Source organism: Battus philenor, unplaced genomic scaffold (genome assembly GCF_028537555.1).
Source record: "Battus philenor isolate CCGP_79_NKW_IND1 unplaced genomic scaffold, ilBatPhil1.0.hap1 SCAF_2, whole genome shotgun sequence".
In the NCBI taxonomy this organism is placed as follows: domain Eukaryota; kingdom Metazoa; phylum Arthropoda; class Insecta; order Lepidoptera; family Papilionidae; genus Battus; species Battus philenor.
In genome coordinates, this window is record NW_027181682.1 from 1346105 (window position 1) to 1468184 (window position 122080).

Genomic DNA, 122080 nt, shown 5'->3' on the forward strand with positions numbered 1-122080 from the left:
CTTAAGGCTATATGGCCTGATCAATGCTACTTTAAGCTAGCTATCCGTTGTGTTATGTCTGTTATTTTTGGATATTGTACAGAAATCCCATATATAGTCCTTTCCATCCCGTTGATCGACTTTAGCGAGGAAGATCAGAGTTAAGAAATTATCTTAAACATATGTCTGTTTGACCTTAGGTCTGTGATACAGACACAGAGAACTCTGTGTTTGGCACTAATCGGTGTAAAATAACTCCTGAAGATGCCCCGTGGAGGGGTGAAACACGTGTTCAGTAATTTGGCGGTAGCGGTTGCGTGATTCGCATTGTTTGCCGCATACGCATTTATCAGTGCGCTGGCGGGCGGTGCACTTAGTTGCACGACTACCACTGCATGTGCGAAAGTGGCTAAATATTGGTTCTGTTCTTACTTATGATAGACTTAAGTAAGGTAACGCCTGATTCCATTAAATATCTTAGTAGACTTTTAGTAAGCCATAATCACTTGAAAGCCTAATTAAGACGCGATAAAATATTAAATATTTGATACGATATGGAATTAGTTCACTATCAACGTTGGGTCCTCGTATCAGATAGAGCATGATAACGTGGTTTGCGTCGGCGATACGTGAAATCAGTTCGAATTTTCGGCGCTTGATTATCATCGGCGGTGGTCTGGGGTACCTAACGACAGCCTCTCCACCCTTTGCATGGCTGACTGGTATTCGAGACCTCTGCTGATCCTGGACCTTGAAGTTTTTTATCTCGATTTTTTTTTCATTTGTCTAATCTTGATTGATTGGTAGAATTAATCGGTGTTTGTCCGATTAGACAACCGTTTTTATTTCGTATACGATACTTAAAATATTTTATACACAAATATTTAGATAATTTTATTTTGTACCAATATTTAATAATTGCATATTATTATAAATATTGTTTATATATATAGCGGATAACCACAGATCGACAACAAGTTGAACACACCTGGTAAATGTTGAAGATACTGTATGCAGGCTTTTAACTGGTCGTACTAAATTCTTTGGGGCGAGTCAGATGTCCATCAGTGGACGTCATAGTGCTAAAATGATGATGTAATTTTAAATCTTGTAACATTACCAATCTCCAACACTAAGAATTTGAAAAACTAATGAATGATCAAAGCATTTTCGTTGATTAATTTTAAATTAATAATTTTTAAATTAAAATAAATACATTTAAAAAACTTTTACGTTAAACGGTTTTTGATACCCATATTGTGGTGGTTGTGGAAAAATATGTACCTAGTCCGCCATCACGGCGTCCCGTTCCAATATCTTGAATTTTAAATTTTAACATAATCATCGTGTTTTACAAGTGTAGCCTTTTCATTTGATACCCATATTGTGGGGGTTAAGGAAAAATATGTAATCCGCCATTTTGTATCGGCGGCCATCTTAGATTTATAATGTTATTGATTTAATTATATTGTATTGTCATCTAAATTAAATGTGTATACCAAATTTCAGATCGATCTGACAACGGGAAGGTGTTTAAATTTCAATTTCTATTTTTGATCCAAATAAATTCCGTACGGGTCGAAGTAAATAAAACCGTTTAAAAATTAATATAATATTTATGATAAATATTAATTTTATTAATTAAATTTAAAACGTAAGATTGTGTTCGTGACGATGTGTGGTTTTATGATATTTATTTCAGATTTTTTTCAGTCGATGGTTGCCAACTGCAAGGTATAGGATTCCTACAAAGATCGCCATCATTTCCGGTCAGGAACCGCATCTAGCTACTTTCCGTGAACTTAACTATGAAGGTCTACCTAGTAGGAGGTATAGTTAACACGTTCACTGCGGGCCCAATTTTGAAGAACTTTCAGCTGGTGCGGCTGAGGTCGAATCAGCCTCAAGCTGAACTTCCTAGTAGTGCGGTTGAAGCCTTTTTTGCCTCATGTTCATCAATATTTTTTTACAATATTGAGTCAATGCTTCGCAGACATAAAGAAAGCTATATTTGTCTTTGTCATACCTCATACGGTTGAGTGTAAACAGCCGCCGCACTAGAGAGAAAACACGAGTTTTACGCGCCGCACCAGTGCAAAGTCTACCATGAGGCTGAATCGACCTAAAGCCGCAGTGAACGTGTTAAGCCTCGTCTACCGACTTATGTTTGCACTAGCTTTGCGCCCCGCCTACTGTTATTTCAGACGTGCAATTAATTCTTCGAGTATCGGTGGTCGTTCTTCTGAGTGTCTCATCTCTTATTCATTCTCGACGCAAAACTTCGAGTATAGCGCTCTCCATAACTCTCTGGGTGACATTGGGCCTTAATTAATTCACATATAACAGATCATACAGCACCAATATACAAAAGCATCACAATATCAGTACAAAAAATTGCATTTACATATTTTGCAAGCTCTACCAGCACCCTTATTGTAATTGAATATATTATACAGCAAATTTTATCTTTAAAAATTATATGAGCAGTGGTAGCACAGTGGTGGAGGATTAATACTTGCGATCGTAGGTCACGACTTCGATTCCCGAGATACGATTTTATATAACTCTTATATAATTATATAGGATTGCTGGAGCTCACAAAGAAGTTTCCAGAGGATTGGCAGCGGCGTCTTCTGCGTACCATAATACCCAACAGCGATGGCCAACCAGCCTGCCAAGCGTGGCGATTATCGTATATTCCTCAAAGATATCTTTCGATAGGCCTATGTCTTGCAGTGAGGATCAATGGGCTGAACCGACAAATACGATATATATATTTATGTATAAATAGAGCGACAGAGAAAGAGAGAGAGAGAAATAGAAGATTCATGAACCCACAAGGCGGATAGAAGACTTTTGAACTTTGAATACAGGCCGCTTTCAACCGATCTTATTACAATTCTATGACGGATGCCTATGGTCAGCAGTGGACGTCGAAGCACTGTTGATGAACAGGTTTATGAAAGTTATTCATCCAGGAGAACAAGCCGTTGAATGGAGACCGCTATCAACTGATTCTATTGGATGTCACTGACGCAGGTCTATGATCATCTGCATAATAATAAATCAATTAAAACTTATAAATAAACTAGCTGAACCCGCAAACGCTGTTTTGCAAAAAAAAATTAAAGTTTTTAATTAACACATGTAAGATAAGGGTTGATCGTAGAAGGTGAAAATTTAGGTTTGTATGTATTTTTGTATGCTGTATCATAATAAAATAAAAACCAAAAAAAATGGCTAAAAATTAAAAATAAAATTTAGGGGTAGACCACCCTTATCACTTAGGGGTATGGAAAGTAGCCGATTCTCAGACATACTGAATACGCATGTAAAATTTGGTAAAAATCGGTCAAGCCGTTTCGGAGAAGTTCAAGTTCGAACACCGTGACACGAGAATTTTATATATTAGATATCGCAGAAATTAAATCAAATCAATCAACAAAGGCTGTCGATGTTTGCGTTATAATTGATTTACACCGACATACAAAGCTATGTCTGAACAGGTACACACATACAGACGAGTAAAATACCGCGCATCGTCTCCAAGTAAAGCCTTCTGAAATAAGATGCCGGTAGCGTCGATGTTGAATCGATCCGCCGGCTAATACCCACTTCGAATTCGTAAGCCTCATTGCAAACTTATTAGTAATTTGACATTGTTCGCGAGTACTTCCATTGAGCATTGTTATAAAATCATTTCGTCGGAATTTTTTTTATACATAGTTATAAATGGATGGCTTGTTGAGGGTTAATTCACAACGGTAAGAAAAGGACCAATATTTAGCCACCTCCGCACATGCAGTGGCAGTCGTGCAACAAAGTGCACCGCCCGCCAGAGTGATTGACTCTGTGTTTGGCATTAATCGGTGTAACATAACTCCTGAAGATGCCCCGTGGAGGGGTGAAACACGTGTTAAGTGATTTAATGGTGGTAGTTGAGTAATTCGCATTGTTTGCCGCATACGCATTTATCAGCGGGCTGGCGGGCGGTGCACTTTGTTGCACGACTGCCACTGCATATGCGGAGGTGGCTAAATATTGGTCCTTTTCTTACTTGGGATGGACTTCCGCAAGGTAACGCCTGATTCCATTAAGTATTAACAACAACCATCACCAGATCCATCACCCACCATCATTACACCAGAGCTAAGATATCCCATGCCATAAGAGAGGACTAGAAGGACATTGGGTTCACGGGTGTTGAAAATGGAAGGGCAGCAACGCGAAGTGGTTTCGTGTTGCAGAGGTATAGAAAGGAGGCCCAGGGAGGCAAATATTTAATGAAATCAGGTGTTACATCATGTTCATGTTAAATCACTCAACACGTGTTTCACCCCTCCACGGGACATCTTCAGGAGTTATGTTATACCGATTAGTGCCAAATACCGTGTCAGAGACACGGTGTGTTGCACGACTACTGCTACATAGCGGAAGTAGCTATATATTAGTCTTTTTCTTACTTAGGATGAACTTCCGCAAAGTAACGCCTGAATCTATTAGATATGAAATTTTTTTTCAAAACATTCACCGCTGAAGCCTTTATACCTATAAATAATCAATTTGTATATACAGATAATACAAAACATAAATTGGTAAATTTTTGTATTTCGATTTCTGTATCCCTGAATTCTAAATTTAAAGTTATGTATATTTATTTGTTAAAAAAAAATGAGTTGAAATCGCATGGTCCTTCCGGTCATATCAACTTCCTTTCGAAGTCCATCGTGATAGTAGCACCTGTCAAAAAGATATCGAAGGAGAGCCCTCGAAAGTTGAGTGGTCCTCAGCGCTCGAGTGCATTGGAGGGGCGAGAGGACCGGAGTGAGAGGGAGGAGGACATGCCGTAATCAGCAAGGGTAGCCTGCCAGCGTCAACTTGAGAAGTCGGTGTTGGTCAGTCAGCCCTCGCTGGTTGTGGTTCGAGACTAAAACCGACTTTAGAGCATCTTCATTGTCTTATCAATTGAATTATTTTTCTTTTTTTAAACGCCGAACACCTTTTAAAAGACAACGGAATAAAATTAAAAAATGTCAATTGTAAATTAAACAAAAATAAAATTTTAATATTTCAAAAATAGAACTGTTATTCTATTAAACGAATATTTTTTTTTAATTTCGTAACATAGATAAGACATTTTAATTATCTTCATATCGTATAATCTGTTATACATTTTTATAAATAGATTTTTGTGTTTATAATTGATAATAGATGGCGTTAAATAAAATGCATGTTAAACGATTAGTTATGATTGCATTCTGATAAGTTGTAATGTAATTTTTAAATAGAGTAACGCAATCAGTAAATATTTGCACCGTATACCTGCATGTTTTTTACAATTATAATATAATACGATATAATACTAAAACTTTTATAACTGGCCAGTTTAAAAGCAAATTTGAAATTTCGAAAATCGAATGCCTTACTAATTTTTATACGTACATTAAATCATTCAAGAATGGATAGATACATGATAGGGGACAATTTACACAAAGATATTCGTTTAGATCTTAAGATTCTGGTGTGAAGACCAGGACATCCATTCACATAGTGGTCATCAGAATATGGATGCAAGCCGCTTCTATAGAAAATCTAAGAGGTCTATGTCCACGGAAGCAATCACCGAATGAAATGATGATTTTGAAATCATTCTATTATTTATTATCTAAAATTGGCGGAAACTTAAAATCTAACTAACAATGGAGAGGAAGTGAAACATTTAAATGTGGAATTGTTGGCTTTTCTCCCTTGAAGTCTAGACTTTGTACCATATTTTTCGTGGAATACGGTATTTTCTTTCTTTTATCTTTACTGCGTTTCAATCATGACCTCCCGATTTTCCTGGGATGTAGTTAATGGCGACAAATTGAAAAATATCTCTCAAGTTGCCAGTTCTATGTTCGAATGCAAAAGAATAAATCTCGGTCTTTTATTCAAAGGCTAACTCGGTCTTTGGGCGGCGGTTTAAATATTCATTTATTGAATCTACATGCAATACACATTAGCGTCTTAAGTCTAACGCATTTTAAATTAAAAAAAAATTGTTATTCTAAATTTAAAGTTTCGTTTTTTATGTACGTTCAAGCAATGTCAAACTTTTAACATTACAGTTTGTTCGACCACTTCCTGATGCCTACTCCATATTGCCGTACTCAAGATGTGCACCAGTTTGTTGATGTGCACCAATACGGCGGTTGCCGTATTCGCCACATCGATGAATCCTGCGATCGCATCTTTAAGTAAGAAAAGGACCAATATTTGGCCACTTCCGCACATGCAGTGGTAGTCGTGCAACAAAGTACATCGCCCGCCAGCTCGCTCGCCGGAGTGATTGACTCTGTATTTGGCACGAATCAGAGTAACATAACTCCTGAAGATGCCCCGTGGAAGTGAAACACGTGTTAAGTGATTTGGCGGTGGCAGTTGTGTGATTCGCATTGTTTGCCGAATACGCATTTATCAGCGGGCTGGTGGGCGGTGCAATTTGTTGCACGACTACCACTGCATGTGCGGAAGTGGCCAAATATTGGTCCTTTTCTTACTTAGGATGGACTTCCGCAAGGTAACGCCTGATTCCATAAATATCGCATCTTTAGTCTCGTCCGTGTAATACACGCACTGTGTGTGATTTTGCTACCACCGCATGATGGACACTGTTATACAGCCTAAAGTGTTTGTTATAAGATAATGATGATCGCCTCCCTCTTTAGCCCCTGAGCCTCGATGATATTGAGCATCCTTGGACATACCACTGTAACGTAACCTTGGCTAATGAGATGATGCTGTGTGTTTTGAGTGTCGTTTCGCCCAGGGATGAAGCATACTAATCTTTTAAAAGTTCATAGGTAATTGATCATAAAATTCTGTCACCTAAATTTTTTGATATTGCCCTTCCAATATAAAAAAAAATATTTACATATCTTCGACCTGAAAAATATTTATTTATTTTATTTATTTACTCTTCATGCACACAAAAGAAATGTACAATGGCGGACTTAACGTTATAGGCGTTCTCTATCAGTCTACCTTATGGCAGAGAAAAAAAAGTATAGAATAATACTTACAAAATTACCCAAGTGTTCACAAATAACGTATTGAAATAGAAAGGTATATGTATTGGTGTAATTGATCGATACGAAATATTCGATGCGGTGATACACGAACGCACGGAACGTTGAAGATTTGAGCTTCAGTTCAACAGGTGTGTGATAGCTTTGCATGTATCTATATATAGACAGACATTGTGAACCTATTCCATATATCTTTAGTTTACGAAATTATGTACTGATTTTTTTTATTTAAAATTAAATCTTATCACCGTTGTAATAAAGGTCGTAGAAAGATGTTTTTTTGTGGTGGTATTGGGGACTTCTCCTTCCACCTCTATTTTTGTGGGAACCGGGGTTTATATATATTTATTAATTTTTTCACATCTGTTTTTTTATTTCTATTCTCTTCTTCCATACTTCACATTATCTTCCTCTCCGTTCTGTCACTCTACAGTTCTACCATCTTCACATGGTTATTGAACGTGTGCCTATCATCACCTGTGAGGCCTAGCATCCGGATCTCTCTAGTGAGGCCGTGCGGCTGCCCTCCGATAGTCAGAAATGGGTTGATGTACTTCAACTTATTAGTTAGCACCATCACATTTGTTTTGTGAGAGGCGAACTTAAGTTAGTTTCTGACTCCCCACCTATGTACACGGGCGAGAACTTCGTTGGCCTTACTAGAGACATCCTGTGCCTTCTGCCCCGAGAATACTAGCACTATGTCATCTGCAGACGCCTGGCAGCGTGTCTCGGTTTTCCCCACCTCCTCCAGGAGAGGGTCGATGAGGAGGGTCCAGAACGTTGGGCCGCCTATGGATGCCTGTACATACCCCTTAGTGATCTCTCTGGCCCACTCTGCCCCCGCGTACCGTACGGACACCTTGCGATCGCTAAAGTAGCTGTCGACAAGGCGCCGCAGATTCTAATAATAACTACTCACCATATGTATTAAATATAATAATTCTATTCTTGAAATTCAAATACGTTATTGTATATTATAAAGCGGATGATTAAAATGTATCTCTACTTTTTTTTTAAACGTTTTGCGAAGTAAATTATAAAAAGAGGTTTTAAAGTGAATAATATATTTCGTAATATATATTTTTTTAATTTTTGATATTTTAAAAGAACTCCATTAATATTCACGTAAAGAAGTTAAGATCCTTATTAATTCCTTCTACCCTAAACAACTAATCATTCCATAAAAAAACAAAATTAAAATAACGTCACAAAATTATTTTATAAATTGGAAATTAATTGATTTATATTGATTATACCAGAAATGTAATATCGATTCATGCGAATACATTTAAAGATGGACGCCATCACTTTTGAAGCTAGAGGAATGACTCATTGGCGGGAAATAATGTTACTCAGTGTGCTACGGATAGTGTTGCCAGAGTGACAAGAATTTTTTGCCCAAAAAATTATTTTCGTAATTAAAAGAAATAAAATACTCTGTGTCTTAGTAATAAAAATATAAATATGTTTTTTTATTTTATTTTATAATTACTATATTCATAATGTGGGCATAACTTAATTATCATCAAATTCATCGTCTTTATGATTTTAACTTTTATATGCCCACGGCTGGACATAGGCTTCAACCATAGGTCTCCAATAGGTTTGGTTGCAAGCGCCAAGTAGAATTTAACCTCTAGGTTGCTCCGTGGTTTGATTGATTTCGTGAAAAAAATATAGTTAAAAATAAATATGATATTTCAATCGTAATTGTAAGAAATATTACTTTTCAGTCTTGCGTATTAGTCTGCGTAGCTGGAGTTCTACGAAGCGGTATGTAATAAGAAATATTGGATCCAACTTGCCAATATCTAAGAGAATTTCGATATATTTTTTTCGATTAAGAAATAAATTTTAGTGAAATATAGCCATTATTTTATACGGTGTACCTATTTAATAAGAATAATATAAAAATTTACGAGAAAATGTTTTTAGGAATTGTCATAGAGGTAGCTTTATATATATAAAATGTACTCCTGTCTGAGATATCGCATTGAATTTACAACCTTGGACAGTTTAATTACGTATTCAATGGAATCAGGCGTTATTTTGCGGAAGTCCATCCTAAGTAAGAAAAGGACAAACTTTGGCACTAATAGGTGTAACATAACTCCTGAAGATGCCCCGTGGAGGGGTGAAACACGTGTTGAGTGATTTAACGGTGGCAGTTGTGTAATTCGTGTTGTTTGCCGCATGCTCATTTATCAGCGGCTGGCGGGCGGTGCACTTTGTTGCACGACTACCACTGCATGTGCGGAAGTGGCTAAATATTGGTCCTTTTATTATTTAGATTAATTACGCTTTAGTCTAATTGTTTTTGATATAACATTATTATATTAGACTCAGGGCTGACGAACATGCGGCCCGCCAAGTATTTTTAAAATTGAATTTATTTTATCGATTATCTCCTATTGTTTACACAGTGATATATATTATATAAAATACATTTACTTTTTCGCATTCATATTTCACACTTGAAATTTATTAAATAACTATGTAGCTATCACTTTATCTTTTCCATATATTCCTATCCTTTTCCTGCTCTAAAACCGCCGAGTGAACAAGTTGTGTTGTGAAGTGGCAACACTGACGCTTAAATTAAAAACTGTGACAAAACTTTCTTCTGCCTACCATTATTGTTTCGATCTTGTTACTAACCGCATCCACGCCGCGTGTGATTTTACTGTGCAACAGACAGTAAAACAACGAAGATCTAGATCCGCACCGCTCTAAGGACTCTGAGGACCAGAATAAATACTCATATGGTAAGTTCCTCGGCCCTTCGCTTTCTATCTTACTATTATTTTTCCTGTTGTAACAAAGGTACACTATATAATATTTCATACCGTGTAATTTGCACAACCGCTCCGCAAATCACTCCATTTATACCGCGAAAAATAATACTAACCCGGAAGCGATCATTTATATATCATTAATAGCTGATCCCACAAACGTTATTTTGCGAAAAAAAATTAATTAACCAAAAAAATAAGGGTTGATAGTAGAGGGGTGAAAATTTAGGGTTGTATTGTATGCTGTATCATAAAAAAATAAAAACAAGAAATTTCGTCAATAAAATAATTAAAGGTGAACAACCCTTATCACTTAGAGGTATGGAAAATAGATAGTAACCAATTCTCAGACCAACTGAATACGCATATAATTTTTGGTAAAAATCGGTCAAGCCGTTTCGGAGGAGTTCGGTAACTTTGTGACATGGAAATTTTAAATTAGATAATAAAATTAATTGTAATAATATGCTAAACCAAAAAAATTAATACAAAATGACCACCGATCAAGACCGAGTGAAGCAAGACTAGAAAACTGCATCTATTCCAACTTAATCAGCTTGTATATAAAAAAGATTTACAAATACTTAGTTGCCAGCTCATCGGTTTTTTATAGGATACACTTTGAAGAGTGCTCGAAGGCTCTTTTCGAACCGATTAAGCCAATTCCATTCATTTATCGGACTACTAGGCGCAGGCAAAAGTTTCATCCATATGTTGTTGACGTACCCAAAAGTCGAACTAAAGGGTTTTTTGGTGAGAGCCGCCAAGATCTGGAACCACCTGCCTGGGTCTATTATTCTGATGAGTTGAACTCTGGAGCCTTTAAGAGTAGAGTGAAAAGGTTTCTTTTGGATGGGCGTGTACCACCTTCGTCTTCATTTACACTTTCCATCAAGACAAACGCCTATTCCATTACAATTATGTATAAAAAAAATTTCCCATTACATTTTTTTTTAATTCTTATGTTTATTAATAATAAATTTAGTAAGTTGATATCCGTTAGTTTATGTGCGGCCCGCCAAAAAAAATGTAAATTTTAATTGAGCTTTTGATAAAAAAGGTTGCGTACCCCTGTATTAGTTCTTAAGAAGTCTAAGTTTTTCTCTCATATATGCTTTAGTATCTTATTAGGATAATATATGTTATCATTTTAAGATTTTAAAATTAGACAGAAACGAAAAATATAGATTATATTAGATTTATATACATTAGATTAGATAAAGATAAAATTCATCTATTCAACTTTGGAATACTTTCTATTCTTTTTTCGAATTTTCAACCGAACTCTTATTGATCGTCAACTTTTTTATTACCTCTATTATTTTTGTGCCTGCTTCGCGAGGTGTTATAGTTGTGGAGAAGAAGCCGGAAGAAACTCCACAAACAATTTATTTAAATATATGATTTATAATTAGGTGTTGTCGATGCCACGCCCTTAATCTAATAACAATTATATACAAATTGAATTGTAGGTTCCAAATTTAAAATACTTTTACAATTTTTGTATCGTGTGGTTTGGGTGTAAAATCCTTTCATTTTGGAATAGCCATTATTCTTTCATAGTCACAATGCAAAGAATAAATACTTCGGGATTATATATACAAATAAATGTATTTTAGAATTGTTTTTTACTAGTAACCCATTTACATGAAGGTGTACACGTATCCAAACCCAGATACAGATGGCGGTGCTATGGTGCATTTTTAAAACCTTCACATTTTTATTATATAATATGTGCTTTCTTTTTATTTTTTTATTTAAGTAAATATAACGAAATAAATTATAATTATCGTATTTAATATGTCTATTTTTATCTTTTTTTAATGTGTATTATGCTATATTTACATCCTGAACTAATTCCAGCTGGGTCTACGACACCTGGAGCCGCTGCAATAACGCTTATGTGGCCTGGACAAACTGTGCTGCTATACCTATCCAGCGCATCCTGTCGTGGGCAACAGATGCCATTTAATCCAATGTATTGTCATCTTTTCCAAGATCTTACATATCATCAATATGACGGTAATCGGAAATCCCGGCTTCAATAATATTACCACTGCTGTCTTCTTCCAAGGTATCTGAAAGTGTCCCAAAGTCAAGTATCAGTTGGAAATCTCTTATTGTTTATTGATATCGACACAGTTCAAATGTCTGCCGTGAACGCATCGGGACCAAGAGGCTTTAGAGGATTGAGAGACCGTAGCGCTTCCTATCGCCCTCATTCAGGAAAGGCAGATCGTATTCATAGCAGGATTTCTTATTCCAAGGGTCATACACCCTTCGTCTGAATTCGGATCAGGTTCGTCGTCTTTCGGCCTGTCATCAGGTAAAAACATATTGAGACAAAGTTTTGTTAACTGACTGGAATTCAGGGCTATTCCGTTCCTTACAAGCAGCCTATCTTCCTACTTTTTCGAGCGTTTTTTTTTTCATTACCTATGTACTGATTAAGGATGAAGTCCTTCTTTAAGGGAGCAGTTTACCGAATGCAGTGTTCAGCCGGCTGGTGTCTCTCTTCACTCCGCTCTTCTTCTCTTCTCACACAACTCTTGCAGCTCCGGGGTCTATTATGGTAACCTGAACTTTCCACCTAGACTCACTCTCGGGGTTGCTGTTTTAACTAAACTGACAGTGTCAAAACGTATTTCAACTTGCATCTCTAATTCCTACGGAGCTGCAACTCTCGCCACATTGTCCGCGTGGGGTAAGCGGTGTTCGATATGGAACAATAATTCCTTGCTGTAACTTACTTCATTCCGTCTCTCGGTATTATAAAACTGCGTGGATAGTGCTGGTTCAGTAGGGTAACACCTTCCAAGAATCCACCCAGTAACATCGATTCTACTGGTCGACCGCCCTGAATTGCATGAAAGGCAGGCATACTTCAGAAGATCCAAAGGTGATGCTGTTGTCGGTCAAAATACCCAGCCAAGTGTGAAATTCAGTGATTTTCCTCAGTGCACCCCAACCACGAACTACAGAAATTAAAGTTCTTTAACCACAATGCATTAGATCTCCAAGCAGGATCGGACATAAGAGATGCGATCGTGATACGGGCTCAAGACTTTGAAACCCTCTGGGTAGACTGAAATGATTTCGAGTCTCCATCTGGAACTATGGTGATTGCCACATTCTCCGACTGGAGGTATCACAAGTTACGCTAGGGCCGCCGTTACAACAGCGTTTGCCGCCTTAATCCGTCTTATATATGAGAATTCCTACTTACTACTTCAACAAACTGACTCCCTGTGTATGGCTACTATATCACATGTTAACCATCTGACCGACAGCTTCCACCATCAGCTCATCGGTGTATACTTACTGTTACGAAAGGATATGGCTTTTATTACATGAATATAATAATAAAAATGTTTCTTGAACGGTTCGCGAAGAATATATCGAGGGATTAAGTTTTGTTTGTCAGCAACCCCGCGCGGAAAGCTGCTGCGCATGCGCGGTTTGATTTCGCGCATGCTCGAACTGGAGGGGTTGGCGGGGTGTAGAAGGGGGCGCGGGTCGATAGGCCACGGCGGCCCCAGTCCGCGCCGCGCCGGCATCGAGCCAGCACGCGCCGCGCCGCCATGAAGGCGCGCGCGCTCCTCTCCTTGTGCACCGCGATATTCGCCGCCACTTCCCTCGGAAATGCTGAGAAGAGCAAATTCTGTGAGTACTGAATACTTATCACGCACTTATTTATTTAATTACAGCGTACTTTTTATTTATCTGCTTGTTTTATCATCCGGCGTCCACACACCGCCCCCAAGCGGTCGGCGGTTTTAAACGAAAATACAATTCGCGGTTATTACGGTTTAGATGACTCCATTTTGAAGCAATTTTCCGATACGATATAGCTTTATTCGATTCGAATTACGTTATTTATTGTGTGATCAAATCTAATAACATTGAAAGCTTAATACAACGTTTTGTAAGCCCGCGTGTGTTTTGGATTTATAATAAATTAAAAGATAACGATCTTTTAAAGTAAGTAAACTAGGTCTGTGCCAGTGAAAGAAATGATTAGCTTGAAAGGACCGTTTAGGGGGCTATTACGTACCGAAAATTACAGCGACTCGTACCGGAAATAGGTCATAGAGACAATACGGGGCTTAGCGTGGCGAGTTGCTCCACGCGCGTTATGTAGTATACAATCCGGTACGCTACGCTAGAGTTTGTGAGTGATGTGGGATATTTCATCTACCCATGAATTATTACATTACATTTGTGCGTATAAATGAAACCTCCTTATTAATATTATCGTTTATTTTTAAATTTCGAATGTTATAATACTCGTATACGTTCGTTTTTTTACATTCATAAATTATGTTTTTGAATTTCGAACAGCTTTGAAACAGAATATACAATCGGTTGTTTTTAAATCATCTTAAAGACTTTTTAGATTAAATTTGAAAATTATTAAAAAGAATTAAGTAATCTTTATACAAAATTAAATCACAAATGTGTTTATTTAGTTTTAGAACGGCTAGTACTTTATATGGTGCTGAAGTACTTGTTGATCTTTTGCCAACCTTCAGATAGTTTGTTAGCAATCTTGTCCACCGGACCTGGTCCGCTGCAATGTCTTGGCGGACCGGCAAGGAGCACCGCTTCTCCTGGACCAAGTCTTGCTCCTCTATCCTTTGTCACGTGAAATCCATTTGAGAAGGTGGATCCTCCGGAGCTAACAGCCACCGTCATCGTTGGTGGAAGACCAGGGATTTTCGAGAGCTGGACGTCGGTCTGTTCGTGTGATAAGTTGATCAGAAGCAGCAATGATCCTGCGCCTCCCCATTTCAATACTGCAATTGCACCTCCTAGTCTTTTGATCTAAAATCAGTTTGAAAGCTCTTTGACAAGGTGAAGGAATCTTCACAATAATTGAATATTATCATCAATAATTTCTTTATCTTATCATCATCATCAGTTTGGTCATCCACGTTCACTGCTACACCTTTCGATAGGATTTCATTAGGAAGGGGTCTACATCCAGAGCCTAACGACGAAACGGAAGTTGGAAGACGGAAGTCACATGCTATGGTTTCCAGTCTGTGGTCTCAATTGTACAACCTTAAGGCTTCAGCGGCCTGTTCGTTGCTCTATGTGACATGCAAACTAGGTTTATAGTTAAAAATAAATATTAATATTGTTATTTTAAATATGTTATGATTGTTCAGGTGTTAACCTTCAAAGGTTGTGGTAGAGAATGATCTTCGTGGAACTTTGCGTGTTTCGAAATATCAAAATCGAGACTCTCCTATCTTTAAGATGTTAAAGTTCTTTTTTAAATAAGAATGAGAAATTTGGGATATTAGAGAGAGAATCGAAGAGAATATAAAATATAAAATATTCTTAATTCAAAATTTTTAGTGGATCTAGTCTAAGTGACAGACGATCTTTCATATATTCATGTAAGCGGATAGAAGCCTACTGTAAGATATAGGCTTCCCGCCTGGCCACTATGACTGATCCTGCGCTGCATCCAGAGACTTTAGGCTCGCATAGTACAGAGCCGATCCACGCTGCGTCTACCAGCTTATGGGCGCCATTTGAGAACCCGTCAGCCCCAACGGCCATCAGTTGCATGAGCTATATATCTCGCCCATTGCCACTTCAAACGTGCAATTCTTTTACCCATGTCTGCGACCATGTTCGTCTTAAGTTCCCTCATTTCTGAATCGATCTCTCAAAGCCTTTTTGGCGACCTCACAGGCACCTATGAAACTCAAATTATATAAACATTTTGACTACCATTAAATTCGGAAGTTAAATATGCGTCGAAAGGATGCGATACGAAACTCGATTCGTGCACTTTTTAAAAAGCTAATAGCATTACATTAAATTTCTTATTTACTCGAAAACCTTAATTTCGTCTTGAAAAATTTAACAAATTTAAAGGTCTTAGTGTACGTATATATAATAAAGTTCTACAGGATACCTTAGATGATTTTGAAGAGTTTCTAGATCATCGTAATGCGTGCTTGTGGAATACAGATAGGGGGCATAAGAAGTAAGAAGGGGGCGTTTAAGGAAAGCTAAGGTGGAGAATGGCATAATAAAAGGATAAAAAAAACTGTCTTAGACCTTCCTTTTGTTAGTTTCAAATCTAAAATTAAAAGTATATTATTAAATAAATCTTAATATAGCATTCAAGGGTTTTTAGTTGATCGAAATGTGTGGAACCTGGTTTATTGAGTCATTTAAATGGTTGATATAATAATGTACGAATTAAAAATTATTAAATTTCATTTAAAAAGTGGAACTGTTGAGTTCCTGGCCGGCTTTGATCAGACCAGCGTTCCGAGTCGGTGGTAGGTTACTGCTTATAATGTTAAAATAATCGACGATTCAAAAGCGCATATAAATGTCTACTTGAATAAAGATATTTTGAATTTAGAACAGATGGAACTGGAAAACCACAAGAATATTTCCAATTCAAATAAAAAAAAAAAAAGATTACTCGAATAAAGTACGGCATGTATGATCTCTTTCAGATGTATTTAATTACTCACGCCGGCTGACGCTTTGTTCGCGGGGACCTTTGAAATTGCATCGTGGGCTACAATTCGAATCGATTTTTCAAATTTCGAATCCACTTTTTTATTTACTACTACACACAAAAGAGAAATGGATTAGTTTATACTTCCACGAACACTAATCTATTAGAGTTATGAAAAAAATGCAGGGTGAGGTGATACGTGATTTAAAATGGTGAATGTATGTAACGTCTTCAGTGTCTAAGGATGAGCCGTCGTATATCCAACGGAATCCAAGAGCTGTGCATTCCACGGCATCCTCGCTGTACCGCAGCAACACGAGACCACTTCGCATTGCTGCCGATGTAGGCACCTATCCTAAACGCCCCCTATCTCTATATCCTTTTAGTGCCGACATTTGTGACAGGCAGGAGATACTTTAGCATTATTCTAGTGAATACGGGCTGAAGGGTTAGAGATAACCTCCTTTTTTTGGTTTCGCATGGGAGGGAGAATCTTCCGGATCAAAATGACCTGCCTCTGGGGGGAGAACAGGTTTTTTTTTATGGTCCCCGCTGTTGGGGACCTCTCGTTCCCCTTTATTATTATCATTCTTCTCTTTCTTCTGTATCATCTTATCTGTCGTACTGTTTCTTTCATTCTACAATTTTCCCAGTCTTTCTCTTTCATTCCATTAGCTATACATCCATCCTCAACCACTACATTCTAGGTTTCCTTACTATTTTATTTTGCAACATGGGGAGAACAGGTTGTGTGGGATTCCTACCAACTAAAACCTTCCTTGGTGACCGCTGTTCGCGCTATGCGCGGTACCGCGGTATCTCCCGGCCAGGGATCAGCGCGTGGTCTTCCCACGCGCTGAGATATTTTATATAGCCCGTCCCAGGGTATGCGTGTATTGTTCACGCTAGCTCCAAAACCTTCGAGGTGCTATTATAATGGTTCGAGACCACATCGACCCATCCACCTCAGAGTCAAAGCTGACCTAACCTAACCTAACTTAATTAAAAGAAAAAGTTAATGTTATTATAGTTACTTCTGTATGGGGTCCGTTAGCTGGCGACTTCCTCATAGCGGCAGCAACCCTGACGACTCCAACGTGGCTTAAATCATTCGCAAACTCAGTCTTCGCGTTCGCATATCTGTAATTCGGTGCAAGCGGCAGCCAGGGTTGTCCACTCGTGAAACCTCCTCCAGGTGTGTCGTCCCAAGGAAATGGAGCGAAGGAGCCTTTCCCAACTAGTGGCCAGCAGTTAGAATTCGTTGTCCATTCGAGAAGAGTATCTGCTGCTCCTAGCTCGTCGCCTTGCTGGATTACAGCGGAGCCTGGTAAAATGAGGGCCAGCATGTTGATAGCGTCTATCATGTCGCTGCCATATCTTGACATTATGCGTGTACCACCCGATGTACTGGTCTGTGAAATTATTAATACAAAAATAAAAAAAGAAGAAAATATACAATTGATTAGTTCTTCTTTCTTTGCAAGGTATACCTCCTCCCTTATAATCGCTACTATGACTGGTTTTACAGTGCCAGTATAATGCGACTTCAGGGCTAAGTAGACCAAATACGTCTACCTAGAGGGCATATCTTAAACCAAAGAACTAAAAATTGGGATAAAAATACATATGTTATACAAATCAATAATTTAAGCTCTAATAAAATAAGAATAGACTGTGGTATACTATTACGGATAGAAATACACTGTGATAATTGAGGAGAGGATGAAAGGCAATGTTAAGAAGGTAATTTAGAATGAGAGATAATGTTAGATTATACGACATATGTTAGAAGAGTGAAAGAAGAATGAAAATCAAAGAAAAGAAAAAAATTATTAAAAATGTTAAGTACATTTCCTACATCATCATCATTTATTCTTATGTCCTCAATATAAGGCAGAGGGCGTCCACAGTACGTCGCCATCTCGAGCGATCTTGAGTCTCGCGCTTTACTTCGCTCCACTTCATTCAAACTGCCTTCACTTCTGCAGTGATCGTCCGTCAGGTTTGCTTTAGGCGGCCAGGTCTTCCCTTTCCTTAAGGATTACATTCTAGAGCTTGCCTCTGTATGTGATCAAGGTCCCTTCGGAGCGTGTGGCCTATCCAGTTCCACTTGCAGCGTTTACAGAGATCTACGAGAATACGTCGAAGACAGTTGTTTACGAAGGCTTGGACTTGGAGCATTTACCAAAATAAGCTAGAAAAAAATACTAAACCCATAGTCGATATTAAATAAAAAATTGCTCACAAAAATATTTTACTCTGCATTATTTTATGATGATGTATTAACTAAAAACCATATTTTTTCGACTAATAACCTATTATATATAATGCCGAAACAATTTAGCTTGAAAGCAATCGAGATACGGCCCCGTGCGGTGCGGTTAGTGCGATGTTCACGAAACGATTTACGACTGCCAGATGCCACAATAAAGATACTCACTTGCCAAGTGACGGCCGTGTCTTGCGGAGAATACAGCGTAGCTGCGTGTATTGCTACGGCCAAGTCCGGCGCCGTAGGCTTCGTAGGCGCTGTCAACGTGTTACATATTACGCCATTGGCACCGTCTACGCCGTAGATGCCAGATGCAAGCTCTACCGTAGTCTCACTGATAATTACACTGGAAAATGATACGGCGGTCGGAAGTGAGGCATTCGGTCTCGCAATTTGAGATCGTTAATTCCGCAAAACTGTTGGAAAAGCGCCAGTGATGATACGGAATTTTTTCCGCTTGCTTTTGTATACGGAATACGTAATTACGTACGTAAGGAGAACTCGCGTAGACCGCGGGTGGCTGTAGAGTTCTTAAAGCATTAAATAACGCAGTTTCAAGTACTTTGCTTAATATTTCTTTTACTTAATTCGCTGCCAAATGGTTTCATTTATTAAAACGTATTTTTTAAAGTTAATTTAGTGCTTCAAGAATATAATTAATAGTAAACTAAGAAATAAGTAATGGTAGCTCAGCGGTAAGGGCTGATACTTATGATCGTAGGTAGGGAGTTCGATACCCAGAATATAATCATATATAATCTACATTCAGAGTATTAATGATATAGGGTTGCCAATGCTCACAGACAAGTTTATAGAGGATTGGCAACACCGTCCCCTGTGTATCATACCACATGTGGTATATTCTGCGATCGCCTGCTAATAGGAGGGATATGGTATATCCCCCAGAGATATCTTTAAGGGAGGCCTAGCCCTCACAGGCGTATTTAAATTGAAACGACGACACTATGGAAAAATTTAAGGCTATATTTTGGCTGACGTTTTAGATTAGACTCGTTTGGAACTGTATGTGGAGTTTAATTACATTCTAGTTCTTCTCACATTATTCTCATGTTGTACACGTGTGATAAATATAAAGGATACAATTTGTAGAAAAAGTGTAATTATATATATTGTTAATTGAGTTCTTATATATGTATTATTTTTTTATTTAATGGAATCAGGCGTTACCTTGCGGAAGTCCATCCTAAGTAAGAAAAGGACCAATATTTAGCCACTTTCGCACATGCAGTGGTAGTCGTGCAACAAAGTGCATCGCCCGCCAGCCCGCTGATAAATGCGTATACGGCAAACAAAACAATGCGAATCACACAACTGCCACCGCCAAATTACTCAACACGTGTTTCACTCTTCTACGGGGCATCCTCAGGAGTTATTATAAAAATAACTCCAGAGTATGGCTGGCGGGCGGTGCACTTTGTTGCACGACTATCACTGCATGTGCGGAAGTGGCTAAATATTGGTCCTTTTCTTACTTGTATTATTTTTATGATCTTGAAGAAATTGCTTCGTGTAGTATGTATATAGCGTGTACACTAAAGAATATTGAATAAAAATTAATAAAATAATCACAGGTAAAAGGATTTTAATGTATACAATTTGAAATATATGAACATATATATATATCTAAACGTATATTGAAAGCTGTTAGGACAGACATTAATCTCGTCGATTTGATCAAAAGTCGAATTGGAATAATTTAAAACTTGTATCATTATGGTACGAAGTTTAAAATTCCGTTACTCCTTCCGACTCTTCGATTTAACTTCAATCGCTTTCGTTAACAATGTAACGGAGAAATGCATTGAAAATAAATTTTGACACTTAAAGAAGTATTTCATGTTAAAACTTAGCCAATATTAATAAAGGAGTCATAGATTTTATTTTAAGTAAGATAAGGCCTTAAAAATGTTCTATAAATACATTAATTTTAAACTCAAATATATCAGATGTTAAACTGTTATATGTTGAAAATCACACGCGCCCACTATGCCAGAACAAACAGATCTATTCTCAATCAACTCCGTATGAAAACCAGATACTCTACCATCTGTTACCAGCGGGATTTTAGCTGTTTCTACCACATAGCTCGGAGGGATGCAGAGAGTCCTCAAACCTGGTTGTCGTAGGAAAAGTAGAAGTAAAGAGAACAAGAGGGATGGTGGAGGGGTGGGTAGGTGGTGACTAGCTAAATAACGGAAGCACTCAGAAAAAACAGGTCATAGAGATCTGAAGAAGCAACTCGTCGTATCCTCAAAATACTTGAAGAAGAGCACCACCTTCACCAATTAAGATAAACGACAAAGAAGAACTTTCAAAGGAAGGTTCTAGATTTACAAGTGGAATCATTGACGTATTTATTTTCACTCTAATTGTGTATGATATAAGCGCGCGTGTGTGTCTGTGTTTATTGGTGCCTGTGTATATCTGTGCATCTGTCTGTCTCTCTCTATCTCTATCTCTGGTTGTCCGTGTTTCTCTTTCTGTCTATTTGTGTGTGTATGTGTAACTGCATTAAAGAGGACGGAATAAGCAAAATACGATTGAATACCGCATTGAGCACATGCAACTCGAACCAGCTCGAATTACTGAGAGGCGTTGGCGAGGTGCACTTTGTTGCATGACTACCACGGCATGTGCGAAAGTGGCTAAATATTGGTCTTTTTCTTACTTAGAATGGACTTCCGCAAGGTAACGCCTGATTCCATTAAAGATTTCTCGCGACCTTGACTATTACATCGGTCCACCTATTCTCTACTAGAAGCCTACAGAACCTTCCGGCCTATAATTTATTCAAAGTTATATACTTACGGTGTTTTCAAATTTGCGCTCCGAGCACACGCCAATGCATCTGCATAGAGTATCCTGTTCATCTTAATGCTGCAGTTGAAGTCTTCTGTATATGGAATTTTCAGCATGACTCCATCGATCCCTGATTTCAGCCAATTACACTGGACCTCCGACAAGGCGGCGGCTGTGTTCTCAGAACATAAATTCAATAAGGCTTCATTGTTCTTGACGCGGTAGTAAGCCTTCCGTTCCTTTGACCATGTCCACTCCATGCCGGTGTCTGTCTGTGTGAAATTTATTATTTATTAGTGTCCTTAAAGACAATATTACACGGGAAATATAGATGCATATACTATATTAAAGAGAGTATACACAATATTATTCGTTTCATACGTGTACTGTTCAGAGTGGTTGTGGTCATGCCCTGGTGAGTTCTGGTGCCCTTGCTGCTGACACTAAGCATCTTCATATAGCTCTGTGTTTGGCGGAGTGAGAACATTCGTATACTGACTTATTAGTGGCAGTTCTGATGATTCTATCTCAATGGAAAGCGTCCATGAGATCATTTGCCTTCCACTTTGTCTTGCACCACTAAACGTTCCATTGAATCTTCATCACGGGTGATATGTTCAGAGAATGTAAGAAGACGTATTTGCACAGTAGACGATAGCGTCTCTTTAATGATCGAAATATTGGTTCGGTGGGCCATTCACGGGATTCTGATCATCTGTCTCTAGCATTTCAGTTCCAGGATGTCAATTTTCTGATGATTCAGAATCCTTGGCGACCAGGTCTCCGCACCGTATAGAAATATCACATACACGCTATAATATCTGATATATTTAAGGCCGTGAAGAAACTTACGTGTGCTTGAACAAAATGTAACATCGTCAAGCCTATGTCAGTTGGAATATTACAAATCTGGATTAAAATTAAAATTCTGGAATTTTAAATACAATTTGGAGATCTGTTACTACCGCCATCTATCGACGCTGACCAAAGTAAAAGCGGTCCGACAAATATATTCCATACTTATCAAATTATCATCATATTAGCTGTGAGACGCTCACTGCAGGGCATAAACCTCCCCCGGAAATTGACAATGACACTATGTTGTCAGTCATCCTGGAGAGGGTATACCTAACTACGTCTACTAGGACGTGTAATGTCGTGTAGTAAATCCATCGCGTATTAAGCAAGAAAAGGACCAATATTTATCCACTTCCGCACATGCAGTGGTAGTCGTGCAATAAAATGCACCGCCCGCCAGCCCGCTGATAAATGCGTATGCGGCAAACAATCCGAATCACACAACCGCCACCGCCAAATCACTCAACACGTGTTTCACCCCTCCACGGGGCATCCCCAGGAGTGCCAAACACAGAGTGACCGAGTCACGACCACTGCATGTGCGGAAGTGGCTAAATATTGGTCCTTTTCTTGCTTAAGATGGACTTCCGCGAGGTAACGCCTGATTTCATTAAATACCGTCGCGTATTGTTACATCTCTATTAACTGGGTCAAATAAAAAAGTACATTCCACACTTTTGCACAAGTTATTTAACTTGTAAAAACTAACCGCCATCTCTCCTTGTTTGGCCTCCTTCCAGTGTATGATATCTTCATAACCGCTCTTCCGCTCTGCGCTTAACTTGAACCATTCAGATGCAATGCTAATTGCTTCAAACTGCAACGTAATTACCACTTGAAGTTCTGCGGAGAATAAACACAACATCCCTCACTGTACCGTCTGAACTGGGTTAAAATAAAAAATATCGGAGCTGAAATTGCATTCCTTCGAGTAGAAGCTGGAAAAATGTTTCGGGAAAATTGTTCTTATAGCTGCTGTCTTATTTTATAATACGGATTTAATATATCACCATACCATCAGGTAGATACCCCCAGAAAGGCCCCAACCAAAGATCGCCACGTTGAGGTCCTGCCCATATCAGGTGACTTCCAAACTCTTGGGTACAATGTATGAGATAGTTTTAAATATCATGTATATATACTTTCCTAATAAAGATTAATTATACAGAATTGTTGGCAATAGATGTAAAAGCTTTAAAGAATTTCATGTATATTATATATATATATATATATATATATATAATTTTATTTTAGTTTTACTCGTTCAGATAATTTAAAAACTAGTCACATTTTAACAGGCGACTTACACATCAAATCGTCATTAAAAGTGTTCGCTTTTAGCATTATTTAAATTGTGAGAACGTGCAAAAGTATCATAATCCTTCATAGAGAAAAGATACTCAATAAACTCTATAGCACATACAGGATGTGCAACAAAGTCTTACAAGATACACATAGACATAACACATACACATGCGTATATATATGCATGTGCACGCACACACATATGCATAAAATGTTTAAATAAGTAAAAAAGTTGTTATATACTATCTGTATTTCTATCTATTCTTGCAGACGTACTGTCAGAAGTAATTTATCTGTCGCGTTCCTAGAGAAAAAATAATCAATGATTTTTCAGAATAATTAGTTTATACAGGTTGATTTGAAATATGTCTAAAAGATTTTAAAGCATTTTTCTGATTAATTTGCTATGTATTCACCCCCTTTAAAACCTTTTTAATTGATTACCAATCTCTATCTTTGACGGAACTATGAAATTCTGGCCGCCGTCAACAGATGGCGCTAGTTGTTTGTAAAAGTATAAAAGGGGCACCGCGCGGTATAATCGACATTAATAAAGAAGACTCGACAGCGGCAAGACGTGTTACATAAAATAAATTACGTATATCTTACCTAATTTATGAGCTTTGTTGAGAAAATTGGTAAGCATATCCATGTTTCCGTACCGGGAGTCGATTTGGGAGAAGTCGACTGTACCTGGTTGAGTACAGTCAGTGCTTCTTGCTGATAGAGCTGATAAGATAACAGCATCGGCTCCAACCGCGCGTACGTAACTAACTTGTTTCGTAGCACCTGGAATTACACGACTGGTTAAAAAAAACTCCTACCTATCATATTACAGTATACTAATATATTTTAAATTGATAATGCAGCCTGGGAATGTGTCGGTCTAACTACTGTACAGAGGAAATTTCAGAAAGCGATCACGTGATGTCCACCACTGGACAATAGTCTACTCCAGAAATTGGATAGTTATTATTAAGTTGGTGAAAGCCTGCACTTGTCATCGCTTTTTTTGTATATTTTAACAGAAACCAACCCACAAGTTGCAAACCTTGCAAGAGAACGAAAGGTTCCAAAAAACGTGGGCCGCAACAAAATCTACAAGGTGCAATACAATTTAAAAAACCCTCGACGTCGCTGATAAAGGGACCTGTGTGTTGTCGTTGATGACAAATATCCTTGACGTGGTCACTTACGACCCAAAGAGCAATGGATAGGCTGCGAGATGGAATCATATTTGATGATATCTGAAGAACCAAGAACACTGAAGTAGCTCGAAGAATCGCTGGTCAGGAACGAATGTGAGCGGGGTATATCGCTCGTGTGACCGTTGGTTGTTGGGGCAGAAGGTTAACGAGTGGCGACCACGATAGGCCCCCCCCCACTTGATGGACAAACGACATAGTTAAGTTCAAGGAAGTCGCTGAACTTTGCGAGAAGCCTATAACTTGCAGTAGGCGTCTATCTGTTGAAAAGAATATTATATTAAATTGTTGACAGCTTTATTATTTATAATCTGTACCACATCCATTATTCTACTTTAGAAGATAATTAAATGATACATTTAAGTTTAAAGAATAAAAAAACGAAACTCAAAATAAAATTGTTTTACGACTTACGAGTACGCAATTAATATGTATTGTTAACTAGCTGATACCTCAAACGTTTTTTTGCTATGTATGTTATTTTTAGTAAACATTAAAAAATAAGGGTTGATCGTAGAGGGATGAATATTTAGGGTTGTATGTATTTTTGTATGCTGTATCATATAAAAATAAAAACAAAAAATTTTGCATAAAAAAAATTAGGGATGGTGGACATTCCTTAACATTTAGGGGGATGAAAAAAGATATCCGATTTTTCATTCTGCCCGTATACGCGGTAAGATTCACGAAAATCGGTCGAGCCGTTTCGGAGGAGTTCAATCACGCACACCGTGAATCGAGAATTTTATATAGTAGATATTTGTATGTATGAGTTTTATATGTATGTGTATAGTGTACATAAAAATAAAAGAATTCAATTACATATGTCCGGCTTAAAGCGCAGGTTTTTTTTTAATGGCCCCCTTTATTGGGGACCTGTTGTTCACTCTATCTGGTGTGGGACAGGGACTATTTTATTTTATATTAATTTTTTCACATCTGTTTTAATTTTTGTACTCTTCTTCCATACTTCCTGTTATCTCTTTCTCCGTTCTTCCACTATAAAGTTCCATCTATCTTTCCCTTTCATTCCGTTTCGTTTATCCTCAATCACTGCAGTTTGCAGTCTATTAATATTTACAATTCTATCACAGATTTTGTATATTTACTTTCTTATCGTTCGCAATTCGTTAATTTATATTTAATTTATTCCTACTATAGTTTTTAAGTAAGAAAAAGACCAATATTTAGCCACTTCTGCACATGCACCGATTAGTGCCAAACACAGAGTCAACTTGGCACTAATCGGTGTAACATAACTCCTGAAGATGCCCCGTGGAGGGGTGAAACACGTGTTGAGTAATTTGGCGGTGGCGGTTGTGTGATTCGCATTGTTTGCCGCATACGCATTTATCAACGGGCTGGCGAGCGGTGCATTTTATTGCACGACTACCATTGAATGTGCGGAAGTGGCTAAATATTGGTCCTTTTCTTACTTACGGCGGACTTCCGCGAGGTAACGCCTGATTCCATTAAATACTATAGTTTTTATTTATTAACATTTTACATTGTGTTTACCTGTTTATTTTTCTTTTTATTGCATTATTAACTACAATCCTACAGAAGCTGAGGAAGGACTCTCTTCCTTCCTTATCCTCAAAAACGGAGATGAACGTGACCTCATGGTCCTCCGAACACATGACAGTGGGTTACAAGGTGGACCACGATCTGGTCCACGCCCGTTTCACAGAAGCTAAAGCGTAGGTTGGGCAACATAAGAATGAAATATTAAAGTAATTAAAATATAATTAGATTTCTTTGTGAGAAGAATTTCGCGCTTTGTAGACTCATTTATGTTGAGTTATGGCTTTGTGGAATTTATTCATTAAAACAATGTGCAAGTGTTAGTTTTTTTTTTTATAAGAAATGCTTTAATCGCGTATCTAATAAAGAGTTTTAAATGGTACTATACATATAAAAGGAGTCAATTTTATCCAGGTATATTGCAACTGTATTATCAACTTCAGATCTGCCGCTGAAGCGATTTAAAATTAATTTAAAAAAATATTACGGAAAAAAGTAATTCAGTACAATACAAGAATACGATACTGATGTTAATGCGTGAAATTAAATGTTTTTGGATGATCGCGAATATTGGAGACCTATATTATATTTTCGATCCAACTAGTTGGATGCCGAATTATTAGGTGAACAAACGTGTATAGTATAGTTATATATAAATAAACTTATAACTATATAAATACTAAAGTGCCCGGCGATAAATATTGCACATCGACTTTTGGAAAGAGACAATCCGACAAAGCCGATACTACCCGGCTTCGTAGAGCACTATTTCTGTCCCACACTACTAATGTGACGTTTTGTCAGTAGTTTTATTTCGTGCGAAAGAGATAACGCTCTACGAAGCCGAAATTAGCCGATTGTCTCTTTCCAAATTTCGATGTGCAATATTTATCGCCGGGTATAATATATCATCATATAACCAAGTACCTTTTGGCATAACTTTGAATTGACTGGTAGAGAATGCCTAAACGCATTAAGTAAACCTTTAAAAATTTTGTAAAAAGGATAAATAAATATATAAATATTAATATGGTTAATGTATCATATCATAATTTATAAACGTGTGCAAATTATAGCACTATAGATCTTGTTTAAATGTAATAAGTTCAAGTCTAAATTTGAGTTTATCTAACTCGAGATAAACTTTGCGCTTTGCACGAAGAACACGCTCTTAATGAGTGTATTTAAAAGAGACAAATAGAGTTCTTTGTGTGATTTATTTGTGTTCTTATTTTATTAAGTGCCTCTTAGTTTTTATCAAGTTCATCTTCGCTTGACTTTATTTATAATTATATATATAAATCTGTTGCTTTTTTAGAACGCAGTATAGTGTTTAATTATGGGATATAAAAGCTTGAATGTGATGATTTTTAAAACTGAAAAGCGATAAATAATAACAGACTAAACAACCGTGATAAAAAAGTCCCTGGCATTAGGAACGCAGATATTTTTTTTTCTTCGTTGGTAGGATATTTGCCAATAGCCTGTCAAAAGGTTTAATTATATACGAGCTCAACGTATTTTTTTAAAGAACCAAAAGTGAATTTTTCGATTTTTACAATGGGTGATATTATTTAACAAAGATTCAAAATAAAAGTCCAAGACTGACTTGTCATTCACTACCTGAGCGTCGTGTCTTTAGCAGCGGGGCGGCCATCTTGGATAAAGACAGCATTTGAACGAAGAGAATAATTCTGATTTCCTTATTTATTATCTGATTGTATAAAGAAAGTGATTATAAATAAATACAGCAATAATTTTGAATCATACGCAAGATTATTTTAATTTTCAAATTTTCATAAGTTACGACCACGCCCACCTGACATGGATTCTAATGAAGGCTTTACTGCGCTTTATATATATATATATATATATATATATAGATATATATATCTAATAGTGTGTTTGGAAGTAACTATGTTGTTTAGTTATACATATATGTATTTGTATTAGGTATGTATGTCGTTTTAAAATTTACCAATCAAATCTCCAAGTCCATCTCCGTCGCCGTCTTTGAAGGAGTCGACTAACATACGGTAATAAACAGCGTTATTCCACCACGGCTCTACCACTTCCCCGAACGCCTCCCCCACCATTTCCCCCACTCCCATCGTCACAGCCACCCCTATTGCGAGCGCGATGAACCGCATGCTAACCGAGATTGGCACATTAATGATCATTTACCGTAAACCATGACCTTGTGCGATTAGAGCTGGGACGATTTCTTAGCACATCTGGTACGCGGAACAATACACGCTTAACTTTTATAATATTGCTCCGATAGATTTACTTCATACTATCAAAAGCTATTTTTAAAAACACTTATGATATAAATATTATTTTTATTGCATTCTAGAAAAGTCAACGCTTAAGCTAATAGCACTGGAAGGAATAGGCCTTCCCCAAAGATATATATCGTATATCCCTATATATATGAAGATATACGATAAGACAGGGAAGGGATATAAAATAATAGTCACGGCAAGCAGGTTGGCGATAGTGTGGTATTATTACTGCATACAGCAGAGGATGCTGCTGCCAATTTCCAGAAGCCTTGTTTATGAGCAGTGACAGTCCTAAAAAAATTGTACCCTTGAAATCGAAGCCAGAATCAACGATCAGTCTGTCCTTTACCGCTGTACCGCCTACAATGTGGACAAACAACCTCTTCTAAAAACGTTAGATAAAGGCTGCTATAAACTTAGCGTATTGGAAATCTTTAGTAGATATCTGTGCCCAGCTGTGGACATCCAATAGCTAAAATGATGATGCCATAAAAGCATGTCAGAATGCTACAAGAATTATCTGTTACAATTTATTCGAGGAACAAAATAACTGTTAGATTTTTGACAGATAGCTGATTCAGAAAAAGATACACTGTAAATACAAACCATATTTTGTTTACGGTAAACACATTCCGAAATATAAATTTAGAGACAACAAAATTAAAAGAATGTAATAAAGTTTATTACTGCGGTCATAACGCTATTTGTTAAAGTATTAAAAGCGCCTGGATTAAAGAAATAGCAATAAAACTCGTGGAAACGTTTGCTCAAAAAATTGTACAGATATTTTTAAGCAATAAATGCGCTGATATTTACCGCCTAGTGGTATTCACGAGGTTTCTTTATAACATTTCTAGTTTATTAGGTTTTTCTTTAATACTTTATTGCCGAATATTTAGTTTTTTTTTCAAAATTACAGGTGTTAGATGTTCACACCAGGACATAGGCCTCTGTAAGAGTATAGAGCTTGCGTCTATCTACCTTGACAAAGTTGTCTGGCCACCATGGTAGATGTTTCACGTGGTCCATACCTCAGAAGCCTTAAAATCCAAAAGAATAATATATTCCATGACAGATCTTTATAACAACTGTGTAGATTATCACCTAAGTAAATTCTTATGTAACAGTCAATAATAAGAAACGTATGGACAAAGTATGTTTTTTTACATTTGAATAATATACAGGATGATTGGTTATAGATGTAAAAGCTTCAAGGAAGTGAATATATGGTTCATATGTCAATAAAAAGCCTCTAAGTTTTTACACATTTTTACAATTATTATAAAGTGATCACTCTGAAATAAGTTACTTTATTTATATTTTAATGCGACATGCCAATTACTTCCAGTACGAAACAATAATTAATTTTAATATATAGTATTCATAATTTTTGAACCTTTTTTTTACTATATTATCATTAAGTTGTTTATCGCTGAAACCTTTGACTTTAGTATAATGTGTAATAAATATTGACAACATCGCGTACAAAAACAAAATTCTATATATAAGACAATATATATTAAAGGAATAAAAATTAAAACAACTTAATATTCTTCAAGTGTATAACCAGACTTCTTAAGATAATTTTCCTCCCAGCTCGGGTAATCCCCGGCATTAAGCCCTGAGTACTGTCGTAAAAGCGTTTTTAAATTTGAATCTAGAACGCGACTTTCATACCGTACCAGCTCAAGTTCGTGTAGCGGTATGAAAATACCGTAACGTATTAAATTCGGTACGCGGAGTGCACTACGTCCCGTCACTAGCGTCCGGATGCGCTGTCAGCTATTATCCGGTTCTTAATCACCGGTGGTTAGGGGACAAATTATGGTACGTACTGTATAATATAGTGACTATCGCCTTCCGAGGTGTATAATTTGTATATATATCCAATGAGTGGCTGATAATTGAATTTAAACTCTCTCTGTATTGTTAGCTCTGGTTCACAAAAATTTTATTATTTATGCAACTCTTTTCTTTAAAAAATTCACAGCTATCACAATTTGAAAGAATCCAGAAATAAAAATACACGATGCAAGCTGCTACCGGTTCAATAGGAAATTAACGTGGGATGTTTATGTCCAGCGGTGAACATTTTACAGTTGAAAATATAATAATTATAATGTAGTTACATATGTCTTCACTAATTTCTCTGGTTCAAAGGTGTGCGGAAAATAATGTCGCTTTGTGCATTCAGTGTCGAGTTGGTTGAGCTATGAAGGCGCTTAGTCTAAATCTTATTACAGTAAATAAGATACCGAAACTAACATGAAGACTCATTAGAAAGTTTACACTTGCTCAATGACCTATGGGCACTTGCATATACAAATATAATAAAATAAAATAAAATGAGAAAAATAACAAAATACGAATGGGAAATAATAAATAAAAAAACTGGTGTAATAAGAACTAATAAATAAAATTATTAGAGAAACCGGAAAGTAATATCGCTTTCTTAAGTTAAATTCACACGACTACATTTTTAACAAGTTTTTATTTCCAATCAACAATATATTCACCTTCGTTATTAACATCCTTTTGCCATATAGTGTACACATTAATGCCGGAGCAGTAACAAATCAATCGGTTTTTCTGTAAAATATGTCGAAATAAACGACATTACTTTTCGATCCACCTAATATACTGTTTTGATAAAAAATTAAGTAGATATCGTCATTTAAAACCTCCTTTGTTAAAAAGACATTGTATTTTTTTTTCAAAGTTGGTAGAATCCTTTGTAACATTTGCCAAGCATCTGTTTGTCAAAATTTGGAATATTATCAGCTCATTTGGAAGGATGTTTTGTATCTCAACTGCGTCAAGTCTCGATTGATCGATGTCATACTGCATTGGTTTTATGTATTATAGATTTATTAGTGTTATTGATGCTTTTATAAGTAGTTGTTTATAATAATAAAAAAAAAAACACTATAACAACAGGAAAATAAAAAGGAGATATATTGTAAATTATGGGTAGGAAATTGTGTGGTCAAAATGTAATATAAGATATAAATAATTTAAAAAACTAAAAAATTGTTAAATTTTACATTAGTATACAAAACAAAATAATTACTGCAAGGTAGCAGTCTAAAAGGAATTGTGGAGGAAGAGGCGATGTATAAAAAGTAAGAGAAAAAAGAAGAATGAATGAAAGATATAAGAGTGAGCAAATATAAAAGAACGTGAAAAAATTAATAAGCTACAGTTGTCCCCGTTTACTCAAGAAAGGGTACGAGAGATCTTCAAAAATGGCTGCCATAAAAAGTGCTGTTTAATGAACATTTTAAATTTAAAATGATAATTTCGATACAAGGGAGATGTATTGTAATATCGCATATAAAGGTATAGAGAAAGATATAATAATATATATTGAGTTTTGAAAGCAGACGTTATATGCCGTTATAAAATATGAAATTATCGATAAAGCACGTTGTATAGCTATAAAATTTATCCGCTTTTGAAGCTCAAAGCACCAGACAATGAAGGTTTTCTAAACGAAAACAACGAGGTTATAACAAAAATTTCAACTTGGCGTCGAGCCACTTAGTGTTAAAAGCTTTCAGTGTACTGCTGAAATGAAATCTGAAAACTGCAACCCGATAAGTTTTATCTGAGATAATAATCGATATTGAATTTTATTCAACTTAAAAATCGATTCAATAATATCACATACAGAAATTGTTTCAAGTATAAATACATTTAAAAAACTTTTAAGTTAAACGATTTTTTGATACCCATATTGTGGTGGTTGTGGAAAAATATGTATCTGGTCCGCCATATTGAAACGGCGTCCATCTTTAATTTTAAATTTTGACATAATCATCGTGTTTTACTAGTGTAGCCCTTTCATTTGATACCCATATTGAGGGAGTTAAGGAAAAATATGTAATCCGCCATTTTGTATCGGTGGCCATCTTAGATTTATAATGTTATTGATTTTATTATATTGTATTGTCATCTAAATTAAATGTGTGTACCAAATTTCAGATCAATCTGACAACGAGAAGGTGCTTAAAATTCAATTTCTAATTTTGACTCAAATAAATAAAAATAAATTCCGTACGGGTCGGACTAAATAAAACCGTTTAAAAACGACTCAATTTATAAAAAGTATTATTCAATTTTAATAACGAATATCCGAAGACAAAGGTTTTTGATCAATATGTTGCTAGTTATGACATATGATCATGTTTGTCGTCCATAGATCATTGGGATCTGAAATGGGATGATCAGTAGAACCAAAATCAGCAATATAGCTTGTAGGAGTGGTCGTGGTACGGTAGCTTCTTGTTCTTCGGTAGCTTCTTGTGCTTCGGTAGTTCGTCGGTTGTATCTTGTTCGTCGGTTGCTTCTTGATCTTCAGTTCCTTCTTCCTGTGTTGACCGCACCTCCGCTAGCCCTTATAATGAGCGCGGAGACTCTCAAAAGCGCGATGCAGATTTTCGTTGCGTCTACTGTGGCGCCATCATCATGTATCTGTTTCATTGCCGCCGCCGCCATGCGATTGACGGTCACGTGGGTAAGAGCTTGGTGTTTGAGTGGCGCGCGATAAGCACGCCACAAGCTCAAAGAATTGCTTGTCTGTGGGCGGGCAACACCGCTTGTGCAACTGACGGTCGTTGGGGTTGAAAGGTTCTCAAGGGGCGACCTCGTCGATGGACGCGACGCGGGTACACCGAAGGCATAGATTAAGGTCGCGGTTTAAGGAAGTCAATGCTTAAGATCGGTCATAATGACGATCATAGTTGACGTGATGATATTGAACTAACTATATCTAATATATAAAATTCTCGTGTCACGGTGTTCGAATTTGAACTCCTCTGAAACGGCTTGACTGATTTTTACCAAATTTAATATGCGTATTCAGTAGGTCTGAGAATCGGCTACTATCTATTTTCTATACCCCTAAGTGATAAAGGTTGTTCACATTTTTTTTTTATTTTTTTAACGAAATTTTTTGTTTTTATTTTTTAATGATACAGCATACAAGAATACATACAACCCTAAATTTTCTCCCCTCTACGATCAACTCTTATTTTTAAATTGAAAATTAAAAATATTTTTTTTTTTGCAAAACAACGTTTGCGGGATCAGCTAGTATGTATATATATTGTTAGTATATTGGTTATTGTTCTGAAAATCTTTGTCGTTAGTGACTCAAACCGCATCGTGGTAAATGTTTCAAACAACTATGGAACTAAGGAATTTCGCACAGCGGTCCGGCGCTCGTATCAAAGGCTTTGCGTTTCGAAATGAAATTTAAAAATCATATTTAAACGGCAACTTAGCTTGTGTTGCATACACGGAGCAAACTCAGGTGTTGGAAATTGTTTCGTAACATTGTTTCGAACTGTACGTGAAACAAAACGTAATTTTATTTATCGCAGATTTATTTTTGTTGTACATACTCTCCACGAGATGTCGCTAAAACCATTCAGGATTAGGTCGATTTAATTAGTTTTTTTATTAATTACTATTCCGTCTATAATCACTAATCCTTCTGTTGGAAAGCTACGATTTTAAGAATAACCAAGCAAAATAAATACTTCTAATCAAGTTAAATTATTACATATTAAAATTAATTATTGCTTCCTTTATGTCCGTTTAGACTTTATACTGCCAGATGTTATTGGCCTGTCATAAAAATAAAAAAAGTTAATGTAACATATTGCAAAGTGATAACTTTATACTTTAAATAGGCTGATTAGAAATAGATATAAAAGCCTTAAAGGTTTTTTTTTTAACAAATTATCTACATATTCATCCATTTAAAGCGTTTTACATATTTGGTTTTAAATTATAAAAAAATATAAGCTCTTATTTTGAACGTTTTCAACTGCTGTGTGCAAAACTGACTTACGTCTCATTCTTCTTCTCTCACAGTTTAAAGTGCTTCTCAGATTGAAACTTACGACCTCTTAGCGAGTTGACCATTGTAAATGACTTCATTCGGAGACAGATAAAATAGAAAATCTAAGATTTACACTGATAGATTGTTGTTAAAATAGGAATTTATGTTCTCTTGGAATTTATTGTATCACTTTATACGGAGTGATAGTTATAGGTTTAAAAAGTTTAAAGGGGTAAATGTATAGTTGATTGTAGGAGTCAGCGGCGCATCAAAATGGGGAATTCCACAGAAATATATTTCCTTATATACAGTTGTATAAATATGGGGAATCTAGAATGAAACACATACTTCCTCTTCAGACTTCCTATTGTTATTACCTCCAAGACCTACAGGCCCTTCGAAAAATAGAATAGTAGAATATATAGGAGCTATATTACATAATATTCAGCGGCGCATTGAAAAGGGGAATTTCACAGAAATATAATTCCTTATATACAGCTGTATAAATATGGGCGAATCTTGAATGAAACACCTACTTCTACTTCAGACCACGTGTTATTATTACCTCCAAGACCTACAGGCCCTAAGAAGAATCCTATAGCTGAATAGAATAATAAAGTATATAGGAGCTACGTAACATCATCTTCAGTGACACATCGAAAAGGGGAATTTCACAGAAATATAATTCCTTATAAACAGCTGTATAAATATAGGCAAATCTCGAATGAAACACACACTTCTACTTCAGACTTCGTGTTGTTATAACCTCCGAGACCTACAGACCCTAAGAAGAATACTATAGTAGAATAGAATAATAAAGTATATAGGAGCTACATTACGTCATCTTCAGTGGCGCATCGAAAAGGGGAATTTCACAGAAAAATAATTCCTTATATATTGCTGTATAAATATAGGCGAATTTCGAACGAAACACACACTTCTACTCCAGACTTCGTGTTGTTATTACTTTCAAGATCTACCAGCCCTGGGAAGAATCCCATATTAGTGACCTCGAAGTCGTTTAAATACGCAACCTTCTGATCCATTTCCTACATAATAATTAACCTATATAAAGTGATCACTCAAATATAATACATTAATTTATATTTTTCTTTTTGAATGCCAATAACTTCTTTAAATACAAAGCCTCTGGAATACAAGTCCACTGCAAGATAAAGCCTTCCCCCAAATAGCACCTCAATGACTGTCTTACGCTGCCAGCATTCAGCAAACTCCCTTCACCTTGCCTAATTAGTCGCTTCACATAGTGTGGGGCTCGATACACGGACAGATATACAATAAATAATTTTATAAAAATAAAAATTCGAATTTTAAAAATGTTTTTCTTACTATATTATCAAACATTGATTTTTCTATATATCGTATATTGAATGACAGAAAATTTGCTATATATATATATATATATATATATATATATATATATATATATATATCCATTTGAAGTATGTATACCTATAAACAATCGTCCTGTATATAAACACAAAATAACGAACGCATAAATAATTATCATACGTATTTACAAACATTTATTTATAAATAAGTATAGAAATCATTACAATTACAATTAAATTCATTAAATAACTTAACACAACTCGAATAACTTAGTAAATAAATAACAATGTACTTATAAACACATGATTTACGTCTAATTATTTACAACATTAATTTAAATTTTAAAATTTCTAGATTTTTTTCATACTGGATCCGTTCTTAGCACTATCGCTTCTCCTGCATCTAAAGTTAGTTCTTCAGCTTCTATGACGTCACTGTAACAATAATTAATTACATTTTAATAATTATTTAAATGTAATTTTTTCCAACTAAAACAGGCAACACACCCGTTACATATGTATATGCGACCCGCCACGCATTTATTACATTGGATTTATTTCATCGACTTTCTCTGATTAATATATTGTGATAAAATTAATTATAATAAAATGGAAGTAAATGTTAAACCTAAATAATTGATTTAAATTATCCATCGATCAAAATTAAATGGTCCATGATTAAACTACCTGCATTTAACATCTTTCGTTATAAACAACTTGGTCTATCTATGTGGAAGGAGCTTTTATACTGAGGTTATTGACCTTTGATCTTCAGGATCAGATTTCTAAGGCTTTAGCGGCCGTCTGAGTTTTAAGGACCACTCACTCTCACTTTATTTTGGTTAGTCTGTAGACTCTCTCTCTAACTCTTCATTTCTGATACGATTTCGTAGATACATATCGTTAATAGCATTTCCTAGTTCGTTTAATGGCAGAGATCTTTTATATTTATTTTATCCAATTGTTTTACTTTACAATATCCTTATATTAGGGAGATAGGAAAGTAATGTCGTTTCTGTCGACATATTTTACAGAAAAACCGATTGATTTGTTACCGCTCCGGCATTGTTGTGTATAGTAGACGGCAAAAGGTTGTTGATAACGAAGGTGAATATATTGTTGATTAGAAATAAAAACTTGTAAAATATATAGTCGTGTGAATTTAACTTAAGAAAGCGACATTACTTTCCGGTCCTTGTAATTTTTATTTAATAGTTCTAATTAGACTAGTTTTTTATTTATTATTTACATTTCGTCTTTTGTCATTTTTTATTTTATTTTATTATATTTGTATATGCAAGTGCCCATGGCTCATTGAGCAAGTGTAAACTTTCTAATGAGTCTCCATGTTAGTTTCGGTATCTTAGTTACTGTAAAAAGATTTACACTAAGCGCCTTCATTGCTCAACCAACTCGACACTGAATGCCTCTTAAAGGCAATAGTTATTATAAAAGACAAATATAGAATAAATTTATTTAAATATATTTACCCTGCAACTCGAGAAGAATGCACGCTGGATATATAAACAGTTGCGGGTAATTTCAAATGAGCAACTCTTCTAAGTTCGACGGTGTCGACTGCCTCTCCGACGTTGAACAAGAGAACGAAGGTCTCATGCGTCCGCAAAGTCCGGACTAGGAACAGGGTCCGGTCTGATAAGGCTCTGATGTCGTATTCGCCGTACGCTAAGGTCTTTTCTTTACGAAGCGCTGTGAGAGCCTGATATACCTTTTAAGAAAAAAAATTGTTTAACATACTTTGAAATTTTCTGATAAAGATGTTGATGGAAATAAGTTTAACATATACGAAATTATATCTTAATTTATCTTTCTATTAATTAAAATTAAGCTTTTTAGTTTCCAGACGAGTCCTAATAAAAGAAGAATGTTCGCTCGAAAATTCGCTCTCCCTGCTTTGTTTGGAACAGGGAATTTTTACGTTTTTATTTATCTGTCACATCTGTCATCTTTCATCTTTCACACATTACTTTCAAACCTTAATAAATTTGTTTCTTGTTACAGGATCTTTTAATTTTGTTTAAAGCGTACAGGTTGGTTGGTATACGCTTAGCGCGGGTAGAAGGAATTTCAACGTTGTACGGTTATTACCTTAAAATGACTTCTTGGTAACTCCTTTTCTCTTGCGAGGTTGACTTCTCTGTAGTCTTCGGCGACAGGTAACCAAGTTCTGTTGGCTGTGGAGAAGCCAGCGTTTGTGCTATTATTCCAGTGGTAGGGTGTTCGAGCAGGATCTCTTGAATACAGATGATACGTATCCTCATCGCCTCTGTTGCAGGCTTCAATGTCAACTGTATCCTCCCAACTCACAAATCCATCTCTCATTCCTATTTCTTCTCCTTGATATGTGACTGCTACTCCAGGGAGCAACATGTTCAGAGAGTTGAGGCCGTCAACCATGTTGTGACGAAATCGTGTTGGCATCCTATTGTTGTCGTGGTTTCCGAACTGAAAAATGTGTTTAATGTTATTAATATTTAGCTTATAATTTTCTAGATTTCTGTACGAAATTGTATATAATCTGTGGTGATTCGCAAACGTACGAAAGTAACAGACATGGTTTGAAAATTTGCTGGTTAGAAATCGCAGCGGACAAGCCATGTAGCACGCAGATGGCTGCTATCTTATCAATCTAGAAAGGAAATCACTGCTAGGTCACCTTCTTGTGGCACTGACGGCTATGTTAAAGATATCTACGGGGGAATCCCAGCTGTAGCAGTGAACGCATGAGCTATAGTTAAAGTGCTAATTTATTCAACTTTGGAACTTTCAACAGAACTCTTATTGATATTACCTTCAACTCTTTTCTGCTTCGCAATGTGTTATAGTTGTGAAAAAGAATCAGGAAGAATACATATTTACAAAAAAAAAACACAGATCTAATCTATACATATGAACATTTTAGATATAGCCTAAATGAAAACAGGCGACATCACTGCCAAGTATTCTTATCATTTAAATATTCGTTTATTGAATAATAAGCTTCTTTCGTCAATTTATAAGGATTGATAAAAACAGTCTCACTGCCTGCTGATAAATAGTTAAGATTTTATTGGACTGAAGATCAAATATTTAATGGAATCAGGCGTTACCTTGCGGAAGCCCATCCTAAGTAAGAAAAGGACTAATATTAAGCCACTTGCGCACGTGAAGTGGTAGTCGTGCAATAAAGTGCACCGCCCGCTGATAAATGCATATGCGGCAAACAATGCGAATTACATAACCGCCACCGTCAAATCACTCAACACGTTTTTCGCCCCCCCACGGGGATCTTCAGGAGTTATGTTACACCGAATAGTGCCAAACACACAGAGTCATGATCAAATGATGATATGTCATATATATATATATCTTACCACCCAGTTAGGTGTCGCTCCATACGGCATATATGTCAGCCATCTAAGTATAATATACACGAAGTCGCGAGCATTCGACTCGGCCGATAGGCTGGTGATGAAATCGAAGTTGAATGGAAAGTGTGCTCCGGTTTCACCCTTCTCGTTTCCGTAATACAGCATCGTCATCGTAACATTGGCGTAACCTTCCGAGAAGAGGACCCTGGAATTGTCACAACATTAGCTTTTCTTATTTAATGGAATAAGGCGTTACCTTGCGGAAGTCCGTCCTAAGTAAGAAAAAGACCAATATTTAGCCACACAGAGAAAGTGACTCTGTGTTTGGCACTAATCGGTGTAACATAACTCCTGAAGATGCCCCGTGGAGGGGTGAAATACGTGTTGAGTGATTTGACATTGGCAGTTGTGTAATTCTCATTGCTTGCCGCATACGCATTTATCAGCGGGCTGGCGGGCGGTGCACTTTGTTGCACGACTACCACTGCATGTGCGGAAGCGGCTTAGTATTGGTCTTTTTCTTAATAAGCCTTTCTGACAGTTGGAAGCCTCAATAAGGCTTCTATGAAATCAGTGCTGTCGAAAATTTTGAAACGAATATTAAATATGTGTGTATTTCTGGTACCATAGCCTTATAAAACTTATACACTTGAAATTTAGTTGGAATATTTGTTTTGTTAAACAGACGTCAGTTAAGGATTTTATGATATTCCACCCGCAAGGAAGGTTGAGGTAGCGCTAACCTTTATAGATATAAAATTAAGAATTTTTATTTCTACGTAAAATTACCAAAAATACAAAATGCAGTGCTGGCTAAAAAAAGCCAGAAAACGGGAGATCGCCGAAATATACATATTTAATATTTGAATAGAAGAAATTTAGTGTTGAAATTTTAATTTTAAAATAACGCGATTTTCTTACTGCTAAAACAAGATATACTTTACTCTACACAAATCAAGAAGAAAATGAGTACAGTGCTACCATAACCGCTGTACCGCGCCTTAGGTAAGCACGGCGAGATGAGGAGGGTATCCGTCGCTTCCACCAGTACAGCGGTTTCGGAAGCAGTGTTACTGCTTTTAAAACAATTGAAGGGTAGAAGACTGAACGGAAGAAAACTCACCTCGTATCGCCAGGGTTGTCTTCGAGGTACTTATCTATAAATTCTCTCCATTCGTAAACTACGTCGTACAATTCTATCAAATCTTTAGTGTATAAAGGTATCGTATATCCTAGTTGGTGGGGCTCGAATTGAATTAACCCGCTGAGAGGATCATCGGGGTAGCTTCCATTATGGTCCGCTGGATCAGCTTCTATCAAGTAAGGTAAGGCGTCAACCCTGAAGCCGTCTGCTCCTTTGTCCAGCCAGAATTTCATGATATTAAACATTTCATTCTTTACAACCGGATTACGGAAGTTGAAATCGGCTTGCTGAATTGCGAATTGATGCAGATAGAATTGTTGACGCATGTCGCTCCACTCCCATGCCGAACCTCCAAATTGACTAACCTATAATATATTATAAAGTGTTTTAAAACTATAACTTCTTTGATTTATTCAAAGAAATAAATCTTAATTATATCTGTGTGCTTTGCAGAAGTTATGAAGGTTCGTTTGTTAATATATTATTATAAGCAATGCAATAAAAAATAACAAAACCAAATAGGAAAACTTGAACCGAAATGAATAATACGCACATGTAAAAAAACTTATTAAATAATAATAGAATGTAAGACAAGACTCTAATGTATTAAAAAGTGTAATATAAAAAACCTGTGATATTAAAAGATAAGGATAGAAAATGTAAGAATAAAATAAAGATTAGAAATAAAATTGTACCTGGCCACCTAAGAGTAAAAAAGATTAGGAAAGGAAGACGATGAAAGCAAGAAGGAATGAAAGAACAAAAAGAAAAATTTGCAAGATATTGTCAAGGATAAAAGGAAAGAATAAAAAAATTGAGAAGAATGAAAGTGAGTGTAGAATAAAGATAAAACCCTGAAAAAATTATTTGTAAATAAAGTCTCTGTTTCAAACAAAATAGGGGTACGAGAGGCTCCGAATAGCGGGGGCCATTAAAAATGTCTTATTATAACTTATTGTTGGTAGTTTAATGTGAGGATAACCTCTCTAACCTATTCTTAAATTGATATTTACACTGTCTCCTTATTTTTTGGGTGAAGCTTTTAACCTGTTACACATGATCTTAAGCGATGACGATATCTACGACAGTACACGCTTGTCTTGAAGATACCTATTTAGTCTTGTGTTGAAGGCTGCTTATTTATAATTGTCTGGAAACAATGACTATGGTAGGTTCCACTCGGGCTGTTCGAGCAATAAAAGTATTAGCAAAACGCCTAGTGCAGAAGGAATTTCAACCGTGTATGGATGTCGTGAATTCGTACGTCTTGTTGTCCAGAAGAAAGGAAAAGGGGGTAGAGAAGGAAGGAGATTTGGTCTAAGTTGTCAACTCTTCGCTGATGTTCCAAGTAGTTCCTTCACATTGTCTTTTGTATCTTACTTTTATATTTCAAATGTCTTCTGTCTTTCCTCACTTGCAAATCCTCGTCTTTGCATCGCCTTTCTTTCTTCATCTACATTCTAAGATTCCTGTTTTTTTCCATTGGTTATCACGGATTGTTTGGCTCATGGGTTAGATTTTTTAAGGTCCCCCTTTTTAGGGGCCGTTTGTTCTTCCTATCTCATTGCTTGGATAGGTAAGTATTTCACAATTATTTTTTTCATCATTCTTTTCATTTACATTTTTTTCACTCACCCTTCATAATATTTACCATTTTTTTTTAAACTTTATTATTTCTTACATGCGCTTTTCTTTCTTCGTCACTCTTTGATATTACAGTTGGTTACATATTGTTCCCTATACTTATTTCTATTTTTATTATTACATTTCTTAGCGTTTTTGTTACAATTGGATTAGTTAAGGTTTAATTGTAAGTTTAATAAAACTCACCCAATTCGATGGTGGACGCATGACACTGGCGTTATTTGGATCTGGTCCTGGCGAGTCAGCCCAAATAAAGTAGTCCTCGTACCCGGGGACTCTTCTCTCGGAGTTGATGAAGTATTCCGACTCCGTACTGGCGTGATTAGGCACGAAGTCCAGCAGTACTTTTATACCTGTGAAAAGAATTTGAAACTTCAATTGGACATACTATTCGAAGATTCAGTAATAATTAAATTAATTACAGAATTATTATGAATATAATACTTATTGTCAGCAAATATCTTTAAAGGTCTTGTATCTATTTCCAAATACTCTAAAGTGAACAAAGTGCACAGACATTTGGCACTAATCTGTGTAACATAACTCCTGAAGATGCCCAGTGGAGGGGTGAAACACGTGTTGAATGATTTGACGGTGGCAGTTGTGTAATTCGTATTGCTTGCCGTATACGCATTTATCAGCGGGCTGGCGGGCGGTGCACTTTGTTGCACGACTACCACTGCATGTGCGGAAGTGGCTAAATATTGGTCCTTTTCTTACTTTGAAATAAGTCACATGTTTTTTTTTAAATACGACTGGTTAATAACTTCTAACAGTACAAAGTCTGCACTTACTTAGTAAACAATTTTAATAAAGTAGTACGATTATGTAGTAATACGAATTTTAAAAACATTTTTACTTACAATATTAGCATTACTATACTTATTTTTCAAACTTATTCATTTTAAGATAGGTTGTATCGTATATTATTTGAAAGACAAATGAAATTTAAATTCGCTTCCTTAATTTACAAGTCATATTCAAACAGCCTGTATAATAAAAAATTTACAAGTAATATTATATAATAGTTTTACATTTATAACCTTCAATCAACGTTTATAAAAAGCGACAGAGTAATCTGATTTGTGAATATTTAAAATATTTAAATAAAAAAAGAATTAAAAAATATTATAAATAATAAACTTTAGTTAAATATAAATGTAAGTTATACATAATTTAATTTATCCAATTTAAATCTATAATCTTCATGTGTAAGTTTCTAGTTGTTTTTTTAGTTGCAATAAATATCTAATCATAACATCTATTCTAATATCAATTAAGTAGCGCTTATATTAATTAATATTATCTAGAATTAACAAACTGTATCTAACATTTTTTTCAGTCCTACAAAAGAACTGTGCTTATGGCTATTTTTCTCATGGAAGTTCGTGATTATTTGCAAGGATTTTTTAAAAATCTGGTATTTATTGTTTTTTTTGTACGTTAGAGAATAAAAATTATTTAAAAAACAGTCACAGACACTGTGTTAATATAAAGAATAAAAATAAATTAAAAGGTGTACAGTACCCGGCAATAAATATTGCACATCGACTTTAAGAAAGAGACAATCGGCTAATTTCGGCTTCGTAGAGTGTTATCTCTGTCGCACGAAATACAACTTTACATAGGTGGTGTAAAACAGAGATAGTGCTCTACAAAGAAATCAGCCGATTGTCTCTTTCCAAAGGTCGATTTGCATTATTTATCTTAGTTAATATGGTATTCTTACAGTTGCTTTGCAATATATCTAGATTATGTTTTGTATGTCCGTAAAAACATACGAAATCATTTATAAAACAGTGATAGACACGATTTTAATACAAAGAATAAAAATAAAATAAATATGTATGTAAGATATAATTCTACAATAAATCTTAAATCTGTCACTAATAAGGACAGATGTACCCAATAACGGGGCTCAAAATTAAAAGAAGCATAGAGATCATGTTTAAAAGTATCGTTTTATAATATTTTTTAAATACCTGTTCGATTTTATTATCGATCTAATTAAACAATGTAGTTACATGACGTAAAATGTATTAGATAAAGCTGTATTTCGCAAATCCTTGGATCAATTGATATCTAATATAATCTTGTAATAACAATTATAATCTTTGGTCGATAAGAAATCTACTGTACCTATGGGGGTAAAAACTAAATTACGTTTCTATTATCTAATGTTATAAATCTTGAAACAAGATTAATATAGTTATTTTAAAAGTAGATAAAAACCCAACACGACGCAGTAAGGAAAGACAAGGTTACTAGGTCTCAATTTATTATTCTCTCAAGGTCTAAACGGTAACAAATTCGACCGACACTCCGTATACAATTGTTGTATTCAACTTTGGTTGCCATGGATCGATGTTTTCATTTGGATAAGACATAACTTATTATTATTATACCATAAATCAATACATTTTAATTTCTCAATTAATTGTAATTCCTTATAATTTGTAAAGTTTAATTTTATAGAGCATAATTTTTATATTCAAAGATAAAATATCGTTTAACCGTTAATAGCCTGATTAACGAAAGTGATTTTTTTTAATATTACTGTGTTTGCTTGAGGGTCTAGATGAAGGGAAAAATTGATTTTTTTTTAATTTCGTTTGAAAGAATATTATACAACAGTAAAATTCGTACAGCCAACCTATAAAGAAAACTAATAGTAATGTGAACATTCAGTTTAAAAGATTGGTATCAAAATTGAAACTCTAGGCTATTAAGGGTTAAACAATGGTTGCTTCCCAACATGTAGCCCACACCCCAGAAGGGGGAAATTTGATTGTAAATAGGGGCAATGCGAAAGTAGGCGTATAATTTTAGAAAGGATATGGTGGGGCATGACACTTGTAAGGTCGAAAAATACTGTTTCAAACATTAATTTTCATAGGTAATATATATACAATGGGGATTTTTGAGTTTTTCGGTCATATAGCCAAAAAAACCAGTAAGACCTCATATAGTTGGTGAACGTAACCAACCCAAAGAGTGCGTAAGACGTCACCTAACTAGGGAACGCGACCGAAGCCAGGGTCCTTTTCCTGGGAAACGGATCAAAACTTCTGTTGATAGCGCGCGGGTGCATTAGATTGTTTGTTATAAAAACCAAGGTCCGCCGACTGCACGCTTCCATGATCCCACGCCACTTGAGATGTACTGTGTCTGGTTAAGTGTTCAAATATTTTTTATCGATGAAAGATAATTGTTGACAATGAAATTTTGTCTCAACTTTGAAGACGCTTTTAGAGTGACGTAGTTCTCTTTAGTTGATTTAAAGTAAATGTGGAACTAACCTAATGTTTTAATAAAATTATACCACTGCATGAAATAGATGATACTTACCCAACTCATGAGCTTTCGCGAGCAGATCCTCAAAGTCTTCCATAGTTCCATACTCGTAATGTATTTTATAGAAGTTGCTGATGTCGTATCCAAAATCGACCATCGGCGATTCGAAGATCGGCGACATCCAAATCGCGTCCACGCCCGCGTCGACGAAGTGTTCCAGTTCGCTGATGATGCCTGCAATCACGTCGATGACTTGCAATTTTTTATGGCAAACTATTGTTAGGTTGGAAATATAATTGTTTACTAAGAGTAGATTTACAAGTAGAATTTCCAAATCTTACATAGCGAGCAGAATAGATAGTTAATGCCACTTGGCTCTGGAGCGAAGACCACGGATCGGAAGCTAAATGAAGGCCATTACCAAGCGGTCTTATTGAGAATTTGTAGAGGAGAGATATATGTGCAACAGTAAACGTCTTTTCCTTCAAAGATCCGTATAAATGACCGGTCTTGTGCTTCCGTTTCCAGCGACTTCCTCGATCTTATGTCTACCTAGTCTACCTAGTGAGGGGCTTATCTTGGTCGCGTCTACCGGCCCGTGGTCGTCCCTCGAGAACCTTTCAGCATCATCGACCCTCGATTGCATGAGCGATGTGCTTCATCCACTGTCATTTCATACGAGCAATTCTTCGAGGTAAATTCTTGATCTTGGTTCTTTTGAGGATCTCCTCAAAACTGCACTACCAAAAAGTAATTATTACAAAGAATATTCTAAAGTATATAGGTCCTTTGCTCTGGTTCGACTGATGATATTTCTGAAGCCGTACATGTCGCAGAGAACCAAAGAAGATGGAGGAACATAGCAAGAGATATCATTCATTGATTGTGATCACTACTATGAACTCGTACAACGATACAGAGTATCAATAAGCTTCTAAGATTAATATTTATTCTGTAAAGAAATGATGATGTACCTTTTAAATCACCAATTCCATCACCATCGCTGTCTTTGAAGGATCTTGGGTAAATCTGGTATAAAACACAATGTTTCCACCAGTCAAGAGGCAGCAGCTCCGGCGGTGGTGGTGAAGCATTCTGGGTGGAAAGAACCGCGAATGTGATTCCAACTGGAACAAATTTACAATTTAATTAAAGATGTTATAGCAAAGGTTTCAGAGCTTTGGACTCCATACAGTAACGAGCTTGGAAGATGCCAGATTATCGGTATTCCACAGGCTGCGTTTTGAAGAATATGCGAAGGAATTACACTAGATAATTTTGGCATCACACAAGACGCACGGATTCACAACATCCCTACATGGTTGAAATTCCTTCCGCACTAAGCGTTTTGCTAATATTTTTATAATTCGAACGGCCAAGGAGTTGAACAACCTAACAGTGTCATTGTTTCCTAACAATTATAACTTGGGAGTATATGGGCAAGCATGTAGTATCGTGGACCTCGTCATCGCTTATCATCAGGCGAGACTGAAGTCAAATGTTTCGTGTATAAATAATTAAATAAAAACATTTATACAAATAATGTCACGTTGCTTAAATAAGTTACAATTGTTTCCATTTTTAAATATTATCGTATATTAAGCCTTTTCCGTCTATTTATTTTAAATATGCGTGTCGAAACTTTAGTACAGATATATTTTCACGTTGTCCTATAAAAACAGTGTGGACTTTCCCTATTTTCTAAGGCATGGCTTCTCAAACTTTTGTCATTCACGACCCCATTTATGATTGCGAATTTCTTGACGACCCCATATACAAATATAAAAGAAAAATAAATTAATATTTTTTGATGATTTATTTATCAGGTAACAATATACATATACATATGAAAATATATAGTTTTAGAATTCGTTTTGAAACATACAAAATACTAAAATTCAAAATTGCACAAAAAATTATAACATTGTATGTATATTAGTTTAAAACCTTCAACAAATGCGCGTGTCTAGACGCTGCAAGTCAATAGTATTCCGCCAACTGTAGTGATGTTATAAAATGGTATATATAAATATTTGACATTAAGATCTCTCGACCCCAGAATTTTGCTACGCGACCCCACTTGGGGTCGCGGTCCATAGTTTAAGAAGCCTTGTTCTAAGGGATATCGACAATGAATAAGAAAATCAAATGGAAAATATTAAGCCTGTTTAAAAACACATTTCGCGTTTAAATACCGAACAAACGCTGTTATACAAATATTATTATCTGTGAAGCAGCGGAATATGATTTTTACAATGGACATTTACAGTGAACGTATATAAAATCATACTTTGATAACGGATGTAGTTGAAATGTATTCACGCTCGACGGTGCGAAGTAATTTTATGACGGGGTTTTTGTTCACTAAATGCAGTGATAAGGTTGATGTGAATTATATAAAACGTCTGATTTAGTACAAGTTCATTTACTTATTATGTTGATGTCGAAGGTAATCAGAAGGAACTTTCTACCAGGAATCTGTTTAGGAGCAATCTAGAAAAAAGGCTTCATTTATTTTATTCAGACGGTCTTCCCTAATCACACCATGAGCGGCCCTACGCTGCCAGCATAAGATTTCCTCCGCTCGTGGTCTCCACGAATCTTTCGGTCCAAATAGCCATCGATTGTATGAATGACGTGCCTGCCACTTGAGACGAGTATTTACTCGAGCTACAGTGACCTTTATTCCTCTACGGGCATCCTTCTGATTCGATCTCGCAGCGAAACTTCGATTATACCCAGCTCTATTGACCTCTGGGTAACCTTGAGTCAATTTATGAGTATCTAATAGAATCAGGCGTTACTTTGCGGAAGTTTATTCTTACTAAGAAAGGGACTAATATAGAGCTACTTCCGCTATGCAGCAATCTTCTTATGAGGCCCAGCACAACGTGTCAGATTCTTATGTCATCACCGGAAACACACATTGGTCAAAGACCTTCGTCTTAGAACAATCTCAACTGGTCGTAAATATAAAATATAATTGAAAGTACGTTGAATTAAATATTTTGAATTTGAATACTAAAGCCATTGGAATTCCCCTTTTGTGTGTATATATATATGTATATATATGTCATATATATATGTCTCTATGAAATCGCCGTAACCTCCCCCCCGGAAAAAAAAATTATTAACTAGGATTCCTCCATCAGGACATTGCACAACAAAGAAAAATATTGTGTTTTTTAAATCACATCACAGTTTTACATGTACATAGAGTACATCTCTATCTAGAAGACACACATACATTTATTGTGTTTTTTTTTTGTTTTGTTTTGTAAATATTTACACAGTTTTGACATATTTTCTGTTTAAGTTGAAAAAATTCTTTTTACCGCGTAAATATTACCGCGGTAGATTGTTATTAATTAAAAATACTATCTCTAGGGATTAAAATTAAATCAAGTGCAAAGAAAAAAATGAATTTTATTTGCCCAGACCTTTCAAATAAAACCTTTTACCTACGTTAACCAATCCTAGAACTTATTTTATATAACATCACAATAGATGTCTGGCTGGTTAGATAACCAATAAATAAATCACATATTAAAAGCGAAAATTTAAAAAGAGAACTCTTTTTTCCGCCATTTTGTAGTTTACCTGTACACCATAATTTATGTCGTTTAAAGAAATTTAAACTATTTTGTTTCATTATCCTCATACACACACATACATACATATATATATATATATATATATATATACATATAAATTTAAATGGTTTCATAGTGTTTTAAACTGTTCAAAATTTTTCTACATTTATGTGTACATATATTACCACTATTATTTTTAATTTATATAGTTATAAATAGTGAATTGAATAGAGTTGTTGAAATATATTTTTTTAAATTCTTACTTGCTATGCCTCCGGCTACCGCCAGGGCGGCCACAGCGATGGCAGCCGCTTTCAACGTGGTACACATGACGACTATGAAACACCTCTGCTCAGCGCGGCTCTGAAACCGCTCATATCTATCTCTAGATTAGTAATTACATTTATCTATCATATAATCAACTAACTGCGATTTGGATTTATATTCTAATATTCATTGTTTTTTTTTTATAAAATCAACATTTTAGTTTTTACCAAAATGAATAAATATCATGAAGGAAAATAGCATTTTTTAATCTCATAACTTAGAATGATAGGTTGATTTAGACTCAAGGTTACCATCAACGCAGGGACGCGCGTGAATGGTGCTCCCCTACCATAAACAGGGCCTTCGGAGTCGCAGGAGTTTAGGGTGGGGGCCCTAAAATCCCACACGCTTCGGCGACTTTGAGGCGGACGATGGTTCGACGTGGTCTCGAACCATCGTGATAGCACCACGAGGGGTTCAAAAGTACAAGTAAGACCGCGTGGCGATCCCTGACCGGGAGATACCGCGGTCCCCCGTATAGCGCAGAGGGCGACAGGGGGGGGGGGGAGGGTTAGTGGATAGGAATCCCACATATCCCTGTCCTCCCTCCAGAGGCGAGGCATCTTGAACACCGGAAGATTTCCCCCACTGAAACAAAAAAAACTCAACACTCAAGGTTACCAAGAGTGAAATAGAGATAAACAATTATTTTTATCTTTTATTTACGTCAAGTTTGAATATGGAGGTCTTTGACCAATATGTGTTGCCGGTGATGACATGGATCCGAGACGTGGTCACTTAGAGAGAAGCATTGAAGAGGGCTATTCTTGGAATCGCTGCAGGATCAAGTCAGAAATGAGGAGATCTATAGAGGAGCGAGAGTAGCTCGAAGAGTTCATTGTCTAAAGTGGCAGTGGACGGAAGGTGCTTGAGTGGCGACCAAGAGCAGGTATAGGCGCCGTGGATAGGCACTTTACTTCGTGGACATGGTCACGGGAAATCGCTGGAAGGTGGCAGCGCGGCATCGTGGCTAGCCAGTGATCGTGTATCAGCAGAAAAGTAGATGAATATATATTTTAAATTATTTGATTATTCACTATTTCTTAATAGTATTTATTCTTTAATGGAATCAGGCGTTACCTCGCGGAAGTCCATCCTAAGTAAGAAAAGGACCAATATTTAGCCACTTCCGCACATGCAGTGGTAGTCGTGCAATGAAATGCACCGCCCGCCAGCCCGCTGATAAACGCGTATGCGGCAAACAATGCGAATCACACAACCGTCACCACCAAATTACTCAACACGTGTTTCACCCCTCCACGGGGCATCTTCAGGAGTTATGTTACACCGATTAGTGCCAAACACAGAGTCAAAGTCAGGCTAAATATTGGTCCTTTTCTTACTTAGTATTTATTCTATTTTGCATTGTCACATCAAGACAAGACCAGATGTCGTGGCGATATTTAGCGACGGCTTTTGGCCATCAGCTAATTTGAAAAAATGTATCGCTAAATTTATAACAGTAGCATTTGTTAATAGAGGTAAATATAATCGTAATACATTCAATTTCCTCGGGGAAGTCCCTTTACAAAAATATACATGTTAAGGACTTGATTTTCCTTGTTTAAATCATGTGATTGTATGTTTTAGTTGTAGGCCGTGTATCCTTATCCGATGAATCAGCTTTGTCTTTTCGAATTGATTGTATCTTGTATTTATTATAATAAATATTTATGCGTCATGTACAGATAATTCTGAATTCATCACTCTTGGGCTTTTATCGGTAGATAATTAATTTGTTTTTGCAAGAAATCCTTTATGTTAATATAGTTGTTCAAGATTAAAAAGATATTGAACTTATAATAATTGACCGTCTGAAGTAACAGCGGACGGGTATATAGTTCGCGCGATCGAAGCCCGTTAAGAATAGAATGTTCTCGAGTTGCGACCACGTGTCGTGGTAAGTCATGGCGTTCTTTGTGGAGGATCTACACTTTGTGATGGGATGTCTATCGGCTGAGTTTCCTTACAATGTGATATCTAATTGATTCAGGCGTTACTTTGCGGAAGTCCATCCTAACTAAGAAAAGAACTAATATATAGTAATATATAACTATTTATATAGTAATACATATACTAATGCATATATTAATATATAAATCTGCTTAATATGCTTAATATTAAAAATATTATTCCAAGATGTTCTCTCTTCTGTAAGAGTTTCTCAGGTAGGAGATTCCCATATAAACTTTTCTTTCCTACAGAATATCTCAAATTAAAGCCATATGTGTCACGGATTAGAATTTAATTTCATATTGCTTGTTTTTTTTTTAGAAACTACTTATCGGTTAAGAAAAGAACTAACATATAGCTACTTCCACTATGTAGCAATAGTCGTGAAATAAAGTGCACCGCCCGCCAGCACGCTGATAAATTTGCATGCGGAAAACAATGCGAATCACACAACTACCACCGTTAAATCACTCAACACGTGTTTCACCCCTAACTAAGTTTTTTAAGTTAAGTTTTTTAACACTAAACTTCACTACAGTTAGAAATATACAGGAAATCAATATCAGGTAAGTAGGGGTCTACCCAACACGGAAAAGCATGCCAAGGGGTCTACGACACAAAAAAGTTTGGGGAACTCTGCTCTAGAGTGTTATTATGTAAAGATGTATAAGGATGTAGTGTCAATAATTATTTTTATGTTTTTTTTCTTTAAAGGCCACGTCAACTCAACACTCGTCTGATATAAATTAATCAACGTGACGTCATGATCAGACCCGGGATCTGCGCGAGCGTGTAAGAAGGAAATTGATTTCCCGGATTTTTTTTACTATACGCATTAATCACGCACAGGACTCGGCCTAATTAATCACACGCGATTCTCCCCTTCCCTTTTTCCAAGGGGAGGCTGTCGATATCATCTCTCCCCCAATAGTTCCCCACTTCAAAGGAATTAGATGATAGGATAGTAATAATCGAAAAGTCCGACAAACCAATCGGGACGTGACATGAATGTCTTGTAGATGTCTTTTTTTATTTGCTACATATCTGACCAAATTTGTGATATATCAGTACAGAAAAATATGTCCTTCAAAGTGATGACTTTATATATAAATATACAATAATTACATAATTTTATATATAACCTTAAAAATGGATCTATAAACTACAGAAAAAAATATTATGTGGTTGCCATAATCTACAGGATGATTAGTAAAAGCTTTAAAAGGTGAATGCATGGCTCATTCAATTAATGTATAGTACATTAAAAATTCAATGGTTTCAAAAATAATAATAATGTTATGATAATATAGTAAAAGAGTTTTTTAAAATTCGAATTACTACGCGTTAAAATTAATTCTTTTTTTTTCTATCTGCAACTGTACTGCCAGATATTATTGGTTTGTCGCGTTTTAAATATAGTTTGAGTAAATGTAAAACTCTTAAACGGGTGAATGTATATATTATTTGCAGCCAATTAAAGTATCCCACATTTTTTTCAAAATCAATGATTTCAGAAAAAAATACGTAATGCTAATATAATAAAAAAATTATTTTCGAAATTCAAATTAATAAATATTGAAATAAATAATTGTTTATATTATCTCTCCATGCAGACTTTGTACAGCCGGATGTTACTAGCCTACCGCATTATAAAAAAAAGAAAATATATGTAAAATATTTTATATTTCTCCACCTCCATTCAACTTACCGGAACTCGTCAGGAAAAAATCTACTACCGGATCTTTTAATGAGTTTGTCCGGCACATTGTCTTAAACCTCATGGCATTTAACGGTCTGTATTTAATCAGGCGTTACCTTGCGGAAGTCCATCCTAAGTAAGAAAAGGACCAATATTTAGCCACTTCCGCACATGCAATGGTAATAATAATATTAAGTTATTTGAATTGGACCTATATAGGCTGAATCTATGACCATAGTTTTTCGACACTATCGCCTTGTGCTATTTTTTAAATAAATACGTAATAAGCCGTGTTCATCATCATGCCAGCTGATAGATGCCCATTGCAAGGTATACCTCCTCCCTTACAATCGCCACCTAGAGTTACTTACCACACCTAGAGGACCTGTCTAAAACCAAAGAACTAAAAACTGGGATAAATATACATCTGTTATACAAATCGATAACTTAAGCTATAATAAAATAAGAATATCTATTGGATTCAGGCGTTACTTTGCGGAAGTCCATCCTAAGTACGAAAAAGACTAATATATAGCTACTTCCGCCATGCAGCAGTAGTGCAACAAAGTGCACAGCCAGCCAGACCGCTGATAAATGCTTATGTGGCAAACAAGCGAATTACACAACTGCCATTGTTAATTCACTCACTGTTGTTTCACTCCTCCACGGGGCATCTTCAGGAGTTATGTTACACCGATTAGTGCCAGACTAGACTCTGTGTTTGGTCTTGTCTGTGTGTGTGTTTTGTGGCAAATTTTTATATATATACATACACATATATATATATATATATATATATATATATATGTGTGTGTGTGTGTATATATATATATATAAAAATTTTTGCCGTATGTACTCATAAGAAAAAAATTATATGGTAAATGGCAGTCGTGACTCGCAGAAGGGAGAAGAAAGATCCGTATCAAATAACACAAATCCTCTCCCGACTGTTTGCGATTTGTAAACGCAAAAAAAAAAACAAATAGATTTTATGGTATTTAATGTTAAATGAGATATAGATTAACTTTTATCAAGCTCTCACACCAATAATCCTGTGCATATAATATTATAAACGAACTACGTTAGCTTTCACGTGAACACGTATAACGTTATTAAGAGTCCTGCTACGTCACATCGAGGCTACGTCACGTAGGTGGATCACCGAGCCTCATTCAAGTGGATAATGCAGAGCTAATATTGTGTTGGAGGCTTACGTGAGGCATCACGTTAATTAACAGTTAATTACGTTGCTAACGGATGTAATGTTAAAAAGGCTTAATGGGGCAGAGCTTTTGTTAATGGACTTTCATAATGTGTAGCAAAATCGTAGAGGTTACTTTGGGACATTCGTTTATTTTTATTACATGTATTACATTTTACGAACTAAAACACGTGTAAGAAACACTTGTTTGCACGCGTAATATACGAAAAAATACTGTAGTGTTCCCGTTCTCGTTCGAATGGGTTGAACAAGTACCGTTAGCATGATAAATAAAATTATTTTCTAGATAAGAAAATATTTTTTTTGTTAACAGTATTTACTATGAAAGAAATTTACACCTAGATATCAACTCATCACATTATCTCTAGATCTATAAGACTTAGAAACTTAAGATTTGGAAAAAATATTGCTTTTACTAAGTAAAAGTCAGCTAAGAAACTAATTTGAGGAACTCCATCCGGAAGGCTGTTGAGGAGGCGTGAGGCGTGGCGTGTAGACTCTGTGTTTGGCACTAATTGGTGTAACATAACTCCTGAAGATGCTCCATGGAGAGGTGAAACACGTGTTGAGTAATTTGGTGGTGGCGGTTGTGTGATTTGCATTGTTTGCCGCATACGCATTTATCAGCGGGCTGGCGGGCGATGCATTTCATTGCACGACTACCACTGCATGTGCGGAAGTGGCTAAATATTGGTCCTTTTCTTACTTAGGATGGACTTCCGCGAGGTAACGCCTGATTCCATTAAATATGTTAAATAAAAAAATGCATATTTTTAAATTATCTCTCATTGGTAGATATTTCATACATTTAAAATGTTGCCGAAATATGTTGTTTGGGATGGTAAAAATTAACAATACTTGTTTTTATAAAATTGAATATACAGTATAAGTTTAAACTAAACTTTCTTGTCGGAGAAATATATTTGGGTATGTTTTTAAGAGTCATATCAGCTTTACTTATATTATTAACATAATTTGTTGCTTACTTAACTTTGAACATAACGGTTTCGTAGAACCTTATATTTGACTAATAACAAGGAACAACTCTATTTTGCATTTTTCTTATTTGTACTTACCAACAAGATTTTCTTTTAAAAATTTAATTCTCGCGATCAGGTGTTTTAAGAATGTCACACAGAACAGTGTTGAAATCAGCATAACAAGCAAGACTTTGATTGCTGTATGAAGTGGCACTTGGCTAGGACATTGTGCAACTGACAGCTGTTGAGGTCGAGTGGTTGTCGAGTGGCGACTGTCGGTAGAGGCGGCATGAGTAGGCCCACAGTTGGACCATAGTTAACTTAGCTAGATGTCTCTGGATGCTGGCATCTAAAGCATTTCAGGGCAAGCCTATCTTCCAGTAAGTATCTATAGGTAGATATGGTAATGATGAAGAAATAGGTGCTCACGAAATATGTGGCTATCCTATTAAATTCAACCTTCAACGATCATTCCCTTTCAAATTGCGGTCACTCTGACCTAAATATACGTCGATCTTTTGTGATTCAGTTAATGCATTCTCTTTGGATATAACGTACTTAAATGTAACAACATTGGATTACTCGCGATAATTTGCGGAAAAATACTGAAGCGATTAAATAATATGTACCGTTAGCAAAATAAATAAGATTATTATTTTTGAAAAATAAATAATTTAAATTGTCGTTTCAAGGCATTCTTATAAATATTAGCATTCTACCTTCGAGAACCTTCCTTGAGGTCAACTATACTTGATCTGCACATCGTATAACGTTTTAAACCCAAATATACCGCGTTGGCATTTTGGCAGCATTAAAACTTGTATGTCCGATATATTTGGAATTTTGATTGTAACTGCGTATATCTCAGAGTATAACATCGGCTTACGATTGTATTATCGGCCGTTGTATTTTTAATAGGATTGGAATCATTCGCCTTGCGTGAGATTTTATCGGCCTGCGCGTGCTATTTGTCAAGGTCAGTGTGTTATTTATGTTGTATTATAACATATGTGAACCAAAATTTGATTAGTAATTTAATAAATGGATTAAATATAATTTATTAATGAAATTGCATTTAATTAAACAATGAATCGTGTTGCCTTAGAGTGCAATGAAGGCGATGTAACTTCAATAAATCGTTTTTCACTTCTTCGCTTAAAAGGGAATTTTAATTGCGTGGTTTTAATATGGATTGCGAACGTTTGCAACTGGATCTTGCCCGAAGAATGTGTGATAACGGTGCCATTTATCTAGGTTGAAAAATTTCACTAACCTATCTGCTAGCAATTTCTTTTCTTCTTAAACGTAAAATGTCTTAGTTACCAGAGAGATGTGTGTGTGTCTGTGTGTCTGCGTGCGTGCATGTGCGTGTGTGTGTGTGCGTGTGTGTTTTTTTGTAGAGGTTTAAAAATACGTTTACGTATCATAGGGCCTGATGATGGTGCCCCATATGCACATGTGTATATATATATATATATATATATTTATATATATATATATATATATGTACACATATATATATATATATATATATATGTATATATATATATATATATAGAGGGCAATTTATATATATATATATATAAATTGCCCTCTCCTTCATCTCTCGTCTCTCATCATTCAAAGTTTGTCTGGTAGAGATCGCCTCTAGCGATAAGACCTCTTGTGTCTCTATATGAATTGATTCTTTTTTTATTTATTATCAATGGTGAACAATATAGTGTAAATAAGATAAAGGTTTAAAATAAATTCAAATACAACTAGCTATTTCAATGAAAATATAAATAAATACGATATTATTTTAAATGATTTCTACAATCGTACCCCGTAACAAAGGTTGGCTAAATGAAATTTCTATTATCGAAAATGGTTTTACCATTAGAATTCATAATTACAGCCTCCAAAGCTGCCTGTATCCAGTTTCTTATGACGATTTTAACAAGGTATGCTCTTCACATTATGCTCGGATATCGTACGAATTGTCTGGCCTATGATTTTTACCATGTAGTAGTATTAAATATTTTCAACTATTTTTATTAGGAGAGAACATTCTAGAAATCTTTTCAACAATCAATAATATTGAACACTTGGATTTATTGTTACAACGCTTATAATTACTTTACGATATTTTAATAATAAAACAATTACTTCAATCATTGCAATTAATAATTGAAGTGTAAGGATTGAATAGATTAATGTTCTAATAAATGCAATTAAACACTTGATATATTTATTACCTATTTACAATGCGGCCTGTGTAATATATAAATGCATATAACATATAAAAAATCGTCCACATTTATTATGGAATGTTTTTAATTTAGGGAGCATTTAAAACTTACCTATTTTAAGTAAGTTTTAATTGAATATATATTACAACTTTATGATAAATAATTTATATTATTTTATGCATATTCTTCCTTTGCATCTACAATCCTCTACGACTCTCGGCGTCATTCATGATCCTCTTCCGTCTCGCTCTATTCTTCGCCGTTCTTCGCCAAGACGGGAGCCATGACTTCCTAAATGTCTTTATTGTTGCCGGATCTACCTGGAGAATGTCATTCCTTTCAAGTAGCCTGTCCATCTGAACCCTTGCATTTTGAAAAATCTAATAATCAAGTTATTCATCCTTACACGGTGATATATAATAAAGCTTTCAATTTAACGGGACCCATACATTATATGAACAGTCAAAAATTAAATAAAATAATATTTATCATTATATTATAATTTACTTAAATTTATTAGCTGCGCTAGCTCAGCGGTAGAGAACTGAGACTTGCGATTGTGGATCGCGGGTTCGATTCGGGACACATACAATCTTATATAATTAACACTTTTTGTACTAATTATATAGGATTGCCACAGCATAAACTAGTTTCCAGAAGATGGGCAGCAGCAATATCACACTGTGATCGCCATAGATATCTTTGGAAGGGCTTTGACTACAGTAGGAGTTACTAAATTAAATTGTAATGTAAAAAAAATATTCTTTTTTTAATTATGATTGAATAAAATTATAATTATTATTTGATTTAAAATTAAATATTTATTTGATGCATGAAGTCCTTTCGGATAAAAGTTTCTCGCAAAGCATACCACGTACCTCTGTTTTAACTTTTGCCTGCGTTTGATACAATTTTACCTGTTCATAAGGCTCTCGATGGTCCTCTTGGTCTGCTACCTCTTGGCCCTCTCACTTTACTGATCTTAGTTCAATTTTATTATATATGTGTTGTTGTGAAGTTTCTTTCTACTTCTTCTTAACTATGACACCTTGCGAAATAGAGTAAGAAAATACATTAAAAATTATAAACAATAGGTTGATCAATAATAGTTCTGTTAAAATTCTAATGTTGTACAAAGTATTTCATCTTTATTACACTTTCTAACTTTTGCTTTTGCTTTTTTGGGTTTATTTCTTTTACGTATAAAAAATATAAATATATAGTTTAAACTGTGTTAAATATAGTAACGAAAAAAGCTGATGAAAGGATTTTTAAAGTGATTACAGCTTGGGAATGAGTTGCTCCGACTGCTATGTTAAGGGTATTGTAAATGTTGTAATAAAAAAAGCTTGTGGGGCTGTCAGATAGCTCTCCTTTGTAAATTTTGTAGGCATAACGTTGTACTTAATTGAAAAATAACTAAACGTTTACAACAAAACAATCAAAATATACATATTACAGAGAATAGAAGCTGAAATAGAAGAACAATAAATATACAAAACAAGAAAAAGTTCCGCGATCGACATCAAAGTCGTCTTTAGCGAATCAAAACGTAGCACAGATAAAAATAACCGCGGGCTGTACGAAAAAGAAAAAAAAAACTTCCGGCGGTTTTCGGCTACGGCGCTACGGCGCTACGGGCTACGGGCTACGAGCTACGGGCGACGGTTACGCGGGCGGGTTGAACGACCCAGTGGTATAATGGAACGGGTCGATACCCGCCCGCCCTCACCCCGCGCGGGTCGTAGGCTCGCCCTCTTCGAGGTTCGCTCGCGGGCGTAAGCGATCTCTTGCAAATATTACCCGGAAGCAGACGTTTGAAGGTTGAATTTTATATACGTGTTATTAAAATATAAATTTTATTTGAAAATTATTTTTTTATTTTTACACACGGGTTTAAGTCTTGCGTGAATGGAAATGTTTTCTTAATTTTAACATTTCTATATACACAAACTTCATTTGATCAAGAAAATATTAGATAAAATTTTAAAAAGACCTGAACTTGTAACCCTGACCAAAACACCAAAAATTAGCCAAGATAGTATTTTTTAAGAAACAGTATGCGAAATCAACTTTTCAAACAATTTACTTTTCTATAGTACCACGGTTCACGATATTCCGAGCAATTTTAAATCTAAATTTTATTGCGTGCAGCACTAAAGTACGCAAATTATATTTATATATAACTTATGAATTACAAGTATTAAGATAACTATTTAAAATATATTTTATATATATAGATATATATATTAAGTTGTATATTAAAAGATATTTCGAAACACATACTGAACATTAATATGTTTTTTTTTTTAAATAACATAAAAGTGAAAAAGTGATTTGGGTATATTTATAGAAATCCACTAATCTTCCTTTAAACAGTTGTATTTGTCTCGCGAGCAGAATGCCCTTCTTTTCATTACTATAATGGTATGTTTAGATTCAAATGTTCTAGCAGTTCAACCGACTATTTCCTCTTTATACCGCCAATGCGTTGTTTTTTAAATCCAAATAAATATTGGTCTATCGTCAATAACAAAATTACATTCTTTAAATATTTAATAAATCATTTATGGCACTAGGTATAGGTATATATAATAAAAATCTAAAAACAATTTCAGATCTATCATTGGAGAGATATAAACATTAAAAAATGTATTTAGTTCTATCCAAGAATAATATACTGATGTCAATGCGTGGAATTAAATGTTGTCGATGTTCACTCAAGAAGCCAATTATTGTCGCGCACTCTTTATAAAACTATATTAGTAAAGAGCAACTGTTGAGTTTCTCGAATCTTCCTGTAAGACTGACAACGCCTACATTTTATGATACAATAATTTTCATTTTTAACAATCTGATATTTATAAAGATGTGTCTACAGTGACCGATTTTCGTCGATATACAATGTTATTGTTTATAGGTGTAAAAGGTTTTAGGGGTGATCGTATAGCTTATTTTTCAGCAAAAAGCTTTGAGGCTTGATCGTACGGATAATCTGAAACGAAAATACATTTTCTTAAAAAAATATTTATTTTTGGATACAGTATAATATATATTAATTATATCAAATGAGCGATACATCTCTATAAGGCTTTTATACGTGTAACCGAACACGCTGTATATTATATAGTAATACTTGTATTGTACAGTAAAATCAACCTTCAGCTTAAGTAAGCGCTTGATCCTACTTGAAACTAAGAATCGTTATCAGGTTTCCACGAGACTTTAAGTGAAACTACCTAAGTTTCTTCACTTATTAAGAGCCTACATCCACTTGAAGAAACAACAATTACCTTATAAATAACTATTTGTATGAACGATCAGATTTAATCACTTCACAAACAACATAAACCTTGCTTGTGTTATTATTTTGTATGTTAATATATCTACGAGTACTACAGAAGTTTCAATTTTAAATATTGTTGAAGTTTCTGTACATATTCCTATAAGAATATTATGAACTTCATCAAAGTATATTCTTATTCATATACAGGATGTTTCCTTTATAGATGTAAAAGCTTTAAAGAATTGAAGGAGCAGCTTATTTGTTGTCAATATATTGTACATCCTGTACAAAAATCAGTGGTTTCAATAATAATAAAGAACATAGTGATAATATATGATTTTTTTTTCAAAATTCAGTATATGACTTATTAAAATAAATTGTGGTTTACTATCTATCCCTCCAGATTTTGTAGTGCTAGTAATTATTGACGTGTACCTTTCCAATAATTTCAGAGTAATCACTTATAAGAATTGATTGAAAATAGGTGATAAAACTTTAAAGGGTTATGGTAACAAAGGATGTATACGAGGGTCAAACTGAAAGTTCTTAGAAAATCAAAAACTAAGCATTCTAGCAAGTTATTAGTTTTATTATAACTTTTCAAAATAGCGTCCATTTACATCAATACATCGCTGCATTCGATGGAACCATTGAGAAAAGCACCTTGCCCACTCGGCCTTAGGGGTCTCTTCGACGGCGTTTTGAAACGCAGCCACTGCTTCTTCGGCGTCCATAAAATGTTTTCCTCGAAGTTTTTCTTTTATTTTCGGGAATAAATAAAAATCGCAGGGTGCGAGGTCGGGGCTATACGGCGGGTGACCCAGTAATTCCACGTCTGAGGTCGCCAAATAGTCGATCGTTTGCCTGGCGGTGTGCGACGAGGCATTGTCGTGATGAAGGAGGATCCTGCTGCGAGGTCGTTTCTCTCGAACTTTTTCCAAGACAAGTGGCAAACAGTTGTTAGAGTACCACTCTGCATTAACCGTTTTCTGATCCTCTAAGACAACTGTCGCTTAATGACCTGTCTTTCCGAAGAACGAGGCCACCATCTTTTTTCCAACACTTCGACCTCTCTTCACTTTAGTTGGCAACTCTTCGGAAGGAAACACCCACTGAGCAGACTGTCTTTTGGTTTCCGGATCATAACAGTAAATCCAGCTTTCGTCACCCGTTAGTATGTCGAACACAGCATTTGAGTCACCTCCGTTAAATTTTTGGATCATTTCTCCGCACCAATCAACACGGCGGAGTTTTTGAGCCTCGGTCAAATTATGCGGTATCCAGCGGGCACAAAGCTTCCTGACCGCTAAATGTTCATGGAGGATTTTGTGCACTTGACTCATACCTATGCCTAGACTTGTCCGAATCTGCTGATAGGTCACTCTTTTGTCAGTCTCTATCATATGCCGCACAACACTGATATTGTCTTCAGTCGTCGCTGTAGAAGGCCGTCCCTCACGCAAATCATCGGTGAGATTAGTTCGACCACGTTTGAATTCATTAAACCAGTTGTAAACTGTGGCACGAGATGGGGCTTCATCGTGAAAAGCCAATCGAAGTCTATCATAATTTTCTTGTTGACTTATATGACATCGAAAGTCATAAAAAATCATTGCACGAAAATTTTCTCGGCTTAAATTCATTCTGACGTGCACAGACAATTTTCAATTTGCCGCCAAATCGTAAAACAAATGACAAATGAACGAAATGTATACTCAATATTATTGGTAAAGAGTTCTATTTTCAAAATTTAAACTTATTTTTTTAATATAATGCTTTTAAGTTGCCAGTTCTAAAAACTTTCAGTTTGGCCCTCGTACTGTATACCACATTCACCCCTTTAATTATATATTAAATGTATTATATATATATATATATATATATAATACAACATATACATATATATGTTGGAACTTTGTAGTATAGGCCAGTAAGAAAAGGACCTATATTTAGCCACTTTACAACACAGAGTGTGTTTGGCACTAATCGGTGTAACATAACTCCTGAAGATGCCCCGTGGAGGGGTGAAACACGTGTTGAGTAATTTGGCGGTGGTGGTTGTGTGACTCGCATTGTTTGCCGCATACGCATTTATCAGCGGGCTGGCGGGCGGTGCACTTTATTGCACGACTACCACTGCATTTGCGGAAGTGGCAAAATATTGGTCCTTTTCTTACTTACGATGGACTTCCGCGAGGTAACGCCTGATTCCATTAAAAAAGTATAGGCCTGTGTCGATAGATGGAGCCAGTTGTTCGTAGACGTATAAAAGGGTCACCGCGCGGTAGAATCGACATTAATAAAGAAGACTCCACAACGAAACGACCTATGATCACAATACTGCATTAAAATTGGACAAATAACGAATAAATGAATGGTTAAAAATTAATGTGTTATTACGTTTTTTCACGTTTTGTTTTATATCCAAAACGTGTGAAACTATGTCACACATGTGTATTGTTAGTTTCAAAAATCCCACAGGAAGGCGCCGAGCGGCAACTAATTACAACCTATTAAGTTATTACCGTCCTGTGGTAACGCTTAATTTACTTAATAGGCCCCTAAGCTAGAGTTGGGGGATAGTCTGTTTTGTCACTTAAAATATTTTTGTTTATTCAAAGAGCTGTTTTGATTCTATGTATAAAGTATTAATAAAACATATAAAACAAGTCAGTAAATGTTTGTTAAAAAATTTATTGCTTTAATAATGTTAATTGCTCTTATTCTTTTTAACATAACACAATGAAATGAACTGCATCTAGTGACTATTCGTTGCCTTAACTATGTCGTAAGTCCACCTAGCGATGGGGGGGAGGGGGAGGTATGATTGGTTATTGTATCTTAAATGATGTTTAATAAACAACATACAAAACGCTCATATATGCAACACAAAGTAGACATTAGGAAACATTGGACGAATTCCATGAACGAGCTTATCGGGGCTGACGGCGAGATAAAAAAAGTAGCAGAGTAATTAACTCAATAATGTTATGCGGGTTCTATAGCGTGTACTTAGCTGTACTTAGCTTCTATAGCGTGTCTTTCGTTACAATTGGTAGATTAGATGAGATAAATATGGAAAAATAGAGGCTAACCTTCAGGTGGGTTTATGGTTCCTGTACCTCACCTTCCCAATCTGCGTCGAATCGTCTAGAAATAACTTGCCTGCGATATTTATGATGATATTATAATGGGTCTCGTGGAAGGTCTGGTATTTTTTGTGTGAACAACATATATATATATATATATATTACAACTGGCAAGCGCAATGTAGACAGTGAGGCCTTTAGAAGGCTCTGGATACTGGCCGGTCTTATTTTAAATTTGCGAGAGAGGCCTATATTCAGCTGTCAACATGAAGAAGGTGATAGCAGATGACATTTTCTTTAGAATTTTTTTTAATTTATTAAAAAAGCCATCCAAGAGTATATACATTGTATTAATATTTGATTGTCATCTTTTCTAAAACCATAGCATTAAAACACCGTAACCCCCTACCACTGTACCCCCGTTCGGTACGTGGAAAATGCCTATAAAGTACACCGAAGCTTATGTTCCCATTACCGAAGTGGCGGCGGCACATTAACCTATATACCGAGCAATGTATCCTTCACGCGGGTAGACTGACAATGCGACGTGAAATGAATATAACCCATTACTTCTACACAATTAAAAACTTCGCTTTTCTACGGGGAATGGAACATATTTGTAAGTGATTCCAAGGCTTTTTTTTATTCAAAGTTATCGATGCTTATAGCGTTCAACTACTAAACAAATTTAGCTAATCATTCAATATGCTTTCAAGTTGAAAATTGAACGTTTAATATTCACAACATTGACCTTCTTAACACCATTTGCGGTCGTAACTCCACTTTAAACATTTAAACGGTAGTGTTATGAGGCGTAAGATGAACGTATTAAAAACATAATTACGTTACTTGGTTGGAAAATGTACTAAATTCTGTCCGCTACCCGAAAAAAAACTACATAAATGTCAGTCCAGGAAATATGACAAGATAAACATAAAATTAATTTATTTAAACATTGTAACTTTTATCAAAAGTCTCATTGATCTTATTATTCACTACTTTGCTTCAAGGTGTTATAGTTGTGGAGAAGAAGCAGGGAGAAACAGATAAATATGTAATAGAATTAGGCGTTACCTCGCGGAAGTCCATCCTAAGAAAGGGACCAATATATAGCTACTTCCGCTATGTAGCAGTAGTCGTGCAATGAAGTGCACCGCCCGCCAGCGCGCTGATAATCATCATCTTCAGTCTTTTTTTGGAGAAGGCTTTCCTTCCAATGAGCCTCAATTTATTGAATTGAAAAATAAGAATGAGATCGCATTAATGTTTTATAAAAATATATTCTTTAATTAAAGTTTGAAATATTTAAACTGAGTTTTAAGTACATTTTATATAATTAATCAAGTTTAAAAATAAATACGAGATTAAATTATTTATGAAGGTGTCGAGTTAATCTTTTAATCGTATGGAATTTACTTCATTATCTTAATTCGGCGGAAAACGCTGATAAACGTGTAAATTCTCGACTCATAAATAAATATATTATGAAGTCACTTTTCACAAGATTCTTCACTTATTTATTTGTTTATCCTTTTGTACGTTAAAAGAAGAATCCTAGAAGAATACAACGTTATAGAATATATGATCTAATTGAGCTAGGCTTTTTGATTCGTCTTTCAACTTTAAATACATGGGTGCGAGACCTCAAAACGCATCTAGATGTAAAAATAACATAATAAATATTTAGTATTTTTTTGTAATGATCGCTTTATTAAATATATTATTTATTTATTTAAAATTCTTTAATCTACACGCTAGGATACATTTAAATAGATTCATAATAAAAAAACAAAAAAGTACAATGGGCGGTCTTATCACACGAAGCAATCTCTTACAGACAATCATAGTATGAAAACAGTAGAAGTATAGATAGGTAGTTAACGTATACAAAACATACAAATATACATATAAACATGTACAAATATTGCATATTGCATGCTAAAAATATATGACGGAGATATGTGGTTATGTCAGCTGGAAAATAAAAAAATCCTGAACACCTGATATATCGTCGTCGTTTCAACCCATAGACGCACTGCAGATCATAGACTTCTCCCAAAGATATCAATAGATGGATATACCAGAATCGCCACACTTAATAGGCGGGGTGGCGATCGCAGTGTGGTATTATGGTACGCATTGAACGCTGATCCTATATCCTAGATCCTAATAATATAATTAATAAACAAAATGTGATATATGGCTGGGCTAACACCGATGAACGGATATAATATACATATATATCATGCGACCGGAGACTAGTATCAATATTCAGAAGAACCGATCGATTTTTACTGCTCCGGCATTGAAATTTATATACTAGATGGCAAAAGGTTCTAGATAACTAAGTTGAATATATTGTTGATTAGAAATAAAAACTCAGAACGATCCCTCTAGTATATATATATATATATATATATATATATAAATTATTACAATTATATCTCACGCCGCGCACTTCATGGCCCGACCCTTATATCCCGACATGGCTGTAAAGTGTCGCCTTCGATTCAGCGCGCCAGAGCGAGACCCACCGCGACGTCTCTCTCTCTTTTCATTTCCGTCTCCGCTGTTTCGACCGAATCGAGATTATTTTCTTGAAATTCGTTCGTAAATCCCATTCCCGTTGACTTTGTTTTCGACATGACCGCCCCTTTTATTTTTCTATTTCATAACTATGCCTCCGGTATCGATTGGAAAATGGAAAATGACTTTTAATGCAGAAACTAGCTTAAAAATTATTCTAATATAAGACGTGCTTACTCACTACCTATTTGTAATAAAACGGTTAAGAACTATTTACTAGACCTATGATTATTTATCTGTTAATTCAATTCTTTTTCCTTTGTTTCTTTATTCTTTCTGAGGCAAGTGCAAGTATGATATATTAATATGTATGTATGTATGTTTGTATATATGTATGTTTTGTATACGTAACTACCTATTATTTATACTTCTAATTTATCCATACTATGGTTGTCTGTAAGAGATTGCCTTGTGTGATAAGACCGCCCATTTTTCTCTTTTTATTATTATGAAACTATTTAAATGTATCCTAGCGTGTACAATAAAGAATATTAAATAAAAATAAATAATATATTTCATTTGCCAATTATATTTTCTTAAATTTCGACTTGAAATTCTAAACCAGTTTTATATTAAAGCAATAGGGTTAAACTCGTGTCGAATTCACTTTTGAATTGCTTTTCTTAATAACCAAGTCGCCCACGCCCCACCATGGGCGATTGAACGTTGGACTATATAAAATTCACGTGTGCATGCATAACGATAATGCATGAATATATAGGTAATAAAACAGAAAATATTTTTTTGTAATTAAACGCAAGATTTATTTTATATTATATATTTATTAATAGAACATATTATATAGTTAAAAAATAGGAACCAAAACAAGTCAATTGTCAGATGAAATACACAATTATAATTGATTTAAGGTACTGTGAAGTTGAATATTGTTTCAGCTTCATTGATATTACAGCCGTAGATTTCTAATGAAAACGGATTGGGGTCCTCTAGGGTGTACAGGCGACCTGAACATGATCATCTGTTCACACCCTGGTCTCTACCTTGAGGCTCCAACTGCAATAACACTGTCCATTGTCACATCAACTTGCCAATTTGCTGGATTATTTCGCTAACAATTAAAATTTCTGGAGTGATGATCCTGAGCTTTCAGATGGAGCGTGAATTGGTGCACCTCAAGTTGGATCGAAGAGATCAAGGTCTACAAGACATGGTGATGTTTAAGGGGGACCTATACCTTGAAGTGGGCGTTTATCGGTCAAATTGAATGAGTGAATGGTACAAATATATTTATTTATAGAAATCGTAATTCATTCACATTATGGTTGCTATGTTATTGCTTTAACTGGACTATGTTTGTAGGAGGATAATCGAAAGAATAATAAAAACGATATAAAGCGTAAGTTAATAGAATATACATTAAATTATGATAAAGAAATTTATAATAAAACAATAAAATAATCGATACACAATAAAACATAAATAAATATAAAAATATTTAATGGAATTAGGCGTTATTTTCGCGGAAGTACATCCTAAGTAAGAAAAGGACCAACATTTAGCCACTTCCGCACATGCAGTGGTAGTCGTGCAATAAAGTGCACCGCCCGCCAGCCCGCTGATTAATACGCATGCGGCAAACAATACGAATTACACAACTGCCACCGTCAAGTCACTCAACACGTGTTTCGCCCCTCCACGGGGCATCTTCAGAAGTTATGTTACACCGATTAGTGCCAAACACAGAGTCTCTCTGATTAAAAATCGTACAATGAAAAGATCAAAAATAAATATTTACAATTGTTACAGTATTATTAAGGGTAGACGAAGTAGGAGATGTATGACTGGTGACATATGTATGGAAAGGAATGGAAGAGAATGAGAAGGAAGACTAGGGGAATGAATGAAATATCGTAAGAAGGACAAAAGAGAAGCCTGAAAATATGAAATATTTTTTTTAATATCTCTGCATATACATGGCTACCCTCACGAGAGGTCACCTGAAACAGGGGTCAATAAAAAACATATTGGAGGTCGGCTTTGTTTCTTCTACGGATTAGCTCGATGTGTCTGTTATTCGTAATAAATGGAACAAATAATAAAATCTTCAAAGGAAACTTGAAGGATATCTCGTTAAATTTATGCTTTAAAATTGTATAGTTGTTTTTGAACCAGCCTGTATAATAGCATCATTCTTTAGCAAGATTAAAGCTATCTATGCAAGACATTGTTTTGGCTTTGGAATAAAAAAAAATGTATTTCTTGCTTTTAACCCGCTCGCTTTGTGTTCCTTTTGTTCATTGTCTTCATAGAAATGTTATCAACGCCTTTTTACCGAGAATTCTTTTCTTGTTTTCATTTGTAAGGCCAACGTTTAGAAATGCCTTAATTTATTTCGTTGCGCCGAATAACAGACGGAACCATTTTTTAACATGTTATTATTATAAAACTAGCTTTGACCCGCGACTTTTTCACAACTTACACAAATTCTTATGTCACCCACAAATCGAAATGTCACCTTTGGTTCGCTGTTTTCGTTTCGATTTAAATCAGCATAAGCTGCGACAGTATATTAAATTCGTTGGAATGACAGTAGCGCCATCTGTCGAAAATTGATCATAAATATAAAAACCTTCGTGGGCTCAAGCACAATAACTTTGCTGAAGATCATCACATGATGAAATGCATAGTTTACCAGCCTATAAAGGACATATTGGGGGGACCAGAAAGTAATGTGGTTTCTGTCGACATATTTTACAGAAAAACTGATTGATTTTTAGTGCAACGGCTTTCATTTGTATACTAGATGGCAAAAGGTTGTTGATAACGAAGGTGAATATATTGTTGATTAGAAATAAAAACTTGTTAATAATGTAGTCGTGTGAATTTAACTTAAAGGAAACGACATTATTTTTCGGTCAAAAAATAAATAAAATGAAATGAATGTAAAAATGCAAGGAAAATGTTTAAAAACACTTTTAATATCGAGCAAAACAAGACATTTGCCAAATTATTATTTACCACATTTAATTACAATAAAACTGTAATCACATTATTACTAGCCTTTGATCTTTATTAAAATAAGAATTTACATACAATTTTAATTAGTAGATTATTTTAACTTTATAAGCAATAAGCTAGCACCAGCTCGAAACGATGATTTGCTAAGAGCAGGAAACTCAACAGTTGCTCTTTTAAATAAAATTTAACAGTTTTTCATGTTTACATTATTATATTAACCATGTAAATGAGTCAACATACCAAGTTTCACACATTTCGATCAAATAAAAACTCTTGAATTATATAATATAACTTATTTAATAATATACTTTTAATTATAGATTTAATACTTAGAAAAAGAAGATATCTTGTGAAACTTATTTATTCGCACACCAATGGTATCTTAATAAAAATCATTACACTTTAATCTTAAAGCATTATGATTCTATTTAAGAATAAAAAAACACATCCTGTAGTGTGTTATAACAAATAATATTACCTTGAATTAAATAAGGTAATTTATTTCGTAATGATATTGCAATGTTAGAGGATGATCAAAAACGTTAATCTTATTAAAGAACAACATTTTAAGCATTATTTATAATTAAAGTTAATAATACAATAGACTAGGATTTTATACTTTTTGCGCCAAACCCCACTTTAGCATTTATAAAATACTTACACCCTCCTATGTAATATATATATACGAATTGTGATACATTAGAAAACATGTAATAGAACTGTGATATAGTGTTAAGAAAAAAAAATTAAGAAGTAAATGAACACAATTTAAAAAGTTTACACTCTATAATAAAACAGAAGAATTAAAAATGAACCCAATAAACAAACTACCTGTAGTTATTCATTGAGGAAAGGCGGCGTGAGTGAGGCAAGGTATGAAAGGAATGAAAAGAATGATATTGAATGAAAGAAATTGTGACGAACGAAAGAATGAATGGTTGTCATTAAGATGGATGAAAGAAGAGTATGGAATGAGAAGATTTAGTGAATTAATTATTATTGTAACTGTTATCCATGTATATGACAGAGAAAGTACCTGACCCGCCCAAACAGGGGGTGGGGAGGTATTGAAAAAACTTTTGGATTGGTCTCTTTAACTATCAAATTGCGTCCATATGAGACGTGGGTCCCATGTTGTGAAACACCGCAATATATGGTTCATAGATGGACAAAAATTGGATTGCTGTAATAGAGTAGCAGTAGGCAGATAGCCAGGTCCTCAAGCTCTTGGAGTAGATACCACGAATCGCAAACAAGATAGACAGGTGACTTTGAGGTCATCGGATGTCGCTGGAACTGTACTGACGGAAGGTCTTTATCAGTCTCTTTGAAGGAACTCTTTGCCCAGCACTGATATTATTTACAATAGATAATTAAATTACGAATGTCCACAGATTATTTATAAATTAACTTAATATTACCGTCTTAATATATTAAAAATAATTTATATTAAGTTTATTACAATGCACTTAAACTTAGATAATATAATAATAAAACAATAATGGCAGTATATATGACAAAGAAAATAAAACTAAAATAAAAAATACAAACTAAATATTCGACACGAAACTTTAAAATATTTCTCGTAAGTACTTTATAACCATATATTTTTATAATTATTTTATTTTAATGAAATAATGTACATCGAAAACATATTGATAATACCTTATATTTCTTCTATAGTTTCTTCATCACTAAAGAAACTGTTCATCTTTAAATTCCTTAATAGGTGATGATTATACAATCTTAACCTCTGTTCATCAGGCAATAATGAGTACGGTTATGAACTTGATTAAACCAGGGGAGAGGTGATCGTTCACGTGGTCTTTTACCGTCTGCTTTCTCTTCAACTAGTATAGTTTATTTGTCTGTCTGCAATATAACCAAAATGACATATAATTCTTTGGTAAAATTTTCGAGAACGCAGTCTTGATCTAAAGTTGGTAGAGGATGAATGTTACTGTATATAATATTTGCAACGTTTAAAACCCAAATGTTAAATACTCCTGACATCAACGTGGATAGGCACATATCTATGCGTAACTGAGACGACTTTAAGCAAACAGGAAGTCATAGGATTATATATACATATATATATATATATACATTTATATTGGTATCATTAATCCAAGATGTTCTCTCTTCTGTAAGAGTTTCTCAGGTAGGAGATTCCCATATAAACTCTTCTTTCCTATAGAATATCTCAAATTGAAACCATATGTCTCATGGATTAGAATTTAATTTCATATTGCTTCGTATTTTCGCTATCGGTTAAGAAAAGGACTAATATATAGCTACTTCCGCTATGTAGCAGTAGTCATGCAACAAAGTGCACCGCCTCCCAGCTCGCTGATAAATGCGTATGCGGCAAGCAATGCGAATTACACAACTGTGTCAAATCACTCAACACGAGTTACACCCTCCATGAGGCATCTTCAGGAGTTATGTTACACAGACCAGTGCCAAACACAGAGTCTCTGACTCTGCATTTGCGGAAGTGGCTAAATATTGGTCTTTTTCTTACTTAGGATGGACTTCCGCAAGGTAACGCTTGATTCCATTAAATACTTAATTATGTCGTTGATCCACCTTGTGGGACGCTTGCCCACGCTCCGTCCACTGGGTCATGGTGGAGAACATCCGATGCAAGAGCGACATGCCCCACTCACCACCTCCATTATTAGTGTTAGTCAAACTGGTTTCTTGATTACCACCCACTTGTTAAAAAATATATGAAATTGATTGAACCTAACTGTTACTAACTCAGTTAAATGTTTTAACTGTTACAATGAAATAGCTAGGATTCTATTGATCGATCTGAAAATACCTTAAATAACTATTATCCTTGTTAACGTTGCCTCAAACGTTCGAGCCGGAAATAGTTTAGTATTGTAGGCTCCATTGCACAAAGTTAAATCTGTTTTATTTCGTAGATTTTTTCTATTTCGTTTGCGGTATTGCAACTTCAGTTTGTATAAACCTCGATATTTCCATGACTGTCTGTATGTATGTTTACGACTAGTTGCAAAGCGCCAGTTCCAACGCCGATGCCTGATATAAGATGCATTGGAATCTCTAAACCAGTTGTCTCTCCTGATACCAGAGTACCGATGATACGAGGCATTGGTGCAGGAGTCACAGCGTTCAGGATAAGCAACATGATGAAACATAACACGCTGTATATTCTCCTGAAATGTAAAGAGAATGAAATATAAACATAACCCAAGAACTTGATAACGGATAAATCAAAATTGGCAGTTAAAAATTAAATAAATGCAAGGAAAATGGTTTAAAAACATTTTTAACGTCAATCAAAATACGACATTTGCAAAATATTTAAAACAGACAGTAAGTATTTAAAAAAATATATATATCATAAATAATTACAAAAAAAATATAACCACCGCCCGGCCCGCTATTGGAGGCCTTTCGTACCCCTAATTAGTTGGGATCAGGGTCTTTGTTTACAAATAAGTTTTTCAGATTTTTCATCTTTATTCTTCACTCACTGTCATACTTCTCAATTTCTTTTATTCTTACCTTATTTCCATCACAATATCTTTCATTTTGTTCTTTCATTCCTTCTTACTTTCATCGCCTTCCTTCCATCATCTTATTACTCTTAGGTGGCTAGGTACATTTTTTTATACTTTATTTTATTATTTACATATTATATTTTTTATAATACAGTTTTCTTTCAGTTGTGCTTTCTTAATACATCACTACACATTTCTTATTCTATTTTTCCTATTATTAATTGACTAGTTATTTTATGTGCAGTTTATTAGGTACCTACTTATCTATACTGTTTTGTTTCTATTAACAGTGTCACTCACCACCCTACGAGCAAACGATAGGAATGATGGGCGAAGGTTGTCGAATCACATTATTATTACTAGCGTTGATCATAAATATCATCATCATTTTAGCTGATGATCTTTATTCAAATAGATCTTTATGCAATTTTGAATCGTCGATTATTTTAACATAAGCAGTAAGTTACCACTGGCTCAGAACGCTGATCTGAGCCGACAAGAAACACCAGTTGCTCTTTTTAAAATAACATTTTAACTATTTTTCATAAACGCATAATATCAATCATGCAGCATTGATAGACCGGCTAGAATCTTATATAATTCAAATGAATGCATTGCATTAATTATATATAATTGCCACTGCTCAAAAATAAGTTTCCAGAGGATGAACAGCGACTTTTCGTACCATAATACCACACTGCGAATGTCAACCCATCTACCTAGCGTGGTGATTAAATATCCCCTCCATATATCTTTGGGGGAGGCCTATACCTTGCAGTGGGCGTATACAGATTGAAACGACGATTAACAACGTAAAGGAATAAGTACTATATGTTAATAAAATATATAGATATGTGAAAGTACAACACATAACAGTACAGTCAATTGATATACCAGGCCGAAACGGCACTGTAATAAAAAACATGTAAATGAAAATGAACGGAATTCCATACATATTAATCAATTATAAAAAGCTATTAGATATGCTATTAATTTTAGATTTAAGACAGAAAATCAGAAGGTTTGAGATATAAAGTGCAAAATATATGTTATTTAGTGATATATAAATGTTTACTTACATTTCGACAGTATCAATTCACAGAATAAAATTTACGATATCCGTACGAAAATATTAACATTGCCTCACTGAAAGGAGAGTCATTCTTTTAATCTGATTACACTTGAACTGAACCAGAATACGAAACGGACGGAGATAAATTCTCAGATAAAAAAAAGATAAAATCGCTTATCTAAGAGACGTTGAACCAAATCGATGTGAAACGCAATATCAAAATTTTACTCAACAGAACCCTCTTCGAGAACTTTACGAATGTTAATTTATTAAAGTTTTTCAAGATTTTGTTTGGAATAATTTTTTTCCTAAAAGATTACCCTTGTTATTTAAATAATTCGGAATTGTTTCGTGAGTCTGTGTTCTTGAAATTGTTCGAAGCTAATTTAGAGTACTAATTTCAATACACTCACTTAAACTCAAAAGTTCGCTTCTTTTGTATTTTATATATTTGTTGTATTGTTTTAAAATTATTTGTAATTACAGTTGGCGTATTTTAAACACACATGTTGATTTTACAACGAAAAAACATCGACACTATTAATATATACATATATAAAAAGCAAGAAAAGGACCAATATTTAGCCACTTTCGCACATGCTTATACACTTTATGCATATATAAAAACATTATATCTTAAAAATAGTTTATATGTTAATCACATATGTGAAAAATTTTGTTGTTTAAGTTAGGTTTGAAAAAACAGGTTCCAAATTTGAATCTGTAAGCAAATTCTTCTTTTTCTTTTTAACCTATAGACTTCAGTATAAAACAGGCTTACTCACTCCAAGCCTGCCGGTCGCAATTCGAGAAAATTCAGACAGTCGCTGCCACTTTAAAAGAGCAAATCTTCTAGTTACGTCCATGACTCTTCTGAATCTTCTAATTTCTGTTTAGATAGTTTTGTTCTGTATGTGACCTTGAGTCTTTTTATGAGGTTCATCATAAGCGACCAGGTCTGGAATCCGTATGTCATCACTGACAACAGAAATTAGTCAATGACATCTTGGAGCTCCTTGAACGCTGACCTTCAGAGAACTTCTTTCTCAAAGATGACGTTACTTATCTGGAATGTTTGTTCTAAGTATATAATCGTCTATAACTTTCAGCGTAATGCCTTCAATAATTGGAAGGATTCAAGCTAATAATTAAGCAAAAATATATGCAGGTGTTGCATATTTAAAATTAGATAAATTTTCCTTCATATTTCAAGTCCACTATTTTTTTTTGATCCCCACTATTGGGGGCCTCTCATACCCCTAACTTTTTGGGATTAGGGACTTTATTGTTTAATAATTTTTTTTCACTCTTTTCTTTATTTATCACTCTCTTTCACGCGTCACAATATCTTTCATTCTTTACTTTTGTCCTTTACAATATCTTTCGTTTTGCTCTTTTATACCTTCTTTCTTTCCTCGCCTTTCTTCCATCATCTTCTTACTCTAATGTGGCCTGGTACATTTTATTTATTTTAATTTTTTAATTTTATTGTACTTTTAATTTATCTTTATTTACACAAGTCCACTATTGGACAAATACCTCCTCCAGAAATTTCAAATAAGATAGTTTTATAGCTTATAGATGACAATAAATAATTACATTACGTGGGTCATTAGAAACGAAAGGTTCTCGAGTGGGTACCACGAGATACTAGGTAGACGCGGCGTGGGTAGACCGACATCCCACTGGGTGGACGATGTGATTAAGGTCGAAGGAAATCCCTGGATACTATCAGTGCAAGAACAGTCTTCAGGGCCATCTTTGGGAAGGCTTTTGCCATGCTATGATCATGGCACCGCAAGTTAATAAGGACCTTGTTAAAACGCAGTATATTCTTTGTCCACAGATTATATGGACTCGCTGTGCAAAGACCACTTCCTACAACGCCAGTATCGGAAGCTCGACGGCGGCGTGCTGTGGTCTCGCAACGAGCGCAACCTCGACTGCACTGTCACCTTCCAGACGCACAGCATCCTGCAGCGGTTCATGCTGCACTTCGACTTACTGCAGCTCGATTGCAACGATCATCTCTACGTGTATGATGGTGCACACGCCACCGCGCCTCCCAAGGTATTCTTTCCAAACTCATATCCTTCATAACCACATTCTTAAATCAAATGATTGTAAAATTATCAAGTATGACTCCCTCATTGAATTTCAAATACCAATTTGAACCGGCCGGTGTCCAGCGTTTTCTTACAAGGTCATTTAGGCCTTGTAATTATATTTACTACGCTGTCTTTACCAGAAGTTCTGTATGTCTTGTGGCCAGCTTCGTTTCGTTGTGTTATTTATTGTATTTATATAAATAGTATATAGTAGTAGATATATAAATATATTATGGTATATCTATATATAATTATATTAAGTAGTTGCCATTAGTATATTTATATAAGTTGATCATATGTGATTATTTTTCTTTTCAATGTGATTTTACTTTTTTAATATTTTTGTCTTTTATGATATTACCTTTTTTCACCTACCTTCATTAATTACCCCTGCACTGCATAACGGTTAACTGGAACAGAATGCCTTCGGTAATAAGTTAGTCCAGGAACGATGTATCAGTTCTGCTGTGAGTGGTGAAGGTAAAAGAAAACAGCGAACTCGGCAACAGAAGAAAAATATATTAAAAGGGTAGCGGGAAGAAGGCCTAGTCTGATTTTACACCGTAGCTCGGTTCTCCCTGATGGTGATGGTAAGCAGCTGCAAGATCTCCCAGGACTGATCAGGTGGCAGCAGGTCGAAACGGGGAGCGCCGGTAGTAGAAAGGATGTGTTCGTGCCGGTGCGACGTACGAATAGATTCAACCTCAATGATCGAAGGTTATTTTAATTATAAACCTCGCTGTAAATAAATGTCACAGTTATATTATACATATATAAATATATGTACAATTTGCTCCGCTGACAGTAAACCCTGAGATGGTTTGCGACGAAGGTAGGAAAGAAGCCGAAAGTAGTAGATTTGATTGTTTATTATCAAAACGGAGTGAAAGATAATCAAATAAAAAAAATATGAAAAGTAATTAGGAATACGTAATTATGGATCTATGAACACAGACACAATGTTGACTTCTAACTTATAAATGAGACCAGGTTTCTATGTCCTTGTATGATATTTTAAAGTATTTTGTAGGATTAAATGAATAAATAATAACTTTGTTCAATATAATCCATTCATAGAGAAATTTGAAATCAAAGGATTAGTTTTTACTCGAACATCGTTATGTAGAATAATTTGTAATTGAACTGAAAGTGCTCTTTAGTCTCATTAGCATACCGCCAAAAGCGTTTTCAATAAATTAACGGCCAAACCCTCTCCCCCCCTTCGGGGACAATGGTGGGATAATCGGCCGCCCGGATAATTGTCGTTCAGGAGTTCTTGGAATGTCTCCAAATTGAAAATAATATCGAAGGTATTTCGGCTACGTCGCGCCAGACGATATGTAAATTATTCTATAGCCTTATTCAACCGACGTGATCGTATATCTCTTTACGTCTCGTATCAAACTTGTTTGTGTGTATATCTGAATATCTGTTTTGTGTTTAGTAGCTTTTGATCAAAATAGATAACAATATGATTCTACAGGTATTGAGATGAAAGCGTGGAGCATGGATGAGAAGTTGCCAGTTTATCAATATTTATTAATGCTATATTTAATGGAATCAGGCGTTACCCTGCGGAAGTCCATCTTAAGTAAGAAAAGGACCAATATTTAGCCACTTCCGCACATGCAGCGGTAGTCGTGCAATAAAGTGCACCGCCCGCCAGCCCGCTGATAAATGCGTATACGGCAAACAATGCGAATCACACAACCGCCACCGCCAAATTACTCAACACTTGTTTCACTCCTCCACGGGGCATCTTCAGGAGTTATGTTACACCGATTAGTGCCAAACTCTGTGTTTTTTTTTGTCTGTTTCTTATCTATTTCGACTGTTTCAATTAATAAAGCATTATTTACATTTTTAAAAATAAATTCACCTTACTTTATCATAACAGTTTTTTTACTATTTCAATAAAAAACTTAACTCAATAATTTTGTATAGATCTGTATTAAACAACTGTTAAACGAACAAAGTTTACCGGTTTCAGTTAGTTTATAACTAAACCAGAAGTTAAAGAGAATACAAGAAGCGATACTTTAAGTTGTGGTTAAAATAAAGTTTACCGTAGCCGAAGGGCCAAGGGACGCTTTGAGACATATTTAATTCATCAGGAGAGTGTTGACGAGACAAAAGGGCGCCAGGTGTTTCCGTAAATTATTAACTACAACGGGCACAAGAAACTTTGTGCATTTTAAATTCAAATTTCTCATCGCAGTGGTCTCGACAAAGGAAACCCGTGTCCGAAGACCTGCGGGGTTTAACTAGTTTTCTTTGGTCTCTATTTATTTTCCTTTTATCCTAAACACACACAATTAGGCGGGCACAGGGGCAATGCGACCCGCTCTGAGGTCCAAAGCTGCGGTCGCTTGTTATGGCATGAATTGTTCATCTAACGATTTACTTTGTTCTATTATGCGTGTACGTGAGTTATGTTTTTCTCAATTCCGAAATTGTTGATTTATTGTTGAACGTTTTTTGTGTAAGAAAATATTTGATTTTAGTTATACAGAGTTACATGTTACAAATTTTTCATATAGCTCCGTGATGACTAATAAATACTAAACTTAATTATCTTTGAAACTGAAGACTGGTTTTACTAAAACAATATATAAAATGATGAACACTAGTGCATTGCAAGAAGGATCACAGCGTGAATCAATGGAATGCTGAAAAGATACTTCTCTCTTGTTGTTACTAGGCTTTACAAATTGATAATTTTAATAGATACCATTCATTTTAATGATTAGTTATCTAGTTTGAATTTGTTCATCTCATCATCATTATATCAAGAGGCCCATTGCAAGGTATGGCCCTCCCCCAAGTGGTTTAAAATAAAATGATGAACACTGGTGCATTGCAAGAAGGATCACAGCGTGAATCCATGGAATGCTAAAAAGATACTTCTCTCTTGTTGTTATTAGGCTTTACAAATTGATAATTTTAATAGATACCATTCATTTTTAATGATTAATTACCTAGTTTGAATTTGTTCATCTCATCATCAATATTATATCAAGAGGACCACTGCAAGGTATGGCCCTCCCCCAAATGGTTTTAAAAAAAATGGTGGACACTGGTGCAATGCAAGAAGGATCACAGCGTGAATCCATGGAATGCTAAAAAGATACTTCTCTCTTGTTGTTACTAGGCTTTACAAATTGATAATTTTAATAGATACCATTCATTTTTCATGATTCGTTATCTAGTTTGAATTTGTTCATCTCATCATCATTATATCAAGAGGCATACTGCAAGGCATGGCCCTCCCCATGATCATCACGATGACCGGTTCTGCGCTGCCTGACTCCTGCGACTTTCTGCCAACAACAACATCGTCCATGTGGTGGAGAGCTGATCCACGCTGCATCTAATGGCTTGTGGACGTGTTGATCTTTCTGTCACAATTTCGATGTACCCATTGCACGTTTAACCCATGGGCACTGATGGGCTCGTCTACTGCCACTGTTTTTATCTGTTCATATGAATTAGCAACAAATCAACGTTAGTCGAAAGAATTTAATACCCCCAAAGTTTCAACAGACCTTTATAGCGGATGGAAAACTTTATTAAAGTTTTCACTGGACGATATTGAAAAGGCTGTGTCGTAACAGGTATTCGGTGCCGAATATGACGCAAAACCAGTATCCGGTTCGCAGGTACCGCGTCACTTTTCGTTTTTAACCATTTAGTGGGATTTTGAAACTTTTTTTTTTCATATACGAATCGTGAATATGAACGATTGTGGGAAATGTATTTCATCCGATCTCTAACTTTTTGAATGCGCTTTCGTTGGCGAGTATTTCATTTTTTTGAACGTCGATGATATGAAATCTATTTTTTTTTCAAATAAAAGATCTATACGTTCTGATGGTGTGGAAAACTGAAAGAGATCGCTATAGTTCTTTTTTTTACTTCTTTTAATTGTGATTAGACGTGAATAGTTTTTTTCCTTTGTATGTAACAGGGAAGATTAAGAAAAGGACCAATATTTAGCCACTTCCGCACATGCAGTGGTAGTCGTGCAATAAAGTGCACCGCCCGCCAACCGTACAGACTTTGTGTTTGGCACTAATCGGTGTAACATAACTCCTGAAGATGCCCCGTGGAGGGGTGAAACACGTGTTGAGTGATTTGGCGGTGGCGGTTGTGTGATTCGCATTGTTTGCCGCATACGCATTTATCAGCGGGCTTACTTAGGATGGACTTCCGCAAGGTAACGCCTGATTCCAATTAAATACAGGGAAGATTAATTTGATTCTAGTAAATATATATAATTTTTAAAGACTAAATGTCATCATTATTCCGACGTGTATCCAATCCACTGTTGGATATAGGTTTTTATATAATTTCAACAGGCTTGAAGCGTTCTGTATTAAGTTTTCTCACTAGCTTAGCAATCCGCCATGTAGGGCATTTTGAACTGCGACTGCGAGTCCGTGACCTCTACTATAGGACCTTAGGGTCTTGCTTAGATCAGAAATATATTAAAACGTCTTAGTGTTTAAACCTCGTAGTACCTCGTTCTTGACATTTTTCCATCCTATGTACAAACGAAAACTAAAATATGAGGTATAAGGTAGTTTGTCGTTCACGCTTTTAATATTTCCATCTCCCTCTCTATTATTAACTATCTCTTTCTCTCTTCAATAAAATACTATATTTCTATAGGAAAACACTTGTCAATGTGAAACCCACAGCTACGTAACTTTTTGAACATCGGTCAAAATTACAATTGTTCTTTCAATTGATTGTTATTCATATTTACAAAACAATTTAACTAAGAAAGGAACTAATATCTATCGGTACATACTCTTATTACACTCTAATGAGAAGATTAACGGTGGTAGTTGTGTTTCGCATTGTTTACCGCACGCGTATTTATCTATAAAAAAAAACGGTCGGTGCACTTTATTGCATGACTACTGCTGCATAGTGGAAGTAGGAAGTAGTTAGATATTAGTTCCTTTCTTAGTTAGGATGGACTTCCGCGAGGTAATGCCTGATTCTATTAGAAAACAATTTAACCCTTTCCACTCCAATGTCGAGTGTCACTCGACACTGATTTTATTCCACAAGCTCCACTGTCGAGTGATACACGACATGGTGTAATACTTCTTTTTGCGGAAAATTTTAAAACAGGGTAGATTTTTGTTACTAAAATGTTTGAAACACGAATGAATGAAACATATTCTAGAATCGCAAGATACTATAATTCAATTAAATTTCATCAATGCTACATAACAGCCTTGAAGTGGAAAGGTAGTAGAAAATGAACTAACTGAAATAAAGATTTCCAAAATTTTCCTCGTTTCTTTAAAGATTCATTTCAACATAGAAGAGATTCGTATCTAATAAAATTAAAGAAGTTGTAAATGAACAAAAGAATTTCCGGCCTTCGGGGTGTAGGTGGTAATTTTCCCAATTCTAATTTAAAGTAAGATCCGGGATTCAAAATGCCTTCAGTCGTCCAGCCGTGGAAAGTTCGCGAGCAACTTGGCAACTTAAGCCGCCAAATTGGGCAATTTTAATTGTTAAATGTTCACTTGGTAAGAGTTCGTCGGCGGACGCGCCTGCCGAACCTTCTTGCTAATCTTCGTTCCGGACGCACTTTTAAAATTACTTCGATTATTTGTTTTTTCTTATCATACAAGGTAATTTGTATTGTAAAATGATAGGTGAATATATACGGTAAACCTTATTGTTAAATTAATGGCATCACAACTTATAAATTAAAGATATTGTTGTAAAAAAAGCGTTTTTAAAATCAAGTTACTACATGTTAAAATTAATCATTGTTTACTATGTATATCTCTTTGGACTTTGTGTTCGCTCAAGTTATTGACTTATCACTTTATTTATTTATTCACTTTATTGGAGATAGACATTAACAAAAGGCAGTAAGAAAGTACAAAATTAGAAGCTTAGAAATATAAAATTAGTTACAGTTGTTACCTTATAATTATCTCACTGAGAACATTTAATGATTTATAGTCAAACAATGAAAAAAACAAATAAAAATAAAAACATTATGAAACAGGGATCAAAGACTATAGTTTATATATTTATATTATGTTTGTTTATATATTTATTTTATGGTTTAAATTGCATTGTATGTACTCAATAATTTCGAACGAAATTGTTTTTTAAAAGATACGAGAGAGCACGAGAATATATCAATATCACTAATATATGAATTGTGAAGGTCATTCTGTATAAGGGTGCACGTTTACCGATATTTGTCCTAGCCGTTGATAAAAAAAAGAGAGATCTAGAACGCGTTCTTGCTGCAGGAATTCTAAAGTTTACCTCGGACAACAGTTCCGAACAGTTAACATTGCCACCACAAATATTTTTAAGTGTAGTGGCGTCCATTAGAGAACGTCGATCCTTCAATGATAACATTCGGTATCCGTTTAAAAACATTTTATAAGAATCCCGGGGGCAATGCATTCGGTAGGTAAGAATACGAAGGAATTTTTTTTTGTATTCTTTCAATTTTATTTTCGTAGACTGCATACAGTGGATTCCAAACGGGGGATAGATACTCTAAGTGAGATCTTACTAAAGATTGATAAAGATAGTTCACATTTCAATACACTCTTAACAAGATTCTTATTGATAGTCAAATTATATATTTATTTATAAATCTATTTTATTTTTGAATCTGCTTCGCAACGTATTATTTTTGTGTAGAAGAAGCAGGAAGAAACTCCACAACAACAATCTTTTAGTAAAGTTTAACACCGGTTCATACATATACACTTTATATAGCCTAAATGAAATCAAAATAATCAATTGACGTCACTGCCAATAATCCTTATCATTTACCGACAATTTATTTTAATAATGCATTATTTTTTAATAGTAATCCATTAATGTTTTGTGGCATTTAATAAAAATAATTGTTACATCAAGACTTGACAAATATATAATTAGATTATCTTCATTTTTAATGTATATTAACATTTGTTTGTGATTTTGTTGTCGTAAAAAGCGCATATTTTTAAGGGCCCCCAATATCTTATTTGTAACATAACATAACCTTATTTAGCAAATATTCTTTTTAAACGGTTTTATTTAGTTCGACCCGTACGGAATTTATTTGGATCAAAATTAGAAATTGAAATTTAAGCACCTTCCCGTTGTCAGATTGAAATTTGGTACACACATTTAATTTAGATGACAATACAATATAATAAAATCAATAACATTATAAATCTAAGATGGCCGCCGATACAAAATGGCGGATTACATATTTTACCTTAACCCCCTCAATATGGGTATCAAATGAAAGGGCTACACTAGTAAAACACGATGATTATGTCAAAATTTAAAATTCAAGATGGACGCCGTTCCAATATGGTGGACTAGGTACATATTTTAGCACAATCACCACAATATGGGTATCAAAAAACCGTTTAATTTAAAAGTTTTTTAAATGTATTTATTATTCTTACTAAGTTATTTTTGTTCTCTTACAGTCCATACACGCATTGACTCTTTTACTTCACCATATTCTTTGTTATCATTTTATTTCTCTTAATTTACCTGACCTTATATTTTTAAAATCTAATCTTTATTTTTGTATGTAACCTCCTTGGCAACTTTCCGACAATAATCTTTGAATTTGCGGCGTTCTTTATCTGACATCAGGATGGCGATACCACTTTTCCGTTCCTTCAGCATCACTTCACACACATACAGTAATACCCCGCTTTACGCGACCCCGTTATATAACGCGAATTGCAAATTTCGCGCTCAAATGCCTCGAATTACGCGAAAGAGTGCATATAAATGTAATGTAGTCATCAACTTCTCTATGGTGTCTTGACCATCTGTCAAACAATTAAAAACAGTGCTGGGTGTTATGAACGTATTTTACAAGAACGTAAACAAAACTTTACCCAAAAGACAATAGATGTATTTTTCCGTAAAAAATAAGAGTATGTATTGCATAAAGTGTTCCTAGAATTAAAGTGATTGATTAAAATCATTTGTTTTTTTTTTGTAATAATTTTTGACTATGTTTAATCATAAACCTCGTTATACGCGAATTTCAGTTAACGCGATTTTTTTGGAACTTATCCCTCGCGTAAAGCGGGGTGTTACTGTATCTGTCGTTTTACGGGACAGTTCGTTATTGCGCTATGATTTAATATGCGCTTATATGATAATTGTCTAACTGCATTTCAATTGAATGAAAATCGATCAGAGCTTTCAATGCGCTGATTGAATTGATTAAGCAAAGACAATGAAACCATCACGCGGTGCAGACAGCGTACAATGTGAACACGTTAGATATATAACGAAATGATTTCGCTAATGCCAACAGTTTGCAAGCGTTGATTTTAGAATGCGATTATGGTAGCCTATTGTGGGAGAAACCATGTCGCTGAATCGCTTGTAATTTGAATTTTTGATGCAAGTTCAAATAATGACTAAACACAGGGGAATATTATTCAATATTAATGGTCTTGATTTTGATTTTAATAGTACTAATAATAAATAGACACACATGGAAATAATTGTTAATTGTTCCGAACGAATAAGTATTCGTATGTGTGTTTGTATATGTATGTATGCAAAGTGGCTTTCAGCATGGGATCTCGGACGAGATACGTCCGATATTTCACACACAAAAACACACACATGTATATATATAATATATAAAATTCTCGTGTCACGGTGTTCAAACATTAACTCCTCTGAAACGACTTGACCGATTTTTACCAAATTTTATATGCGTATTTAGTAGGTCTGAGAATCGGCTACTATCTATTTTTCATACCCCTAAGTGATAAGGGTTGTTCACCATTAAATTTTTTTTTTTTTGACGAAATTTTTTGTTTTTATTCTTTTATGATACAACATACAAAAATACATACAACTCTAAATTTTCACCCTTCTACGATCAACCCTTATTTTTAAATTGAAAATTAAAAATATTTTTTTTGCAAAACAACGTTTGCGGGATCAGCTAGTATATATATAATATGTATATTCATTTCAGTTCATGACACTCACTGCAAGGTATAGTCCTCCCCCTAAGATCTAAGGGGGGACGTACCATCACCACGCTCGGCAGGCGGTTTGGCGATCGTAGTGTGGTATTATAGTCACAAAGGACATTGCTATCCGTTCTCTGAAAACTTGTTTGTGAGAGAATAATATAAGATTGTATCTCGGGAATCGAACCCGCGACTTACCATCACAAATCTTGGTCCTTAACCACTGGGCTATACTCTTATATATATATATATATATATATATATATATATATATATATATATAATATATATATAAAAATATATTATATATATATATATATATATATATTTTATATATATATTTATATTTTATATATATATTTTATATATATATATATATATTTTATATATATATATATATATATAAAAATTTATATACACATACATAGATACACACACACACACACACATATATATATATATATATATATATATATATATATATATATATATATATATATGTGTGTGTGTGTGTGTATCTATGTATGTGTATATAAATTTTTATATATATATATATATACTACTTTCTCAATCCTTCAAATCTTTCACACCTATAACTAACACCTTGTAATATATATTCTGCAATATATATTTTGATTTATATGTTACTTGAATTTTCGTAGCGTAACCACAAAACGGAATAACTATTGAAGTAATGCCGTGTCCTCTCAACAACGTGCATTCCGGACTCTACAAAGACGTGGCACAAGATAACATATACATATGCCGCGGCATTTAACAACAAAAATGACAAATGCTCTCCTTAACTATGCTTTGAAACTGTATTCGTATGTTATATTTAACTTAAAAGTTTATTTATAAATATGTTTAGACAGACAAATGGTTCATTTAATGCTATATAACAATACATCGTGATAAAATGACTTTTAATTCTAAGTAAGAAAAAGACCAATATTTAGCCACTACCGCACATGCAGTGGTAGTCGTGCAACAAAGTGCACCGCCCGCCAGCCCGCTGATAAATGCGTATGCGGCAAACAATGCGAATTACACAGCCGCCACCGTCAAATTACTCAAAACGTGTTTCACCCCTCCATGGGGCATCTTCAGGCCTTTCTGCCAAACACAGAGTCACTAATCGGTGTAATATAACTCCTAAAGCGGCTAAATATTGGTCCTTTTCTTACTTAGGATGAACTTCCGCGAGGTAACGCCTGATTCCATTAAATATTTTAATTCTAGTTCTCCCGAACCCTATGCGTCATGCCTTAGGAAAGCGTTTCTTGATAAATTGAAACTGCAATTAAAACTTTACATTTTAATTATGCGCTAATATACAGGATGATTTTTATGGGTATAAAAAAGCTTCAAAGAAGTGAATATACAGCTTATTTCCTGTCAACTAATATATGTTACTAGATGTATCCCGTGATTTATTCGCGTGAAAATAAAAAAATAATGTATTCAGTTTTTTTTTTATTATGTGAAATTCAGAATTTCCATAAATAATTAACTCGAAATGTCATCATTCGTTGCCTTTTATTTTCAATAGAAATCAGCATCAACTGTCGCGGCGATATATGAAACTTATTGTAATGACAGTGGCGCCATCTGTCGAAAATTGGTCATACCAACTTAGAATCTTTCGTGAGGTCATGCGCAACAACTTTGCTAAAGATCATCACATGATCAAATGCATAGTTTATGATTCTATTAAAGACATACAGACAAACTTTTATATAGATATACTATGCAAAATCAATGGTTTAATAATAAACATATTAAAATTAATTATAATTTACTATTTGTCCCGGTAGAATTTGTACAAGCAGAACTAATTAACCAGTCGCTTTCTTACTTACTTACTTACTCCGCTGGCTCAGTGACCCAAAGTGGGTCTTGGCCTCCGAAGCGAGAGACTTCCACATTCCTCTATCTTGCGCCATCGTCTGCCATTGGTTGACATTCAATTCTCGCAAGTCTGCCTCAACACGATCCATCCAGCGATACCTGGGTCTACCCACTGGTCTTCGACCCCTCGGTTTTTCCAGGTACGCTACCTTCACGCTCCGATCCGATCCCATTCGCTCCAAGTGACCAAGCCAGCGGATTCGTTGAGCTTTATGTTCGCCAATGATATTTGGCTGTGCTACTGAAGTCTCAATTTCGGCATTCTTTCGGAGCCTCCAAGATCCGTCTTGATTTTTCGCTGGTCCCAAGATCTTCCACTTTCAAGTCGCTTTCTAGTAGAAAAAAAAAAATTCATGTAATTTATTTTATAGGTTACTGTACAAGATGATTTGAAATAGGTGTAAAAACTAGCCATAGCTTGAGAGCCTTTAATACAGGAGTGAATAGGTATCTTCTAGACAAGCATGTGTCGTAGACCTCGACATCTCTTTACATCAAGAGAGACAGAGGTCAAACACTTTGCTTTGGTTATACAAATAAAATAGACGGTGTAAAATCTTTTGGCTGACATGTTTTTATTCTATTATTGGCTGTTTTTATTTTATTATTTTTAAAATTATAAGTAAGAAAAGGACCAATGTTTAGCCACTTCCGCACATGCAGTGGTAGTCGTGCAATAAAGTGCACCTCCCGTCAGCCCGCTGATGAATGCGTATGCGGCAAACAATGCGAATCACACAACCGAATTACTCGACACGTGTTTCACCCCTCCACGGGGCATCTTCAGGAGTTATGTTACACCGATAAGTGCCAAAAACAGAGTGTGCTAAATATTGGTCCTTTTCTTACTTAGGATGGACCTCCGCGAGATAACGCCTGATTCCATTAAATATTATCCTCTATGTTAAAAATATTTTTTTATATACAGGTCTATATATATTTCTTCTAGTCATATGCTACTAAAATACCAGTGGTGACAACCACCATGTTATTTTCAACTTATTATAACTTTGTAATCTTCAAGTTGAGTGGATGGGTTTCTTCAAGATAAGCATGTACCATCTTAGAACTCATCATCGCTAAACATTAGACGAGACAGAGGTCAAGGGCAGGTGCTTTGCGAGCTAGTCGTTTAATTTAGGAATTTTTCAAAAATCTAAGCAATTTTCTTTCCTCTTTTTATAAGAATCTTCTACGAAATTTTTTAAAAATTTAAAAAAGATGAAAGGTGTCGGTAAATTCGTTGTAAAGCGATGGCTTGACAAAAGGATTGATATACACCAATACCTCACTTTGCGTCGTGGTTACGTTCCAAAAAAACACGACGCAAATTGAAACGCCGCAAAGTGAATTAAGATTTTCTATAACAAACCATGTAAAGATCGAAAATAGATTCCAGGGTTACGAAAATAGTACTTTTTAAAAAGAAAATTGAACAAAGTAAACATTTAAAAAACAAAAGTAATATAACTCTGCCAAAAAATAAATTGGATAAATATTTAACTTTTTTGTAACCTGAAACAACACGTAAAAATTTAAATAAATTTATTATTCTCTTTTAAAAAAGCACAACACACTACATTACAACATACTACGTAATTGAAACTGAACTCTAAAATTAACAAAACAAAGTGAAAATTAAACCGTATTCAAATTGCGTTGTTTTAAGCTAGAAAGGGAATCCCCGAGTTTTGATGACATGGCGCAATTAGAAACAAGTGTCAAAACTATCTTTAAGAAAAAAAAAAGAAAATTTCAAAAAAATTCAAGACTCGAACCCAAACAACGCAACCTCGAAAATCTAACGACGCACAGTGAAAATTAGTACTAATTAAGCAGCGACGCAACTTCGAAAAAAAAACGCAAAACGAAACGACGCAAAGCGAGGTATTGGTATATATATATATATATATATATATATATATATATATATATATATATATATATATATATATATATATATATATATATATATGTACACCAATACATACCTTTTTTGTAACCAGAAACAAGACGTAAAAATTTATATAAATTTATTATTCTCTTTTAAAAATGCACAATACACTACATTACAACATACTACGTAATTGAAACTGAACTCTAAAATTAACAAAACAGTGAAAATTAGAACTAATTAAGCAGCGACGCAACTTCGAAAAGAAAGCAAAACGAAACGACGCAAAGCGAGGTATTGGTGTATACATACATATATATATATATATATATATATATATACATATATATATATACATATATATATATATATACATATATATATATATACATATATATATATATATATATATATATATTTACGTGACTGTATCTATAACATATCTGTTAATTATAATACGTAACAACGTTCGAACAGAGGCATGGGCTATTACAAGTTACGATTAAACAAGTTAAGTCCCAGTGCTGGACTCGAATTCTCAATCTGGATAGTCTGCGAGTATCTGTCGATATCCGCAGATTACACCGATTCCCACTTAACACGTTAATAAATAGGACAGTCTCGAGAGGGAGCTGTTAACGGACCAATTATCTACGAACGGGGCTTATTCACGTAGCCGTACACGTGGGGCGGAGTTACGGTGACCATGAGGGAAAGGTTTATCGGATATGTCCTGAATTAAAATTTAATTCAGTTTTCGTTGTTCAGTTTTCTTTCAGCTGATCGAGCCTTTATATCAGACCTCCGCAACCAGTGTGCCAGTGTCGGATAAATCCGAAAATTTTCTTTTAACGTTCTAGAGTTTGGGCAACGAAACTGACAGCGATTATGCCCATAGCAGCACTTTCCCTGATGTTCTAACTATTACATTTCTTCTTGTTTTTCACTTTTATTCAGGATGTTGACTAACCTAGAATGCCCCCAGTATCAACTTTTATAGTCGTCAACAATATTGTAACAGGTATTCTAGTATGTAATAATTTTGATATTCGAAAGTTTGAAATTAATCACATTGTCAATTTTCTTTCAAGCCAGCTGTAGTAAAAAAAAACCTCTGCAGTTTACAAAACTATAATTTTGATACTCGTTCTAATGGATTTTAGTCATACCAACTTCTTGAACATTTTCTAAACATTTTTTGAGGGTCAGCTATATTGACGTTTCCTGCCTTCGTGACAATATTTTGTATTTGAGACACATTCATATGTCTCCCGAATTTAGTTTACCTGATGTGTGGCGAAATTATAGTAAATATTTTAGTGTGCCTTAGAAGAGGAAAGGTTATGGAGTACTGCTTTATATATTGCTTTTGTCAAACCATAACGCGAGGTAATCTACTACAGACGCCATCTATCGGCATCGTCTTAGGTACCATAGGGCTGATATCGATTATTGGCGAAGAATCAAATCGGTAAAAAAACTTTTAAGTTAAACTGTTTTTAAACGGTTTTATTTGATACCCATATTGTGGTGGTTGTGGAAAAATATCTACCTAGTCCGCCATATTGGAACGGCGTCCATCTTGAATTTTAAATTTTGACATAATCATCGTGTTTTACTAGTGTAGCCCTTTCATTTGATACCCATATTGAGGGGGTTAAGGAAAAATATGTAATCCGCCATTTTGTATCGGCGGCCATCTTAGATTTATAATGTTATTGATTTTATTATATTGTATTGTCATCTAAATTAAATGTGTACCAAATTTCAGATAAATCTGATAACGGGAAGGTGCTTAAATTTCAATTTCTAATTTTGACCCAAACAAATTCCGTACGAGTCGAACTAAATAAAACCGTTTAAAAAGACGCAGTATTTTAAATAATACGAATTTCACCCTGGATCCGTCGCCAAGGCCATGTTAAGTGTTGGAGAAAGGAGAGGAATAACACGCTCTGACGTCCAGGTCTCCGACTGCGGATGGGGACCTCAGATGTTTTTTCTTTCCCTGCATCCTTCTTCTGCAACATCACTTTTTCGCAGAAGGATACACCAGCGCTCCATGACTGCCTGTTCTGTACCATCACCTTAATGAAGGCTAGTAGCGAGTGGTTGTTCACCACTGTCGATGAGTCGGTGCAGCTCATCACAAGCTGTAGACTCTTCGCAGTCTTATCGCGTGCTCCGCAAGGTCGGGGTAGACGCGGTCTTGGCCCAGCTCTTCACGGGGCACGGGGGTTCTCTGAGTACCTTCATAGGTTCAAGCTCAAGGACCCCTCGTGCTACCGCGAATCGGGCGTGGACCAGACCGTGGCTCACCTTGTGGTCTACTGTCCCGCACATGCACGGATGCGCAGTGCCCTAGAGACTAAAACAAAGCTACGACTGCGACGACAACCTTCGCCCTTCATTCCTATCTTTCGCTCGTGGGGTGGCGAGTGATACGGTTGAAAGAAAAAAAACTGTATAGAATAAGGTACTTAATAAACTCTGCACAAAATAAATTGTTAACTAATGATAAGAAATAGAAAAAGAAATGTTTAATAAAGAATTAAGAAAGTGAAATAAATGTGCAAATAAAGATAAAATTAAATCTAAGATAAAATTAAAGAATAAAAATAAATAAAATGTACCTAGCCACCTTAGAGTAAGAAGATGAAGGAAGAAAGGCGAGGAAAGAAAGAAGGTATAAAAGAGCAAAACGAAAGATATTGTGAAGGACAGAAGTAAAGAATGAAAGATATTGTGACGCGTGAAAGAGAGTGATAAATAAAGAAAAGACTGAAAAAATTATTGAACAATAAAGTCCCTGATCCCAAAAAGTTAGAGGTACGAGAGGCCTCCAATAGCGGGGGCCATTAAAAAAAAAACCTGTAGACACCTTAAGCGTGTGCAGAGTCGTATCCTCTTTGTACAACGGTAAACGTGTCTACCCTACAGTATTATATTATTTAAATAATTACGAGATTTTACAATGAGTCGAATTGTGTATATTTCTTCGAGGTATTGTAATTTTTTTAATATAAAGGCTTTATGTCAAAGATAACGTATTAAGGCTCTATCTTCACGTTAATGCAACTCTTTCCCATTTTCATTTGTAAAGTAAACAAACTCCTATAGAATTTGAAACTCTGAAACAATGCGGGGAATTGATTAAAGGGACAAAGGGTAAAGTTCCACCTGCAACGCCGCTAACTATTCGAGACCGGATGTGCGCCAATCAGAGGGCAAACAAACCGGAACTTCCGGTCGCCATGCTGGCGGTCTGATGGTACAGAAACTTTTCACCCACAGTCCGAACATTGTTATTCTTTGTTTATACACGTCCTCGCTTTGTCTTATTCAAATGAAATTAATATAACGATATGTTAATTTTATCATTTGTATCTCGTGAATCAAATCCTTGATTGTAGATCTCAGTTACCCACTACTGGGCTATCACCGCGCAAATGCGCTTTCTGTTTCTCCGAGTAAGATCGTTTTTTGGTTTCGTGGAGAAATTTTGGTCGTCTGTGGCGGTAGAAGGGGCACATTGACCATCACCACTAGTAGACGTGGCGTTAGGTAGATCCCACTTTGAATGGACTGACAAGGCGAAAGTTGCGAAAGGTCGCTATGTATATATATATATATATATATATATATATTTATATATATAGACTATAATGAGTGGTGTTGTTCAAAAACCAATTCATTCAGTTATATCTCGTGTACGATAAGTTTCTATCTAGATACAATTCTATTAATCTTTTCTATGAAAATTCGTAAAGAATCCAATGATTTGTCGAAAACATGTATCTTATAACGCAAAGTATATTTTTGTATTTTTACTAAGATTGACTATATTTCATGTTCTTGACGAAGCGATGGATGGCGAAGGACTTAGGAACGACAGCAAACATGTCCTTCTTATCATATTACATATATATATATGAATATATATATATATATATATAGTATATACATATAAATATATATATATATATATATATTTATATGTATATACTACAACGTCCTTTTATCCTTTTTTAATTTATAAAGGTTTAAGTTAAGGAGAAAGTAAACCTAATCTAAATTTTCTGTGCAAACTTTGAAATTTTGCAATCTCTAAGTTTGCAAAGACGAATTTCATTCAAAGCCTTAATTACTTAATGTTTACATCATGTGTGCATTCCATGCTTTTTTATAGCTCTATTGATCTTAAAAAAAACTTACCTCCGAGCCTATCTATATATATAAGAAGTTATTTATACTAGACTAAACCTTTGCACAATTTCATTTAAGTTGCCCAATGGTACAGGACTGAGACCTTAAATCACAGGTTCGATTCTCGTGATAAAATATTGTATGTATTGATTATAATACGCAGCTATACAATATAAAAATCTGTGAACAAAAACAGTTTGTTTAAGTTCATTAGATACTCTCCTTTTTTGGTGTGACCAAAATTTTTTTTAAAGGACGGTCACGGAATGTAATCTTATATAATTCAAACTTTGTGGATCAACTATATAGGATTGCCACTGCTTAGAAATAATTTTCCAGAGGATAGGTGGTAGCATCCTCTGCGTATGATACTACCGCACTGCGATACTCGCCTTCCAAGCGTGGCGATTATAATATACCCCTTCCCATCATGCAAGACGAAGGGGAGAGAGAATGCTTCCTCAGCTACTGCAGGAAGGTGGTAATAAATGCAATAGGTAAAAATAAAACAAACACTAAAATATAGAAATAAAAGGAATATAGTAGTACAAAAAATAGTGATAAGATGATACATGAAAGAGAAGAATGATAATAATAAAAAATATGAATAAATTACAAGAATTAAAAAGTCCCTGTCCCACACGAGATAGGGGAACGAGAGGTCCCCCCAACAGCGGGGAACATTTATAAAAAAAAATGTACCCCTTCAATAGAATATAAGATAAATTAAAATAATGTGAAAAACAAAACGAATATGAATTAGGCTTATGTTGAATAGCGGACGTGCTATGGCTAAAACGATGATGGTTAAAAAAATATTGTGATGAAAAAAAAAAATCATGGTGAAAATTAGCCAAATCAGCCCCTAGCGATTCTCGAGTTTTATCGAAACAAACCAACAACAAATGATTTTTATATGTATAGTTTTTATAGAGACTAGATAAAGTTAAAACAGGTCAATATTTATTTCGAATTTAGAACGTAAAGTTTAAAACTGTCCGACAAGTGCATAGCGTGCGAATGTCCGTACCGTCGCTTTGTCTTCATCAGGGGGGTATTGAGAGTTCACTTGTCAAGTATCTTCCACTTCCCGGGCAGCTTAGTTATTACCCGGGTCATCGTTCCGGGGACTAGCGAGGCGCGTGACCGGAACTCTGCGAGCTTTCATGAGCTTTCGCTGGGCGGTGGGCGGCGCAGGGCGGGCGGGGCGCGTTCTGAATCATAATCAGCTCCGATGGACTATGAATGTATGATCGAAATATATCATAGCGGTACTAACTTGAAACTGTCGAAGTTTCATGTCCCAGACGCTATGAACACTTACAACTTGTAGTAATACATGTAAAAGTATTAACGGAATGAATATATGTTTACAATGGTGTCAAAAATGATTACACTTAAATGTGTTTAAAAATGAAATCTATAGAAAAGTTGTGATTAAAAATTTTACCACAAATCGTTTTGGTTGTGAAATAAAAAACAAGTTCGATGTATGTGCATATGAATTTTGGTAATCGCGTGCTGAAACAACTTGTTAAAAAAATACTTGTATGCTATTTTTTATATAAGAAAATGTGCTCGAAAAATTTGTCGCGTCGAAAGAATTGCAAACATAATTATCATTATTTTTTTATAAATATTCACGAGGTCTCCGGTTTGATTAATAAATTTAAATATGTTGTATCTACTTTGTTTACTTTTATTAGTTATCGATTCAACTAAGCATTGGCTTTTTATATCCACGTGTAAAGGTAGCGCGAGGCAATCGACTACTAGCGCCATCTATTGACACTGTTCTGAAGTTAGTTCCACGACATATATATTACTAATATTTTATTTACGTATGTCATAAATTATATTTATGTAGACAGCTCAATATTAAAACTTTCGTCGTACCCACCTGCAATAGAAACCAAAAAGTGATATATACAACAAAGTAATTTCTCAATAGACCTTTGTGTACGTATTGAAATTTGCATTCTTCCAATAACCTATCCGACGCCATTGTGCGCTGTGGTATCATTAAATAAAAGTCTGTATTCAACTGCACAACACCGTCGCTATCTGAAAAATTTCATAGAGAGGAATTTTAATATCTGCCCGGGCGTCCTTTATTAAACTTTACATAAAGGAGTGGGAAGAACCGCGAAAGTCCGGGGCGACGCCTTTGAACGCTCCGAGCGAGACGTGGATGTATACGCTTCGCCCCGGGAGATGACAGGGATAGTTGTCGGTAAGTCCCGCTCGATGGAAGAAATATTACGGCGCCGGCACTGCCACTGCATTAGCTGCGATCGTGTCCGGGATATTAAGTTTCTCTCGTAACCTATCTAGACTTCGTTGTTGCTTCCATCAATAGACATCTACACCAATGCTTATAGATCTTTTTATAGAGCTTCAGCTTCATCATAATTTTAAAAGCATTTTCATTGAAATAATTTCGTCCTTTTATTTATTAATACTATATAATAATCCAATTCATACATGACATACTATACTGTGATCAAAAAGTAGGTTAAAATTGTCATTTAAATCTCCCGGGCATTAAGAAGGAAGGTATTTTTTTTCTAAGTCTGAAAAGGACCAATATTTAGCCACCTCCGCACATGCAGTGGTTGTCATGCAATAAAATGCACCGCCCGCCAGCCCGCTGATAAATGCGTATGCGGCAAACAATGCGAATCACACAACCGCCACCGCCAAATTATTCAACACGTGTTTCACTCCTCCACGGGGCATCTTCAGGAGTTATGTTACACCGATTAGTGCCAAACACAGAGTCAAATGGCGTAGGTGGCTAAATATTGGTCCTTTTCTTACTTAGGATGGACTTCAGCGAGGTAACGCCTGATTCCATTAAATATTTTTCTAAGTCTGTAAAACTGTCTATAACATTTTCCAATCTATTTATCAAAGGTATATATCATTTGTCTCGTACTGAACCATTTTGAAAGATGTTTTTTGTCTCAAACGTATCAAGTTTCGATTGATCGATGTCGTACTGTATTGGTTCTTCGCGGCTTTTTTGACAAAAACTCGATATCGTACCACAACCACCATATTCACCTGATTTGGATATGTGCAACTTCTGGCTTAGCAAACTGAAAAGGTTAACGCGAAGATGCCGTCTAGACACGATTGGGGAGATTAAAATCGAATCGAAGATGGCCTTGAGAGGTTATATATGATAAAGACTGTTTGGACCGTTTCAAGGACTTGAAAAAGCCTTCGCAAAAGTGTATTTTATCGAACGGGGATTACTCTGAATGAAATTTATTTGGAAGAATAAATAAAAAAGAATTACCTTAGTTTTGGATCAAAATTTTTACTATCCTAATAATAAAACTTATCGCGATATTTTTGTACAAAGTAGAATTAAATATCTATTAGACGAAATGAAGTTTAGTCACAACTTTTATTAACGCGGTTTGAGTTCTTTCGAAAGAGCTCACAACAAACTCTGTCCAATTCTTTTGTCATTACTTTTATAGATATTCATGCTGTATTTATCATCAATTCAGTTGGGAGACCACTTCTAGCATAACTCATGACGTCACATAAGCCCACTGTATTACGAAATAGGTGGTTGGAAGCGACCAGCATCTGGCATCTTAAAACGACTGCAACGAATTCGTCTACAGTCCCCCTTGAGGGAAGACGTTCTGCTGGCCTATCTGTCATTGTCATGTAATTAATGACATCTCTTTTATTATGGAATACAAAATAATCAAGTCACATCATTGCCAAGGATTGTTGTCATTTAAATATTCGCTTATTTCGTAATATGCCTTTCCCGTCAATTTACTCTTCATATGCGTTGTAATTAAGAAAATCTGTATGTGTTTATTGCAAATGTATTTTATTACTAACGCAAATATCTCTAAGACTGGCAGTGCCATCTATCGGCGATAATCGAAGTTACAGTGTTCTTAACGCCATCTTGTGTTACTAATTAAAACACCTGTATGCAAATAAATAAATCGAATAACCGTCGTTTGCCTAAACAACCGGGTATATAAAATGTATTTCAGTGATATGTACATTCTATGTTTACACGAGTACACGCGTCTATGCTTAGCGATGTGATCTCGTTTGTTAATTGATATAAGTGCTACGCGGGCGTCTACGCATGGTGCTACGAGGGTGGTTTAGTAGGAGGGGAGCGTTAAGAGTCCCCGTTTAATATTAGAATTAGAATTCAGCGATTTCATTAGGAGGTAGACGTCTTAGAGCGGTAGAGCCTTCGAGCAACGTCGGCGCCTTGTTAGTGTAATTAAAATTACGCACGCCTCACGCCGTTTTCGTATCTCCAGTGACATATACGTAAAGGATTCGACTTAAAATTGAATTCTGAGAGAACTTGTAACGTTGCCACTGTCGGTATACGAAACCTCTTTCATTATTAGGGTGTCCATATCGAGAGATGATATCTGGATTTTTTTTCTTTATCATGGCGATACTACATTTATATATGAGTATGATTTATAATTACTGCAACAGATAAAGTTTACTCTACATGTATATGTATAAATTTGTGTTAAACTTTATTATAAGATGTATTTGTGTAGTTTCTTTCTACTTCTTCTCCACAACTACAACACCTCGCAGAGCAGAGTAGAGTCAAGTATAAAGTAGGATAAAAAATAAATAGAGTTCTGTTAAAAGTTCCAATGTTTAATAAACGTATTTATCTTCACTTTCATAAGGATTTTTTTCAGGATTTTTTTTAACCTTACACACCCACTGCAAGGCATAAATCTTCTCCAAAGATATCTAGGAGGGATATACAATAATTGCCACGCTTGGCAGACGGGTTGACGATCGCAGTGTGTGGTGGTTTCCAGAGGATGCTGCTGCCCATCCTCTGGAAACTTGTTTGTGAACAGGGGCAATCCTATATAATTAATGCAGAGAGTGTGAATTACTTGGAACCCATGACCTATGATCGCAAGTATCAGTCCTCAACTACTGAGCTACCACTGCTATCATAAGGATATTTATGTATAAAAACCCGTCAGAGTTTGTTATAGGTACTTTTCAGGACAGGTTTAAAATGGAGGCCGTATTTAACATACAACATATAAAATATAAAAGATGTCTTTGATATGTCAGATTTATACGATGTTTAATTTTGTTTACTTTCAGTTAAATATTATTTACCATAGTCGATAATAAACTACTCAAAACAAAATAGGGCCCACCGCAACTTTGTCTCTAATAGTGTTTATAAATAACTCATATACTAATCATTGACAAAACGAAGCACTACCACTTCTAGCACACATGTTTATTACCTGCCTTTATTTATTGTGATAAAGTTAAAGGATAGTAACTAAAGATTTATCCGAATTAAAAAAAAATCTAAATCATGATAACCGTTGGTTGTTTATTATATATATTATATGTATATTTGCGTTCTTCTAGAAAATTGTTTCCCAGCGTGGGTCCCATGCCACATAGGGTGCCAATTTCATTTCAAGGGGGCAATGATAAAGTAGACTTTACACGAGTTTAACCTAAAGTTAGATTTAAAGTTAGGTTCATAGAGTTTGCATAAAAAAGGTTAAAAACATTATTCTAGAAGATAGCGGACATCATTCTTTAATTCTCTCCTTTTTCTAGGCGGACCTGTCCTGCCGCAACACCAAGCAGCAGGTTGGGGCTCTCTTCACCCGAAGCAACTTCGTGACCCTCAAGTACGTCACCGACAACTGGGGCACTGACGCCAACGGCTTCAAGCTCGTCATCACCGCCGTGAAGGATCCTAGTAAGTGATATCTTAGTTCATCATTCTTCTCTTATACCTTCGGACTTATTTCTTATCGGTAGATCGACGTGTGTAAGCCTCCACTAGGAGGACCAATAACGTGGTGAAGGTGGCATGAAGTCTCTGAATGGTGATAATCATTGGTGAAAGCACATGCCTTCTAATGGGCGTCTATCATCTATCATGATGACAATGATGAGTCTTATGATATTCATTCAAGTCTTTGTTTACTAAATAATTGGTAATAATCGGTGATCAAGGTGATCACCAGACCGTGGTGCACCTGATCACCGGCTGCTCCGTATTTAGCACGATAAGAGCAGAATAATTGTCTCAGTTGGCAAAGAGAATAAAGGAGGAGAACATCGCCTCAGAATTGAGTAAAGAGAAGTGTCAGACCTTTTTGGAATTCTTCAAAAAGGTAACAGGAAAAACAATTAAAAGCAATAAATATATGAAAAAAAGAACAAGGATGTAAATAAGTGCGATATAGTTATAAAATAAATAATAAATAACTTACTAAACAAATGATAAAAGTAGTAAATGTAAAATTGTAGAATACTGGAGGTAAGGCGAAGGAAGTGAGGCGATGTATGTAAAGAATGGAAAAGTTGATATTATAATGTACACGTGAAAAATTGGTAAAATATCTTTTAAAAAGGCCGACTGTTGATTTTCTAGCCAACTCTTCCCAATAGAACAGCATTTCAAGTCGTAGATAGCCTACTACTATGTTAAAATAATTGACGACTCAAAGGCCTACTTTGATAAATATATTTGGAAAAATTTAGTAAAGCCTATAAAATAAATATTTAATTTACTCTTTTATTAATAAAATTGCTTTTCGTACGTATATAAACTTTACATTTTTTCTAAAACAATTTTTTAAGAAATAATAAATGTTTTAGTTATTTCCGAAAAGGTAGTGTAGTTCTGGACCTTGTGATTCGGGGTAGATGTTATCCTGAGGGTACATAAGGCAATAGGACCTCCACTTGATAAAAGCCTCTCCAATAGCCTGCATCGAGCGTCTGGTAACATACAATATGTATATATATAGCGTAAAAATCAGGGAGGAAACCATAGCCTCCCTGATAAGCGAAAAAGAGACCAAAGACGACTTCCTCTCATTCTGCAAAGAAATAATTATATAAGTAATTAACAAAAATAAAAGTTAAAGAAAATTAATACAAATGTAAATAGAAAATAAGAAATGTTAATGAGATATGTGATATTAATGTTAGGCGAAAAAACAATGTAAATAAACAGAAATAAAATTACAAAATGTTAATGTGTAACGAGAGAGGAATGAAAGATCACAGAGCGAAAGAGAATGAAAGAAGAAATGTGGAAGAAAACCGAATGAAAGATCTTAAGATGTATAAATGAAGAGTAAGAAAATAAAAAAGATTGTGAAAAACCAAATAAATTAAAACAAAAAGTTCCTGTCCCACACCAGATAGGGGGTACGAGAGGCTCCCAATAGAGGGGGCCATAAAAAAATGTATTTAAATATATATGTGTATATATATTTATATATGTATATACACAGTCTGGAATCAATATTCGTTGAAGTGAAGGCAATACTTATCGTATTTAACACACAGCGTCCTTTCCAATGTAGCGCCGCAATAAATCGCGAAGGGTGAGTGCGTGTTTGAGAGGAAAAAAATTGGCGCCCTCGCGGAGGTCGGGTCGACCCTATTTCATCGCCCTCTTTAATTTGCCCCAAATGTTTATTCGTACAAACAGTTGACAGGGCAGTTTGCGCACATCCTGTATATGCGCACGTTTTTATTACCCGCACGGACGGCACACTCTGTATCCGTCAACAGAGGACCTGTTGCAGGGAGGAATTGTTCACGAATATATATTGGCTTTTATTCTGTTGATAATTGTTTTTTATATCCAACAATTATAATGTATTATGTTTACTAGATGAGTGCTTATTAAAATTGAAAAGTATGTTTGTGATCGACTCCGTGGCATAATAAATTTTATGAAATAAATCAGATAAAAATAAAGATAAAACTTTTTTATTCAATGGAATCAGGCGTTACCTCGCGGAAGTTCATCCTAAGCAAGAAAAGGACCAATATTTACCCACGTTACACCGATTAGTGCCAAACCCAGAGTCCAAAGAGTCCAAAGTCCAGAAACGGCTCCTGAAGATGCCCCGTGGAGGGGTGAAGCGCGTGTTGGGTGGTTTGCCGGTGGCGGTTGTGTGGTTCGCATTGTTTGCCGCATACGCATTTATCAGCGGGCTGGCGGGCGGTGCACTTTGTTGCACGACTACCACTGCATGTGCGGAAGTGGCTTAACATTGGTCCTTTTCTTGCTTAAGATAAAACTTGTTTATACAACATTGGAACTTTTAACAGAATTGTTGATTGTCAACTTATTTACGTTATTTTTTTTAAAAATCTATTATATTTTGACTCTCCTACGCAAGGTGTTATACCTCCACAACAACATACCATTTAATAAACCTTATTATCATTTTACTTAATTTCTATTAAACATCATTCAGAAGTTAAATTTATTTCTATTGTTTCGATAAAGCTAGTGTTAGCCTTTAGGCTTTTATAGCTTCGTCGGATGTGAGTTCACGGATCGGAAGGGTGCGTGAACTAAAACATTCGTGTTTCAGAACCTACTTGTGACCCTTCTCATCGACACTGTGTGAATTGACCTCTAGTTACTAGGCTTTGTTAAGGCGATGGTACAGAACAGGCAGTCATGGAGCGCTGGTATAGCCTTCTGCGAAAAAGTGATGTCGCAGAAGGCTGCAGAGAGAAATAGAAAGAACATCTGAGCTCCTCATCCGCAGCCGGTGACCTGGACGTCGGAGAGTGTTATACCGCGGCTTTCTCCAACCAGCTTAGCATGGGTTTGGTGACGGAGTCGTTGTAATCTGCCGCAATTATGGGTCGAGGTACTAGACCACCGCCGTTGAAATAGCGATAGTATGCGAAAGAGTTCCCGTAGTTTATAACCCTTTCGTTGCCCCCGCAGCGGAGGGTTATCTCATGCAGGATTTACCCACAAGTAAAAAAAGCTAAGACGAAGCTTACCTGGTTGTGTCGGTGTTGATATTGGTGTAGTGCGTGTGACGTGAACACTCTTCAATCTAAGGAAAGATATTGATACTACGACGTTTACGTATCGGACAGTGTAGATCAGTGATTCCTAAATTGGCCTATATCGACCCCTAGGGGTCTATGAAAACCTGCAAGGGGTCTACGTCAGCGAAAAAAATTTTGGGGGTCCACGATAGTAGATCTCAACACATACACTGTTAGTACCTATTTACTTACATCATACTATCTCATAATATCAAAACATTAACATTATTTATAAAAGTACCTATGAAGTAAAAAAATTGTTTATTTAATGTTACGTATATTTTACGTAACAGATACAAAATTTTATTATGAGCAGTTTTAATTTAAATTCAATTAATAAATGTAAAAATTAACATGTGTTTTAACTTTAAGTTTTTAACTCTAAACTTCACTACAGTTAGAAATTTACAGGAAATCAATATCAGGTAAGTAAGGGGTCTACCCAACACGGAAAAACATGGCAAGGGGTCTACGACACAAAAAAGTTTGGGCAACTCTGGTTTAGAGTATTGTGGTTTTCAGTATCACACGCGTTTCTTCGGGCGGTGGTTGGACGTACATGAAATGCTTATTGTTGTAGCGTGTAGTGTGTTATTACTGTACTGTTTAGAACGCCTTACGAGGTTATCTTCATTTAGTTGTATTTCAACATATAACTTTTTGTTAAACATTGAATCTTAGATATATTCCGTTTAGAGAAAACAAACAACAATTCTGACCGATTCTGTGTTTTGTACGCACATATCTACAATTAGATTTTCCGTTTCGTCAAGTGGAAAAGAAGGAGAGGCACTGACAAGTTTCAACGGAGGCTTTGAATTTTGCGGCGTAAGGTAATCATATTTGACGTGTAAACTTTACCTTCGTGGGGGAGCTTATTGAAAGTTTTCTCTTTTGATATTCATCCGTCTCTACCCTTTGAGAGGAATAAATCCTTCGACTTTTTCATGTTTCTTTTATTATTTTAGGTACAGTGATAGATTTTGTAATTTTAAAATTTTTCCTTGTCACACCTTATCACTTAATTGATTTAATGTTTTAATAATAAATAACAATTACTTTGATATTTTTATTCTAATGCTTACATTACGTGAATATTTTTATTTAAATCCCAACACGTATTTTTTTTCTTTTGACTGACGTCAATTATTTGAAACTATAAACCAGGGGTAGTCAAACTACGGCCCGCGAGACACTTCCAGCTCTTTGAACGATTATTTTTGGCTCCGATTGACTGTCGAATTATTTAAATATTTAAATTTATATAACCTATGCTAGTTCCTGGGAAATCGAAAAAATTACACGTGTGAATAATTATTATTTTACCATAAAATTAACGAAATCAAAACACCGGTCGTAAGTAACTAAACGGCTTCTTAATTATCATTAGGAGTGCTGTCATATACGTGTGCATATATCCAACTTCAATACACATATTTTGTATTTTTGTTTTAATAATTTCAATAAATGTGTATTCAATTGCGGCTCTCAAAAAATTTCAAATTTAGAAAAATGTCTTCAACTTTCACAGAGCTGAGCACCCCTGATATAGACAGATGTTTTAATCTACTCGGTGATTTTTCTATGGAAAAATATGTGTTGTTAATGATATTTTCTTCTACATTTTTATTTCTCCTCTTAACATCATAACTTTACTCATAATTTTACGGAAATATGAAAAAAAGTTAATAAAAATGGTCGAAACGAAATTTGTTATCGTATCTCTTTTAATTCAATAACAGTGTTTATATTGAAATTTTTTTAAATATGACCATATTTTCATATCTTAAATCTTCAGGACTACCTAACAATGTACAGTTTTGTAAGATTTCTTTTCATGCGACCACTTCCTCATCCTTACTCCAGATATCTTCAGGTTGTACGCCAGTATATGTGCGGTTGCCGTATTCGCCACATCGATGAATCTTACGATCGCGTCTTGAGTTTCGTCCGTGTAATACACGCACGTGTAAGACGTGACACTGTTATACAGCCTTAAGGTGTCTGTTGTTCGACAGACAATGATGACCACCTCGCTGTTTAGCCCCTGAACCTCATGGATGGTGAGCGCTTTGAACTTGATGCTATACCGTAGCCTTGTCTGTGATACAGGATGTATTTTTGTTTCAAACTAAAGCCTACTCCGAGAATGCACCACATTGTATGAATATATGACCTAAATTTTCATTACTACTTTGTATTATTTTACTTTATCTATTTTATGCATAGAAATATCTATGGCATTAAACTTTTATAAAGTTTCTTTTATTGAAAGAACGATTTCATGACTGAAAAAACACTGAAAACCGATTGGGAGTTAAGCGTGTTCTGAAATAATATCTATCCTATTCATGTTTAAAACTTGAAATATTTTAAATTGAATATCATTTTGAATGACGAATCTTTAATTCTAAATTCAATTTTAGAACAATTTTTTTTAAATGAGTGTCTAAAGTAAATGTCTATGTCGGCCAACGTCAGACGATGTCACGGTATGAACTAGTATAGTAATACAAGAAGAAAATTACCCAAGGAGGTCGAATACACGATAAAGTGAACGACCCTTAGAAGGGCTGAAGTGTCTCTGAGACATTACATCGCGTCGGCGGCCGACATAAAAAAAGTATATAAGGATTTTAACTAAGCCCTTATTCTCGTATCTTTCGTGTCGGCGACGTATTAAAGAAATTATTATAGCGTTGAGTGGATCTTGACAAATGGCCGACTTGGATGAGAAAATGGCGGGATTCTAACCTCAAAATTGTTCGCAAATATTTTTCATCAAAACATTCATTCGTTGTCAGGCCATTGACCTCTCCTAAAGATCTCAAAGGTGACCTTGTTCTGCCCGAGTCCAGGGAATTCCCGCGAATTTAACTACACCTATATTTCTTGGACGGTGCAGCCAAATATCATCTGGAAATTTTCGACTCAGTTGACCGAAGAGCCCATAGGTATCAAATAGCAGACTACACACCCTTGAGCATCGTGGTCGAGTTGCCAGCTTATTTGTTTTTATAGGACACACTTTGCTCGAAGGCTCTTTTCGAAGCTTTTTCAAGCTTTATTTGAGCCAATATGAATAAAACTGTTTGAACTAGATATGCGTTTGCCGTACTACTTCCTATGTTTCGCTCAACATTCAATTTCGAACTGATTGAGCCATCTCCATTCCTTTATCGGACTACTAGGCGCAGGCAAAAGTTTCATCCATACGTTGTTGATATACCCAAAAGTCGAACTAAACGGTTTGACAGCTCGTTTTAGGTGAGAGTCGCCAAGATTTGGAACGACCTGCCTGGGTCTATTTTTTCTGATGAGTTGAACTCTGGAGCCTTTAAGAGTAGAGTGAACAGGTTTCTTTTGGATGGGCATGTACCGCCTTTGTCTTCATCTACACTTTACCATAAAGTGAGATGGAAGACGCCTATTCCATTACAACTATATATATATATATATATATATATATATATATACCATCTAGTAAGGGTAATAATAAGTACTTTACTAGATGGTAGCTCGTGGTGGCTACTCAAGAACATTCTTTGCACGGGCGACATGCCCCACTACCACCGTTTGGTATCAACTTCCTAAATCTCATATTGTAATCCAAACTTTCCCATCGACCTTCAATTGTACCAGTGGTACAGGCAAAGAAACCAACTACCTAAAGAAGATCAGATACAGACCCCCAGGATCCAAAAAGAATTATTATGGTTAATGATTCAAATGTCAAGTCTAATAATACGATAAATCTTTTCAACAATCCACTGTTCGTAAATAAAAATCATACAAAAACAACATGATATAACAAAAGTGAAAAGTGGTGGTACGTTTGTAAAAGGGAATAGCCTGATGACGGAAATTTTAATTATTTTGAATTACAACTACTGAAGTCAGATTGCAGATGAAGGCACATGAAGAGAGATAGATTGTAAATGTAAAAAAATTAGATGAGGCAGAAAACTGTGACGAAGGAATGAACAAATGCAGGTTATAGAAAGAAAGAAAGAGCTCTATAAGATAAAAATATAGAGCAGACAGATACACGAAAAGAGAACTGTGAAGAAGGAGATTTAATATTACCAGTAGGTCTTGAAGAAGAATATACTTTTAATAGAGATAACGCAGATTTTATTATCATGTCATAGTGCAAATACTAGTAGAGAAAGGCCTTTTTAATAGATTTCTAGTATGACTAGTTGTCTAGTCGTTTTCCAACGACAGGTGAGCGTCTAACGCCATATATAAATATATATATATATATATATATATATATATATATATAAAAATATATATATATATATATATATATACGTATATAATTATTCCGAACGTAATAATATCCGTGTGTGCATTTGTATATGTATGTATGAAACTGACCTATGGAAACTTGTTTTGAGTTGTGGCAATCAATATAAATAATAATTTATACACAAATAGTGAATTATTTATGATTGGATTTTAGAAATAGAACCCGCGACGTACGATCGCAAATCACAGTTCTTAACCACTGGGCTGCCACGGCTATATAGATATCTAATATATAAAATTCTCGTGTCACGGTGTTCGAACTTGAACTCCTCTGAAACGGCTTGACCGATTTTTACCAAATTTTATATGCGTATTTAGTAGGTCTGAAAATCGGCTACTATCTATTTTTCATACCCCTAAGTGATAAGGGTTGTTCACCCTTAAATTTTTTTTATTTTTTTGACAAAATTTTTTGTTTTAATTTTTTTATGAAACAACATACAAAAATACATACAACCCTAAATTTTCACCCCTCTACGATCAACCCTTATTTTTAAATTGAAAATTAAAAATATTTTATGTATCCTGTGTATATATATACACAGGATACATTTAAATAGTTTCATTATTATAAAGAAAAGTGTACAAAAGGCGGTGTTATCACATAAAGCAATCTCTTATAGACAACCATAGTATTGAGAAGTCAGATGTTTAAATAATAAGTAGTTAACGTGTACAAAATATATATATATATATATACATACAACCAATACCAACATACATACTTAAAACATATATATACTCGTATATAAGTGTTCGTCATTAATGTCCAAATATGAAGGTTAGTCTTGACCGAACAGAAACATAAGGGTGGGTTTATAATTAAGTGAGGTTTAATAAAATACACTATACAGTAAATATAAAATCCACCGGACGTAGGCTTTGTATCTTCAACTTAACGTCGGCCGCGTCGGAGGCTTATAAAGTGGAATTGGGTCGCCGACCTAAAGCGGGTTCGCAGCTGCAGTAAAAATTTGCAGTAAATTCCCTTCGTGTCTCGTCGTTCTGCGAGTACGTTTTTGGTGCATTTATATTTTTAATGGCTGTTTAAAAGTAATATTTTTTTCATTTTTTAAATAACCTCTTAATGGTTCACTTCAGATTTACTTAACAAGGGTCAATATATACATAGTATCACAATAAAAAAGTACAATGGGTGCTCTTATCGAACTAGGCAATTCTTACAAACATAGTATTAAAACAGTAGAATTATAATTAACGAGTGCTTTATGTGTACGAAACTTATATATATATGTTTAAATACAAACATACATATCTATATAACGTATATACATATAATAAATACAGCCTCCTATAACCCAACCTTTTATAAACACAATAATAAATAAAAAACATCAAACTAATTATATTTACATATTTATATATATGTATGTATATATATGTATATATATCCATACATATATATATATATATATATGCATATGTTCACCTTTATATCTAATATATAGTAAAGTATATCGATAGATTAATTTCTAATCTAATACATAAAACGTTTTATATTTTTTTTTGGTCCCCGTTTTCGGGAAACTCTCTTTCCTCATTCCTTCTATTTTGTCTCTTCCGTTATTTAAACCTTTTCATCCATCCTGAATCACTACAGTTAGTTCTAATTATTATTTATATACATAATATATTTTTAATTCTTACATATAATTATTCTAGTTTACATTTTTTCTTGCCTTTTATATTTATTATATTATAATTCAATGTAATTGCTCTAGGATGATCAGTTAAACTATGATTTTATACATATTTACCCGTATACCGTACCGTAGTAGGAGGTTGACGAGTCGTCCGCTATCCAAACGGATGTCTAAGACAGTGATTCCCAAAGTGGTCTATATCGACCCCTAGGGGTCTATGACAACCTGTAAGGGGTCTACGTCAGCGATAAATAATTTGGGGGTCCATGAAATGAAAATGGGGGTCCACGATAGTGGATCTCAACACATACACTGATAGTACCTATTTACTTACATCATACTATCTTATAATATCAAAACATTTACATTATTTATAAAAGTACCTATGAAATAAAAAAAAATTTGCTTATGTTATTCTATTTCTAGTTTATTTTATGTTTGTTTAATGTTACGTATATTTTACATAACAGATACAAAATTTTATTTTGAGTAATTTTAATTTAAATTTAATTAGTAAATGTATAAATTAACATGTGTTTTTACTTAAAGTTTTTAACACTAAACTTCACTACGGTTAGAAATTTACAGGTAATCAATATCACGTAAGTAGGGGGTCTACCCAACACGGAAAAACATGGCAAGAGGTCTACGACACAAAAAAGTTTGGGGAACTTTGGTCTAGGGAAACAGACCTTCTCATTTCTGCATAGCCCTATCCATTGCTCCCTGTGTACTGAATAAAACTGTAATGATATTATTACAAGAATTGATCAGTTATCCTGAGACAAGATATTACCAATTGGTCTTGAAATCCGAAATGATTCTTATTAGTTCGCTGATAGCCCGGGGTAAGTATCGGAAATTCGATAGGCTATAAAAATTTTTACGTGTGAAAACGTTCAATTCGCCCCGGCGCTTATGTCCGGGGAGGAAATTAATAAGGAAAATTACCCAATAAAAATCTGTCCCTTCTCGGAGCCCTCCGTTTCGACCTCCCATTTCGACGATCTTGGCCGTGTTATATCTACTTTAAACGTCTATTTTTACATATTTAACTTTTAACTTACGCATTCATTAATAAAAACTTTATAAATAAACTAGCTGATCCCGCAAACGTTGTTTTGCAAAAAAAATATTTATAATTTTCAATTTAAAAATTAGGGTTGATCGTAGAGTGGTGAAAATTTAGGGTTGTATTTATTTTTGTATGTTGTATCATAAAAAAATAAAAACAAAAAATTTTGTCAAAAAAATTAAAACAAAATTTTAAGGGTGAACAACCCTTATCACTTAGGGGTATGAAAAATAAAAAGTAGCCGATTCTCAGACCTACTAAATCCTCATATAAAATTTGGTAAAAATCGGTCAAGCCGTTTCAGAGGAGTTCAAGTTCGAACACCGTGACACGAGAATTTTATATATTATATACAAAATTCATACGTCAGTGTGCCTGGCAGGTTGAAAGCGTTTGACATTTTTTTAATTAAAAAAAAAAATAACAGAGTGTACGACTCGTCACAGTTAATAAAAAGGAACGTAATATTTGTTTTAAAATATCGGACGTTTTTATGCGAAATTGATTTTGACGCTTTTTGAATTTCATTTCAAAAATGAGGTGTTTTCAACAAAACGAAATTGCTATTCGAAGAAAATAAACTTAAACCAATACAATATATCGCCATTTTTTGTAACAATCGAACGTAGTAAATAATTGAAATTAAATAGAAAAATAAGTAGTGGAAAATATAATTAGAAAATTGTAAAAGAGCACTTTCTTCGCTTTTAAAAAGGATATTGTGTAACATCTCTTAATTATTCGTATTTATGTAGTATCTTTCCCAAATATATATATATATATATAAATATTTATACACACAGGAAGGACATGTCGCTGTCGTTCCTCAGCTCATCTGTCTCTAATCGCCATGCTCCGTTAAAGCCTTCATTTGATTCAACCATCGCTTCATCACGAACATCAAATATAGTCAATTTTGTTTTAGATAGAAAATATATCTTGCGTTATAAGATACATGCTTCCGAAAAATCATTTGATTCTTCACGAATTCCGATAGAAAGTGTTGTCGGAATTGTATCTAGATATATACGTATTACGATACGTATCTATCTCTACATGTAATTGAATGAATTGGTTTTTGAACAAAACTTCTCAAAGATAGAGTTTCGTTCGAAAACCAACTTAAGGATTTTAGTACTTCATCATATATCAGGACCTTTATAAACAGTCAATAGAACCAGTTCCACTAAGTATCCAATACATTAATAGATACACTATCTTTAACTACACTATTACGTCAATGTCGAACCTTTTCTTTGAAGGCCTGATAACGGAAGCTTTTATATCTCTTTTCTATTATATTTTCTTTTATAGGTCTCCCTTTAAGATCTTCACGGTGACAGAAATCGCTGCCCATATCCAGAGGACTACTTTGACTATGTTGTCTGTGGTATCAGCGATATGACCTGCACACTGCCTGTTATTCTCTTCAGCTAATGGACGCACACTGCAAGGATCGAAGAACAAACAAAAAATCGTTCATTCTACTCTGTAGAAAAATCATAGACAAAGCCATAGATAAAAATGAAATAAAAAACTATAAAATTGTAAACAATTAAGATTAAGAGATAACGCAAAATAAAGTAATAAAATTAAAAAATGTGATAAAGAATAATAATAAAAAATAAGAAAATGTAAAAAGTAATGAGGAATGAATGAAAGGCGATACAGAGCGAAAGGGAAAGACAGTAGAATTGTGGAATGAATGAAAGGCGATACAGAGCGAAAGGGGAAGACAGTAGAATTGTGGAAAGAATGAAACGAATGAAAGATAATATGACGTATGAAAGAAGAGAAAGAAAATAAAAATGTCTGTGAAAAAATTAAATAAATGTTAACAAGTCCCTATCCCAAACCAGATAGGGGGTACGAGAGGCTCCCAATAGTGGGGGCCATACAAAAAGGCATAGGATCGGATGGATCTAGTACGCATACGCCACACTAACACGGCCATGATAGACGGATAATTCTCTACGTCTATGACATTGTATAATTTCAATTTTATATTTTTACTAATATTGGAGACAAATGGGAGGATATAAGTAATGACTGCGAGTACTATGTTGTCGTCAAATAAAAGATATATATGCTGCATGTAATTGTCATAGGTGTTAGAGGATCTACATATAGCGTTGGTTGAATAATTTACGATTGTGTAGCATTAAAAAAAACACATGAATCGCGCCCACAATGGGTATGAGGTGTACAATATGGAACATTCAGTCTCGTATTACGCAAGCAAGTACCGAATGGAGGCTTGAACAATGCGCTCTGTTCGGTCCGACGCTACGCAAACCCACCCCCCCACCTCTGGGAGGGTCGCTCCCAACGCCGTTCAACATCAAACGCCGAAGGGTGCCCACCCTCGTAATCCCTAAGCCGTCCCCCAAGTCGTCGTCTGGTCATAGAAATAAACATTATAAGCGATCAAAGTTTTTAAAAAAATTGAAAACAAACGTAACACCATTATGTGATGGGTTTACATCACCCAATAGGTTACAACTACGTCGTCTATACCACAGACTAACATCAATAAACATAGCTGTTCTCTTACATATTTATTTATATAATTAAAGCCTGTATGTTCTTCATAGAATCATAAACAATGCATTTAAGCATCATTTTCTGCAGCTTTCTAAGTTAGTATGACCAATTTTCGATAGATGGCGCTACTTATTTCAATAAATTTCACACATATATATATATATCATTTAATGTGTATTAGAGGAAAAAGAAACAATTCATACGGTACAAGAGACCAGAAAACTTTTAGACATGAAGGAGAAGGCGGTTTGGATGGACGTACATACAAATACATACATACAAGAATACTTATATATACACACACACACATATATATATATGTATATATATATATATATATATGTATATATATATATATATGTATATATATATATATATGTATATATATATATATATATATATATTGTTCACGTAAATGTTACTAACTGCATGAAATATGAGAATGGTCACACGTAGAGATCGCGATTGACAAAACGCACACGAGATTTTTGACAACAGACGGCTTCGCGTATTGATAATTTTAAATTCTAGTCTAGAACAGGTTTCAGTATCAATTTTAATAAAGCCTAAAACCACTTGATAAAAGGTTTGTTTGAGGTTCTACGGTGAGGTTTTTAAACTTTGACAAAGTAGTTAACATTTTTTTTAATGGAATCAGGCGTTACCTCGCGAAAGTCCATCCTAAGCAAGAAAAGGACCAATATTTAGCCACTTCCGCACATGCAGTGGTAGTCGTGCAACAAAGTATACCGCCCGCCAGCCCGTTGATAAATGCGTATGCGGCAAACAATGCGAATCACACAACCGCCACCGCCAAATTACTCAACACGTGTTTCACCCCTCCACGGGGCATCTTCAGGAGTTATGTTACACCGATCACTGCCAAACACAGAGTCTTATTGACTCTGTGTGTGAGTCGTATTGATCGATTTTTTTTGTTAGTTTTTCGTTCGTCCCAATCTAGTGTCCGGGACTTTTTATTATCAGATATTTTTTTCAAGTTTTCCTATTTTCGTTTTCTTTCTACTAACTCGTTGATTAAAATTTCCAGAACACGGCTGCAAAGAGTTCCGGTGTAAGCAGAGGGAGTTCTGCGTGAGCGCAGACTTGACGTGCGACGGAGTCGATCACTGCGCCGACGGATCTGATGAAGACACCGCCGCGCTCTGTCCCGGTAACATCTCCTTCTCTTTTTTATGACTTTACTCTACTCTTCTGTCCAGGAATTTGTATATTCCGCGATTTTGTAGACATCGGGCGCGAACGGCAATTAGATTTCTTAAGACAGGCCTTCGACAGCTTAAACTAGGTCGTCTTTCCCACTTGTGGGCAGGCGCTGATTCTTAAACAGAGATACGAGTATACAAATAGTCCTTCAAAATTTTTTTATATATCTATATAAATAAATAAAATTGGAGTGTTTGTTTGTAACATTGAAATAAACGCTTTTTTTACATGAATTTTTAATTTTTGTCTTACTGTCTTATGTTTATTTTGGATAACCTCTAAAATTTCTGGTCCGATTTTTTCGAGATATACCTTCAGGTAGCTTATGTAATAAGAAGTAACTTAGACTGTTTTTTAGTATAAACATTAAACGAAAAATAAAACTAAATATTTTTTGTTCAATTCCACGTAGACAAAGTCGCGGGCGCATCTGTTATTTCGATAAAATGATCTAGTGATCTACAGGATGATCTTAAGGGAAAAGTAATTAGTTATAAAAGAAATGTACATGTACATATATAAATGATATGAAGTTCGGTTTGCAAGGCACTGGTCGAAATAACCGCGGGTTTATATGTTAATATTTGTTGGAAATAGGCCAAGAGAAGGAAGCGTGAGGAGGCAATACGTTTTTACGACTAGTAATATTAACTATAAAATCGTTTTAATTATCTCGTTTGTTAACTTGGATAAGAAAAGGACTAACATTTAGCCACTTCCGCACATTCAGCGGTAGTCGTGCAATGAAATGCATCGCCCGCCAGCCCGCTGATAGATGCGTATGCGGCAAACAATGCAAAGAGTCTCTGTGTTTGGCACTAATCGGTGTGACATAGCTCCTGAGGATGCCCCGTGGAGGGGTGAAACACGTGTTGAGTAATTTGGTGGTGGCGGTTGTGTGATTCGCATTGTTTGCCGCATACGCATTTGTCGGCGGGCTGGCGGGCGGTGCATTTCATTGCACGACTACCGCTGCATGTGCGGAAGTGGCTAAATATTGGTCCTTTTCTTGCTTAGGATGGACTTCCGCGAGGTAACGCCTGAATCCAATAAATGTTAGCTTGGATTTAGTCGAAATGTCTAAACGCTTATCATAAATATTTCTTAGAGTAATAGTCGTAGACGTGTTATAAAAATTCGAATTTATATTCAAAAATTATAAGTGACGTATGATATTTAAACCTTGTTCTTATTTATGTTAGGAGGCTCTTTTTTTGCTTAACAATACGTTACTTAAATTAAGTGTAGCAATCTCTGACAATTGATCTTGTAAAACCAACATTTAGTCATCATTAGACGCATCAAAAAGGGAAATTCCACAGAAATATAATTCTTTATATGCAGCATACTTAGACCTATTGGCACTAGGAAGAATCCCTCAACCTTTTTTGGGAGCAGGAATATAATAATATAGGTGAAATAAACAACATATATGATCTGTGATCAAAAAATAAGGTGGAATTGTCATTCAATACTCCCAGGCATTAGAAGGCAGGTATTTTTTTATTCCTAGGTTGTTAAGAATGTCTACGACATTCGTGAAGAGTTTATTAGTCAAAATTTGTAATATCATTTGCCCAAACCATTTTAAAGGATGTATTATGTAGCAAATTCAACAAGTCTCGAAGCAAAAATCGTTCACAGATAACGAACCATGGAGTTATATGATATGAGATTAAATCAAAGCGCGAAGAATTGATGGCTGCTGAATATTTGAGGTTCTGGAGTAGGTAATTCCAGCTGGTAAGTGCAGCGTGGGATCGCTGTCGTTCGATGACAGTGGAGCAGGCTGCTTCCAACAAGTCATGTTCAAAATCCATAAAAAAGGCTTTTTATTTGATTTCTTAGAACCGAAATGATGTTATTGTTGAAAATAAAGATTATTATTAGTTATAATGATAGCGCCTGCAGTTTTACAAGAGCAATTTTGCGTTCCATTAATCAAACTGAATATCACTAGGCAGGCGCTTCGAAAAAACTCCTCGGCAACGTTATTTCGTAATAATCCAAATATTTTTCATTTAGGCGGCGAACAGCCTGCGATGGACTCATTAGATGTTATTAATGAAGAGTTTTCCTTTCGCCTGCGTCCCCAAAATCTATTGTTCTACCATATAATTCGTACTGGGAAAGCCGGAAATCTTTTCGTGGAGTTTTCCGGACACCGTTGAGATGTGACAAGAGATAATATTTCCCTTCATTGTTGTCTTGAACGAATGAGGTTGTATTTTTTGTAATTAAACGGATCGTTGTTGGGACGAATTGGGTTCAGAATTTTCTATTTGAACAAATAAAAGAAAGAGACAAGACTAGGGAAAAAATTTATCTAACAATATAATTAAGTATTATTATCGTTGAAACCCCACTGTTGGACATACCCCAAATTCCAATAGGACTGGTTAGAAACGAATTATCTGAATATTTCGAAAATATTTCATGAAATATCACATAAATGCACAGGATTGAGTTTGTTGTGAGTTATTTTAAGACCAGGACGTATTTTGAAGGCTCTTGAGTTATGTATAATACAACCTTTGTAGATTCCGAAGCCATTAAATGTTTATGACATATGAAAATATTTTGACAGCTGTCATGTATGTCATTATATTCATGCTGTTGCAATAAAGCTAGCATGAAGATAACTTTGGGGTTTCGTTAAATACATTGTAAATCCAATCCAATTAAAGTCGTTAATTACGGCAGATTTGAAGGGAGTTTTTTATACTGACAGGTGGCGCAAAAGTAATGTCATAATTTGTACCTGCAGTCATTTAAAAAAAAAACAGTTCCGTTGTTGAAAAATATTTAATTGAGAGTGTGATATTAATTATGGAAATATGATATCGATCAAGTGGCTACCTTCCGAGTTAATACAAAATTAGACTGGTTTTGCAGCATGTTGAATTTGTTGCTCCCAAAACATTTAGCTCAAAATTGGCCATACCTTATTATGTTATCATTGAAGGCTTGTAAGGTGGTTTGTTACGGTAAACGCGAGCTTTTACAAAGCCCGAAAACTTAATAATTCGGGCACATGAATCTCGACCTCGAAACACACTGCGTTAAAACACCAGACTGGAAATCTGTCTAATAAGCAGTAATAATAATTCCACGCTCTTGGCGTGTCTATAATTTCATCTTATAATTCTTCTCTAATTCTTTATATATCTACATCATAAATGCCAAAGCACAGTGACATTTGACGCCATTTGTAATAATAAAGGCACGTTCACACTATGACATTACTTTTGCGCCACCTGTTAATAGTAAATTGAAGTTGAACAACACCACTAAATAAAATATATCTCAATCTTTTTATATTTTCTATATGGTTTTCTCGCGTTCTTCGTATATACACAATACACAAGATACTATAAATGACCTATAGAGAATGTTTAATGCAGTCTTTTGTAGAGGATGTTATTCGTATATTTATTTATTAATAAGTACATATATACTATATACATACAATTTAGTAAAAAACAGATTTATGAATTTTATTTTTTACATCTGTAATTACATCCTTGAAAGACGCATTTAGGGGCAGGCAGTGTAAGGCTGCCCGCGACTTTGACAATAGCATCGATGCACCTAATATAGACTTTCCCGCGCCGCGAATACCGGCTTCTAAAAGATGCACATTTTATTACACAGGATGTTTATTTAAAGCTATAAAAATGTATATAAAATAAGTATCAAAAACAAGTTTAATTGTAAGCACTATAAGTGTGTAAAAATTTGAAATGCAGTTGTATAATTTTTTTGTCTTGTGACTGTATTTATTTATAACAACATTTTTTAATAAAGAATCGAATACCGTAAAACAAACTAGAATAAATATGAAAAAAAGAACGGCCATAAGTGTTCTCATTTAACCACATAACGATTGTTGCGTGTACCCGCGCGGTCTCTGGCACCGAATGACGTCATACGTCATGTCAATTTCAAGGTCGTATCAAATTAGGCAAGTACTAGAAAGTTCATTAAACTAGCATTATTCGTTCTTTATTTAAAATCGAAAAAAATCATTCTGTCGGTCTCTCAGACAAACGCGCGGGTATAGGACGGTTAACATAGTTGATTGAATATGTTTCTCTATTTTCATATTTTTCCACAGAGAGCGGAGGCGGCAGTGCCGACGGTCTGTGGGTGGCGGTTGTGGCTGGTGGAGCTGCGTTAGTGGTGATCACCACCGCTCTCGCCGTCTGCTGCTACTGTCGCCGTCGCGCGCCTTCCAGGCGTACGCACTTACACTGTGAGTCATAACTGACCCTTTCTGTTTCTCCGTGTAGAATACTTTTTTAGTTTCGTAGAGAAATTGTGCTAGTCTGTGGTGGTAGAAGGGGCACATTGACCATGAATACCAAGACGTGGCGTTGGTAGATCCCACTCTGAATGGACTAAAATGACCAAGGTTGTAGAAGATCGCTGAAAACGAGCAGCGCAAGATCGGTCATCGATCTTTGGAGAAAACCTTGCAATAGAGTCTATTCGTTTATATATGGTTCAGTTGGCTTTCTTGCCTCATCAATTTTGGCTTGTCCTAGGGTTTCCGTTTACAGAACTCAAAATATCCTCATTGAGTAGATTCTTAGAGTAGCTGAACCACCCACTAGTTCAAAACCCCTACTATAAACAACTGACACCCCGAAGCCTATGTGAAAGAAGCGACAGGACATTGAAAGCGTAATTTCGGCTACCTTTTTAAAAGAAATCAGTAAATAAGTTATATGTATAATTCATGCATATATCGATTTTCAATAGATGAATTTAAACTTATATAGGAGTTGAATAGATACCAGTTATTTGGATCTGTAAAGGTTTTAGGACAATGTATACGATTTTATAACGACCCACTGAAAGATGCTGAATATTCTGACACTAATCAAATTCAATAAATAAAAGCTAAAAGACATATTAATTTGAAATGAAAAGTATTTTCAAATAAGAAAAGGACCAATATTTTCCACTTCCGCAAGTGCCAAACACAGAGTGCCGTTGCACAAATCGGTGTAACATAACTCCTGAAGATGCCCCGTGGAGGGGTGAAACACGTGTCGAGTGATTTGGCGGTGGCAGTTGTGTGATTCGCATTGTTTGCCGCATACGCATTTATCAGCGGGCTGGCGGGCGGTGCACTTTGTTACACGACTATCACTGCATGTGCGGAAGTGGCTAAATATTGATCCTTTTCTTACTTAGGATGGACTTCCGCAAGGTAACGCCTGATTCCATTAAAAAATTAGTATTTTCAAGATAAAAATGTTTGGAAATTAATTTTTCTAATTTACATCTGTATAAATACGGGCAAAGCTCCAATGAATATACACACTTATGGTTCAGACTTCCTATGCCTACCAGATTTAGGAAGAATCCCAAATTGGTGACCAAGACGTGAATATTAGAAGATATATCAGAAGGTTGCGTGTCCAAATCACGTCGGCGTTTGAAAGAGGAATTATATTTCTGTGGAATTCCCCTTTTCGATGTATCGTTGACGATGACGAAGTTTTATGTTAGTTTTTCTCAGTAGATGGCGCTTTATGAACTAACTTCAACTTAATATTAAGATAGAAGATGATTGTAGTGATTGCATGTAATAGAGATGTTTTGTGTTTGACTTTGAAGTGAGACGTGTACAGAGATGAGGTGTGTGTTTGCGTGTGTGCGCAGTGCAACAGATGGCGAGCAGCAACGGCGCCGGCACGCTCGCCGGGGCGGGCGATAGCTCACCGGTGGGCGGCACGCGGCTGCCGGGAAACTGGGCGCTCCCTGCGGGCCCGCGCGGGTACAACGCGGCGCGCCCGGGCCGCCTGCGGGCGAGCGCGCAGCGCTGAGCGCCGCCCCGCACAAGGACGAGTGGTTCGTCTGAGGCGGCCCGGTCGGGCCCGCAGGGCGGGGGCGCCGTACCGGCCCCCACTACACCCCACCCAAAAACCCAAAACACACACAACCGTGTCGCGATGACGCGCCGCGTTTCTGACGCGCCTCGCTTATGACCCTCTATGTTGCAGAGTGATAAACCTGACCTGTTATATTTATCGTGCGATGTAAAGCGTTATCCGACTATATGTAAACATGATTGCTAATATATTTATGAATGAATAGTTTGTAGACGATGTTGTAATATATAATAGTTAAATGAACCTCTGCAAATTTTCTAGAAAAGTGCATATATATCACAGTACGAGGCACTTCTATTGAGAAAGAGTATATATCGGTATATTATAGAGTGAAATTTATTTATTAACTATTATTTTTCGTTTCTTAGTACGGATGCTTTTATTTCAGAATACATCTCGCGTGAGACGACCTAATTTATCATGACCTAATCCATTTTTATGAGTATGACTCGAAATATTTCCACACTTGTGTCACTCTTCAAAATGTATTCAAGATGATGTATCACGTCGAAATGTTCAGGTCGAAACGCATCGCGTCATTTCATCGAAACTGAATGTGTCAACGTGTCGGCCGTTAAGACTCGCATGCGTCACCCCTCCCATATCACTGTTTAGATAGTTATAATAGATTATATTGAGCCTGTATAGCGATGTAGACATATCAAATGATAATAAATAAAGTTTAATTTTGCGAACGCTTCGCATTTGACATATCACGGGCCGGACCCGTGCGACAATGTAACTTGACCCGTGAGTATGGAAACACACGGGGTCACACGGGTCGGGTCAGCGCAAGAGGGGTGTAATAGCGCTCGTAAGCGACCTCGTCACGGCTGACGCGTCTCGACTCGGTGTCGTCGCGACACATGCGCACGGTGTGAGCGCCGGCCGCCCGCGCCGCCTCTCACACCGTACGCTGTCCGTACGTATCTTGTATGACAATTAATTTTAGCGAGGATTTTTTTAGGTGATTTTTACCGATCGAGGAGCGGGCGTCCAGTTTTTTGGTGTTACAATGATTGCAATGTAAATTTATGGATATGGTACATTAAAACAGTTTTGGCTTACCGTTCGTATGTTATTGTGCCGACGCCTCCGTTACCTTACTTCCATACCCTTCTTCCACCAGCTCGTATGAGGCGTCGAGTTCACCGTCTGTTTGTACGTCTGTGTATCGAGGACACGTGTATTGGAATTGTAAACTGCCAAATAAATAGAAATCTATATAAAAATTCAATCATTTCTACCTGAAAATATTAAAAGTGTTTTTTTTATATTTCATATATTTCCTTGGTGGAGTTTCCTTTCCTGTTCCATTCCATCTGTCATCTAGATTTATTTAATTAAGAATCAATCGATTAAATTAATAAATACATATAAATAAAGTTTAAAAGAAATCGAACTTTTGAATATGGAACTGCACAAGACGCACATGAGATATTTGACATAAGACGGTTCTCTAGGGCGACAATGTCGGAATGCTAAACAAGTATTATCAGGAAGTGCCTGTCCAAGTTGTGGTCCGCCGAAGCGACCTAAGATCTTGGCGGTCTTTAGTAAAATAGTGGTATATGGCATTCCCTTATCTTGCAAGAGGTAAGACTAGGTGCTCCCTACGCCTGGTACCTGTAAAACCTGAAAATGATGGACCCAAAAACAGACATCTTGACATTTGAAAATCTTAAAATCTTACCCTTTTGACACTCATACATCAGGAGGACACTTACATTTGCGTGCACACTATAACAAATCAATTAATCTGGCTAAATACATTTTTGTCATGATACTAAAATTAAAAAGGAGTTAAACATGGTAATAAAAATAATATATAATTAGTTCCTGTCAGGTTCAATAAAAATAAATTTTAATACATTAGCATATATTCTTAAATGAATGTTAATATTATTTAAGAGTATATTACACACAGATACAAGAGTGAATTAAAAATCTAATTGATACAATAACAAATAAAAAATGAGAAAGAAAGAGAAGCATATATGTGCGTAGTTATCTCTATTACCTTCGAGTTTGGGTTCCTCGAGAGGAAATAACCCAGGCGCCTGTTAGGATCGAACATAGGGCAAAAAGAAAGTGAACAAGTGAACTATGTACTCCGAGGACTTACATCAAATAGAGAAAATGAATAGAACACCATTAAATGAAATGTAAATTAATCTGAAATTAAAAAGCCGAATATTAAGACACATTACACATGAATTTTCTGTAAAATGTATATAAAAGTAAAAAATATGAAAAAAAAATATAGTCTAGATTAAAAAACTGCCAATAATCGACAGAGGTTACAAATGGCGACGATGAAAAAAAAAGCGTATCGATTCTACATTTTTGATCCGCAGAGTACGTAACAATCTGCCGGCTTCCTTATCTCCCGGGAATCATAACCCGGATCTCTTAAGGATCAGAGTGAACTGGTACGTAGAGAGACTGCTTGCATGTGCGACCAGAGGAGGACATTGTGGTGACCCTGATGGCAGGCATTCGTCTTTCAGTGGGCGTCTATCGACTTACATGAAGGTGTAGGGAAGCTGGGGGAGAAGTAAGTAAAAATTATATAAAGGTCTGAAAAGTTGTTTAACTTCAAAGTGTTTGAAGTTACATCGTGTTCGATGATTATTAGCGGAAAATTAAAAATAAAAAAAAAAAACTAAAAAACGTTAAGAAATATAAAATAAATAGACGCTTTTACACATTTAAAATCACCCTGTATAAAAATATCACTTCATAATATGTTACAATAATTTATTTATTCTTTTAAAATGAGTCTGACAACCCCCCCCCCCCCCTCACCCGGCTATAACTATTAATATTGCCGTCGTAACAAGAAAGTTTTTTTATATTCCAACAAGCTATTTTATAAGTAGGTATAGCTTACATTATGGTATTAGTTACTGCCTTTCTTATGACGGCAGAATAACACTCATTGTTTTTATGCCTGTAACATCTCTGTTGCGAAACTAAGCGGCAAACCGCGATAGATTCCAAGACGATAGGTTCGATATAGGTTAAGCCGTCCCTGCACCTTTTTAAATCGCTTACAACTGCAATCAATCAGCCTGTATAAAAAATGAATTCAAACTGATGAATCAATTACACATAAAATATAAAACAGCGACATCTAGCGGTATATACAAGAAACATGTAGACAAGTTACATTGGCAGTTTTCGAGCGCGGAATAAAGCATGAATTTTACTAAATGAGTATGTTTATATCGTAAATAGATTTATTTGATTAAGATGAAGTTTTTTTTTATATATATTTATTTTTTCTCCGAAATATTAACATTAAAATCAAATGACTAATGTATTATACTGATATAATGTAGGGTAAAATTTAATAAAATGAAATATATATATGCATATGTCCTTAAATTATTTAGTTTTTTTATTTATATATAGTTGACACTATTTGTGGAATAATTATTTGATACATGAAATAGTTAAATAATGATTTAAAGTAAAAACATAAATTCTATGAACATATTGTATAAATTGAATTTA

At 35.2% G+C, this 122080-nt stretch overlaps 3 protein-coding genes across 3 annotated transcripts; 1 reads left to right on the plus strand and 2 right to left on the minus strand.

Annotated features, from left to right (window-relative positions):
- Positions 1 to 13392: 13392 nt before the first annotated feature.
- Positions 13393 to 119629, plus strand: loaf (lost and found). The gene is made up of 6 exons (XM_068765021.1): positions 13393 to 13507; positions 75659 to 75882; positions 98565 to 98709; positions 112483 to 112605; positions 116776 to 116913; positions 118332 to 119629. Exons 1-6 carry the CDS (start codon positions 13426 to 13428, stop codon positions 118493 to 118495), a joined length of 876 nt encoding a protein of 291 aa, XP_068621122.1. The 5' UTR covers positions 13393 to 13425; the 3' UTR covers positions 118496 to 119629.
- Positions 14333 to 28471, minus strand: LOC137922354 (maltase 1-like). The gene is made up of 7 exons (XM_068765337.1): positions 28300 to 28471; positions 24202 to 24381; positions 22997 to 23130; positions 21439 to 21701; positions 18778 to 18955; positions 17372 to 17749; positions 14333 to 14668 (listed from the first exon to the last, which is right to left on the minus strand). Exons 1-7 carry the CDS (start codon positions 28469 to 28471, stop codon positions 14333 to 14335), a joined length of 1641 nt encoding a protein of 546 aa, XP_068621438.1.
- LOC137922155 (maltase A1-like) lies at positions 36073 to 49193 on the minus strand. Its single transcript, XM_068765053.1, has 9 exons — positions 49116 to 49193; positions 46234 to 46386; positions 45314 to 45493; positions 42152 to 42318; positions 40301 to 40686; positions 39181 to 39382; positions 37916 to 38272; positions 37297 to 37535; positions 36073 to 36241 (listed from the first exon to the last, which is right to left on the minus strand). The coding sequence occupies exons 1-9, from the start codon at positions 49180 to 49182 to the stop codon at positions 36169 to 36171; spliced, it is 1824 nt and encodes a 607-aa protein (XP_068621154.1). The 5' UTR covers positions 49183 to 49193; the 3' UTR covers positions 36073 to 36168.
- Positions 119630 to 122080: the final 2451 nt, after the last annotated feature.

Coding starts and splice junctions, on each gene's coding strand:
- loaf (XM_068765021.1), top strand. CDS start 13,426: ATGAAGGCGCGCGCGCTCCTCTCCTTGTGCACCGCGATATTCGCCGCC. Junction 13,508..75,658: donor TGCTGAGAAGAGCAAATTCT/GTGAGTACTGAA, acceptor CTTTGTCCACAG/ATTATATGGACTCGCTGTGC. Junction 75,883..98,564: donor ACGCCACCGCGCCTCCCAAG/GTATTCTTTCCA, acceptor TCCTTTTTCTAG/GCGGACCTGTCCTGCCGCAA.
- LOC137922354 (XM_068765337.1), bottom strand. CDS start 28,471: ATGCGGTTCATCGCGCTCGCAATAGGGGTGGCTGTGACGATGGGAGTG. Junction 23,131..24,201: donor CAACAAAGCTCATAAATTAG/GTAAGATATACG, acceptor TATTCTCCGCAG/AACTTCAAGTGGTAATTACG. Junction 18,956..21,438: donor AGCGCAAATTTGAAAACACC/GTAAGTATATAA, acceptor ATCATTTTCCAG/TGTAATTATCAGTGAGACTA.
- LOC137922155 (XM_068765053.1), bottom strand. CDS start 49,182: ATGTGTACCACGTTGAAAGCGGCTGCCATCGCTGTGGCCGCCCTGGCG. Junction 46,387..49,115: donor GGTAGCCGGAGGCATAGCAA/GTAAGAATTTAA, acceptor AATTTGTTCCAG/TTGGAATCACATTCGCGGTT. Junction 39,383..40,300: donor GACAACCCTGGCGATACGAG/GTGAGTTTTCTT, acceptor TGACAATTCCAG/GGTCCTCTTCTCGGAAGGTT.